Source organism: Astyanax mexicanus, chromosome 7 (genome assembly GCF_023375975.1).
Source record: "Astyanax mexicanus isolate ESR-SI-001 chromosome 7, AstMex3_surface, whole genome shotgun sequence".
Lineage (NCBI taxonomy): Eukaryota > Metazoa > Chordata > Actinopteri > Characiformes > Acestrorhamphidae > Astyanax > Astyanax mexicanus.
In genome coordinates, this window is record NC_064414.1 from 17,488,841 (window position 1) to 17,619,461 (window position 130,621).

The 130,621-nt window shown below is 40.6% G+C and overlaps 1 protein-coding gene and 1 long non-coding RNA gene across 4 annotated transcripts; both read right to left on the reverse strand.

Annotated features, from left to right (window-relative positions):
* Positions 1-11,227: 11,227 nt before the first annotated feature.
* On the reverse strand, positions 11,228-18,828 carry LOC111196012 (uncharacterized). Of its 2 annotated transcripts, XR_002651951.2 has the most exons (5): positions 18,275-18,828; positions 17,645-17,772; positions 13,992-14,113; positions 12,858-12,909; positions 11,228-11,440 (listed from the first exon to the last, which is right to left on the reverse strand). It is a non-coding gene; the product is annotated as an uncharacterized LOC111196012 (long non-coding RNA). The 2 variants fall into 2 exon arrangements; XR_002651950.2 differs by lacking the exon at positions 11,228-11,440 and having other exon boundaries at positions 12,188-12,909.
* Positions 18,829-51,364: 32,536 nt separating this feature from the next.
* On the reverse strand, positions 51,365-121,611 carry meis1b (Meis homeobox 1 b). 2 transcript variants are annotated; one of them, XM_007247353.4, is made up of 13 exons: positions 120,697-121,609; positions 118,584-118,804; positions 117,367-117,508; positions 117,117-117,167; positions 116,636-116,686; positions 115,744-115,890; positions 108,015-108,126; positions 92,200-92,345; positions 73,831-73,907; positions 58,537-58,595; positions 57,474-57,563; positions 56,807-56,900; positions 52,048-52,172 (listed from the first exon to the last, which is right to left on the reverse strand). In XM_007247353.4, exons 1-12 carry the CDS (start codon positions 120,706-120,708, stop codon positions 56,842-56,844), a joined length of 1,167 nt encoding a protein of 388 aa, XP_007247415.1. In that variant the 5' UTR covers positions 120,709-121,609; the 3' UTR covers positions 52,048-52,172; positions 56,807-56,841. The 2 variants fall into 2 exon arrangements, with proteins under 2 accessions (XP_007247414.2, XP_007247415.1); XM_007247352.4 differs by lacking the exon at positions 56,807-56,900 and having other exon boundaries at positions 51,365-52,172; positions 120,697-121,611.
* Between the last annotated feature and the right edge of the window lie 9,010 nt (positions 121,612-130,621).

The following is a 130,621-nucleotide window of genomic DNA, read 5'->3' on the forward strand; positions in this document are numbered from 1 at the left end:
TCAGTGTATCTTCACTGTCACTTCAAAACCTTGCAGATGTAAAAATCTACATTTTTAGTTTTGTTTTTTTTTTTCAAATAAAACACTAAACACTGTACATTTTGTGATAAGTAGACTGATTGCAATGCTTATTTATTTATTTATTTTACATACATTTTGAGGCTCTCTATTAAGTTTTTGTGCAAGCAATAATAAAATTATTTATTTATTAAATCATATATATCCATTTAAATAATATTTTGAAAATTTAAAAACAATATCAAGGTTTCTTTTTTTTTATTAAAACTTTGTAACTTCAAATAACAAAAGTGCGGCATGTTTTATATAATTACATTCTTAAACATTTGAGCCCCTGTAATAAATAGAATATATACCTTTTTTATTTTTGTTTTTGAGACAAATTAGTTCTTCTTATTATTATTATTATTATTATTATTATTATTATTATTATTATTATTATCATTATTATTATTAATATGAATTAATATGAATCAAAATAAAACACCTTTTAAAAATAGTTTTTTTTAATAATAGTAATAATAATAATGATAATAATAATAATAATTATTATTATTATTATTAATATTATCATTATTATTATTATTATTATTATTATTATTATTATTATTATTATCATTATTATTATTATTATCATTATTATTATTATTATAGTTCTTCAGAGTGTTTGAGAGAGAGAGAGAGAGAGAGAGAGAGAAAGAGTTAATACTAATCTCCAATTATGATCGATATATGGTTATTTGTTTGTATTTTTAGTATTTTATAATTATAATATTATTTGAATAATCATATTTAATTTAGAACTGTTTATACAGGCATACTTTCATTTGTATATTTTATTCAGTGTGTGCCAGTGCACCTGTGAGTGTGTGCGCGCACGTGTGTGTGTGTGTGTGTGTGTGTGTGTGTGTACTCATGTGTGCTCTGTCTGAGCTCTCCTGCTCATTAATGTCTGTGTGCACAATATCAATATTATGGAAATGAGAGCCATCCATCAGACTCATTGACAGTGATCTGACAGGGCGGGGTTACGGTGGAGCAGCAGGGGGTCTACTGCCCGTCTCCATCTCCACACATCGCCTAATTGCTCTGTCTTCACTAATTAATGTCCAGTTTATTCACACCACCAAGGCCAGAGTAAGGTGCTCTTTATTTCCTTTAGTCTTATTGTCTGTATTGTTGCTGTAGGGGCAGCCTGGGTTCAGGAGCAGGTATCTGGGGCCTGTATGAGATGTTCACTGTGGGAATACTGATTAAGGATCTTATAGCCCCTGAACAGCTCTGAGACTGGGAGTCATTAGGTATGTTGTGTTATTCTTGATTAAATAAATCTTTAGACAGTAAGTTAATGGCAAAAAAATTGCAAATAAATGATTGTAAAATTGCAGTAATTCACTGTAAAGAAAGATTACTGCATATTACTGTATTAAAAGAATAGTCTTTACTGAAAATGTATTATAGAGTATTACGGCTTAGCAAGAGTAAGTAAATAAATAATTGGAATTATTTTTTGTTTTTAATGAATAAAGTACTGTAAAAAGCTTCACTCCAAGCTAATAGTTAAATACTGGCAGTAGAGACACAGCAAAGTTACTGCACTGCAGTTCTGAAGCAGCACAAAGTCAAACTTTACAGTAAAGTTAATGCCACTTGCACTTGCACACAGCATACAGCACAATAGCCAAGCAGTCAACCATTACATAAAGTACAACTAACTACCCAAGAGGAATTAGCCCTGGTGAGCAAAATCCACTCTGATGGTGAGTTAGGAGTGGGGAGACATGTCCATTGTGCAGATAAAGGATGTCAGGGGCCAATAGGAAAAATGCACACTTAAAATATTAGATTTTTAGTGGGTCTTAGCTGGTGAATTTAGTTGATATATATTTACAATATTAATATAACTCAAACCCAAACCAAACAAGAGATGTGGGAGCACATTGCTGCTTCTGCGTTATTGTTACTTTATACAGTCTATTGTTGGGAAAAATTTAGGAGGCTTCATCCTATTGTAGATTTGATATGTATATACATAAACACCAGCTTATTTTTCTCAAATGTCACTGTTATATATACAGATGGCAGTTGTTCTCATAGGACATCCGAAAATGCAATGCAGTTTTACAATTGAGCGTCATAAAACAGTTATCTCCTCTATGATTTTACTGTAAAAAATACAACTGATTACAGTGCATGGATAAATCTTCATATATGCTGCGTCTTACTTTGACTAAGAAGGGCTTTAAGGCCTCTTCTCAGAATTGGTATGAAAACTGTACATTAAATCAGTATTTTGTGGGCTTTACGATTTCACGATGGCTGATTATTGTATCTATTGTAACTCTGAAGCCTCAGTGTTTTGCGTGTCTTTTCTTCTTCTTTAAAGTTAGAATAATTTTCCTTCCCTATTTTTTTCATTATCTACTGCAATCCAAAATAAACAGCCAAAGCTATTTTTGACTACGACTCATTTTGGCTTAGTTTATATCACACCCGATACAACGAAAATCAGGATGATTTGTCATTTGACAAAATCTTTCAGAGACCATACAGAAGAAATCTGAGAGAAGGTTTGAGTACTGATAAAGCAGGCCTGTACACTGTACAGTGTGAGTTTGAGCGTAAGCGTACGTGTATATGTGTGTATATGTGTTTGTGTGGGCTGGTGGGGGTGAGGGAGTCAGGCACGCGTTAACTGCATGCAGACCTGCCACATGTTGTGTCAGCGGTGAGGACACACCAGCTTCCTGTTTTTAGCGACCTGCTTCACAGCACAGCAGGAGAAAGTGCACACACCCTTCATCCATCCAGCACCCCTCTCTTCACACGCATTCGTGCACCCGCACACGCGCGCCCATAAATCATTAGCAAGTACAGTATGCTCTTAATACAGCTCAGGCAAAAGACACTCTCTCTGCGAAAAAGAAAAAAAAAAAGTCCACCAAACACCTTAAATCTGTGTTTTAGCTGTGCATGTTAACATGCTCCTTGTGCACTTGCTGCTGGAATAAATGAATGGGTAATTGTGGCACTTGGCGTGTCACAGCAGGTCGATGGAGGCGCGGAAACGTCAATATTGTCACGGACGGCGCCGCTCTACGGCTTTACATACAATGACATTGCTTTTGCCTGCCAGAGCTGTCTTCACCTGCCTACCCTATAGCACATTTCTCAGTGTGTCAGTACCACCGTGCCAACACTACCACTAATCACATGCTAACTCAATCGCTTTCTTCCTGTTTTCTTTTGTTTGAAACTTTAATTGAGCTTTAGCTCACCACAAAGCAGACTGAAGCTATACTTATTCTTTTTGCGGACTCTGGAAGCAATGCACTCCTCTCTGCCTCTCTCACACTGCAGATTATTATCAGCGACTTCAGATTATTATCTTCATTTCTGTTGTACTGTATATAAGCCAACAAAAAGGAGAAGATAACCATAATTAGTCTGAACTCAAACACATTAAGCCTGTTTTATGCAAAATTAGATAGTTGCAAACATTACTCAGCTATTTTAAATTAGGTGAACATTTGTGGGTACATATACATTCAAACTGAGATCTTTCAGAGCTTACCATAATTTTTTAACTATAAGGTGCACATTAAATCTTTTCATTTTTGCCAAAAATTGTCAGTGTGCCTTATAAACCGGTGCACCTTATGTATGAATTCTACCAGTCAAGTATTAAGGAGAAATAAAGCCACTCTGCTGAAGTGCAGTGTTATAACGGTGAGTTTTCAGTGAAGTTTCTCCTAGACTAAGGCTAGGTGCAGCAGCATTAGCATTAGCCACTAACCACAGCGCTAGCTTTTTCGCCGTTCAGAGACGAGTACAATGGACTGTACTCCACAGGTTTGTCATGTTAAAAAAGCTATGTGTGACGAATCGCTAGCTGATAGCAACCTGGGATACGGGAACACTCAAGGTTCCTCCGTCTAGCGCAGTCTATCAGGCCACATTTACTTATCGCTAGTACTGCAGCTAATGGCTAATGCTAATGCTGCCGCATTCAGCCTTAGTGCTTCACTAAAAACCCACCCTTAGACAAAATATTGGAAATTTTGTTTATTTAGACGCTTCCCTATTAGAAGGGAAACATGGAGACACCCTAGCTCACTTTAATGTAGGCATCCTAACTAGTGCTGCCTAATGCGTTTTATAATCCAGTGCACCTTATGCACAGAATAAAACTGAAAATACATTTTCTGGGATAGTGTCCACAAGTTTATGTAGAGAAGACTAAATACAAATCAATTTTATTCACTATAACATTCTTAGTAAATTATTAAGCAAAGCAAATAATATAATAAAAAAAAAACAATATTAAACTAAACTTTCAATTAGGGCATAATATATTTAAGTTTTAGTTTAATTACAGAAACTGTTTTTATTTCATCACATATACAGTATTGCACATAAAAAAATATAATACATAATACAATTTATTGTAAGTCATTCTTCACTTCTATTCACTGAAAGCTTTTAATATGTGTTTATGTGTTATGTCTACAACTTAACCTCAGTTTGGTCTTTATTTGTAATTGTTCTGCAGAATAAGAGAATCCTCATTATTTCAGTCTATTCAGAGCATTACACACAGTTTGTCCAGTGGGGTTGTTAAGGTTGAGGCTCTGAAAAAGATTTAAACTAATTACATAAACTAATTGCATTCAATTGTGTACTGAGAGGTTTGAGTACATCTATTTCTGTTATCTAACAACAGTAAGCCTGACCATTACTGTGAATTAATTAACTGCAGCATTGTCACAATAAACAATATCATGTAATATAAATTAAATTATATATTACAGCCTTACCCTGTAACTGTTCCCGAGAGTTATAGAATTACTAGAGCTGTTAAAAAAAAAGATTTCTGATTAATTTCCCAGTATTTGATTTTATTCAGACTATTTTATTTTATTTGAACTTTATTAAGTAAATTTTGATGTAAATATGATGACGTTTTTGCCTATAATCTCCTGACAATAACTTCTGCCATGTGTGATCATCTTCTATACTTATGCTGTCCTTTTTACACAAATAAAATAAAAAAAATAAATAAAAATCAAGAGTAGTTTTGTAAGAGATGTACAGTATTACAGCATGATGTTCATTACAGGGAGATTTTAAATCTATGCCACTTATTCATTCACTCTTTCATTCACTCCTCAGATAAAATTCAACTGAATTGTACAGTTCAAAATATTTTGCTGATGTATGCAATTAAGTTTGATTCATTTAGATTAATTAAATGCATAGCATCTAATTAATTCAATTATATATGAATCGCCTGACAGCACTAATGACGACTATAACTGGGCTGGCTTCTAAAATTACTCAACAATTTATAATGATAACTTAATTCTACATAGACAACACTCTTTACAGCCGTGATGCCATATTCGTTTGTTTGTAAACCATTATCATTATAATTATAATACAGTTAATTAATTGTCTCTCTATTGAAGAGCAAATCTCATATTTGTGTATGTTGCATAAACTCTAGCTTTTTCTTTACCAATTTATTATCTATTACAATTGTTTATCTGTAGGAAGTGATATATTTATTGTTCGTAGTGCGCTATATTTCCAAATGTTTGTGGACACTTCTTGTAATGAATGCATTCAGCATTTTAAGTTGACATACATGCAAATGCACACACACACATACACACACACACACACACACACACACTCAAACACAGCTTGCCTAGTCCTGGTAAAGAAGTATTGCCAACAGAATAGGGCTATCTAGAGCAAGGGTATTTATTTGACATCCTGACCCAATTAATGTTTTTTAAATCAAATCTTTACAGCAAGGCTCCTAAATCTAGTAGATAGTATTTTCTGGACTTTTTTGGAGTTATTCCCAGCAAAGCAGGATAAACTTTATTTTAAAACTCTTAATTGAAGGAGCATCAATTATCAGACGTTTGACCCAATTTGTCCATATGTTATATATGTGTGAAATATATGATTTTAGATACTGTTGATATGGCCTATAATGTAATGCAATATTATCTTTGAACCAATACATTGAACCAGAGATTGGATAAATAGTTCAACAAAGGCACTTATTTATATTTTTCTAATATTCAGTCATCAGGAAAAGGCTGCAATTTAAAATTTTAGCTTTTTTTTGGTGAGGGTTATAGAATTTTTTAGTTATAAAACATATTTGAGAATATGTTTTTTTGAATTTCTGTCTGTCCAGCTTCCAGCTTGCTGGATGCACTCAAACACTTTTATTCACACCCCCTGCTTCCTTCTTTAAGACCTCTTAATAGCCAAATAAGGGCATGGCGCTTGGCAGGGCCTTCATAGCGCTTCTGTTTACTTCTGATTTGCAGATGGAGTTACCTGCGTCCAGCTCATTTGTGCTACTCCATCCTGAACCTCCACTTCAAAGCGGCGACGATGGCTCCGCAGCCAGGAGGCCACTGAGTGAGTTATGGCAGGCTTATTAAAGCAGCTCTGCTATAAACACTGTAGCCGTTGTTCTCCGGTGCCATTTAAAAAAAGACCCTGGCCGCCGTTTAGGTGCTATGTTATAATGAACCAGTTAAGATGAGTAATTAGTTCTACACCCACGCTTTACTGTGCACGGTGAATTATAAGACGTCTTTACTCGTTCTCAGACTCAAACCGGCAGATTTGGTTGTGGCCACATCAAGGGAAGCTTCATTTTTCTCAAACTTCAGCTGGAGTGTGTTGAGTAATGGTTATCTGCTCGAGAGGCATTGGGTGGTTCTTGCAGTGTGTTGCTTCTCATGTATGTGCCTGTGTGTGTGTATTTACAGTGTGTCTCTGACATTCTTTCCCACTGAGCCAACGTCAGTGGGGCCACAAGTGCCAAAAGGGCTCCCGCTCCAAGCCAAGAGTGCAAGGGCGCTGTCAGCTTAGCTTGCTTTGGACTTCAATTAAAACTCTGGAGAGCTGGCGAGAAATATGTTGCTCTCTGGCCAGTGGGAGAAACGAGCGAATGAGCCAGAAAATGACAGAAATGTTCAAGGCTCTAACCTTTCATGCCCTTGTGCGTTTAATTCAGTGCAATGTTGATAACGGCTGAGAGATATATGGTAAGTTTGGTGTTTGTCTAAGCACATCAAGACAGCTCAATGGGCAAGATTTCAGCGCGAGAGTGGCCCTCACGGCCACAATAACAAACCCTGATTACTACAATCGATATGATGAAGGCTGTTTCAGTGACCTTTTTCCCTCCGTGTCGTATTTCACGTTTGTTATTTGTGTGTCTAACGACGCTCTGCCCTCCAAACACGCACTCCGGCCCACTAAACATGAGACTCTACAGATGTGTGGGAGATGTGAAAAGAAAAGCAAAGCCTTCTTCACACGACGGGCATGTTTGTGTAGGTCTGAAACGATGTGTGAGTGTGTGTGTGTGTGTGTGTATGAGAGAGAAAAAGAGAGACAGAGAGAGAGAGAGAAGATAGAGGTCATTGAGGCAGGCTCATTTAAAGTGCTGCAGTTTCTCACTCACTCACAGTGTCTGCACAAATTTCACATTTTCTCTCAGACATGTTTATCATTCAGACAGTGTTGTAGCTTTTGCTTCCTGTTAAACTGACACAAGTACACACTTCAACCTCAGCCTATTACTTAAATGTAGTTTTACAATATAATAGAAATTATTTTCATACGGAGAACATTAAGAACTCTATTTCCAAAGACTACACAATCCAGAGCCCTGAAGCATTTGTAGATGTTTTGCTAATTATGATTATTTTTCCATCCTAATCCATTAGAAGCACTTAAGACCCATGAAACACTTTTGTGAACATGCTGCGTAAGTTCAGCTGTCTTGATGACTGACAATGAAATTGTCGTTTCTCCACAGGATATTCATTAATCTCAACTTGTCATCTTTGTTTACGCAGGTTATCTTGGTGGGTGGAGGTTGGAGCGTGAATGTGTGTGCATGTGTGTGCACGTACTGGTGCATACTATGCGTGTGTGTTTCATTGCCCCTGCCACCTCAAAGCCTTTTGGCAACCTGTAAGGCATTACCTCATATGTCCTTGAGATATTTCTGGAATTAGAACTGTTTTGAATGGCACAGCCCAGACTCCCATAATTATAAAGTAATACAGTATAATCGTTACTATTTTTGAAAGGGATCACATTAAGTAAAATTCAAACTTTAGGCTTTATGTGAGATTTCCTAAAAGAAAGAGCCAAGGAAATGTCTCTCTCTCTCTCTCTCTCTCTCTCTCTCTCTCTTTTTTAACATTTACTCTTTCTTTCTTTTAACTCAAAACATCATAATTATTTCATCCATCTCCAACTATCAACCAAACATTCTGGAGCTCATCCCTATGGGCAGAAGTTTGGTGGTAAGCCAGCCTTTGGCCGTGATATTGGAGGACTACGACGTGGTCGGCGAACCGCTCTGTCACCCATTCCCAGAGGCTGCTGGGTAATTATCCACCGTCCCCACACGTCAAGTTCTCTGGAGGCTCACATGCCAGGTAGTCCTCAAATTAATCACGTCCTCCTCTCTCTCCTCTTTCTCCTCCAAGATGGCTTCTTTTCATGCTAATGGGCCCTCCCCATGTCCGGGAGGCTGCTAAATGGGCCGGCGCTTGGCGGGACAAACTCTGTTGGGTTGACATGCTGCCAGGGTCTGAGACGGATCTTCGGCGGTGACCCTCGCAGCAGGAGGGGACCATCCGTCACTGCGAGCCGGCCCTGCGCTGCAGGGCTGCCGCATGCTAATTCCGCTCATTGTTTCAGGGTGACTGCTTTCTCAGTGCCTCTGAACAAAAGGCCCTTGCGCAGGGCTCTGTTTCTCCTTGTTTAATATTTACATTTGAATATTAGCCCAGGTCTGCCGTGCCCATATCAAAGCTGCAAGTAAGAAAGGAATTTTTGCTTTTTTTTCTCTAAGCAAAGCAAGGGGTCTTGAAGAAAGATTTGTGTGGGCTTGCTTTGCACGCTGCAGTGCTGTCTATTTTGGTAGTGAATAGCGGTGAATGGCTAATACTTCCTGATAAACAGCAGAACATAAATCAGAACATGTAGTAGACTGTTGCTGAATTTTTTTTTTAAGAGAATTTTTTTATAATTTTTCCAACAAAAACATTTTGATGTTGTTTTTGTTTAGTTTTTTATTTGGTAGATGTAATCTAAATTTATTGAATTTGAACTGCTGACAGTAATAATTGTATCCAGTGTTTTCTAATGGCCTCAAATTTTGATTTTCATACTAAATCTGGTCATTTCATAATAAATTGTTTACTCTTTAATCCTTATTTTTTAGAAAGTTAATGATACTGGTGTTAAAACTGGATAAGCTGTGTTTAGAACAATAGTAAATTACTTTAAAAATAAAAATATATGACCCACACATATAAAATATGTAATTATTGAATAGTTATTTTAAACCACTATGTTTACTGGGTTTATTCATTTTAATCTAAATCTACTTATTCATTTAATATTAGTACACTCTATCATTATCTATATATTTAAATAATAATAATAATAATAAATAACATTGGAAAATGGTTTCTTTTGTTTTAAGGTGCAACATAATTCTACTTTCATTTTATACAAACTGAAGACTTTGTGAAACACACTCTGTGAAACACACTGCTGCTTATCTCATCTTTGTATGCTAATGAAGCTCCTTGGAGAACCAAAATTTTGCACATGGAGCATCCCACTGGCCATCAATGGACCGCAACTTAGTTGCCCGCAGAGGGTGACCCTCACTGTCCAAACAAGTCTGATGGTAATTAATGAGAACTCTATGCAGTGTGTCAAACTGACACACTGACCTGGTGAGAACTGGGGCAACGTGTAGTTAAACAGAGTGAACCTTTAGCGGTTTAGGAGCCCTCAGCTGTAGCTCTGGCTGCAGCACTGCTGTCTAGTCTATGTGTGTGTGTGTGTGTGTGTCTGAGTGTGTGTGAGTAAGGGTGCTGATGCTTCACTGAAGCTCCTCTGTCATTTCTGGAACGAGTCTTAAGCAGACAGATTCGCGGCGGGAAGCAGCTCGGTAATTGGAGATTCCCGGAGTGATTAAAATTCATTTTTTTCCGAAAGTCTCCTCTCTCTCATCTGCATAGCCACAGGAGAGCCCTGGAGCCACGAGGGCCTGCGAGTTCGGGACACGTATGAAGGATGGGTCACTAGCTAACTCCTCCTCTCTACTCCTTGACTCCCTCCTTTTCTTTCTCTCCTGAAAGAGGGGAGCGAGACCAGGCTCGCCATTTCACCCCAGGGCGGCGGGGGGTCAGAGGTCACTTGTAATAGCTTTTGCTGTGCATCTGCGGCACTGCAAAGGCGCACCGGGTGCCGATCCACTCCACTACACTCTGCTCTCCACTCCACTGCCTAAATGACCCAGGCTGGACCCATACTTACTAATGAGGGTGTGTGTTTGTGAATGTGCGCATGTGTCTCTCTGTTTTTCTGTAACAGTTCTTACTCTCTTACTCTGTGTTGTTGTATTAATCTTTGCAATCTCTGCAGTAACAATTTCATTATTTATATGGGATGTTTTAGCAGAGGTTTGTAATATCCAGGCTTAAAGTACATTCTGATCTTTTAAATCTAGAAGTTAGGTTATTCAAATTAAAACTGGGTCATATGGTCATTTTTATTGTGTTATCATGCAGTTTGTTGCATAGCAGATAAATTTAATACATCATTTTAGAGGAAAAAACAAATGGTTTTAAACAAATGAAGTTAAAGCTATGGCCAAGTCAGCATGAATCAGTATAATAGTGTTTACCTATTTTCATTTATTCATTTGGAAAGTTTAAACTAGCTTTAATGACTGCACTATTGTGCTAGACTACATATCCACATACATATAATTAACCCTATTTTTTAACCCTGTTTTATTAGTGTTTATGTTTTCTATCATCTGCATTACACTGCCCACAGCAAACAATACGGTTCCTAATGCAGTATGTGACAATTAAAAATAAAAATGTTAATTAATCTGCCTCAGCACTAGAAGCACTACATTCCCAATTTATCTCTCATTATATCTCTATGCAACGTCCACGGCCAATTAAATTAGACTCTCTTTTTTCAGTCAAATATCCGATATGCAGCACAGACCCCGAGCTTATTTGTAATGAATCGATCTCTGCTATACTAACACTATTGATAGCATCCATCGCGGCTTCGTCAAGCCCGGTGGTTGGTGGAGCTGAGGGCAGTGCTCCGAGTGACGAGTGTTATTTTTTTTGTGTGTGTGTATGTGTGTGTATGTGAGATTGTGTGTTCTATGTGTGTTGTCGGCTGCGGATGTATGTGCTGTCATGGAGCGGGGCTGTGGTGTGCTGTAACCGTTGCTGGGTCTTTCCTCTGCGGAAGCAGCTCCTCCTCCGGCTCTTGGAGAAGACGACGTGCGCAGGGCCTTACCCTGAGAAATGGCCTCTCAGCTCTGTCACACACAGAGAAAGCGGGGGAAAAAAGCATTCAACGGGAAGTCCCACACGACCGAAAATGATAGGAGTGATAGGAGGAGAACTTGCAAAACTGATATTACAAAATGGGCAAAAAGTCATATTTTGCACAATTTACTACGGTTTCTACACACCATACTGTAAACTGTTGCATATATGAAATATATAGTAATATATAACAAATAAATAAAAAATCATGGGTTTAATTGTGAGAAGTGCCAAATTATTGACAAAACATGTAAACTCAGACAGAACCATTGTGTTTCATAACACAGTGTAAACAGAGTATTCATGTGCAACCATTTGACACATTTTAATGACATCATACATTTTTTTTATTTTACTCAGTATAGGAAATCATTTAAACAGTGTTTTAAGAGTGTTTGAAATTATTAGGGCTGTGCGTTGGCAAGAACCTGGTGATACAATGCATATCACGATACAAAAAAGTATGGTTTAAATACAGTGATAAACTGCAATACTGTAATCAAGTGTATTTTTTTATTGAATTTTAGAAAAATGTACAATCATAAGCATTAAATCTCATTAAAAGAAATGTTGACTTTTTATTGTGGTATTGTGGTTGGAGCTTAAAATAAATATGTTAAATACCAGAGCCTGCTTTAAATCTCTTGATAAAAATGAATACTGTGTGTTTGAGAATGTATACAGTATTCTAAAATATAATATCGCGTTATTTATATATATATATATATATATATATATTTTTTTTTTTTTTTTTCTTGTACTCCTATAAATTACACAGTGATAACTACTGGGGCATACACTAGCTATCACAGCTTGTTAGCATCATTAGTCTCATAAGCAAATAAAGCAAATAAAGGCCATTTAAATAATGGGAACAATTATATATATATATATACATATATATATGGCATAATGTTATCCAAAAGCAGTGTGTAAGACTGGTGGAGGAGAACTTGCAAGATGCATGAAAACTGTGATTAAAAACGAGGGTTATTCCACCAAATATTGTTTTCTGAACTCTTAAAACTTTATGAATATGAATTTGTTTCTTTGCATTATTTGAGGTCTGAAAGCTTTACATCTTTTTCGTTATTTCATCCATTTCTCATTTTCTGCAAATAAATGCTCTAAATGGGAGAAATGTTGTCCGTAGTTTATAAAATAAAACAACAATGATCATTTAAAAACAAACATATACCTGTAGATAGCAAAATCAGAGAAACTAATTCAGCAACTGAAGTGGTCTATTAATTTTGTCAGAGCTGTATTTATAGGAGATGATGAGCGAGCTCCAGTGTTTATGTGATCAGGTTCAGTAGTAGAGGAGGTGCGCTGAGGGAATGGGATCTACTTTAGGCTGTTTTATTTCCCCAAGCAGACAATAGCTGGAGCCCTGGACGTGCATACCTTCTGTCTCCCGGTCAGGAGCAGGCTTGAACTCTGAACGTGACACCAGGCCCTGCTGGAAGAAAGAAGGAAACTTAAATCTACAATTACATGTAAATCCCGTAAACTCTGCTACAGCTTTTAGAGGCACAAAAAGCCTCGCTGTTTTCTGCCAAATCCTCGTTTTGTGCTGCTTAAAAGTGTTGTAGCTGGATTATTTGTTTAGTTACGGTTTAGTATTGTAACTGTCTATATTACATGAGTAATTATACCAGAGTGTATGTTACAGTTTCTTGTTCGTAAATAATTGTTTAATATTTATTATCTGGAAAAGTTAACTGCTTCAGACAACACATTATAACTGTACAAGTCATAACCCTCTAAATGTAAGATATAATTTATGGAATTCATATACATAATAAGGTCTCACTGACACACACTCAAAAAAAAGATGCTTTCAATTTACATAATTCAAATATGTCACACAATTGCACATGAATAAAACGTGTTACATCAACACAATCCTTGTCAGAAGAAGCAACCTGAAAGAAAAAGCAATTGTGTTGATGAAAATATTTTCTAGCATTTTTAGAGTTACATTTATAGAGAGTATACTTATTTCTAAAATGATAAACACATAATGATCTGGGCTACTTAAACTGAAAAAAAGAAAAAAAAAACCTGAAACAAATCTATCTGAATCAAATGCACAAATTAGTTTAGTTACTCATCTCTTCTTCTCCTAAATAGACTTTACTCAGGCGATGCACTGATTTAAATGTAAGGTACAGGTTCAAGGTCTTAAGCGTGGCACAATCTAAGCAATTACTTTTTGACTGTCACTCTCCTTTTCCACCTCTTCTCTCCACTCAGTACAGATCGGTGACCTTGCTAATTGTGAGCATACAATGAATTCTAATGAGCCCATTAGAGTCACCCAAGCCTTTAAAGAGATGCGTGTTTATGGATCTTTTTTTTTCCCTTTCCTCTCTAAATGACCAAAGCTGAGCTGTGCTGTAAAGCCTGCATCCAGTTCAGCTTTCAGTCAGTTCTGCTGGCCGTATGCTATATTTGGACGTCAGGCTGTTGCCTTGTGTCTATATGCAGACCTAAGATGGACAGTCTTATATTTAGAAGCATGGTGTAAATGAGCACCCTATCAGTCGGCGATCTGGTGGCCGTGATTCTGTAGGGGGCAGCAGGGGTCCTGAATTATTCCCAACAGCAGCAGCTCTCTGTGGAGATGTCAGCGCGGTGTTTTGTGCCCCCGAGGAATCCTGGACATGCAGGGAGAAAATGTGAGATAAAGCAGCCGTGCACCATAAGCACTCAGCGAGACACTAACACACACTGATGTAACAGAGAATCCCTTCACTGGGTTTTTTTTCTTCTTCCCCAGTGGAAAGAAATGCTATATTTGGGTTAAGAAAAAAAAAACAATGTTAGAAGATACTGAAAGATGAAGCAGATCCTAAAATAGCACCTGGTTTTGACATTCATGATAAAAAATCCACACACACCAAGTAGTGAAATTTAAATATTTTGATTAAAAAATAAATAGCCAGTGCAGAGCAAATCCATGTGCAGTATTAATCACCTAAACATTTCTATAATTCAACAGAGGAACAGCAGAAAATGATAAATTGATAAATCTGCTTTACAACGTGGAAACAGAAATCTACATTTGCTATTTTATTTTATTTATACAATTAAAAAAATATATATATACATATATTTTATATGCTATGTGTTATGTTCCTTTAGATATTTCTCATTTTAAAACATTAAAAGATTAGTGTGGTTAGTGTATTCCAGTATATTTTGTTTTTCAATTTGCATTTGCCAGAGACAGAACAGAGCACCTTCACAGCATGCAGCAATTTGGGCAAAGAGAAGGTGACATTCATTTTAAATAAGGATCCAAACAAACGGTCAAAATGAGAACAGAAACAGGAAAGAAAACCAATTAAAAATGTCAATTATTGCAATATGTAGACTGATAACATTTTTTTTAACTATTGTTTTGTCAAATTAAAGCATAAATAAATTAAGCTGACAGAGTTCTAGGAAATTACATTTGTTTTTCTGACTATTACCTGTGTTTCTGTAATGATAGATTCTGGCAAAGGTACAAAGTAGAGCCTGCAATCAGGCTGGAATTGTCAAAACACGTCTAAGACGAGGAGGCTGCCAAAGCTTAGGCGAGCGCGTTATTAATTATGACAAAACGTTTTTTCCATCCATTCATTCTAGCACATGTGCCCTTGAGAAAACACAGGGAATAATTGAAGACGCTCAGGTTTTTACTTGACAGATAAATATGTTAAAAAGGACAAAGGGCTGCCTGGAAGCACCTTCAAAATTCATTGCAGACGGAAAAAATTTAACTTGTGTCTGCAGCACAATAAATTTCACACCTCACAAAAAAAAATAATAATAAAAAAAAAAACGGAGGAATACGAGCTCGTCTGGTCTACAGTGCAAAGTGAGGGAGGGAGACTCAACATCCACCCGGGTTTTATCTGAAAATCCACAGAAAGCAGAGAGCGGCCGCCGGCCGCCGTCTCATGTGTCGTTCTAGGCATGACTGATCTCCATGTGAGGAGAGGACAAGTAAAACAGTGTTTGAATGAAGCGTTGGCCACGGGCTGCGGTCTGAGATATAGTATTGTGCTCTGATCTTTCTGAGAGAGGGACAGAGTGAGAGAGAGGGTGTGTATATGTGTGTGTGTGTGTGTGTATATGTTGTGTTGTAATGGCAGTGTATAAGGACAGCAGGCTCTGCTCAGAGAGATTTATGGGTTCGGGTCTCTGCCTGTATATTTACAGTCTCATGACCTGAGCACGGCACCCATGGTTCAAGAACAGGGCTCCACACACACACATACATACACACAAACACACACACTGGACATTATATATATATATATATATATATATATATATATATATATATATATATATATATATATATATATTCTTTAGTTACAACTTACATTCATACAAACAGAGCCACATTGAACAGTATAGTTGTTTTAATGAAAAGCACAGAATCCATATCCAACTGAATGTAAGCTCTGAATGTATTAAAAGTAAAACATGTCTTAGCTTTAATAAAATATACTAATGGTTCTGCAAGTTTAGTATATCTGTGAAAAGAACTAACTTTTTTTTTTTTACAAAAATGACCTTGTTGTGATAATAATAAATTTATAAAATATTACTTTACTAAAAGTAGAACCCCTTTATTAATATCTGTAATTATGTTAAAACAAATCAGTACACTTTTTTGCCACTGGCGCCTGTGGCTTGCTCACTGGGGGTTTTATGTTTTTATGTTTTAAGTTCTTTTTTTGTTTGTGTTTTTGTTCTTTTGTTATATTACTAAATTTCTGTGAAAGTACTTTGAAATAGAGCTGGGCAATATGACAATATTTGATTGTACTGTGGTAAATTTGTTATAGTGATAAATGATAACCATCTCTGAATATACTGTGGATTTCATTAATGCTTAAACACACACTGACCAACTGCATGAAAGTGTAATTAGAGTAATTAGTACTAATTAATAGTACTTTAAGTAACTTTATAGTTCTATTAAGTGCAGTACATATTAAATAAATATAACTGTATTTAAATAACATATTGCATTTAATTTGACGCTAGTGCATAAAAAGATTATTCTAATTGGTTTACTTCTATTTAAAAGTGCATTATGTGTTTCTCTGGTTAGACCAGTTTCTTTCCTCTTAATCTGTAATGATGTTTGCTGCAGAAAGCAGTGTAGTAAGAAATAGTACATTTTATTTTGCAAAGGGAGTAAATTCTCTAATAAAGGATACTTTTTTAATTACTGATCACCACCACTAATAAAGTGTATTACATTTACAAAAGATACATTTACTACTGTATATAGGATCTTTTATAAATTATATTGTGTATAAATAGGTCAATTATTAGAGATTTAAGAGAACTGTTTAATTTAAATCAGTACACTGCTCTATGTGACCTACATTAATACATATTTAGCAGAATTTTCTGAATATGATAAAAAGGGCCAAAATCATTTGTAACAAAAGTGTATAATCTCATTGTGTGCTCTAACCAAAGCTCCCCAAACAGTGATAGGCTGTGGCAGTGGGTTTGGACGTGAGCTTCACAGTGACCCTGTGGCTCAATAATCCCCTAAAACACACAAACTGGAACAAAGCAATCCTGTGGAGAGATCCAGCTTAATGCCAGCTTACACCCCTCTCTCTCTGTTTCCCTCTCTCTCTCTCTCTCTGTGTCTCTCTCTCTCAGTCTCTGAGTGATGGTGCGCTGGATGCTCTGCTGAAGGGAGGGAACTCCTCTGGTGGAGCCCGACCAGAGCAGAGAGAAGGATGAGATGGAGCGAGCATTAAATAAAACAACAGATGCCTGTTTATTTATCCAGCCCTGAGGCCAGCTCGACTGGTGAGTGAATCAACACCAGGGCCATTTTCATTGGAGCAAATGGCGCATGTCATGGGGTGGAGCAAACAAGAATATGGCTAAGAGGGTTTTTAATCAAGAGACAATGCTGCACTTTTTTTTCCTCTCCTCTTTCTCTCTCTCCTCTCTCTCTCTCTTCAGACCCCCCCTCCGCTTTCATTCATGCTGTGCTGGTGACTATGCACTTTGCATGTGAAAGGCTGAGAGTGTGAAAGTTTTTTTTTTTTTTTTTTTTTTTTTTTACAGTGTGTGTGAGTGTCTCTATGTGTGTGTGTGTGTGTGTGTGTGTGAGTGAGACTCTCTCTCTCTCTTTCTCTCTCTCTTTCACTGCTCACCCATCATCACGCAGCTGCATTCATGGCTCTCCCCTTTCTCTCCTCTCTCCTCTGGTCCTGATGGAGTTCCAGCAGAGGCCTCGGTGACCGGCTTTTCACACTGCAGACAAAAAGAGGCGTCGCCGCCACTGCCAGGAATAATGCAGTCGGGGGAGAAAAAAAGAGGAGAAAAAACTGTGCTGAGAGGAATCGCTGTGTTTTATGAGCCATTAAAATTTTTATTCATCTCTCCACTGAACCAGGTTTTGGCCAGGGGTCGTCACGCTTTAAATAACCCCCTCTACCCCAACCCCAACCCCCCGCCTCATTCCACCACTCCAACCAATATCAGCATTTATCCTTGCCTTGAGATTTAATGGACTGTTTATTGTTTGATGTGAAGCTGCGGGTTCAGGACTGTGTGTGTACATGTGTGTGTGTGTGTCTGTGTGTGTGCTGTGGAGGTCAGGGCTGTGGAGATTTTTTAACACCTCTATGCCATTCCCCCCTCCTTATTCTGTTTCACTGCTACATACCTAAACTGGAGAGGTTTAAAAAAAATCCACAGGCCTTGCCTCTCAGCCAGCTCTGCCCACTGACAGATAAGTATCCAGTTTGGGGCTGGACGCCCATGTTGTGTTACAGGCTGACCTGCAGCTCAACTCTGACTCCTGACCTGCTGAGGTATCCATCACGACAGGAGGCTGCTTAACAACAAAATGGCGCCTGCTTGTAGGGGAGGGCTGAACAGAAAAGGAGAGAGGGGGGAAAAAACAAAACAACAACAACAACTAGCCACACAAACACACAGAGAGCTCTTTTCCTACACAAATACTTGATTTCTATGTGCTTTTTATGTTTTTTTTTTCATTCTATTCCACCACAACGCAGTAGTTTATCTTAATTAATCACTGCCTCATTATCAGCATAGTCTACGTATAACAGTAATTAATTACACAATAATATTTTTACATGGATTTTTTGCGTACATAACTACGTCACTACTGGAGTCCTAACATTTTCTAAAAGCTAGTTACCTGATAAAATATATGTAATATATGACATATTCCACTGAATCTGTACCATTTCAGTCCCCAGGAAATGACATGTATAAATGTGTGCAAAAAATTACTTTAAAATGCATTTTATTACTAAGCATTGTGTCTTGTATATTGACCTAATTGCAAAAGTAAGATATAAGTAAGATATGATATCTCCTTCAGAGATGTAAGTTGTTTTGCATTGTTGTGTGACTCCAAATCCCATCTATGTTTGAAAAATATTTATTTCATAATAAATCCATAATATTTAAGTTAAAATACACATTTTAGTTGTGTCCCTGGGTTTCACTCAGTCCTGTTATCGTAACACATTACCCCATCTGAAACATCTGGAACATTCTAGAAGTCATATCTACAACAGGATCTTCAGGTTCTTCTGAAAATCATGCGAAGACCAAAATTAAGTTTCCTCATTTGATCTTTTTTTAAGTATGACTGAGGAGGACAATCTCAACACTCTGTTATGTTATCTAAATTAATTCTTAGATCTTTTTTGTTAATTTTATAATACAAATTTTGGGAAATCACTAGAATGTGTTCAGTGTCATCATGCTATTAGCATAGCCACCATTTAGTTATTTTTTAATGTTTTTGCTAATTCTATGCTAAAAACGTATTCCTGTTACTTTCAAGTGCCAGTCTCTTGAGAGAAAATTAAAGAAATGAGGGGACTTGCTTTTAAACATGCTTCATGTCACATGAGTTTTGTAACCATCTTTGGATTAGAAACCTTATAAAAAATTAAGTAAAGCTGTCTGATATTGTACATATTTTGAAATAGTTAAATATATGTGTTATTTAGAGTTTATTCAGAGATTCAGAGTTTAAAAAAGATAAATAAGTTCAATTTTGAAAATTTACAACAAGCAAATGGCACCCATTCGGTGGAATGGCCCTTATGTAGCTTGTAGGGAGGGCTAACCACAGAGGGAGAGTGAGAAAAAATAAACTAGCCAAACAAACACAGAGACAGCCTTCTTCTCACACAAACACATGGTTTCTATGTGCTTTTTCATTCTATCCCCAGGACAAGGCAGTAGTTTATCTTAATTAATTACCGCCTCATTATCAGCATAGTCTACTCATAACATTAATTCATTACACATTAATATTTTACAAGGATTTTTGCGTACATAACTACATCACTACTTACATTTTCTACCTGACATACTATATATAACGTTAATATATGTTGCCCATAGGGGACGGCTGAACACAGAAAGAGAATGAGAAAAAAAAACACAATTAGCCACACAAATAATGCTAACGTTATATAATTTCTACGTATTTACTACGTTGTTTTTTACTTTGCCCCACCACAAACTCTGTAGTTTAGCTCTAGAGAAAGTACCACCTTCGTTTTTATCTCCTTTTTCTCTCCTCCTGTCTTTATTTCTCTCTCTTTCTCTCCTCCTCTGCAGGTAGTTAGCTGGGGCTGCTGAGGAAGGATGGTTAGCTAGCTGAGGCCACGCTGAGCTCGAGCGCCACTAATGTATGCAAATGAGATGCGCAGCCAAAGAAAGGGAACGCGGGCGGCGGGGGGCGGAGCCTGGCGGATGATGGACGGAGAGACAGCGGCGAGGCCCCTCCCACCGCGCGGGCTGACAAAAGCAGCAGCCTCTCTCTGCTGAAGCACCGCAGGAAAAACTGACCAGCTTTTGTTCTGCTTTAGCCAGAGGAGTTTTAGTTAACCAGGGAGTTAAAGCGTATTAATAGCGCGAATTAACGTGGTTTAACCTCCTTTATTTTAATTTAATTATTTCCCATATTTCTCTGTGGTAGGAAGCCAATTAATTTAGCGTTTTAGGACTTAGAACTTTATTTTATAATTAATTTTAATCCATGCACTACTCTTTACTACTTTTTTATCAGCATAAAATACTTGCTATGGTTTAAATGAGGCGGTAATTAATTACACAATAATATTTTTACAATGCTTTGTTTGTAAATGAGCTTCACACTGGAGCCTCACATTTTCTAAAAGCTACCAGAAACCATGTATCTAGGTGTAGGAGTATGAAATAAGATGAGAGCTACGATAAAGACAGAAATAGCTCTTTTAATACATTTTCTTTTTACGTATAAATTTCCTTACACTGACAGGCAGTCTTTTTAATCCAAGAACATTTAATTCACGAACGTCAATGTTTCTTGTTATTATATGTTCTTTCGTAGCACACATTTTTATCGCAGTATATTAACAACGCCATACAATTACATCACACCAGATTTAACAAAAAAAAAAAACAGAGAAATTAGATCGTAGATATTTTATATTAATCAATACGCTACGAACTGAAAAATATTTGTAGAATAATAGCCTACATTTATAAATGAATAGCATAAACATTTTTTTTTTGTATATGGGAAAAATATTGTTATTTTAGCTTTAAAAATACACTTTGTTGAATTTGATTTCCTGATTTCCTTTTTTTGTAGGCTAGTAAAGACATTTAATTTTTTTATAGGCTTTTATTATTATTTATTTCAGAACAGTGTTTTTTATCGTTTCGTTTAAAACATACAGATCTGATCACTACTTTATATTTTATAGCTGCGTTTTGTTAGTTTAGATTATTTTAACCGAATTCGTTTTATTCGTTTGTTCACACTCGCGTTGCTAAATACGACTCTTTGAAGAACGAGGAGATTTTTTTTTATTTTAATTTTTTCCATTCACCTTTATACCAATTTGTCAGTAACCTGTTGTAAATTATTATATAGGAAACAGACACAAAGGAAAAATACGAATAAAGAAATACAGGAAATAAACCTACAGAAAATAAATAAATGTGAACATAATATAGATAATAACAGTTTAAACCAATATTGTTTTTTTGTCTGTAGTGGATTTTGTTTTCTCCATTAAGGCTACACCACACAGCTCTCTCTGTCCCCTTTTTCTCTGCGTCTTTTTCTCAGCTACCGCCTCTGTAGTGTGTGTGACAGCACCTGACCGCGTGCAGTGGGACGCGGTGTTAATTGCAGCTCGCTTCTCCTCATTAGGGATTTCACTTTCTCGTGGTGCTGCAGGGCACGCCGCACTGTTTGTGTCCCTGCCCGAGTAAAACACACTGCACACGCGCGCGCACGCACTCACACTCACGAGCGCTCTCAGCAACAGTACACACACACAAGCGATTCTAACAGGCTGATGTCGACACGCTTAGAAATGACGGCTTATGATACTGTAGCCTCTTCATTCACGAGCCTGCCTTTATAAAGAGTGACAGAGCCCTCAATTCACCTGTACTGTGCTCTAAACCTGGAGTGTTTAATACTGAATACAAATAACATTTATATTATTTAAAAGCGTTAGATAAAAATATTAAAATCATTAATTAAAAAAAAATCACACTTTAAAATAGCACTTTTACAGGACATACATGAAAACATCTTAATTGTCGACGGAATGAATTTACAATGTGTATTTTCAGGAGAATTTCATTTTATACTCTATTCATATATATTTGTGTGTGTGTACAGCAGGGTATACATTTATTAGATGTGTTTGATTAGTTTGCATGTTTGTGCACTGTATCACATTTTTTATATTTTAGCATATTATGAAATATATCTTTAATTCTGTATTATACCATTATATTATAATTATCTATTTTTTTTATCACAAAGAATTGCCACATTTGTTTGTTTTCCTTTATTTACCTTCTATAATGTTAGAAATTTGCATTTATTCCACATCTCTCTCCCTCTTTCTCTGCTTCTGTTGAGGTTTGCAGAGTTATTAGTTCAATGGCTGGGTTCCTGTTTCCAGATCTCATGTGTGGCTCTGACTGCCCTGCTTTCATTTAGCGTGCAAACGCTGAAACATGCATTAGATTGGGGCTTGTTCCTCTGCTAAATTACTTGTTACCTGCTGGCATTTATTTATATGGCTCTGGATTATAAAGCTTTGTTATTGCTCTGCCTTGGGTGAATTGTTTATGACACCACTAATGGGAGTAATTGTTATTGTTGAAATTACCTGTCAGCTGGCCCTTGCAGCAGACCTCGTCCCACTGACAGATAGTGACAGCGGAGAGGGCCCCTACACCCGTTCCTCTGATGACTTCTCCGCTGATAATAAGGAGCACTGGGCCCCTGATAATTCACCTGTCAATGCTGCCTGCACATCCCGGATCCCCCACCAAATTGTTGTCATTCATTTTGACAAAGACGGCACCAAAAAAAATAAAAGAGAGAGAGAGAGAAAGAGAAAGAGAGAGAGAGAGAGAGGAGGGAGAGGAGAGAGAAAGAGAGAGAGAGAGAAAGATTATCAAAATAAATTAATTCGCTCACACATCCCCATGGCTGCTATAGGCCAGGCCCTGGCTTGACTCGTAAATTGTGCCTGTGTCTGGTCGGCTTGCCCTCAGACCTCATTTCCAGATCAGAGCAGCTCACAGCAGCTCATTCACCGCCACTGGAGGAGCATCTTTCAGGCTCTTTCCATTCAAATCTCGGTCAAGCTTGTTCTTCTCATATATCTCTTAATAAAACTAGAGGCCTTGTCAGAAATCTCAGCAGGTAGAGCAATTTGCCCGAGCTTCAGGGAGTAGGATCTGACCAGAGCCTGGTTTTGTTTTCGGCCGCAGGCTCCTTGTCCCAGATAGTTAGTGGTGGTAGCAGGTTGCTTTGGCCGCATTGGCAGGCGGATCTGTTTCTGAAAGGCTGGAAATCATAATCAGTGTCATCACAGTGGGCTGCCCCTGCCAGAGCGAGAGAGTTCAGTCAGGCTGAGGAATCACAGCACCCTTCCAGCTACTGATCATTTACACATTTATGAGTGTAATTCAGTTATTCGAGGGCCTCACTGTGCTTAATCGATTATTTGCTTGTCTAATCCCCAATTCTTCAGACAGACAAACATCAGAATGGTCTAACAAGCAGATACCTTGTTGATATCAGAAACTAGGTGACAAAATGTATAAAATTTATTCTTGATTCTGGATGAGCTTTCAGTAGCGCAACTGCTGTATTCTTCTTCACAGGATTGCTGAAGGAGAATGTATTTAATATAACCATATTGATCTGAACACAGCATGCCTAAATGTTTCCTATTGATTTGCTGGTTTGTTAAATACATCCCCTCTTAGCTGAGCTTCAAAGATGCTCTAATTCATTATCCCAATAATCCCACATGTTCCAACCCATTGCAAACTGGTGACAGCTCAGCTACCAGACATGACTGGTAGGTATTAACATAGTTTGACTGTGTAGTCTATGGTGGTCTGTTGGGCACGAAAAAAAAAGAAGACCCCAGGCTAAATTGAATGTAAATGCAATTAGCAGACTATAGTATATGACTCTAGTCCATGTCTAAACTGGCAGGCAATTAAGAGCGGAGTAATAATGATGGCTGCCTGAAAGCTTTTGCCTGAAAGTTGGATGATCTGATTGCGTGCTCTATTTTTAGCCATGTTCATGTTAAATCATTATATCTCTCTTATTTACAAATGCATTTCAAACAATGGCCCGGCAGAGGCCCATCCAGAACCCGAGGTGACCATAAACAGAGCAGCAGGAGGAATGTGCACCAGTGAGAAACAGCATGTGTACACCCCTCCTTCACCCCTCACCCCCTCTTCTCATCTCCCATAATAATATCAGTTTCTGTTTTCATTTTTTATTCAAATAATACAATTAGCTGTACGTCCATTTATCACACATGCAAAGAACATTCGATCTTGAACAATGCCATTAATTATCGTTTCCAGATGTAGCACGCACAGCAAAGTTGATTACGGTCATTTGAATATAAGACAAAGCCACACAGATGGGTGGACATTAGGAAGGAGAGGCTCATTTGAATAGGTTAGCAGACATTAATGGCAATAATGATGGATCTCTCCAGCCTGCGTTTTAATGATATTGTTATTCCGCAGAGTTATGTGCATTCTCCTGAGCCCAGTACGGCCACGGGAAGACGAGGAGAGAAAAAAAAAATTGAATAAATAAACGCTCACGCACATTATTTGGTCTCTAGGCGGTGAAATGATTTGTAAAATTATTATTGCACCTTCCACTTTATATGTCATGCACTTCTAGATTTGGGAGATAAAAGGTAATTGATTTTACCTGTGGGGCATTAACCTTTAAAGGTACACTAAGTAGGAATTTCTATTACAATCTGCTGGAATAATAAGGAAAAATGGATGTTATTTAAAGGCTGAGAGGTGGAATGTTACAAGGCAGGGAGAGTGGTGGTCTAGCTGGAGGCACTGGAGGTGTCTTCTAATTTCAGCTCCAGCAGTGTAACTACATTAACTACAGTGATGACGCTCACCAGACACAGAGAACAGAACTGCCTGCAGTAGCTTTGGTGTACTCTTATTATAAAGAGCTGTGTACCGAATTAAAAAAACATAGAAATCTACTTTGATTATATATTTAACAACATATTAACTTTAATAGTGTAATTTAGGCAGAGTAAAAGGTTCTTTAAATAAGCCCATATAACAGTTTTCTCCATCATTAAGAATAAGAATTAAAAAATGAAACATCTAACAGGTTTAACAGGTGTTTTGTGGAATCCTGGTCATCCAAATAATTGTCCGGTGTAGACTTTCTGAAAGAACTTTTAAGGAACCCTTGCCTCTAAGTTTTTAAGGCATGTGCAGTACTTAACATACCTTTTTAAACATTTTGTAACATTGTAGTTAACAGTATTACATTTTTAAATATAGTAGATATAATTGTATAGGACTGTAATATACAAATATACATAATTCCATTGTAATTTACAACGTACTATTCACTATACCATTTTAACATATGTAGTAACATTGTCATTTACAGAATAACAACATACTGTATGATTTTGTAATTAAAAGAAGAATGTATTGCATAACACTGTAATAATAACAATCAAACGTAGTAATACATTATTTAAGATCATAGTTTATATGATGAACAGTAAGGGGGACGTCTTCTTTTAGAAAATGTTACTAAATAACACACAGTTAAAAGTTAGAAGTAAGAAGAATGGTGATTACACACTTTACATAAGTTACACATTTCCTAGAGTGGAGACACGTCTACATGTTTCAATAAAAAGTTAAAGATTATTTTTACTAAATTTTACTTACTGGCAACACATCAAATTTTGCATTTATTTATTATTTATTTTCAAATAAAATAAAATAAAACATGATATTTGTATGCTCTGGAGAATATATACTTTAGTATTTTAAACTTGGGCTTCTCCAAACAAAGCCTACACTGTAAAAAAAATCCTATTTTTACAGAAAATAACTCTAAATGTTTACACTATTTATCCCTTTTCTTTTACTGCAGTCTAATTCTGTCAAATTACAGACATTTTCTGTTAATTACAAGCCCCTGTTCTAATTTTACATATTATGACATTAATGAGAGATTACGGTTAAAACTCTTATTTTTAGGGCTATATTGCTATATTATTTTTATGGTATTTTTCCATGTTCTTAAGTTATATAGATATGTATGTAAAATGACTTATTATTATATGTAATTATATGTGTGTGTTATTATTTAAAGGTTTATTTCTTTCCCAAAATCTCAGTGTTTTTCTTCATAATTGTAAGGTTTATTTATTTATTTATTTTTTATTCATTGTTAAAAAAAAATACAGAAAATAACCATAGAAATAAAACGTTTTTTTCTTTCTTTTATGTAAAAGAAAATATACCTAAAAAAAAAAACTGTCTGTGGGGCGTGGCTATGTTAATTAGATGTTCAGTTTAGAGGGCTCACCATGATGTAGTTTCATAGCAGTTTTATCCACCTGGCTGGGTTTTAGACTGTGCTAATATAAGTGGTTTCCCTCTCTGAGCACTTTTTATTGCATTAAATGAGCAGAGGGCCTGTTAATAAAGAAATTCTGAAAAGATCATGCGCTGAATGTCACTGAATGAGTCAAATACACATTAATTAACTTGAAAGACAATAAAGTTAGTTAAAAAAGGGTAAAATAACAGTTTTTTCCCTGCAGAACATTGATTGAAATCGCTTTATTGAAGAAATTTAATTGTAAATATGCTCTGAAAAACTGTAAAATAACAGTTTTTTCCCTGCAGAACGTTGATCAAAATCACTTTATTGAAGAAATTTAATTGTAAAATACTGGTGTATGTATGTGAAACCTTTAATGAAAATGCATGTGAATCTACTGGTTTTGCACTTCATATGAAAGAAAGTATTTTACTTTAATTTTAGGGTTTTTGTTTGGCAGCCGCTGCTGCCAGTAATTTGACCGTTTTTTACGGTTTTATGTTTTACAGTGTAGAAAATTGATAAAATGATACACAGACATAATTTCATATAATGTATTATTGTTATTTGTATATATATATATATATATATATATATATATATATATATGTTTTTTTTTACTTGAATTGTTCGTGTACATAGCTTTACTGAGATATGTATGACTTCTGTACAGTAAAGTATATTTAATAGAAGGTTTACATTTTAAAAACTTACACACTTTAATATTGGTTTGAATAATGAGTATTTTTTGTGTGTTTGTGAACACGGTGTGAGGATGCTGTTTGTGTGTGTGCATGTTTGTGTGTTTATCAGTGTGGATGTCTGGGTGATTCTGAGGAACTCTGTCTGACCGTATGGACATGTGCTTTTTATTAATAACACCATTTTTACAGGGGAGCCACACCGTGAGGCAGGAGAGAGCTGAGTAGGTGAGTTTCATCTTCTGATGAGGCACGGGGTCTCCTCAGGGTCAGACACACCAGCACACACACACACACACACACACGCACACACCGTTACACCATCAGTCATATGCACGTACACCCTGCCCACCTCCACAATCTGCTCAAACCCTCTTACTGCCTCCCTCTCTCTCTCTCTCTCTCTCTCTCTCTTTCTCTATCTCTCTCTCTCTCTCTCTCTCTCTCTCTCTCTCTATACGCACATTTACTGAGCCATATTATATATAATATATACAGTGTAATGTATTTTAATCTGTTAACTTAAGATGTTGATCTTGCATGTTACATATTAAAATTACATATAGGAGTACTTATTAGCCAGCAGGAGCTTGTATAAATAGGGGGCTAGGTTTGACCAGGAGGTCTAGGAGTAAGCCTCACATGAGAATTAAAAAAAAAGTCCACATTATGTGGAATATTTTAGAGAAAATGCCCTAAAACAGCAAGTTTGTATTAAATCGATTTATTGTGAAACTAAACTAGAGAAGAAATATATCAAGAAAAGACACAAAAAAATGATAGCAGGTCCTAAATATGCTATTCAGATACTGAGAATATACACAGGTATAATAAAATGTGCATTCGTAATTGCATTCCTGTTTTATAACCTGGATGACTGCGTTTTTAAGGTGACATTTGACAGCAAAAACACGTTTTTATATTTATTTACAGCAGCACATTGTTTTACTTTTTAAAGCAGTGTATTAATTTCAGTCATTTAATTACATCTCTGTACACTTATACCATTTGAGATATATTATTTAATTTAGATAGTTTTTAAAATCTAAAATATAAAGAAAAAGTTTAACAAACTTCATGGGTTTTTCTGGTCTTCTGAAGTTCTATATGTCACTGAGTACAGTTAAATTAGTCAAGTTAACTGTGCCCAAAACAATGTAATAAACCTAAAAAAAACAATGCTTAAGTGTTTGACACTTCCAGACATTTACTATAACATCAGTAGGGTACAACTATCATTTTACTGTTTCTATGGCAGTTGGTTGCTAGGGGGTTGCTAATGTATTTCAAGTTGTTGCTTAGCTGTTCCAGGGGAAGATACACTGTAATTTGTTTTTTTATCATGAAAAAAAAAAAAAACATAATACTACATTTCCCTGAGTCTTTATACTTTTGTTAAACCTTTATGTTCAATTACTATAAATCTTTTTTTTTTTTTAACTTTTGTAAGTTGAAGAAAGAAAATGTTTAGAAATTAAGTGGCAAAAAAAGAAAAGGAATGATATAAATTGCATAATAATTAATAATTTGCAATAATAATATGTGATTGCCTTAAATGAGTGAAGTATGCCTTGAATTAAAATACATCTTATTTAAAATACTGCAGCTACTTTTATGCATATGTGCTTTACTATAATCAGATGCTAGCACTGCATGTGCAGTAACATTAATGTCTGCCGATTAATGACCAAACATGCCAAAAATGAGAAAAAATAATTAAATTCAGGAGACTCCACTGCTTTTATGCACTTCTGTGTGTAATCGGTTGTATAGAGACTGGCCACAACCAGTGGTTTATTTATACTTTTATATAATAGCCACACAGGCTAAACGGATTAGAATGTCAATGTGCTTAAATAAGACATAATAAACCAAATGAAATAGTTAGGCTTAGGGATTAAAAAATAAAGAAAAAATAACAAATAAAAAATTAACACTCTAAAGGTATTTTTCACAATTAAATTTGAACCAACACAACCCCTGTCTTTAGCTTTGACCTTTCCCTCATAGACTGTCTTGATGTAACATATTTTATCTATGTGCCACCATTTATCTCATTTGAATCATGTAAATTCTAAGCACCATTTATTTCAGTGCAGATCCAAACAAAGCTTCTAAAATGCAGGTAACCTCCACCTTCCAGCTGGCTATACATCAGTTAATATGATGTCAGATGTAAATCTCATGTCATTTACTTTGCTTATTTAAAACTGCAGGCAGGGCTACACTCAATCAAACATTACCAGCTTCATGACCTTAAAAGGAAGAAAGTGTAGAACATTCCCAAATAGGTTTACTAGAGTATAACTGCTGTCCTTTCAGCTTCTTTACTAAATCATGCGTTTCTACACTGGAGGTTACAGTGTACAGTATATAACCAATGTTTCACCAATGTTTAACTAACTACTATTTTTGCATAGTGCTTAAGTTGTGTATAGGAACAACAGTTGTATTGACACAGGTTTTTAAGGCCATTCCAGACTTTTTTTTGAAAGTTTAGTAACTGTTTAATAGTGAATACTTTAGTTGAATTATTTAAAACAGGGAGGCATCTATTATTTGGCAACCGAAATTAGCTGGCCAAAAATGGCAAAAAGAAAAAAAAACACATTTGGTGCAAAGAATTTTACTGATCAACCACTAGTAAATTTTGAGTCATATTTTTAGTAGTCACGGCAGCATCATATATCAAAGCACTGCTGTTGAAATAAGTGCCGGCATGAATTATTATTCAGTGCTGGCTTCTGCCCCATTTGTTTTATTTTTTTTTACACACTGGTTACATTCATTTTTAGATATTCTACAGCAGATAATAGAGCAAATCCAGATAGAATAAGAATAGTGCACTGTACTTCTGCAACTGTCATTTATAAAACTTTTAATAAAACTTGATTACCAAAAAAAAAGCAAGAAGTCAGCACACAACAAATGCCAGGTTTACGTTCATTTTTGTTCTTAAGTCACATAGATGAAATGAAGGGTTCAGAATCACTTATCATGTTCGATACTATATATGTTTACTATCTCTTTAAAAGTTTAGCTAGCTTCAAAAGTTTAGCTAGTTAGCTAGCTGAAAAATCTGAGCAATATTGGACTAAGGAGCTAACAGTAGCTAGCTAGTTAGCTAGCTATGTTAGCTAAGATCTGTGTAAATTCCACTCACATGTGACTAGAGTAACACTGCTGAGGTATCTTTATAACTAGAATAGCATTGTTGAGGTACATTTCATACTAAAATAGCACTGCTGATGCAAATATGTTACTAAAATAGCACTTTTGAAGTAAATATTGTAGTTTTGTCATCTCTTTCTTGTCAGAAACATAGGCCACATTTAGATATTTTTATATAATGAGTGGTAAAGAAAATGCTAATATTAAAACATGTTCAGTATGTTCATTGTTCATCCTTCTGCCAAATGTTAAATTTTGTTTTGTTTGAGTTTCAGACAAAAACTTTAATTTCTGTGCATCTCTAGTTGAACCTCATTCCTAGCCTTTGTCTGACAGACCTGACTGAACGAGAGCAGTTGCTGAGGGAGGCTTGGTGTAATCTCTGATCGTATGGTCGTATGGTCATTTTCCCTGTGTTATCTGAGGGGGAAAGGTGGGGGGAAGGTCTGTGTGGCGAGAGCCCTCCAGGTGCTGCAGATGAGCCGTTTCTCGTATGAACGTTTGGGGTATTATATAAAGCTCTGACGCATTTCCAAATGATGCATTTCTATTTCTGGTTGACCCCTAGTCAGAAAATCATCAGTGACGGAAGGATAGTTGGATGGGTGGGTGTGTGGGGTTATGGTGGAGGCAGAAAAGAGAAGAAGAGAAGAGAAGGAGGGGTGCTGAGACAGTGCTGGCAAAGCCCAGTGTGAGAGCAGGTGCCAGCAGAGAGGATAATAAACCCCAAACACAGGACAAGATGGCTCCTCTCTCCATATAATGTCTTTTGGCTGAGGCTGGATCATGGGCCTAATGATGCCGCATGGCCCGAGTGGTGGACATGTTGGCCAGCCATTCAGGGTTTCTCCTTATTTTGGCCTCTGATTGGATTTTAATTTAAAGTCCTTGTTTTCTAAGAGACCCGAAGCAGGAAATTTGCTCAGTCTCATACCTGAATACTTCCAAGTACTATTTAAAGACACAACTCTTTGCAATAGAGGATACACCTTTGGTTCAATAAACAAATATGTTAACAATAGAGATGTGTCTAAAGTGGTAAAGGATATTAACATTAAGCAAAGGTTTTTAGACCATTAAAAGAGTCACTGATCTCTATCACAACCATGAAAATCTGAACATTTTGAGACTGTGTGGAAAACCAAAGGTGATTGTCTCAGCGCAGACAGAGTATTTCCAGTTTATAACAAATCATAAGAAAATGTTTGAAATGTTTAAAAACAATGTTCCTCAAGGACACATTAGATAAGTTGTTACATATTACCCCCTATAGTAGATAATATCATTAAAGGATTCAAAGAATCAGGAATAATTTAAGTGCAAGCCTAAACTAAACACCAATCAATCACCAACAAACAACCTCTGATCCCTCAGTGATGCACCAAGAACCGTCATTCAACAATAGCTGGTAAAACGTTAAGTTCATTTTTGCTCTCTTGTCACATAAATTAAATTAATTGAAGTGTTTAACATCACTTATCATGAATGGTATTATGATAGCTAGCTAGTTAGCATGTTTTCAACATATAGAACCACATGGGTAAAAGAGTACTTTGGCAATCATTGGTAAATACTAGTTACATTCATAAATGCCAATTAAAGCTTTATGGTGCAAAACAGAACCCTTATTTTCACATTTTCTGAAATAGCATTGTAGACCTCTCTGGGCCCATCACACTGTGAAAATGTATTGCAGATTCTTTTTGGTCCTTTCAGACCAAAGGACGAAAAGGACCATCTAAAGTCCAAAATCCAATGTATGGTGCTGTATAAAAGTATAGTACAGAAGTGTTCTGACTCAAAACACACACACACAAAATATATTGAGATCATAGAACAGCATAGGGCACCTTAAGATCTGAACATCTTTTCCAGAAACATCCATGCATTTTCCAACAAGACAATGCAAAAAACCACATGATGCACGCATTACCAAAGCATACTGGACTGACCCCTCTGCAGTTCTGACCTGTACTCAATAGAGAATATGTGGCGGTTTTTAAAATAAAAAATGCAACAATGATGACATCAAACTGTTGCACAGTAAACAAAATAATATTACACAAATAAATGTAATTAAGTTGACTAGACAAAACACCTTGAAATGCTTTGGGTTCATACAGTCTGCAATAAAATAATAGTTTTTTTTTTTTTGCATTTCCTAGCTATTTCTATCAATTTAAGGAACCAAATGTGGTTCTTCTGTGGTGTCACCCAAATGACTTGAATTTTGCAGCACCTTAAATGTTAATTGTTCATAGCAGTTCATAGCTGCATTAACATTAGGATGTTACTACATCTACTGCATCTGTATCATGTGACTACTGCTTTTGTTTCTTCCTTCTATAACCCTGCTCTTCCTCCTCCCTCTCACCTTGCTCTCTTTTTCCCCATTCCTGACCTGCACACCTCTCTCTCTTCCTCCCTCCCTCCTTTTCTCTCCCCAGCTCTCTCTCTCTCTCTCTCTCTCTCTCGCGCGCGCCAGTCGGGATCTTAATCAGCACCAGATGGACACGGTGTCGAAATTGTCCAAAAGGCTCGGAGAACGCGGGGCGCTGTCAGGCCTGCGGAGAGAGTGGAATTCTTCAGCAATAAAAGCAGGATTTATTGCCTCTCTACCACAGTCATAGGCCCCGCCGCCCTGTGCTCCGATATAAAAAAAAAAGGCACCCCCTTTTCTGATAGAGGCCACTGTCCATTCCCTTCACCCACCGCCCGGCCGCTACCAGGCTGACAGCAAGCGGCCATCAGAGACAGCGCGTTAAAGCGAAAGCCTTTGCGTCCCCTACCGAGCCAAATGAACCTGCTAAAATAGCCGCTCTCCACAATGGGCCGGGTAATTGAAACCAGAATGTGGAGGATTTGATAAATAGCTTGACCCTGAAGGAATGTTAAAGCCATAAATTTTAAGTGCATTTTGGCTGTGTGTTTTGGGTAAATGCATGTCTGTGCATGTGTCTCGGTGCGTGCACATGTGTACGTGTGTGTGCACGTGTGTAAATGTGTGTGTGTGCACAGGTCTGTGTTTTTATTATTTTTAATAATAATGGCTTTTCAACGTCATGCCGAAGCAGGCCGTGCACACACATACACCAAAACCTTTGTGGGCCTTAAAGCACCTTTCCAGTCCGAGATCAAATGGACTATAAATCTTCCCAACTCATGGACTCCTTTCACTTAGTTGCTGGTTTACATTAAAGATTCATGCCAGGCCAAACCATGAGACGCGCTTGGAAGCATCAAAAGCTACGGCACAGGGATCCGCCACTTGTTGCTACTCGTGAGCATTAGCAGAAATTAATTACATGTGAAACACGATGTGAGAACAAAAGTGAACTTAATAACTAGCTCCTGAACCTCAAAATGTGTTATCATTTTTGAGGTAGTGCACCTCTTGGTGAGAAATCTGCTTAACTCTATAATGCACTCAAATACACATTGCCTGTCTGACTCTGACAGACTTTAAGAGGGATTGGATCACTGGTCCTGGTTGATCTTTTATTTGGAGTGGTGTTATGAATTGGAACCCTATTAATCTTATTTCAATTTTTATCCTATTTTCTCCCAATTTACACAGCCAATTACCCAACCCAGTCATTAGCACTCTCCCTATCACTAGTGATGCCCCAACACCAGGAGGGTGAAGACTAGCATTACTGAATAGCATCACAGCACCCTTGGAAAAAAAAGTGCAGTGCCTCAATTCTGATACATCAGCTCACAGACGCCTTGTGCTGATCAACATCACCCTTAAGAGTGATGTGGGGAGAGAGAGAGCGCCATCTACCCACCCAGAGAGAGAGAGCAGGGCCAATTGTGCACTCTCAGGGCTCCGGTAGCCGATGGCAAGCTACATGAACAGGATTCAAACCGGTGATCTTCTGATCATATTGGCAGCACCTTAGTCCGCTGGACCACTTAGATCCCTCCCTATTATCATTAATAACGAATCTAGGTTATGTTTAAAATCCAGCAACAGCAGAGATTGAATGTGAAGGTCTTATAGTGAGTATTTTACTTTTACTTTAAATTGCACACTGCCCCAATTGCTGGTGTGATGATCTAAAAGGTCTTTACATACAACAATAGGTCACCCCTGGTAGTGATACGAGGGATGCTAACAGGGCACAAATACAGTCAGTGCAGGACATGTGGCAGCTACATGTTTTGCTCTACCATTTTTCAGCAGGACAATGCCTGCCCATTCACAACAAGGGTTCCCTAAGAATGTCTCAATCAGACTGCAGACCCTTCTTGGTCTGCTCAGTACTACAGATATTCCTCCACCCAAGAAGTCAAGAGGTGTGGTGCACCATTCTACTGTGCAGCGTTGCTTCAAGAACAAGTCTATAGAAGAGATCCTTACTTGTGACCTTTCAAACATACTACAAAACAAACACTAAAATGCCAAATGACAGTATATAAATTGTTTATGTAGTGTTTCTTTAGGTGGCAACCTGGGAACGTCCACACTTGCATACATTTTGAGGTGTTATCTTGTGAGTTTGAACACTGGCTTGCATGCTGATGGCAAGGTGTCGTGAATTTAACAGATGAGACATTTCTATTTTTTAAGTTGTGAATGCATTTAACATTTCTTGGATTAAGGTGGAAAATGTATTCTCTTTAATTATAGTGGGACATGTATTGGACATAATATTTGTCTAATGATATTTGTTATGTCAGCGTACGGAGAAACAGATGCACAGATGCTTGAAAGGTACGTCATGAAGGGAATACCTTGTCAGCTGTGAAGCATGGGGGTGGATCTATTATGCTTTGGGACCATGTTGCTGCCAGTGGCATTGGGAAAAATGAATTTCACAGAATACTGGCAATTCTAGAATGAAAATGTTATAGCATATGTGAAAAAGAGTGTAAAGAGGATGGCGTCTATAAAAGGATAATGTTTCATAACATTCCTCAAAGACTGCATGTTAGGGGTTGGTGATAAGAACTTAAAATAATATCACAGTATTACAGGGTATTTTTGCGATAATGATACCGTTCGCAAAATGAAAACAGAAGAAAATAGTATATCACTGTAAAAAATAAGGGTTAAAGTTTTATTTATATTTATATTATGTAAGTAACAAATATTAATTAAAAACAAAAACTCTTTTATGGCTATTTTGTAAACAGTAACTTACCTGGTTTCTAATATCATGTAAAAAATAATAAAGTAAAATACTTAATAATGTGACAAAATACATAAGGCAATGTTAAAAAAAAATTAAAACAGAATATTTATAAGCGCAGAATATTTAGTTCAGGCACATACATTGTAAATAAAACAATTATATACAAACATAGCAAAACAAATACAGCACAAATAAAAAAATACACTGATTTCAAGACAAAATACTACTCTGTTCACAATATGGATTTTTTAAATCATCCCATTACAATACACTACAAAACTACAATACAACCAAAACTGTTTACGTTTAAAAATTTAATAAAGAGGAGTTTCTTGCAGGAATATTGTAAAGCACTCGGAGTTGACCCATGCTCAGAAAATGACTAGTGATGGAAGTGACATATATGTAGTGACTGTAATAGAACCGAAGGGTCTTTAGGGTTAATGGACATTTAAAAGATAGTAAAAGATAGTGAAGAAAGAAATGCTTGATTATCGAGTCAAGGGGCTTTTATTGTCATTCCTACCGAGTAAAAGAACACAGTGCACTAAAATTCCGTGCCAAACAGTCCAATATAGACAATATAAAGTGCAGATGTGCAACAGATTGTGCAACACAGAACTAGAACACCACAATAAATACGTATAATAAACAAGAAAAAATAAAACCCAAAATTTAAACAGGATTTGTTTCATTTGTGGTGTGCTCTATTGTATAGATTCACAAAGTAAATAGACATTTTTATTTGATGTTGCTTTGTTTATCAACATTTTACATAAGCCTATTAAGCCTATTAAATAAGTCTATTAAAAAAAACAGCTAGTAGATTTTGTGAATATTATTTTTTAAAAAGATTTATTTTTTTTGGTGTGTGTGTTTGACTGGGGTTGTTGAGTCATTGATGGTGGGATACTAATACTATTGCAGGGCTGATGCAGAAGTTTGTAGTTTAAACTCTTCTCGAGCAATGGCCAAAGAAGGCTCAGGCCTGGTCCGGTGCTGAGTAAACAGTGCGAACTCCGCGATTTATGAAGCCTGCCAGAGTTAAAACCGGGGGCCTGTATATTTTCACAATCATAATTGCTTTTTGCAGCTTTTCAATCACTGCAAGTCTTTTTTTTTCTTCTTTACTTGCTTTGTTTTTCACCCACTTCTTAGCGCTGGAGTCTATATAGAGGTGCTGGTGATCGGAGAGGGGGGAGGGGTGGTTTCTCACCTCATCCTTAACAAAACCCCAATTTACCTTTTTTTTCTCGTCACTTTGCGACAACTCTCAACTCTTTTTTTGGGGGGCATTAAATAGTGCAGTGCTGCTAAAAAAAACATGCCACACATGAGAGCTCGCTGCTGACTGGGTGCTGCGGGGTTTCTCACTTGCTGACAGTCGTTACCTGTGCCCCGGCAGCCCTTTGGCTGGGGAATAAAACGGACTCTATCATAGGCCAGACGCATAAATATTTCTCTTTCTATTTTCCAAAATAGCTTTTAATTTAACAAGTTTTATGGCCGTAATATTAAGTGCATGTGTTTTACAAGACGCCGTGTCCTCTGAGTCACCCCCTCAGGTTTGGGAGGAGATTTTTCTTCTAGCCCTGTGGAGGAGAGGAAAAGAGGGAGTGTGGGGGTGATGTTTGACTGGGCCTCTTTCAGATACACTCCTCCACATCCCCTCGCCCATAGGCCTCCCCCCTTTTTTTGGAGGGACGTCAGCTTGGTGAGTTAGGGTTTTTTGGGGGAGACGGGTAACTCCCTGTTTCTGCTGGGCCGCCTAACCTCTCCCATGTGGTTATGAGTCCAAGAACCTCCATCTCGATGACTAAGAAAGCCCTATGCAATCGGTATTCCATGTGTAGAGCGAATGCTGGGTCAACGTGTTCCAAAGACTAAGATAAAATGCCATGATTGTGTAACGCGCTCACATGGGGTCCATCTCAGCCTGATGTCTTAAGTCTTCCCTCTCTGTGGATCTGCTCGGTAGTAGACATACTCGAAGCTACAACAAACCACACAGCTCTCTGACTGAATTTATCACTGGGGTATGGAGTTCTGAATGAAATAGGGCTGGTAAATAGGGAAATGGGCTTTGTACTCTGCGTATGTGAGCGTTTGTGAGCATGCATGAATGCGAAAATGATGCGAAGGGAAAGAGGGGACTCCCAGCCTCAAGTCAATCCTAGGATACTCCAGATCTTCTGCCCCTGGGGACAAATTGATGTCAACTTGTTCTGTCTGTCAAGATTAAGTGTCTGTTTGCTGTCTGTTCACATGTGGCCGGAGCACAAAGCGGTTCAAGTTGCTTCGCTTCCCAAACAAAGCATCTCAACTTGCCCCACATTTAAGAGAGAAAAAAGGGGAAGAAATGGATGGCAGGAAAACTTTAATCTCTGCGCACACCCGCTTCTTCCCCCCTGGCCTCTTGGGCTTCCATTTAAAGGCATGGCTGAATTGGGGGGCTTTGCTGGTCATCCTTTACAAAAGCTTTATCAAAGGGACAGATCCAGCAGCTTTGTTTTCCTGACCTAGGCTTGTTTTTCCCACTAATCCACCGTACTGAGCTCTAGCTCTTCCCCTCCTCCTTGCTGCTCTGCTCCAAACCCGCGATTGAGTTCTCAGGGCTGTGCTACATGTCACAGGCCTCAGCTGTTATAACACATCCTTAGTGGGGCCTATGATGCTGGAGCCTAATTTAAACATAACAGATACAAACATTAAAGGATATTAATAAAGGCAGAATAAGAAAAGAACAAGAGCGTGATTAGAATTCAAAAAGGTTTTTCAGTCTTTTGTTCTTAAGTCTTCTGTTTTTTCAGGTAAAACTGGACATTTACAAACATCTTTGAGTTGATTTAACTTATAATGAATTAATTTAGTTCCTCCAGTTTCACCATTTCACACTAATCACCATTAGTGTGTAGTCATTTCCTCCCAGGTTAACTTAAGCCCTATTCATATGGGATTAGTTTCTCAGGAAACATATTTCACACTTCTCACTGCTCAGTGATAAAACTGCATCCAGACTGTAATTGAAAAAGAAAAAGGAGGACCAGTAAATTTTTTTTTACTTTCTCATTCACATGACATCACGTTCAGTAGCTCCTCCATTTTCAGTCACTGTTGTGCTTATGTGGATCTCCATGGAAATGTGTGCCCAAAGTGTAATTACGGTGTGTGGCAGTGGACAAACAGCTATTTTATTAAACGTGATGAAACTCAGAGATGTGACTCCGGACAAAAACAGTAGGTAATTCTGCATGTAATTTCCTCAGAGGACATCTGAGAAAAACACACACACATGGTCGTTCCGGACAAGAATAAAATAACAGAGAACCCCCTATAAAATAGAAAATTACCCCAAGACCCCCTTAGAAACTAAACCCGTCTGGATAAGGCTTTAGATAAACTTGTAGATCATATATTATGATTAAATACCTGTCTTTGATGTTGTAAACTGTGAAAACAAGCTGAGCTGCTAACTCTGTGTTGACTGTGTTGACACAGTGTGCACTCTATAGCACCTGACAATAATATTTTAAAGGTTAAATAATTGATATAACAAAAAAAAAACATAAATTAAATTAACTTACAATTTACACCTTATCACTTTTAAAGTTTTTTTAAGTAATTAACTCAATTATCTTTAGAAAACCTTATTCTGAAACTTTGAGGTGAAGTAAATCCAGGTTTACAGTGCAGATCCAGCTATCAGTGGACAGTTGTTTCCGGTTGAGAGTACACTGTGTGCGATTGGCTGCCACTTCTTACTGGTGTAAGAATAAGTGTAACTCAAGACATATATATATAAGTGAAATTGTAAGTAGGTAAGGGGTTAACTTTTTTTTTTTTTAAACGAACTCCACACCAGACCTGACCTCCAGATTAACTCCGCTCGCTCATTAAAATCAACTTACTCACTCACTGTGTGTCGGTGACTGCCTCCAAATAGCTTATTGAGACTTCCTTTTCTGTCTGCTTTCCCTGATTCGTCCTGATCTGAAGCTCATGGCTTCAGGAAAGTTACTGGCAGAGCTGAGCAGCTTATGGATCCACATGGCTAACAGATCAGACAAAATCCAGGAATCCAGGATGTTTAGCAGAGAATTCAAAAGCAGTCGTCCATCAGAGGATAGCTCTGGTAGACTGACCTCAACATTTTCTTACTGCGCTCCAAAATTAAACCATATAAACCAACATGTGTTTGGTTTACATGTATCATTTTAAAGCAAGGTCTTCATACCAAGTGTTGGGTAATTAAACTATGCTATAAGTTCATACAGAACAATGTTACCACTCATTGTTAGCTACATTAGCTTAGAAACTCAAACACAAAAGTATAAACTTCAGTTCTCAAACATGTTTCTAACCAGTGAACTACATTTGACCTAAGGGTATAATTAACAGAATATGGTTTAAGCATCACAAGACGTAAGCATATGTTTTGTTGCAAGAGCTACACAGAGAAACAAAAATATACAACACATTACTGCCCACTTGTGTGACCTGGTCACGATAGGAAAACAAGCATTGTCGGTCTGTAACATAACCAACAGCTTAGCGAGTATGTGATAAACAGTAATGGTATTCTTTACAGAAACACAAGCACTCTCTACACTGTGTTTTCTTTTTTCAACTGCTGAAATTCAACATGTCATAAATCTAGGCCTCTGAAAAGGTCTGGTATGTTTTAAGGTTGCTATGTCCATAATACCATATAACATAAGCACATTGCAGTTGATTGGTAGACATAAACATTGACGGCGGCTTGGACGCAGTTTAGCACCCGGCTACAATTCATCTGTAAACTGAACGGCTGCTGTAAGGGGGAAAAAATCAAGGTCTGCGTGGCCTTATCCAGGACAAGTGAAAAAGAGAGAGAGAGAGAGAGAGAGAGAAAGAGAGAGAGAGCATGAACTCAACAGAAGACAAGGCCTCTACTATGCACCTTAATAATCACAAAACAACACGTACTACACACAACATGAGTAATAGTAGAATTATCATGAATAAACGCTGCTCTTATTAACAGTATCATTTTTATTTCTGCCGTATATTTTCAAAAGATAAACAGCCGTGATATTTGGGGATAAGACTTTCTAAAACGAAAATACACGCTGTCAGAGATAAACGCATTCTTGAGAAATTTTGGGTGTTTAGGAAAAGAGTAAGAGGAATTAGCCCGCAGAGAACATGAGCTTTCGGTTTGTACTTTTCATCTGACCAGAATGGTTAATGGCCCGTTCCTTAGGTTGATTTATAAGGTGAAAAAACTGGTATCATTTTATCATTTATGGCACATTGATATAATTCATAAAAATGAGGGAATACATCACATAAAATACATGTACAAAAAAGGATTAGGTAAACTGATTTAGGATTTTGAATTTAAAATAATGACAAAGTGACAAATTTAATATTTAACAGAAGAGATGTACACAATCTTAAGGTACATGTTGTAGGGTCTGGAAGATTTGTTCCTTAAAAAAAATGTGCTCATTTTTGACGCACTTTCTGTGTCTGTGTAATCAGCAACTAATCAAATAAAATTTTATTTAAAAAAAAACAAAAAAAAAACACTTTTTTAAAAAACACACAAGTGATGTAATTAGAAGCCATTCTAAAGGTATTTCTTGTTGTTTGTGCTCTACTGCTCCAATGGTGGATCACGCTTAGACCCCATGGACTGCCATTTGCAATGTACAGTGATTTAAGCAACTCTGCCTAATAGCTGTTACAACAATCCTTAGAAATAAGTGTGTTTTACAGCATGTTTTACCTGATTGTTTTGGTTGTTAACAAAGCTAAGTTATACAAATGAAGCCTTTTCACCCAGAGAATTTCTTTCAATTTGAAACTATTAACAGACATTAGATTACTTAATGAATGTGTGAATTTTTTCTATGTCTGTTGTTTACTGTTGCTACACGGATCTGAGAGTTTTTAATGTCATTACCCATGATTACCCTCAGAGCTGTATAGTAGATGCTGCAGAAATAACTAAATTAACAACAACAACAATCCAACTGTTTTATTTGCTTACAGTCTGTGTTTTATGCTTCGTAACTATGGGATATTTCTAATGCAACAAAAAAGACAACTAATTAACCTATGTGCTCATTTGTAAATACAATAATAATAATCCTTGTTGCAATGATGACTTTTTTTTGTCTTCATAACCTGTAATCACACTGATATTAATTTAAGTTGATATCTTCATTGTTGCAGTACGCATAGCACAACACATCATAAGCATTCATAAAGTGGTGGGGACAAAATTATCATTCTTAAAAAAGTGAGCATGTGCCCAGTGTCCCCAAAGTAAACTACACTTCCAGACACTCACAGAAAGTATCAACCGCACCAAAAATATCAACAGCATTTATGTTTAAAATACAACTAAGCAACACAAAACAAGCTGCTGAAGTATGTTTTGAATATACAGTCCAAGCTATTTATCTGACCATGTCCCCGACTCCCCCTTTCCAACATCCCCTTTCAGAGGTCCACTCAGGTTACTCACTCATTTAAGTGCTTATTATTTACCTTGAAATTGTGTTTCGGTCATTGACATCCCATTTAGAGCCAATGACCCTGCTTACACAAACCCTAATAAATTCAAAGGTGTTATAGTGACTAACACTAACATTCCCTAACTTAATCCATCACGGGGGTCTAACAATGGCCCTCCTCAGCCAGGCCGCGGCTTTGCTAAAAGCTTTTCATGTGAAACGTGCGGACTTGTCGGGGCTAAAGTGGTAAAGGGGTGTTTGGATGGCTTATCAGATGGATGTGTTTCCTTTATATCTAAGTGGAGCGGGGATTTATCTCAAAGATAAACAATTGGGGAGGAGGTGGAGGAATAGAGGTGGTACATCTTTGAATGGCCTCAAATATTTGGGCATCCTGTTTCGAGCCCTTTTACACACAGAAGTGTTCAACTAAAGATTCAACTACAAGCTTGAATGGCAAGCCTACAGAACAATGAGGAAACTTTGGTTTGCTGAGTATTAATAGATAGATTGAATGTTTACAGTGTTTTTCAGGGTACAACCATCACCACATTACTTTTAGGAATAACCTTGGACAAACCATATTTTTAAGCTTGTGTGTTTTTTTTTATCAACTCTACTGGTAGTTCATTAACACGATTATCATCTTACTGATGGATTAATACAGTACAGGTGGAAATCCTCCTCACCTTGCATGCAGAAATAGAAATAGAGTATTGTATTATTTACAGCTTTTTACTGCTTGTCTATTTTAATGTCTTTCTATTTCACCGTCCCAGTTTCATTTATGATCTTTGGCTGTGCTGTTTTAATATTGCTTTTATTTATGAACTGCGCTGTGTATGAACTGTGCTATATAAATAAGCTTGCCCTTTTTACGGTTTAACAGATCTCCACATAATGTCCAAGTTTTATAACAGTTAAATTGTTTTTCCTATAACTATGCATCCAAGAACGAAACCATTTCATATCCTTTATTTTCAAGTGTGTAAAGAGTATGAGATAAATATGGATTCAATACAAATTTCCTTATTAATTAATGCAATGGCCTCCTATGAAGTTAACTATAGCCCTGAATGGGCCTTCTTGGTAAAATAAACTATATAAAAAAAGAAAGAGCTGAATATAAAGCCTTTTTATTTTTTCTTCCTAATGGAAGGTACTTGTTGAGCTCCCACTGTTTTACTTCAATGGGAAAATATCACGCTGAGTGCTTTTCCAAATTTGATCTTCCTGCTCAGAATATTCCCCTGTAGTCAATCAGCCCAGTCTCTCTGATAGATTGCATCTCTTCCTTTAAGCTGTCTATGGATCATAAATTTCACTGCAGCGAGCATGTCTGCTGAGGATTAAGATTCAGACGATGAGTGTTTTTATCTCGCTCAGCTATGACTAACTGAGTCCCCTGATTGAGACATTTCTTCAAGGCATGTTACCCTTTAACTCCGAGCTTGGCCCGCAGTTTCTGTATCACTCTGATGGCAGTGAAACAGAGTGGTATATTATTGGATCACAGCAGGGCAGCGTCATCAGAGTAGGATGTGATGATCACAGTTGCTTTTATCTGTATAGAACATAAGGGCTTTTAACAGCTCATAATCTGCCACAATGTCTTTTGCTCCTCCAGTGGGTAATAAATATTTTCCAAATTAACTGTTTTTATTAAAGGTAAAAAAAGAGCATCTCAAATTAGTGAAATGTCCTATGTTGCATGTAGCACTGTTAAAGGTTTTTCAGCATAAACAAAAAAAATCAATTAGAAAAACTGAGCAAACATGAACTAAACAGAATAATATTGCAATAAAGTCTCAACAGCTAAACAGAAACCAAGATTTGTCCAAATATTAAAGTTTCAGTCTCAGAATATGATAATACCATTTTATTTGTACATGTAGACAACTAAAATTTGGCAAACTGTGTGCCATGTACTCGAAGAAGAATTTAAAAAAACAATGTCACTATAGCGGCATTCATCATTGTTTTCTCCATTATGGATCCACTAATGGACAGAATTAATTAAGCTCAACCTAAATCATAAATTTCCATTTTGTCTCTGTTCATTTTGAATGAGCTTTGGTACAGAGGTCAATGCAGCGTTCTGGATTGTGTAAATGAATGTGTTCACACACAATACATTTTGAAAGGGTGCCTGAGCTTATGCAGTGATTTTTTTTTTTTTTAGCTTTGTTACTTAACTTTTTTGAACTGTAGGTTCTTACTAACTTCACAAAACAAATTTGCAGTTTGCCTATATTTGCTTCTATTGGACTACACTAAAAGGCACATTAAAATGCACTTTATATACACAGTCATTTGAGAATGCTCAAATGCTCATTTGAGAATGCAGCTTTTTGAGATGCATTACTGTAACTTGGTGCCAAGTTCTAAACGAGATAATGTTTTCCATGAAATAGTAAAATGTCTTACTTATCTGTGTTGTGTTCAGCTGTAAATAACAGGAACAGGTCAATTTACAAATTATTGCATTCACTTTTTATTTTTATTTACATTTAACACAGTATCCCAACTTTTTTTTGGAACTGCACAGGGTTGCACATTCCTTTTCTTCTAAACTTTTTAATGCAGATATTTTCAGCACTGTTGCAATGTGCACTTTGCCTGCACACACACACACACACACACACACACACACACACACATCTCAGAGAAAAAGCACTTCATGAAACGGCTCCCTGCAACGCTTCACTAAAACAGAAACGTGATAATTGCTCCTGTTGACTGAGAGCATAAAAAACTGTGAGACTGGAGCTCTGCAGGCTAGGTTTGGATCCACACAGGCTGCAGAAAAGCGTAAAATCTCAGCGCGTTTCAGAGTCATTACTGAAACTGTTTAGTGTGGCTGAGAGGAAAACGCGAATAAGCAACAGAAAAAACTACAATGTGAAAGAAAGCGCCTCGAGTCTGATGAGCAGACTTCCAGCCGGGGTGTGAACGTGAAGACGCCTTTGGGAAAGTGAGAGGGTGAGAGCTCATCTCCTCAGCTCCCTGCCATGTCTAACCCCGTCTACACAAACAGCGCGCGCGGCGAGAGCACATGCTGGAGCCGCCATAGTGCGCGCGCTGTGATAAAGCGGCCGCTGCTGCGCCAATAAACAGCTGCGCCGTCAGCCCGAGAGAGCACGAGACCAAACATACACACGCACACACACTGCATACACTCAGGAGACACTCTGAGTAGAATCAAATATTCATTGATATAATGGGTGTCATTCTGAAAAGTTCAACCAGTATTTAACACCACCATGAATGAGACAATGATAGGAATTATATAAATTACGTTACTCCATCCAATACTTTTAAGCTAAGTTCAGGAGTTGGAGATAAGGTGGGATAGAGATCATTTTTTTATCCTGACCTTACTTACGCTACTGTCGCTGAATGCAATCAAAAAGAAAATCTAGTAGAAAGCCTTTCCTGTAGTCGGTTACTCCCAACAAAAGCAGAATTTTAGAATAAAAAAATAATAATAATAATTAGTAGGTGCCTCAAAATGTATGCATGCATAATAACTATAAAAGTAGAAACTACACCAAACTAAAATCTGTGGACATCTGTATATCATAATTAAATTATATTTACAGCTATCAATCTAAATACATAAAATTAAAGCAATGAATGAAAGTGGCTATGCCAGGACCCAATGTATCTACGTAGATTTTCATTATAGTAAATTATAGTAAAGTGAGCTGATAGTGTCTCAAAACAACACAGAGAAGTGAAAAACACGTTTACTGCTAAGAAAAAAAAATGATTAAAACTATTTGAATTTGCAGGCTTTACAGTGCAAAGCACTGTATTTATAATACATTCACTAAGATTTACTGAACTTTTTAATGGATTTTAATGGACTATTTTTTATATGTAAGCCCAAATTAACACATTTAATCAGTCTTTATTTTTTGTTACATTTTAGTCAGATGTGAGCATCTGCAATATTTAAGCGTCTGCATTGTTTTATGATTGGTCGCACCTCGGACCGCTGAGGCTTATCAACTGATATCAGCTTATCCAAGTCCTGGAGGAGTCGAGATCACTCAGCACTAAACATGCTGTTTTCTGTTTTATTGAGTGTGTGGACTATCTGATGTGATGATGGGAGGATGTGATGGGTAGCACTTCAGTAAGAATAAATAAATGAAGAGGTCAGAGGTTTATCACTCTTCTGCTCTGACAGTGGAATTTGTGACTCTGTGTCTTGTCTCAGCTTGCAGCTCACATATTTACCTTTAAGAGTCATGACCTTCCTTCTACTGTCCCAACCAACACACACACACACACAGTTCCTGATTTCCTGTTCTTCATCGGAACATCAATGCCGAGTATCAGCTTTTTAAGATTTCTAAACGCGCAGGAAATTGAGCGCGACAGATGCAGTCGGAGAAACATGATTACTATTATTATTATTAACACGCTTATAATTTATTCACTGTAAATTATCAATAAATTCTCCGCCATGATTAACTCATAATACACTTCCGTACAGTAAAACCGAGAGGAGGGAACATGTTTCTTAAACACATTAAATTGAAGTGCGGTATACTACAACTTCGGAACATTTAATGTAGCTACTTATAAAGTGCGACCGGTAATAAAACGATTATAGTTGTTTAAAAATATAATGCAGCGCTGTAAATTTTATTTTACACTGTACAAAAACGTTGTTTCACTGACATAAATGTTGGATAGCATTTTTTGTAATGTATGAATGTAAATAAATTCTAATTCTATCTATCTATCTATCTATCTATCTATCTATCTATCTATCTATCTATCTATCTATCTATCTATCTATCTATCTATCTATCAATGTTTCTTTTCTGATTACAACAAATGCTTTATTATAATGTATAGTTTTTTATTATAATGAGTAGAGATATAAAGAGAGAGTCTAAACAGAAGCGTATCGGACAGCTGTAGAGGTGAAGCTGAGGTTGCCACCGCCCCCCCTCTCTCTTTCTCTATCTCTCTCGTTACAGACGAACCCAACACGGTGAGTGGAAAAGATCTCTGCGGGTGAGGAGAGAACAGCCTGATATCTGAGGCTCCACCAGCAGCATGACCTTCAGAGAAAGAGAGAGAAACAGAGAAAGAGAGAGATAGAGAGAGAATGTACGGTATAGAAATATAAAATGTACGGTGCACATCGGAATAATATCGATATTGTTTAAACAAAAAAATCGTCATCAAATATTTACATCTGAATTTTACTATTTCTGTATATATTGTATTTTGCATTTATGTATATCCCAAATGGAATGTTACTGTTATATTACGGTGTGTTTATTCATTATACTGCAGTTCAGCAGAGCTTCTTCTGACCAACAACCAAAGCTGAGATGAATCTCAGATAGTTCACTGTACATTATCACAAGGAATATAAAGTGTGGGCAACTATTAAATCTTTTTACAATAGTATTAAAATAGTAGTAGTGTTCACAAGGTGCGCTCATGCATTTCACCCACCTTTACATGTTCATTAGCAGTGCGCATGCGCACGCGCGAGAGTGTACGTGTTTGTGTGTGTATGTCAGCACTGCTATATGTCAAAGTGCACTCATAAGGATCGGAGACGTCACTAACTCCCACCCTCTCCCTCTATTATTAAAGGTGAAACCTGATCTCATAACTTGTTGACGCTGAGCCTTGAATTAAGAGACCACAGAAATGTAGTTGTGAGCAAACAAATATCCCGTAAAAAAATGTAACACAAGCCTGCCTTGCCGCCGTTTACATTAGTTTCTTTAACTTTGACTCATCTCACCCTCTCTCTCTCTTTCTCTCAGAGCTGCAGATTAAAGCTCTATTATTTCCAATAAAGCCTAGGCTGAGGGAGTGTGTGCTGTGCTGGTGGAGATGGTGTGCGCTGGCCCAGCAGCCTGCTCTCATTGATCACCTCCCTTATGAGCTAATGCAATTACAAACATCAATAAGGAGCTGCGAGGGGCATCATTGTGTGGTGACAGTGATAAATGGAGGCGCAGGGGATGGTGGGTACTCTCTCCAGCAGAGCCAGGGGCTAACAGCTCTGCTCTCATCCTCACCAAGCTTAAAGGAACAACCCTGACCAGTTCAGTGTCCAGAACTGCACTCTGAGCCTTTTACCTTACTGTCATTTTTAACTTAAATCTGTTTAATAGTAAAATTCCAGGGGTCTCCTTTTAAGTGCATCACCAAATCGTCTAAAAAACATATGCTCACTAACACTACTGCATTCTGTATGAAACATTTCTATTTAAGGACTGATCTCACTAAATTAGCTCCACGCGAAGCTCAAAGACCGGTGTGAACAGAGTGTTTGAGACAGTCTGTATTAAATCATTATAAATAAACACTGCTGTGTTTTTGTGTCTGAATGTGAAACAGGGTAAAGTGCGTAATGCTGGTCTAAGCGCTCAGTAATAAATCACTGGTGTGTTCACGGTGTAATTTAACACACAGCTCGAAATTCATCTCCATATGTGTGGATTATCTGAACACACTACTGTTTTATTATCAAGCGTAGTTAAATGAACATCATGCAGAAAAGAATAATAATTTAAACTTAAATCGTTTAAAGTTAATATGTTTTTAAATGTGTTTGTAAGTAAATAAAATATTATTAAAAAACAATTCTAGCCAAAACGTAAAGTGAACTTAAAAAAAGCAAGCATGTTGATATAAAATCATACCGCAAATCGCAAAAAACATATCTTTATTTTTGACATTTTTAATTTGTCCGTTTAACTTTTCGTATTTGGCAGTTAATCTTTCTATTATGTTTAAATGCCCATTATAGTCAATAGAAATGCTCCAAATGACACATGAATAAACTCTACAATATTTTCAGTTTTTGAACTTTCAGATATTTCAGATATTTTGAGGAACAACGAAGATTGTTTATGTCAAAACTACTTTTTACTATTTAATTACAATGAAAGTTTCGATGGAAGTGGAAGAGCCTTTTTTAATTATATTAAGAAAAAACGAACAAAACTATTTAAAAAAATAACGTCCAAAAATACACAGGAATATTAATATAACAATAATAATAATAGTTGCTGTTTTTTAATTAATATTAGTGGTATGATAATCACCCAACAAATTATTATTATTATTATTATTATTATTATTATTATTATTAATTATTGTTGTCGATGTATTAATAATTATATTGCCCCAGTTTACATACTAATTATATTAATACTATTATTATTATTATTATTATTATTATTATTATTATTATTATTATTATTATTACTACTACTACTACTAGTAGCAGTACTAGTAGTAGTAGCGTTGTGGATTTAACAGAAATTAAGTCCATAAATTAAGTAAATAAAACATAAAGCAAAAAACAATAGAACAAAGTGTTCATCGTACTTCTCACATTCGCTGTTTTACACACAGGTGAATTTAGATCGAGTCTGAACTGAAGATTTTTTTCCTCGGTGGCGGGACGTCGCGTTTTAATAAAACCAAAAAAGACCCCCTGATAACAGCTGCTCAAACAACCCGACCTGCAGTTAAATCATCTGCCCTGTTCAGTCCGCTCGGTCTGAGATCAGCGGGCGGAACAGTCATTTATTATAAACAGTATATATACGACAGTATAAAATGGTTTAACGCGCGATTTTAAACGCATTTAACACGTTTTAATTTCTCAGTCACTTCACTGATATTTCAGGGATCGTAAAAACACCCTCAACGTGGGGAAGTGTCTGAAAGTCTGCCGAGTTTACACTGACGAGTAGGAGAGACACGTGATCATTAAATATCTCTTTCTTTATACGCCTTAAAAACAAAGATATTGCAGGATAATTTTCTATTAAGATAAACGGAGTAGATAAAACACATGCATTCTTTATCTTATTACAGTTTATTAAAGAAAATTCAAGCAGTGTTTATTGAGAGCACACTCTGATTTAGATCGAATTAATAAACAATTAATCGATGTTTCGGATTTTTGCCCTTTTAATTCTCTGAACATTTTTTTTGCGTTCGTGATCTTATATAGATGTTAATTTGGAGATTAAACGCGGGGTTTTTCGGCTTTAGTGAACGGGTCCCCTGAAGGACAGTTTCACAGATCCCCTAAAGATGGCAGTCAAACATGGGATTTATCTCCACCGTCTCCGGAGCGCCGAGCGGAGAGCGGCTCAGGAATTCACATCTGACGAGCTGTGGACACACACACACACAGAGACACACTGAGCTGCTGTGATTAAAACGTCGGCCGTGTTGCGCTACGAAGTAAAACATTGAGAAAAAGGGGGAGAAGGCCATAAAAACACTCACACAACAGCCACTGTTAGCCGTTAGCTCCGGAGCGGGCGGTGAAAAGAGCCGCTGATTTATCCTGAGAGTTTACACTCTGCACCAGCAGCTCGGAGGACATTTTGTCCACCCTTTACAAAAGACAATTCCTTCATTTAAACCCTCTGGTTAACTTTAAATACGACTGTTTTTTTTCCGAGTCTCCATTCGTCTGGTGTAAGAGAAGTAGGGTGGCACATCCGGGACACAACAGCCGCCTTTACGCGCGTTTGAGGCGGGAAGGCGTGGGGGGAACTAATCTTCCCATTTAACTATTTTTTAGTTTTATCCAATTTAATTTTAATGCTAAAAGGGGGGATAATTTCCTCTTTATCCGTCCACCCACCTCTTCGGGAAAGGACTCCAGCCTGTGAGTCAAGGTGAGTGTTTCAGGTGATCCACCACATAGACGTGAGGTTGTTGTGGATCACAAGACTGTGCTTTAAACTTCATATCAGTGTGCTCTTAAATAAACTGCAAAACTAAAATACACATTGCTTTACTCGAAATGCAGTTTTATCAAGCACTTTATATGAGCCAGCACGCAAACAGATAAGTAGCAAACTAACTACACACCCTACAATGGCTATAAGGTGCTTTATTAAGAAGCCAAATAGTGACAACCTATACCAAACTACATATAAATCTGTATATCATGTGTACATATTCATAGGCTAGGCTATAGGCTGGCTGTGAGTTTTTGTTTTGGGATCTGTTATATAGACTTAGTTTAACCTTTTTTTTTTTTGGAAATGTAGTATTGCTACTCAAATTAAATTATCTATAATTTTATAATTTATAGTTAATTTCATAACATTTCATAGTATTTCACTTTAAACGTCAGGGCATGGAAGGTATGAGATATGACCTATTTCTGAGTGCAGTTCTTAAAAAAACTAAATGAAAAATAGTTGAAAAATTCCACCCCATATAAGCTGAAGACATACACACTTGCACGCACACAACCACACAAACACATACACAAATCTTCTCTAGTCAGTACATTATTAAGCAAGATGTAGTGTAAATAACGTTTACATACCACCCCCCCCCCTCCCCCCAACCCCTCAAAGCAGAAAAAATGGTCCGGATTAACAAATTCAACCAATTATTGATTTATTCACATATTTTTTTCCTTTTAAACGCAAGGTGATTTAGGGAGGAGGTCAAAAGTCTATGGAGATGGCACACACATAGTGTGGAAAGAAAAAAGTTCACATCCTTTTTTAAAAAAAATCTATTAGAAACAACATAATATGCAGAACAATACGATAGCATTTACAATACTTAATTCCCAGTTCTCATATGAGTCCAAAATTTTACAACAGTATACAGATTCGCCTCCTCCCTCCCCCTTTAGGAGTTGATATAGTAATAATTTCAATCTTTCTCTTTCTCTTGGTTTGATCTCCTCTCTTTGTGTAGGGCACATCCATTGTGAGTGTCCCATGGTGCGCAGAGGCTGGCTCCTTTCTTAAACCCAGTTCATGCTTAAGAACAGAGCTCTTCAGTTTCTGCAGCAGAGTCAGCACATAATAGTTGCCGGATGAGCACCAGAAACAAACCAATCGCAGTTCCCTGTCTCGAGCACGGCCGTATCGAGGGTCCGTTTGTTGTAGCAAACTACTGGGCGTGGATGTCCATGACTTGTCCGCCCATGGTGGGGTCTCCTGGGGGAAGCATAGGGGGGCTTGAGGCTGACATGGGCATGGCAGGGTGGGGTGGTCCTCCATGCATCAACATTGCTGAGTGCTGGGGGTGTCCAGGAATGTAGGAACGCATGGGAGGCCCAGGCCGCAGCTGGCCAGAGTGGTGGGGGAGCTGGGGGCCGCCGTAGGCTGGCTGGACCATGCCCATGGCCATCGTGCCGCTGTGACACAGGTAGTCCCCTGGCATGCCCTGCAGTCCTGCGGGAAGTAGAGAGGGATCAGTAAGTGAAATTCAGTTTTAAACACTTAAGACAAGGCATTATATCTCTACTTACATTAAAACATGACTGGAAATAGATTATCAGAGAAGCAACTGGGCTAAGTACATGACTAAAAATCCAATTTCCTAGCATTACAATTATAAGTACACCTTATATACCAAACAGATTGTCTGGAGTTCAGTTCAATGTTAATGTAAACGTTAGGACCAGAGTGTCCACTTGTAACCAGACATTTTTAAAGCCACATGAAAAATGTCACTTTTGGCCACTGAAAATAGAGCTTTTTGAAGACGCTATCCAAGTTGGAGATTGGGTGAGAAAAATGAGCTTTATGAAATTGCTGACATCACATGTATGTTTCTGGCTGAATCTCAAATAACTCATTGCTTCCAATTTACGGAATTATATAAGTCATAAAGCTACAACATCTAGACTCAGATAGCACTAGATATCAGTTTACAAAACAAATTATTACATACAAAAATATTATTACTATTAAAATATATAATGCTTTGTTAAGATTCAGAACCCATAATATTGTGACTTGCATTGTACACTACAGAGGGAGTAGTGTGTAACTGAAAATTGATTAAAAATGATTATTTTTTTAAATATACAGATATATGTCCATATAGCCTAAATATTAGGGCTAATGTGATGGTTAGATGTTAAAAAGTGATGTTAATTGTGTTTGCTATAATATTAAAACTATTAAGGTCTGAATCTTCTTGTTTTGTTTGTATGTGTGTGTTTCAGTGTGGCAAAATGAAAAAAATGGACTTTGTTTCTGTGAAACAGCACTGCACATAAAACTTGTAAAATTCCCACTCTTCCTACCGACAAGAACAAATGTGACAGCCACTGATAATATGATCTTCTGATTAAATTTCGCCACTATAATATCCATCACTACAGACTTGTCCTGTTATCTCTCCGGATAACCGCAGCGTTTATGGCCTATGTTAAATTTAATACATATTTAATTAATGAATGCAATCTCAGAAATGTGATCTGCACTTCATGATTGTAGTGGGCTATCACAAGAGCAGTGCTGTAGCAAAAGCTGTCCTCCAACACGAACAAGGGCAGCAGAATGAAAGGGTTCACACAGTGGGTGTGGGTCTCCAGGGACTGGCTCACTGGTTGTAGCACAGCACTCTGCCTCTTCTGCCTGCACCAGGGAGCCGTCCCCAGTGCAGTATCCATCCGGCCCGGCCTGAGCCACAATCACACCGGCCCACTCAACTGGAAGACTGCCCTTCACTAAGGTCAGGCCGAAGGACGGCATGTATCTGTTGTTCTACCTGATCTGTTAATCTTATATTAACCTTAAAGAGGAATAAATACACAGGACAAATCTATATAATTACTTTCCCCAATGGGATTTCCTAATAGACTAGCAAATGAAGTTCTCACATGCTCTGTCAATATGGATGTCTACCTGGAACATTGTAAAAAATGTCAGCACTTTCTTGAGGAGCGATGAATGAGATATTTATAAGTATGTGATAAACATTGTGGTGATATTTGTTTTCAATCAAAAAATATTGTAAATCATGTCTACAGAAGACTATAGCATTGCATGCAAGCGAAGCAAGAGATTGCAAACACAAAAGAAAAAGCTTCCTCAGGTTTCATGCTACGTTGAGCTTCACAGGAACGCACATTAACGCATTGCTGTTTGGAGCACGAGCCAAGTCTTCAGACGTCAAGCTTTCGCCAGAAGAGTTCATAACAATGACAAATGAGGTAAAATAAGCCATCCTTTTATGCCTCGTGCCGCCTCCACTTATCTCTCTTTAAACACAATAGGCAAAGGTCTGCGGCTCACGCAGAAACTGCCGCTGAGAAACAGAGCCATTGTGCTCAAATTAAAGAAGAAAGGTGAAAATCCACAAAAGGCTGTCACTTGAGAGGCTTCACCTGTGCAGGCGTGAGTGTGCCACTAGCATAAAGGCCACTGGCCCCAAAGCAGCCGCGTGAAACCCACGGCCCATACACCAAAGAGCTGAAGCGTTCACTCATTATTTCATTTACCAACACTGCTCACTTAACAGCTTCTGAATGGCTGTGTATTAGCCTTCCTCTCTAAATGTGTGTGTGTGTGTGTTGGGCAGAGCTGTTTAGCACTTACAGGCACGACCTAAGCTTTTCTGGGGTCATCAGTTGCATTTGATTTTAGCCTTTTAACACTGTTTTGCAACTATCAGGCAAATGGAAAACATCCGGCGTATCAGAAAGAGAGGAACGCCTCGGGTCGAGAAAAGGGCACGTGTCGCAAATTGCATTTTTTTTCTTTTAATAAGCCAATCAATACATTGAGCCATTTGCTGAATCATTTCTGCAGTACCACGGGACTAAATCAACAGGGGATATCTGCAAAGGCAATGTGAGAGCCAAATCCCCAAGGATCTTCCTTCAGTTTTTTTTCTTCAGTTACTTAAAAGTAAAAGTTCAGGCCGGCAAAGAGTGGGAGGGGGGTAGGTCTTGACCCAGTGGAAGGTTAACAAACTTCTGCTTAATAATTGGGAGGAATGAAATCGCAGACAAAGGGATCTCCAGCAGAGCCAGGGTTACCAGGCGAGCTCACCAAAGCATACCAGCGGCATCTGGACCCGGGTGGGGGAGGGGAGTTCAACATTTTTTCTATGTGTCTTTAATTAATGCTTTCTCTGATCACCATTGTTTTGAAATTGTAATTTCCAAATATGGGCCACCCTTGGCTAATTTCGTTGGAGTACCACAAAGGACAGTGCGGAGGGGGAGTAGACATAAAACGGCCATTCCTTCAGCTCCCCCTTCTTCTGCTTGAGTAGCCAGGCTGGATTCGCACTGACAGGTGTATTGTTTCCAAGACCCATAAGCTCTATAATCACGGGTAGAAAGCATAACGCTCTCACTAAGTAGGTTTAATTGGCTTTGGTTTTAAGTAATGTTGCAGTGTGACTGCTAGGAACACCTTAATTTCAGGTCTCGGGACTCCCTGGCAAATAACTGCTTAATCTTGCCTTAAGGAAAATTCTCCAACTAATGAAAATTGCTTATAAGAAATAATGAACCCTTGCTCTCTTAATCAAATAAGATAACTTTTTTTTGTAATAACCTATTAATTTAATTGGTCATGAAGTATAAAACATATCCCTTACATTTAATTGACCTAGAAACTAAAGTAACAATATTTAAATTAGACAAGCTAGGAATTTTTAGTGATGAAGCCATAAAGACCAGGCATTCTCAACTGCAGCGACATATTTCTGTCACACTCTGCTTCTCTTTCTCTTCCTTTACTCTCTCACTCTTTCTCGCTCTATCTTTCTCTCTTCCCTCAACCCATCTCATCTGAGATTCCACACACGGCCCAATTACAGAATTCAGCAAGCAAATTGAGGCTGTTTAAAGCAGGTTGCTCGCCAGTCTTCTGGGAACTATGGCAGCTGCTGGAACGCCAGCGTTTGGACACGAGGAAACACTCACTGTGTTTTCACACAGACGCACACACACATGCTGCTGACTCTTACACATACACTCATGGTGACAACCAGCCTGGATGGAAGCATTTAAATAGCGAGCACTACGTTATCGTAATGTTTTTCTTGGTTTAAGACGAAGGAATATTTTGGACAACTGAAGCATTCTTTCTGCGCATGGCCGCATTAATGGTCTCTATTTTCGCATACTGAATAAGTCAAATCCATTTGTCACAGTGCTTGTGATGGCATATTTAATTTGGATATAGTCAATTAGGCCAGGCTAAGCTGCGTACCCTGCTGAGCACACCTCCATTTTGCACTCCTTCACTTCCCCTCCCTTCGCCATAGGTAATCCTATTAGGACAGGCAGACTGGAAAACGGCGGGCCGAGTCAGGATCGATGGAAACACCTCTACCTTTTAAACAACAGCTCCATGCTAAGAGCGCTTTCTTGATTTTCTTGAAAAGACCCGGCTGCAGGTTTTGGCCGAGGGGCTCGCAAGCCCGTGATGGTGTGCTGCCGTGCAGGTTAGTGTATTAACGGAACTCATGCATCAGCTGCAGAGAGGCAGATTTATGACACGTTGGGGACATGCACTTTCCTCTCGCTGCACTGCTGTAGCCTGCTTACATTTCGCCAATCAGTCTGTTGCTATGGAAACGTCCCACCAGCCACCCCCCCTCACACACACCCACCTACCCATCCACCCCCCTCCCCTCCCGCCTTCGTCCAAAACCTCAACCTCAATCCCCCCACCTTCAACTCGCCATTCCCTGAACCAGCCTCCTTCCCTCCCTCCCTCTCTTTTCTTTCTCATCAGTCTTCTCCATTTTTTCCTCCAGTATGGTTGTGCACTGTTTAGTCTTGTGGCCAGTAAACTGAGCAAGACAACACACAGGAAAGGAAAGCCGACACTGCTAATGTGCACAGATCAGCAGTGGCAGATTCTCCAGCAGACCTTCTTTTAATTGCACCTGCTGAAGCACTAGTATTGTTAGTATTGGAGTCTGTTAAAGTGATGCATGTGAACCACCAAAATGAAATGTGTGTAAGTGCCACCCCCAAACCTCACTTTGGGAAAAGGTTAGATTTTGAAAAAAAGAGAAAAAAAAGAATTGAAAGCCCTGGTTTTGTACTTACTTCCCCCATTGCTTTGCGATTGGTTAACTAGAAGGTTACATGTAGTGCCACTGTCCCTCCATGCCCATATTCATGCCCATCCCACTCATAGGCCCTGGAAGAAGAGAGAACAATCGGAGAAGAATGCCAGAAAATGAGAAAATCAGACCAAGACTTAGGAGAGCAAGACAGGAATCAAGTACAGTACAAATCCCACATTGATGAAAGTTAAGATAAGAAAACAGTATAAGACAGACAAAATAAGCAAAAGCCAAAGTAAACAATATGATCAATGGCTGGGTCAGAAAGTACTCTGGCTTTGACCAAATCCTATAGCTTATGCTCAGAGGTAGAATGGGCAGAGGGAGGGGGGATAAGACGATGACCAGGAGTTGTAGAGGAGGCTCAGGGACACTGAGAGATGGGAGGGAATTCTAGGAAAAGGGGATGAGACACTCGAGACTGTAGGGCCTGAGCATCAGGGCTTAAGAAGAGAAAAAGAGAGAGGGGGGGGAGAGCAAGGGTAAGGGTAAGAGTAATGTGATGTGCTACACCTGTGCTACTGAGGGAATAGACTATCCCCTCCCAGCCAGACTGGAGAGTTTGGCAGTAGTGAGGGAGTAGAAGAGGGGGGCTTGGTGGGAAGGTGGGCGATGGCGGAGGAGAAAGAGACACGCCAAGGTCTTACCAGGTGGTCTGATTCCCATGTGCTGCTGGCCGTCCATCACGAAGCCTCCCATGGGCTGACCATCTGGGTTGTAGGGAGCTCCTTGACTTACTGTAGGAGGACGGGGGAGGGCACAGGACAGTGGTCAATTAGTGCTTTTAATTAAGTTTCCTTCGCTTAACATCATCTGGTAACGGACACATGGACTAATGCTTCTTAGCTCCCTCACTGTCGTAAGCGATTACGCTTCATACATATCAAATTAAATTTAAAGAACTTAGCATGGAACAAATCCTCCAAGAAATTTAACAGATGATATTTAAGAAGCTGTGTTGCATTCTGAAGCACTGACAACACAAACACAGTCAACCTAATGCATTAAGATTTAACCAAAAAGAAAAGAAAAAGCTAGAAATACATTTATACACCTTGTGAACTACGTAACATGTTATACTTACCATAAGTTTATGCAGTTTAAGGAGGACAGGACAGGGCACTCATTCAGTTTAAAAACAACAGCTGAGCTGAGCTTTACGCTGAATGAATGCCTTTGAACTTGCCTGAGTCCCCTAATGCACCTCTGCCCTTTGAACCCCATTACAGGTAATAAACTTTAAAGCAGTCCACAACAAGCCATGCACCGGGGGGGGGGGGGGGGGGTTGGGGGACCGCTCATTGCAAAAAGGGGTGAAGCAAAACAAATTCACAAAACATTGGATTAATATCATCCCCTTTAATTTGACTCCACTTTATTAGATTGTAATTTTCTTCAGTTTGACTCAAACAAGGTTTAGATCAGGCAGAGAAGCAGTAATTTAGGTTCTGACATCTCAGCCGTTGTTACGGTTTCAATAGTTTAATCGATTTCTTCTATTTGCTCCTTTGCTTTTTCTTTTAAGGCCGTTATATGGTGGCCTGAGTCAGCGTGATTAGTGCTTTGGGTTAATTGGATGGATTTTAGTGGTCAATCACTCCTGACATCCAGGCTGGGCAGCGTATTTACCGGCGGGCGTGCCTCCGGGTGCATGGCAGGAGGAGGGCTTTCGCCTGCGCGACTTGAACACAGTTACTATAGGGGACTTGCCTGCTCGGTTGGACTGGTCGATCATTGGCTGCACTATTCTTCTTCTTGCGTTAATGAACCTGGAAGACACAAAAAGAAGAAAAAAGAAAATGCGGCACAGTTAGTTGAGTAAGAATCTGACAGCTGTCAAAAAGTATGCCTGGTACACTGCAGGGTGTACGTTAGGGGTCCGCAAATTTATTGTGTTGCGCATGATACCCACAAACACACTGTTGAAAGCCCAGCCTAAAACTGTCCAGACCAGCCCGGGCAGCTAACCGAGAAAGGTGAAAGAGGAGGATTATTTTCCTTTAAGTCCTCAGGTGGGAGAGAAGGGAGTGTCGTGGTGAAATCACCACCAACAGAGAAACGTATACTGAACTCACAAAGCTTAACGGCTTGTACAAACTTGTACGGCCTCAACATACACCACCTCACGAAAGTAAATACAGCTAATCCACCAAATGGCCCTCCTCTGTTTCTCTGCATGTTTTAGAGACATGTCATGTTTTTCTTCATTTTTTTTACTTTCTGTCATTACTTCAGTTCCTTACAGGGGAACAGATTCACGCGTTGAGGAGTACATAGCTGGCATGTGTCACAGTTTGCAATGGTATGTAGGAAATGTTCTAGCAGAAGACCAATGTCACTTTGTTAAAAAGCATGAGGCAGATTCTATTTTAGCTTCTTCACAAAGAAAACTGAACTTAAATGATCAGTTTACTAAAAGTTTACTGCAGAGTCTGAGCCTTAACTCTATTCTTAACAAATGTAACATTTGTATGGGAATTAAAAGTCTGTGGCACACATTGGCTACCCCTTTGCTTTGCCGTTCCTAAATCCAGCACCACTGCTCTCCTACTTAGCTTAAAACTTCAGGGTTGACCCCCTGACCCCAGTGACCTCCAGGAGAGCAAGCTCAGGGGTTCCAACTTGATTTATGTCCCCCTGCTGTTGCCACAGTTGGACACTTCCATTTCGTCCTTTGAGGGGGGAATTAGTAGACTTTTAAGGAAACAATAGCCAGGCCACTCTTTTCAGCAGGGTCAGGGGTGGAGAGATATAGCTAGAAAGTAGTTTCAAGATTAGTGTTGTGCTCATCTGCTTGGATGCTACCACAATTTGAAGTCTCCTGGTTTCTTGGTTCCTTTAAACATTTAATGCAATAAATGCAAATCCACTGAGTGATTACTAAAAGGTTCTGTGGCAAAGGCAATGGTCATTTATAGAACTAATATATGACATGATGCTTCAATTATAATTATTACTGCTAAAATATGTGTGTGTGTGTGTAAAAGGTATAAACCTAAAGTTGGATCCTTCTACTCTTACTTCTTCTACTCCCAATGATGGAGAACCTGTTAATGGGACCTTTAATGCTTTTATGCTACAAGAGGATCTCGCATGACTTCAGAGTCGTCTGTTTTTTACAGTTATCACCGGTATCGCTTGCCGACACCAAACATCACCTTAAAACCTATGAAAAAGGAAGCAGGGGAGGAATGTAGCAACATGGCAGTGCACCATCAAATGAGGGAATGTCTGGAGTTTTATCATCAGCACCAGCGCGGGGAGCAGGGGGAGTCGTGGCCTAGGCATTCCTTTTATTGCCTTCCCTTCTCTGCCTGCATCTCTGGATCCAGGGTCAGAGGCGGGTCAGCACCGTCTATCTGCTGACCTCTGCCGTTCATGTTTTCTTCACTTCTCCCACCCTCTGTATCCTTCTCTCTGTCTCTTTTTGTCTGTCTGTCTGTCTATCTTCCTGTCAATCTGAAGAAACTACTTGGCTTGGACTGTTCATTTTGCATGGGAGTATTTTTTTAAGGTATCTAAATCTTCCTTCGCCATATCTAAGGCCAGATGCTCCAGAAGACTGGAACAAAGGACAAGTGCTACACAATACCAGGCAGGGGGAGGGAGAAAAAGAGTGAGAGAGAGAGAGAAAGAAAGAGAGGGAGCAAAGGAACGAGGGCGGGTAAGTAAAGCAAGGGAGGGAAGTTAAAGGGGAGGGGGGCTGGCTAAAGGAGTTGTGAAGAGAAAGAATGATCCTGCTCTGCTCTGTGCAGTAGGCAAACTGTTTAAAAAAGGGGGTTCGTACAGAGAGAGGGTGAAGGAGAGAGAAAACAGAAGACGAGAGAAACCAAGAGATAGAGTGTGAGTGGTGAGCTTGAGCCGCCATTACTCCATTAGGAGTAAGAAGTTCACCTCCGCTCGACCCCGCCGTGCCACAGGACCGCGTTTACGGCCTGTTCAGTTTCAACTTCCCATCAGCACACAATGAAGGGCGCTATTCAGCCCAGGCCCTGGACAATGGGTGCCTATTTTGGAGCAAAACGCCACCGGTGGCACCTCTGAAGTCGGGTGAAAGGAACAGAGGGTGAAGGGGGAAGGAAAAAAAAGACAGAGCTTAGAAAAATGACTGAATTAAAGCCACTTATGAGTCAAATGAGGCACGAAAAAGAAGCCCGGCCTTCACGCCTCCTCCCTCCAACTTGCCTCCTCCTTCACCAAAAAGTGTGTGTTTGTTCATACTTTTCCACAGCTCCCTTTACTCCTCCATACACAGAGAGTGGAACTGATTGCTGTCTCGTCTGCCGGGGCCCTCATAATATCCCATTCTCATTACAAACGCCCAGGTGTAGCCCAAACGGCACGTGAAATGGCCAATTAAAAGCAAGAAATTGTCTTTTTCATCAGCTGCCTTTGTTGCGTGACCAATTAGGGGATAATTTAATAACCGTTGCTGGAAAGATCCAGATTGGAGATACAAAAGGTTACATCGCGGCGTGTCTATCTAAATGCATATGAAGTAGGCCATTTTCCTCAGCAGGGCTTCTTTTATTCGCCTCGCTCTCCTCTCCTCTCCCCTTCTCCTTATCTCTCTCTCACTCTCTTTCTGTCTCTCTTTTTTTTTCCTCTCTCTCCACAAATCTAACCTGAGTGCAGTGTGCGTATGCATGACTACAGACAACAAAATTCACTCATGAAATCACATTCCAACCCACTCAGCTAAATTTACATGTATATTAAAATTCCACACAAGGGCACATCAGTTACACCGTAGTAGAAGAAGAGGAAAAAGAAGAAGAGGAAGAAGATGAATGATAAATCTCTCCATACATTTGTCTTCAGCACCGATAACAAAAACAAACACGAAAAAAAAAAACCTGCATGACAAAAGGACAGTGGCAACAGTTTGCATATGAAATGTAATTATCATAAGGCTGATCTTTCATTGACACAAGGATGGAGACGTTCTAATTAGAGAGCAGTGTTGTGAGATCATGGGCAATTTCTGCACAGGCCCAATTCTATTCTACTCTATCAATATCCAACCTCCCTACACCCCCCCTTAATTCACACACACACCTCCCCCTATATCACACCCCTCTGGTGAAGTCAACTTTATTATCCATGTCTCGACCAGAGATCCATTTACTTAAGTAATTAGTTACTGTAGTCTTCAGTCACATGTTGGCATGCCTGCAGGCGGAGTGGAGAAATAAGAGCATCGCTCCTTTTATTCTGATCTGAAGCTCAAAGTCATAAAAAACAAAAAGTCCAAGACTGCTCCCTCCCCCCTCCTGAGTCAAACCGGGGTCAGTCTCTCAGCCCTGCTTGTGTTTAAATAAACCCGTCCAGCTGTTTGCTGCACAAATTCCATTTACACTCTTGCCACCCCTCTCTCTCTCTCTTTCTCTTGTTCGCTCGCTCACTCACTCTCGCCAACACATGCATGCAAGCACACGCATGCACACACAACACGCATTTAGTCAGCACATGGACGTATAACATAGCAGTAGACCAAGTATGTACTATGTTATGAATGTTGAATTTTAGTCAATTTTATGGACACTGCAGGTAAAAAAACTGACCAGAGACAACCTGCCAATGCTCACTGTCCAGCCTAGATGAGTGCTACTTACTATATTAATTCCTCTTACTTTATTACTACCTCTAACCTTTGCCACTGTAGACAGCTTCCTGAAGTGCAGTATAAAGATGTTTTTCACACGTCACACTGTATGCTCAGACATCCTCAATCAGAACTCACATATTTCAATAAAAACAATATTTGATGATGTATTTATTGTAGGCAACCACTATCAGGTTTCGCTCAAACTCCTTGCCATGAGGATATCGGCCAGTGTCCAACCTCACTCATAAGATAACACTTCACAACTTACACAGTTGGATATGGGTATTCCCAAGCCGCCCCCTGGGGAAACACTTTATGATTCATTCACATACTGCTATGGCATGACTTTTGGCATGCAAGTGTGATGTTTACAAAACTTAGATAGGTAGATATGTACTGATATGCAAAAAATATTTAGATATCAGTTCCATTATCGTGCATCCCATTATGAAATAATTCATAATAGTCACTGAAGATTAAAAAAAATACCAAATAATGTATTTAATGTCTCAACAATAAGTTAAAATAAATTGTCTTTCACTGCATTAGCTCCACCTTATCTAACCCCAACCTGCACTCGTCACCAATCACTGATTCTAGAAGCAGCCAGTCCATCACTCACTTCTTCTGCTTGACCATGAAAGTGAGATTTTGACTCCCCTGTGCCTGTAGGGGGGAATAGGGGGGGGGGCCCTAATTCTTCACAAACATTACAGGGATTACCTGCACCACTCTGCAGCAGCTCTACCCCTGCCCAAAGAAAACAGTGCAGATGTAGAAGCGGCTTGGCCTAATCTCTGTCTCTCGCTGTTTCGGTGGACTGCTATTACTCCATCAACCCCCCCACCCCCACCCTACACACCCCACACACCTTCCATTCCCCACCACTACCGGCAAAGCCTCAGCTCCTCTCACCAAACACAGTTAAAACCTTTCCATTAACAGAGCTGTGAAGCTGCCACTAAAGCCGGTTTTTACAGCGCAGGGGCCGCCGCCTGGGGCCCCTGGGACGCACTTTATAAACACTTGGCCAGCCGGGGAGATGGAGTAAGAGAGAGTGAAAGCGAGGGGAACGAGAAAAAGAGAGAGAGAGAGACTGAGAGATTGAGTGTGGTGAACCGAGAGAGCATTTAGCTTAGAGACCCCAATCACCTTCTTCTCTGATTAGCCTTTCGCTATTAGCACTTGGCACTGAGAAACAACAGCTCTGGAAGCTGTGAACCGGTTCAGCGAGACGAGAGAGGAAGAGCGAGAGACATCTCGTTCATTTACATTTTATTAGTATGAATATTACTATGATTGCAACTATGTTTGTTGTTACTGTTGTTATCACTGTTGCTGTTGCTATTGGTAATGTAATTAGCTAGTATCGTACTTCAGTGAGAGAGAGAGAGAGAGACAGAGAGAGAGAGTATGAGAGAGGAAGAGAGAGAGAGAGAGAGAGAGAGAGAGGTCTTGCACTCCCCTCGAGCTGGCGACTATGAGGTCATTCTTGGCAACATGCAGTCTGCTCGCTCTCCCCTGTTTCCCCACCCAACCCAGAGAGAAAGAGAGAGAGAGACAGACAGATAGACAGGAAGACAGATAGAAATAGGGCAATATAAGGATTCAAAACAGCAGTGTGTGAGAAAGAGAGAGAGGGAGAGATAGAAATATAAAAAAAGGAAGAAGAGAGAACCGAGCTCAGAGAGAAAATGAAAATGAAAGAGACGGAGACAGAATCCCAAGCACAACTTTGGAAAGTTCTCAGCTTTGTGCCACCTTTGTCCAGTTCCTGTCTCCGAGCCTTTTTGATGCGGCCCAGTGCCCAGGGCCAGCGTTTCAGGCCAGGGGGCACTCCCTGTCTGGGCAAACACACACACACACACACACATACACCCACACACAAATGCGCAGGACTGTGATGTAGACTGGCAGTGCTGTGTGTGGCGGCACAAAGCCTATTAGAGGCGAGTGTGAAGCAGAGGAAATGACTGCATGGCAGCGTGTTTTATGCTTCTCCTCGTAGTCGTCGCTGCGGTGGTCTCCACCAGGTTCTTTAGCGCCCTTCCTGGCAACGGCATCTCTCGCTCTCAGTGCGGGCATTCACAGCCCGGCCTGGCAGCACAGTCTCGCAACCAGTCCAGCACACACACACGTACGGTACAGGTATGCTGTCCTGAATGACCAGCGATACTCCGAGCCAGCAAACGGATTGCAAAACCTAGCAGGACTGCAGTGTATGCAGTGGAACTGGTTCAACACGATTTAACACGATTTTTCTTTACCTTAAGGGTTTAACCCTGTTGGGTCACCATGGCTTGTATACCTTGAAAAGCCTGGTTAGCGATACCAGTTGATGGGAACTGTATGTAGTTATGCTGTAATTTTAAACCCCTTTAGACCACTTGTAAGTATCTCCAAAACAGCAAATTTACAGGAGATAGAAAACCCTTCTAAACTTTCAATGGAAGTCAATGGAAAAAAGTTTATTTTAGGTCATTTTAAAGTACTACTATGTCTGTTTATCAAGAAATTTTGTCACAGTGTAAGAGACAGTTTGTCTGTTCAAATTATGTAGTGAACTAAAAAAAAAACTACAAAAATTGAGAGTTTTTCATTGGACAGCATCAACTAATGTGAAGATTAAAGAAAAGGTCTGGGGGATAATGGTACATTCTTCACAGCAACTTTATGTAGCCATTTTTAAGTGTGCCTAAGAACATCATTGTCATATATAACTATTATTAAATATTAACTCCAGGGTTAAATACAAGTTAACGCGCAAGAAGAATTATGAGAATGGGAAACAAATGACACACATTTTTGTTTATTCCTGCAAATCTCAGAACTGAGACTCTGAACTTCACTGTGATCTAAAGCCCTAATGAAAATGAACAGTGGAGAGGGGGGTTCCTCGGCTAACGTGGGGTCTGGTCTGAGGAGAAGGAGTGCAAACGTAGCTGCCATTTCCAAATGCGGCCCTGCATATCCGCCCTCTGTCTTTCATGTGTAGATTCCTCCACAAAAGAGGGGATAAAAAGAGGAGAGAAATGAAGAAAAATGTAGGCTGTGCCTGGGGCTCAGTGTGATGTAAGACAGAGTGAGCGAGAGAGAGGGGTTGGGGGTGGGAGGGTTGTACCCTTGTATGGTTCACAGACTCTGCACAAATGCACGCGCGCGCACACACACATACACACACACACAAATATGCACACACACACACATACATATCCTCCCACAACTTATTGCCACAGAGTCGTCCATGCACATACAATACATCCCCAAGCTCAGAAACAGCCTTCCTGAAACAAAGAAGCAATTCTCACTGCATCCCTGTACTGTTCCTTAACACACACACACTCCTTTAGATACACACATGCACACACACACACACACTTTCACAAAGCCATCACACATGATAAAATATGACTGCGTGAGCAAGAAACACCTCCTCAACCGAACACATGTGCAAAACACACACACACACACACACACATTCACGCTCTCAAACAGATGCAAGGATCCATATATATATATACACCCAATCACTCAAATACACACATACACACACACACACACACTCATGCATATACTCTCCCAAACAGATGCATGCATGTACGCCCAACAGCATGAACACACACAGCTTTGTTTTTATATACAATGCCAGGACATGAAGTCATATGTCTCTTACGTATTATATATAGAAGGTTTTTACAGGGGTGTATATAGTGTACTATATACTCCAGCATCCTGCTGATTACTTAAAATGTGTTATGTTGTAATGGATCTTAATACTAAAGTCATGTTTTACATTAAGTTGCAACCAAAAAGGGAATCTAAACTGTTAAGGAGTGACCTGTACCTACTTGTTAGGTCAATAACAAGAAATTACAGACTTTTTTTACATAGGCTCTCCTTATGCATACTTTTCACAGACTAAAAAGTATTTGGAAAGATAACTGATAACGGTTAACAGCTGTGGCCTGTTTGGGCTTCTCTCATTATTTTATGACAAATGAAAGTGGTAAAGGGTTAAATTTGGGACTTGGTAAACTTGGTAACTATTAAGGAGAGGGCATACTAGTGCTTGTTCACACTAAGTCTGAGATTTCCTATGAAATAAAAAAAAAACAACAACAAAGTGTCCACACATTTGCACACTGTGTACATTTTGCTCTATTTACTGAGTTATGTAGCTGAAAATGTATGTTGAAATCAGGCTGACCAATCAGAGCTCCACTGCCCTGCTTGCAGACCAAACAAATGAGCATTCAGACAGGGGCAGAACGGCTCAATTTCTCCAGCGCAGAACACTTACAGATCAAGGTAAGTTCTTCACAGCAACTTTATGTAGCCATTTTAAGTGTGCCTAGGAACATCCTTATCTATTCAGTCTATTGTCTATTGTCTAGAAAGAACTTCAAATTAATCTGTCTTGCTAACAAGCACTTATGTAGTGGAGGTGCATTAAAGGTTGCAAAAGTGGACAGGGAGCAGAGAAAAGGTAGAAATGGACATTTATGAGAGCTATGTAGTTTTAATCCCCATTTACAGAGCATTTACGCAAAAAACAGGTTTCATTATGTTAAAAAAAATGTACCCAGTGTGAACAGGTTAAGAGGTCTACTTCAACTTAAGGTCAACTTAAGGAGAGGCCAAGTCAAAAATGTGGTACATTTATGAGTGTTTACTTCAAGTTGAAAACTACACCTCACATTTGAGAACAGAACGACCAGATTATACTGATAAAAACATCTGACAAAGCTTGTCTAGTTCTGTTTCATTTCATGATGCAATGATACAATAATACCTGTCAAACATGGTATCTGTACTGTTGTGGCATGGGCATGTACTTTATGGCTGCAAAAGGAACCAGATGGTGTAAGTGGTGTTTATAGGGAATGTGAATACTAATATAAATAGAAGAATTATTTTTACTATAAGTGTATAGAGCTATAGTTTATGCTTGGATTCAATCAAATGCAATTTAAAGCTTTAGGGTGGTACTTGTACTACACTGTATGAATGGATACAAATGAAGACCATACCAAAACATACAGTGGAAGTAACCCAACAGCTTGTTTTTAGATGGTAGATTTTCTCACCTAACTTCGCTTAACTTAACTCGTTGGTCTTCACGTTATTTGGCCAGCTTTGAGTTTATCTGACAGTGATTTATCAGTGAAAGTCAGGACATTTTAAAAAAGACAAGCACACACACACACACACAAAGACACACACAGATTCTCAAACAGATGCATGCGTACACGTACACTCAGTGACACACACGCATACACACACATACACACACATGCACAGAACCTCTCCAACTTGTCTGATGTTGACATAACACAGATAGAGATCAGGTCTGAGCAAGTGCTGAAATTCCAGTATGGCATTGTTAGCAAACACTCCAGAACTGACTGAGCCCAACTGCGCAGAAAGACAAACAATAATAATACCAGCGCTCATCAATCTGTGCTGGCTAAAGTTTCCCGCAGCTTTGGGGAAGGTGGTGGTGCTGGTGGTGGCGGGAGGGAGCGGAGTGGGCCGGCATGCCTGCGTGGAGCCGCCGTAAATACGGCTTTTGTTGGGCTGGGTGACCCCGGGGTGAGATGGTATTTCGTCAAAAGGCCACGGAGATTCACGCTAAAGCACCTTGACAGCGCGGCTGTGTGAAAGCTGCTGCAGGGCACGGGCTGCGACACGAAGCTGCTCGCTCACACACTTACACACACATACACACACTTACACACAGACCAGAACATGTTCCTGTGGACCAGCACAATATGTGCACACACATACATACACACCTATATAATAAGGGCATGCTCACACTCACACACATGACTCACTCAAAGTGACTAGTCAAAGTCAACGTGTTAAAACACCTAAACAGCATTACACTTGAATAAAACCGAGCGAGCTGAATAAGCCCCCGCAACTCGAGGAGGACCCCCCATTCAGCACGTTCCACGGTTTTCCCTGCTCTAATCCATACACCTAATCCAACTAATCAGCTAATGAACAAGTCTTTCCTGAGCCGCCGTGGGTGTGTTACAGCAGGGAAACACACATTTAAAGTGTGCGGAACCAGTGCTACAGCAAAACCTGCACACCTACTCTCTCTCTCACACGCTCTGCAGCAGCAGCAGCCACAGAGAAAGAGGTGTATCACCTCTTTGAGATACTCGGCGGGGTCAGAGGTCACGTTCTCCCTCTAAGCCTAAAGAGTGCTGCCAAAGAATACACACTCCGAGCATGGAGCAATCAGCCATAGCTTACTCAGAACAAGTTTCAACTGCTTTTGGCATGGGCGGGCCCGGCTGTCAAGGAGGTGAAGCATGCCAGTCATCCAGCTCAGCTCACTCTCTCTCTCTCTCTTTATCTCTCTCTCTCTCTCTCTCTTTATCTCTCCCTCTACCTGTGTTTCATTCTCTCTTTCTCGTACACTCTCAAACTAATAATTACAGAAGGAAATATTATTTACATTTGTATGCTATTAGTGAGCATTGCTCTTCTGTTTTACTTGTTTACTCTGTTTCTTTCCCTTTCCTTTCTCTCCTGCCTTCATTTCTCTTTACTCTTTCTCTCTCTTTCGTTCTCTCATTCTTACTTTCTCAATTAAAAAAAATACTGAAAAAAAAAACGATTCAGTAGTTATTTACAATTGTGTTGTTGAAGCATGGTAAGAGTTTTTTTTTAATCACCCTATTCACTTTGTTTCTTTCTGTCCTGCCTTTATTACTCTATCTATTTTCTATCTTTCTCTCTCTCTATTTATTTTTTTTCTCTCTTAAATAAAGAACTACAGCAGAAAGTATTATTGACATTTATGCTGTATTAGTAAGCATTGCTCTCCCTTTTTAACTAGTTTTTCTCTTTCCTTTCTCTCCTGCCTTTATTCTTCTCTTTCTCCCTTATTCTCTCTTTCTGTCTCTCTCCCTGTTTCATTCTGCCGTTCTTTTGTATTGTATTATTAAGCATTGCTTTCTTGTTTTACTTTGTTTCTTTTTCTTTCCTTTCTCTCCTGCCTTCATTAATCTTTCTCTCTCTCTTTTATTCTCTCATTCTGTCTTTTTCAATCGAAAAAGTACAGAAAAAAATATTATTTACATTTGTATTGTTAAAGCATGTTAAAGATCTTTCTCTCATGCCTTCATTCCTCTCCCTCTCTCTCTCCCTCCCCACTTCTATCTTTCTCTTTCTCCCGCTCTCCCTCCCTCTCTCCCTTCCTCTCTCAGTCAGAGAAACCGGATCCGGGGTTTGTGCGGACACTGTTTCTCTAAAGTAGCCCCGCCACACTTCTCGCCATGCTTTTAAGACTTTCATAAAAGCCGCCTTATTGACAAAACAATCCATCCCTGAGGTTTAAACACCATCTTTAAGGGCATTATTAAATTCCGCCAGGAAGGGAGGACTGGACACGGCGAAACCCGATGACCCGCCCATTGATTTCACATCAGCGCTCTTTATGGAGCGTTCTGAGAGCAAACACTCGCTCTCTTATCACCAGAGACTAAAACTCTACCTCTCTCTCTTTCCTTCCTTTGCTCTCTCTCTGTCTGTCTTTCTTTCTCTGTGTGTATGTGAGCTTTGTTTTCCTTGCTGGGTGAGTTACTGTAGTGGCTGCAGTGTGTAGCCTGTACCTTCCATATCGGAATACTGCATCTGAGTAAATCAACCTGATCGCAGCCGCCGAAAATAGACCTTGTAGTCAATCCACATTCTCCACTCACTGCTCGACTGTCTTCAGCCCAGCAATGTGCACTCATGCGTGCCCTGTGTGTGTGTGTGTGTGTGTGTATCTGTGTGTGTGCGTGCCTGAGTGTGTTGGTGTGCTCACATGAGCATAAGGCTGTGCACATGGGTGTGACTAAAACTGTATTTCTGTGTGTTCTTATACTGTATGTATGCTTTCCTCTTTTATTTTAATTCAGATTTTAAACACCTACAGCACAGTACAACCCAAATAACCAAATAGTCTCATGGTGGCATAACAATGCTACAGAGCCTCTGTATGTGAGTGTGTGTGTGTGTGTGTGTGTGTGTGTGTGTGAGAGAGAGAGATTTTCTCTATTCTGTCTTTTTTTTCTTTTCTTTTTGTTGAATATGAAAATCCAGATTGGAAGCGTTCCCTCACGCTGTGTTTTGTGCCAATAATTCATGAGCGATCTGCGCCCCGCACGCCCTTTAGCATTTTTATTTAATCTCCAGCCTGACGATTCACGGGACCCTCATCAATAATGAAGCCCTACATGTGTGTTAACAAGTCAGGAGCAGGAGCATGGGGTTTTTAAGAATGGCCCTTATCCCCCCATAGATTATTTTTCCTCTTTATCCCCAAGACTCACTCAATTTTCTTTAATTCTACTGCTATCTATGTATTCTCTATCTATATAAAACCATATAACATGATATACAGATATTATGTCAATAGGTCACAGATAGAGAGGTCTTATATGCAGTAGTGCTGTATGATAAATTGTATGTTTTACTTTGATTTAGTTTCACAATAAACACATCTAAATAGTTGCAATATTATTGTGAATAGCAGCTAATAAACTCAAAGTGCAGAAAACCTGCATGCAGCAACAGAGGGAGCTATTCATGTTGCAGCCTTTGATCATGTGACATAACTAGACTGGAGGCAGAGCGAGGTAGAGCTCCACAGTGAACGCACACACAAAGATACTACTTAGTTTGAGAAAAATTTGTGCAGCCAAACCAAGTAACAAAAAATCATTGAGGAGCTTAAACTTGAAAATTTTGATTTGTGTGTGTGTGTGTGTGTTTCACAACACTAGTGATCAAAGATAAATGTCCACATTGTGCATGATAACTTGATACTCTATTCTATTACTGTATATTCTATTCTCTCTATTGTCTATTGAGTGGATTGTAATGAAAAACTGATCTGCATTATGTGTGGCTGTTTTAAACGATTCGGGAAAGGTAAGTCAATAATCATGCTGGTGTTTGCGCAGGATAGCTGGCGTAGGTTTTATCTAGAGACGCTGCCGTTGCTCGCTCTATTTGATGAATTTCATCACTCTGTTTTCTGCTGCTCCGAGCCGTGTTGGCCCTGTGTTTTGACTTGCCTGATAAATAGAATAACAGCTCAGGATATTGCCTCTTAAAATCAGTGGGTCAGGAGGTAACATCACCGGGGGTTGCCATGGAGACACCCAATGGTGAACGTCCAATGGTGCACAGCAGGCCTATGGAGCAACAGATCCCTCTTGCTAACCCATGATGTGTCTGTCTCCTGCTCCCTCCCTCTCTCTTTTTCTCTCTTTTTTCTCTCGATCCCTCTCTTTCTCTCCCTCTCTGTCTGTCTCTCTCTCTCTACTCGGACAGTATCCACGTTCCTGTTCCCTTGGACGCACATATGCACAGTTACACAGACAGGCACACACACGCAGTGCAACACAATATGTGAGGGGGCAGAAAGATCTCAGCATGCAGGGTTTAGCAGCTAATACCCCTTAGATTAACCACCCCCGACTCATCATCATCATCCACACAGACACTTACACATACACACACACACACACTTATACACACACATAAACACTTGGTTTGAGCTGCTATTGTTCCATCGTCAGCCAAACCCTACCGCAAAGCCACCCGACACAAAACAGCGATCGCAGGGACGGGGTTAAAACAGGGCACACGGTCACATGACTGCCCGAGCAGCGCCCTGCCTGCTCCCCGGTGCCTAATGTGGCCGAAAGAATTGATCTCCCATGGGTTGCTGTGAGGTCACAGAAATTGATAACCCCAACAATACTCCCTTGTGTCAATCCTGACTGCGCCCTGCCGATAGAGCACTTGTGTAAATGAATCCTCCAAAGGCAAATATATTGTGAGCGGCCCATTGTCTCCAAGGTACCAAATTGAACAATGGCACGGATTATGTTGTCAGAAATTACATTTGGCGTAATGGCTGTTAATACATCTCCTATCTCTCCGGTCGGGCTCGGGCTCAGGCTCTGGCGTGTCCACGGGCACAGAGTTACGTGCGTCCGTTACGCGTAGGCTGCGGCCGACATCAAGGCCCAATTTATTCAGCAAAACCGATTAGAGCATGTAATCAGAACCTTAGCAATATTAATCTCTGACACTTATAAAATAAAGAGCGAAAGCGTTCGCACAGGCTGACGGAGGGACTTTCATGTCGGTCTCCGGCAACAATGTGGAAAATAAATGTGTGGTATAGGTTTTTACAAGGCGCACATCAAAAGCGCCGCCTGGACTCGCTTTCAGCGACACACCCCTGCCTCTCTCAGGCCATTCATTAGACATGGCTAATAACGGTAAGTACGTGCTGATAGCCGTCTCTGCTAACATGCCAACCGAGGGCAAAAGCTCACCCCAAACTTTATGGGTCTCCAGCGGTGGGAACCAGGGGAATCAAAAGAGCTAGTTAGCAAAAAACAAAAAAGAGCTCTGCGTATCATGTGATAGCACAAGAGAAAGCAGGCAGGCTGTTACTCTGAACTGCAGATAGGCTCACATACTCCCAACAGCTGATTGCTGGTATGACAGTCCTGTAGTCACGTGAGTAGAGAGGAGAATACTGTATTCTCACAGTTAGACATTTACATCTACATCTTTTGAGCATCTAATAGTTATGATAACATGTATTGGCAGATTTCCAGCATATGTTAAACATAGTATTTCCATATATTGTGCTTAAAAAAATTCTATTTTAAATAACTGCTGTGCCCTTAAGGGTAAAGATCACTGAGCATACTCTTTAACCCACTGCTGTGAGAATGTGTGCTCACTTTATCACTATGTTTGTGTGTTCACTGCACAGATTAGTTAAATGCAGAAGCCAAATTTGATCTGTGTCCAACACAAATGGTGAATGTGGTTTTCTCTTTGTTGTTGTTTTTTTTTTAATTAATGGTAATGTAATTAAAATGTCCAGTTTTAAGAACATTTAGAACAAATGCAGAGTAAAAGTGATTCAAAAGATTCATCTACCACTGGATAAACATTGTAGTCTAATCCAATAAGGTTTATAAACTAATATTTTATTAGTTTATAATTTATCTAATACTAGTTAGAGCAACACAGCTTAAGTATGCAGAAGAGGATTTAAAGAGATTTGCGAGACACGCTCCTCTCGTGAGAATTCCTATTAGATCTGTACCATGGCTGGAAAAATCCTAGCGGCGCTTTGGGTGGATTGATTTGGAGGCAGATGAGGCGGTAAGTGGGAGAGAAGTGGGAGGGGAGGTCAGGTGACAGGGGGTGGGTGAGTTGTGTGTGCATGTGTGTATGTGAGTGTGAGTGTGTGCTTGCTGGGGGGGGAGTGGAGTATTCAGTCAAATCATTAGTAGCTGCTTGCCACAGGCGAGGCTATTGATTGTATGTAAACACAAAAGGTACAATTGACTTACCAGTTGTTCACTTGTAGTATGGTAAGACCGGTGTCTTGTGCCAGTTGTTTTTTCTGTTCTTCTGATGGGTACGGGTGCTGCGCGAGAAAAACACAGAGAGACAAGCAGAAATAAGTCATAAATAAATCAATTAATGATGAATGTGTTTGGCGAGAGAGAGAGAGAGTTTGGCCGAGATGCAGGAGGGAGGCACCGCTCACACATTTGAGAGGCAAAAGTGGCAAAGCAGTTGTTAATTAGTGTGAAAAAGCGAGGTGTGTCTCTTTCTTAGAGTCATTAATGGAATATGAAATCGTGTAATTAATGGCAGCGAAAAAGGCAAGCCAATTATAAAGTTAAGTGAAGTGTAGAAACAGAAACATTAATTAGAGTGCTGCGCCGTACAAGCCCGCTCCAATTTATTCCAGCCGCCTCCCCCCAGCTGTGCTGCTGTGAATATGTGATGAAGAAGGGATTTCTAATGCCATCCTTGCCCCCTAAATACAGACCAGCCAAACAGAGATCAATCTGAGATCTCACTTTGTTTACACTGCGCCGCTCGCTCGCCTGTCTGTCTGTCTGCGCTTAGTGATACACTGTACTGAATTGTTCTTGTGTGATGGATTGGATCTGACCTGGCCTAACTTGGGAAAGGAAGGCTTGATTTAACCTGACCCACCAGTTCAAGTATAAACTAAAATGACAATTTGTGTCATGTGCCATGGAAGCTAAAGAAAGCTAAACTGACCTGCAGAGACTTTCTGATTTGAGTAGGTGTCACAATCATAGTCACCCACTGTGCTGTCCACTGTGAGTGATAATGCCTTATATATATTTTTTACAGTATGCATTTTTTTACAGTGACACTGCGGACTGAAGATTATAATACAGCTCTGAAAAAAATAAGAGACCACTTATAAAAAAATAATCAGTTTCTTTGATTTTGTTGAAAACCCATGAAATATAATCAGGAGAAAGATGAATGATCACAAGCCAGGAGTGGCATAAAGTTATCAAAAGCAGTGTGTAAAACTGGTGGAGGAGAACATGCCAAGATGCATGAAAACTGTGATTAAAAACCACGGTTATCCCACCAAATATTGATTTCTAAACTCTTAAAACTTTATGAATATCATCCATCTTTTTTGTTATTTCAGCCATTTCTTTTCTATTTACTAAAGAAAAAAATGCCCTAAATGACAATATTCTTTTGGGGATTTGGAAAAAAAAGTTCTCCGTAGTTTATAGAATAAAACAACCATGTTCATTTTACTCAAACATATACCTATAAATAGCAAAACCAGAGAAACTGATTCAGAAACTGAAGTGGTCTCATAATTTTTTCCAGAGCTGTATGTCTTCACAACTTCGTAAATAGGACGTCCCATACATCTGGCATATACTATCAGGCCTCACAAGATAAAACCTCACAACTTTTACAGGTGTAAGCATTCCTAAGTCATTCAATGAGGTAAAACTTCATGATGCGTGTACATAACTGCTATCCCATGGCCTTTGGTGTGTCAGAGTTTGCAGAGTGGAGCAGAGGAAAAGTATCTGAGATGAATTTTATTAGAATGGGACAACAGTTTGTGGTTGGAACCTAGTGGTTAGAACGTTAAACACTGTGTGGATCATGAATAAGGCAAGAGGCCCAGAGCCAAGGGGCAAGCCTTGTAAAATAATAGCAACAGCAGTGGACAGACTAAGGGTTTGCACAGCACACATGTATTTTAGAGAGAGATATTTTACCGTTTTCCCTCCTATGACAACAACTGGTTCAGCTGATCAGCTACTAAGCAGCCCCTTCTGAATTGAAATGATCAAAGAACCTACAAGACCATGACTTAAGAAGCACTGACCTACAGACAGCAGGACACAGAGATGACCCCCTCCTGTATTCACAATGCCCACAGCTTTCCCAATTCTGCCCCATCAACACAATAAGACTGGTGGACTTAAGAGACCCTTAGCCCCTGAGCGGGTCAGTGGGCAGCCCATGCTGTGCTGGCAGATCCAGTTCTTCTAAGCCCATTACCAGAGCCAGAGTCTGCCATGGATTAACCCAAACGGAGAGCTTAGAAGCAGCCATCAGCCCAGACATAGAAGAAGCAAACACTACAAAGACCAGAATGCACCTCTGGCTCAATTAAATCGTTTATCCGGGTTGAATGAGTAAAAACGTTTAATCAGTGCATGCTTACTGAGCAAAAGAAGTTCAATTTAATTTAAAAACTTGAAGAATGAGGCCCTCTGATGAGAAAAAAAGACAGGCCAAAGTCGTTTGGCGCCGCTACTTGTCGTCGTCTTCACAAGTATAATAAATTGGAATGTATTTTATGCCCCTCCGTGCCCGTGTGTTTACTGGGAATCCTGAAAGGGAGAAAGGGAGCTGTTTTCTTATTGCTCTCTGTCATTTCCATGTGATCTGATTGTAGGTAATTGGAACAAACTGTGGCTAATTTCATGCAGAAAGTTATAATTGCGGAGTCGCCTCCAGCCACTTTTTGAGTAGCTTTTTTTCCCTATGTTTATATCCGGGGACCTGGCTAATTCTATCAGATCACAATACGGAGCTCTGTGCTAAACTGTGGCCTGGGAGGACTATCTGAGAAAACATTCAAGCATTTATCCAGTCATCTGATCTTTAATGTTCCCACAGGAGGACGTCCACTTTCTGACACCGATATAACATAGTGCTGCTCTATAAATGGCTGGAAGGTTGTGATTCAATCCAACAGACGTTAAAGCTGGGAAGCTGGGATTTTGTTTAGTCATTCTAGTAACTGGGGAAAGTTTGGTTGTTTGCAGTTAAAAAAAAAAGTCTTGGAGAGGGCACTGAGCACTGAGCTGAGGTTTGCGGGTGGGTCAGCACTGTCCCGTGTGGGGCAGAATCGTACTCCAGGCAGTGGGCAGCGGTGGGAGCAGGGGCCCTCGTGACCAAGCTTGGGGAAGGCCATGCCACAGGCTAAACAACAGGACAAATGCAGCCTGTTCTACAAGAGACTGGCCCATGCAAGCCCCTTCTCCAGAACTGAACCGGCGCCATCACTAAGGATAGCTTCTGGGGAGGAACTGATTTGTTTCTAGGACTTACAGCCATTAGGGTTGAAAAGAGTTAACAATCACTTAATTGTTTAATAATTTCAAGCATTCTTTAGTAAAGACTTCCTGTAGATGCTCCTATTTGGACCTTAAAATGGTTTTAAAAAGCACTAATTAGAGTACTTCAACTGTTTAAAGTAAGTCCTAACGTACATGGAAACTGGAATGGAAGGTCTAGTATAGCCATCAACTCCAAACTTACACCCTAGGTCCAAGAAACTGTGTATAAGAAACAGTTGCAGCCACATTACACATTGAACACTAATGGATGAAGTTTGATTTTAGGGTTCAGTTCAAATGATGACCCAAAAATCACCCAATAGACATATCCATAACATAAGTTTCCAAAACTGATCCAGCACCAGCCTAATCCACAAGTACTACATTATCCACGATTCAACCCATATTGAAAAGAATATTCTTCCAGTTCTCCTGAAGGGCTAAATAAGCATGGTAGAAACGTTCTCCAGTGACATCGCGAGTGCCTCGCCTTTGTTGGCACAGTGACTCCGAGTTAACCACACCTATAAGAGGAACAGGGCCACAGTGCTTAAGTCACGGAGCTCGGCAGGCTGGGAGGTTTAAGGGAGGGGAGGTACTCCACTACACAGCTCAATAACAGCGCTCATTAGACCCTGATTACCCATGCTCCCCATGGTGCTTTGATACCTGTTTTCCAAACAGGCTCTCCTTGCTGCTCACACCTCTAGATTTCCCTATCCACTCGCCACATCCTCAAGGCTGCAGAGCGCCCGCCCATCCACCACCACCACCAACACCACCCTCTCCACCACCTCTTGAGCAAGCTCCCTTCGATTTCATGCCTGCTGACGTATTTTATTATATCAAAGCATTCTTGGAGTGTGGGTGCATTTGTTCAAAAAGAGCTTTTTTTTTCTCTTTCTTTTAGTGCTGGACTGCAAATGCCAAATTATCGCTAGTTGTCAAAACCAGCGAGATTTAAATTCTGCTTAAATTGAGACTGACCAAAAAGATTTTTCATTACAGCCTGAGAAAGAGTGGGTATTTTTAATCCTCTTTGGCAAGCAGGGCTGGGTGAGAAGTGTTTTCTCAGAAGTTGCTGCTGCTGTGTTTTTTTTTTGTGTGTGTGTGAGAACGCAATAATAGCGGCCGAAAAACAGATGGAAAATTTCGACGCATCCTCCCTACTTTCCCTCCGCCTATCTTAATGATACGTCTTGTCCAAATATACTACTCCTTTCATCAGACTTTCCAGTCCGTCTGCAGCCACGCATGCCAGCAGAGCCGTGTCCTCCCTGTGCGTTTTTGTACTGTCATGAATCTTATCTTTATGTGTGTGTGTGTGTGTGTGTGTGTGTGTGTGAGAGAAAAAGAAAGAGAGAGACAAAGTCGTAGAGCACCAATAAGACTCTCAAAGACCGCTTCCTCTGTGGCCTCTTCAACCAGAGCATGCTTGGGCTGGAGTGTAGAGTCAAGGCTCTATCAGAGTGATAAGAGACCAAACTCCCCCTCTCCTCCCCTCCTCTCTCTCTCTCTCCCCGCGAAAAGCAGACTGCAGCTCCACACACAACTCAGATATAAACCCTGCTCCCCTCTGACCCCAGCCTGCTCCCATGCCTCTTACCCACAATGCCATGCTGCTGCATGGTAAAGCAGGCTTCTGAATGTAGGTCAAATATAAAGTGGAGCTGAAGAATCTTTCCACGTGGAAGAATGAGACTGAGGGAAGTCATAGTTATAGTCATAGTCATAGTTTTGTTGTGCGTCTATGCAAAAACAGAGTCGAGTAGAAAAAAAAAACTGTGTGTGTAAGGAAGAAGAAGGAGGAGGAGGTCTGGATCAGCTCCAGTCTCGCTTCTTATCATGCCAGTATAAGGGATCCTCCGGTTCAGTCCGAGAGGGGGAGCGATTTCGGAAGTTTCTCTTATCTGTGAGATTCTTCTTCTTCATCTTCTGTCCCCCTCCGCACTCAAGTCGGAGCTTTGGATGTATTGCTTTACTTCTTTGAGTCAGTCCCCAGCATTGGCTGAGCCTGGTGGAATAAACTTTCCTTGCCTAGAGCTTTCGGTGGGCATCTCTTTGTTGTGTTTTTTATTTTGTAATTTAGTCTAGCTAGTTCATTTTAAAACTCAATACTAGTGGTGCACGATATGGACAAAAGAAATGTGCGATTACTCTGTTGGCTATTTCCATTTCGATGTGAATAGGTTTTTTTTTCAGCATTTTCAGCTTGGCTGCACTATTTTTTTCTCAGGCTAAGGCGTAGTTTGGTGTGTGTTCACTGTGGACCTCTACCTAGCTCTGCCTCGCTCTGCCTCCAGCCTCTATATTTCACTTGAACGTGAAGGGCTTCTTCTGTTGCAGCACACAGGTAATGTCATTGCAGATCTTTCGACACTTTCATTGTGCGATCCAGATTAAATATGCTGTCTGCACAAGATTGCTGACAGAGCACAAACAAGAGGCAAAGTTCTTAAGCCACAACATCTCTGATCCTGCAGCTGAAATACTCCCCTGTTTAAGGATGCAGCGCTTGATTTCTCTATTTCGTTGGATGTTCATGGAAATGGCATCCAGGCTTCACCTCCATTAACCGTACAGGCTGACAAGAAACTGTGTAGTATGTAATGTGGAATTGTTTTCCAGTCAGGCGCTTCGCAGACAGCCGAGGTCACAAGGAGGCCCTTTCAGCGTGGCTGTGCAACGGGTTTGTTTCAGCTGGATCTCCTGCTGCTGCCTCACGTCTGTATTCCATGGGCCTAATCCCCATGGAAACCGAGCTGCCCCTCAGGAATGCCCGAGGCTGGATCCGCGGGCCTTTTTGGCCAGGGTGTCCTCAGAGTATCATATCAACAGCCCATCTCAGAGGCGGTCTCTCTCCGGGAAAGGCACAGGCTCCCTTCTGCCTGCAGTATGGACTCCTGAATAAACAGGATTAGGGCTGAAGTTTACTGTTCCTCCACCAGCAAGTCAGCCAGCTTTAACACTGTGCTCGCCAGCCCCAAGAGCTGGGGATAGCACCGCCCACAACAGCCTGGCCAGGAGGAGTGAAGGGGAGATTACCTCCAATATGTGCAGACGCACTCCTCGTTCCATCAGGAGAATCTGTGGTTCAGTGGTTCCATCAGTGACCATCGTTGCCTCCTCAGTGACAGAGATGTTTCTGGATAGCACTGTGATTCTACTGTCTCTACTCTAGCCTTCTTTTGCTTTTTTTGAGAAGAAGTTCAATTTCTGAAGATGTTACTACCAAGTCTTGGAGATATCCCTCAGAGACTAAAGCCACTGCAAATTCCCTTTTCTGTAGGTGGCATAAATGCACAGTCCTGGCCCTCGTTAAAGAGCAACAAAACAGGCTTTGAATGAGGGGGGCTATAGAAAGAGGCGGGTGAGCGAGAAAGAGAAGAGAGAGTGAGGGGAAAGAAAACAGCGTAAAGCTTTTGTAACCCATTTTTCCTAAAATCCTGGTACGAATAAAAAATCTGTGTGTGGTTTAGGGGGGTATCTTACATTCAGAAAACAACTGCAGGCTAAGGTTTAAGATGCCCTGGCAGAGAAGGCTTCCTGGCTAGCTCTTAGCAAGCAGGAATGCTGAAGAGCATCTTTTTTTTTCATAGGGGAGAAGTTCACAACCAAATAAATCAACACAAAGCCGGCATATGAATAATTCACAGCCACTGTTTTTAGAAAGGCTTGTTCTACAACCAGGAAAAGCTGGAGAAATTTCACCCATTGAAGCGCTCTTTTTGTCCCTTAATCTGTCCTGGAGATAAATAGAGGGAGATATGTCGAATCTGGTCTTCGGTGCTTTAATTAGTTCCCTCGCGTTAAAAACATCTTTTATTGGTTTAAGGGCGAGGGGGTGCAGTGGCGCCTATGGGACTCAGCTGAGGAAAATGTGTCTACAATAAAAGCATTGGCGTGGGATGGATTATGCTTCATAAGATTCAACTGTAGCGGAGTAAACCTCTAAGTCTCCACTGATTGGATGAGCCATGGGAAAATGCTACACCATCAAATATAGACCTGCAGTAATGACCCATATAACATGCAAAACATGACGGGCAGAGAACGACAAAGGATTAGAGCACCAGGAGAGCTGAGGACCACTTCATTTGGAGGTGGTAGGGAACATTTGAATGTTTTTACATATCGCTGAGCAGATGTAGCCTATATTTTGCGAGGTGGTGGTGGCTTCGCGAATTCCAACAGTGGTGATAAAGCATGTGTGCTGATGTGCCTACTCTCACAATGAGCTCATACTGAGACTGAGATCAGATCAGACTAAACTGACAGTGAGGGGCAAAGAGCCTGCCTACTCTTTGGTGTCATTATGCCACAGCGGTGGGGCGGGAAGACTGTGTTTAAGGGGGATGCGTGTTGCTCCACACCTGCTGCTCACAGTCACAGGCTAATAAGAGGAGGGGGGCCGGCGCTGCAAATGCCGGCGGAGAGTTTGCTGGACTGCGGCTGATGAGCCTGGGCTAATTCAGGGGGTGATTATGTAGTTTACTGGACCACTAAACCTCTTTAAGGTCGTAATTACAGCCTATTTGAGCGGGGGGAACATTCAGAAGCAATTCAGGCAGGCCAAACCACAGCTGGAGGTGGGCTGCCTGATGCTCATATCAGGGCTACAGGGGGATCCACACCCAGACAAGGCAGGTAGATAGCTTCAAATGGGGGGATTGCCACTATACTTTCTACAGTTATGGAAAAAGAAAGAGAGAGAGAGAGATTGGGGAAACAGCCAGAGAGCAGTCTGCCTGAATATGCAAATGCCAGGCCTGCATTCTCTCATGGCAAAGAAAAACAAATTGTTGTTTTGCCTATTGTCAAGAGGGCAGAGAGAAATGCAAAGCAGTACAACAAAGGTCTATTAAGGCATGGTCGGGTAGACAGAGGCTGTTCCCTTCTCCGCCTTTCCCTGCCAAAACCAGGCTTGGAGCAGGGAGCAGGGGAGGGCCGTTGAGGTGCAGAAACTCATGGTGCGTTAAATGGTAACAGAATCGGGTTACCGTATTGCACCTTGACCAGGGAGTCTATTCCAGTGCTGTACTTTCAAGGAAATTATTCCTTAGCTAATGCCTCTGAAACGTGATGCTCAAAGGAAACAATTTTCTTTCTTTCTTTTTTTCCTACAGGGGGGGTGGGGTAACCAAATTCTAATAACCTACACAATATTATTATGTTATTATCATAATTACCCTTTTGCCCTCGCCATTTTAATTAATGTTCACATGAGAGCCTGCAGGGGAAGGGGAAACCTGGTCATGGTTGAAGAAGAGTTAGAAGTAGGTAAAGTCACAGTTTCACAATTGCTCCCGTATGCCCATTTTCTGGGCTGAAGGAAGGAAAAAAAAAGAAGGAGCGTGTGGAAACAGTGGATGAAAACAGCAGTATCTTTCTTCTCCTCCCTCTCTTTTATTCCTCCTCCCTTCCTTTCATTCCATCCCCCACCCTAAGTCTGTCTCTCTCTTGCTGTCTCTCTATAAACTGGAGAGAAGACCTTCCCCATCAGTGCACAGCTTTTACAAATCGATGACTTAATCTGTCGTAACAAACAAGTGAGCAGCGCCTTGCCTTTGTGCTCTTCCTCTTCCACTGCTGCTACAACATGCCGCCAAAGAAAAGGAAAAAAGAGCCAGTCTGCCGACCATCTCTCTCTTCTCTTTCTATTTCAGACACACAAACAATTACACAACCACACACAAATACAGAAAACACATTACCTGGTAGTGCTCTAACATTCACTGTTATCCTCTTAGGGTTTTAACTAAATAAAATAAATAAAATAGAACCATATATGGCTTGATCCAAACAACACCAAGCAACACACTCATGTCCCACACTCACACACAGTGTGGATGGATACTTGTGCCACTGCCTGCATCTCCATGGGGATGACATGGATCAGCAGGTGCTCTTAATGTAGTGCCAATGCAGCCATGCATCCCTTGCAGCATGTGCAGTGCCATCGCCATGGAAAAGAACATGATTCACTACCTCATCACTACTGATAAGGAAGTAAACTAACTCTTTCAAAAATCTCAAAAGTCTCGATATCTACCAACACTTGGGTTAAGTTAGGACAAACGGGCCAATACAGACTGTGCAAAGTGTCTTACAATGCTTCCCCCATTGTTCTCTTCCGTAAGAAATCAATGCCTGCGAAGGCGCAGGCGGTTTTAAAAGGGGTCTCGGCTCCGACGCTCAGGCCATGCTGGGTCCATTAAACAATTTATGCACTTACAGACGATGGCATAAAATCATTTAATTTATCTCTCGACCAAGATAGCATGGCTAACGACCGACCTATAAAATTCCCGGCACGGATTTCGCCTGATCACTCTCTCAAAGAAGAAGCACTGGACTGCACTGCTCTGGGTGTGCCTGATACCGCTTACGAGAGTATACGAGGCTTATTTCTGATAAACCGCCAATTCCAGCGCTTGTGCAGTCGCTTTTCTGTGAAAGCGGCTCCTCCTGAAGTGGTGCTCGTTTGCGGATGAAAACCCCAACCACTTCACAGCGGCACGCATGGCTGAGATTACAAGGAGGAGGAACTGAATTGATAAATTAGTTCAGCAAATGTGCAAACTGATTACCACATCTCTGCCGCCATTTAATCCATCAGACACACACACACACACACACACATGCACATACTAAAAGAGAGCTGAGAATATCTGGGGCAGACTGCTGGAGCGGTGCTCTGTGGGGGAATGAGCTGCAGCCGCTGTAAGTAAAAGGTATTGAGCTGCTGACAACAGGCGGAAAGATCCCCAAGCACTGCAGATTGTACAATACAGCAGGCAAAACGGCCTGTGTGCAGTGGGTCTGTGCCCACACGGGATTGAAGAATTACACTGGGTTCACACTGTCTACAGGCTGCTGCTCTGCTCTGAACTGGTGAATAGGATCAACCCAAGCCCCTTTGTAACAGCTAAATTCAGACACATTACAGGTCACTCAAAAGCAGTGGCTCCCAAAACTGGTACACTAGAGTCCTTGTACGGCACACTCTGTTTTCACTGCTCTGAACCACCTGATCTAACTAATGAGGAAGAATAAGCTTTTGTAAGAAGTGGATGTGGAAGTGGACATCAGATATATATATATATATATATATATTCTAAAAGTTAAAGATGTATGAAAGCACAGCAGGGGCAATCCAGAGACCAGGATTTGGAATCTTCACTCAAATGAGGTAGGCATGGTTTCTTTAGGCAACTCCTCTTCTACAAATGCTTTTCTTACTGATTAACGCACCCTGTGTCCTCATCTGCCCCCTTATAGCACTCAGCTACTTGCCATAATCTGTGATTACCAATCTGTCAGTCTCAATGACAATATGACAGTGTTTTGTGCATGGGTACTCAATCTGTTCTATTAAAGTACTGTGATTTCCTCTCTTGTGTAAGAGTATAGGGAATTTACCAAAGTGTGAAGGCCCAGTGTTGGGTATCATTGGTATAGAGTCTACCCATCATGGAACATATTAAGATGGAACTTGGCAAGCTCCAGAATCGCTGCCCACTGTCTCAGCAGGATGTGTTGTGCTGGCTCTGGTGAGTTTTGGAGGTGTGATGGGGGAACTCCCTGCCCTGCCTTCGAGCCTCCTCGAGGGAGCACGCGCTGACTGGGCCTTTCATTGCGTTCTGCGAAGAAACCAGAACTGAGTAGCGTGGAGTGAGCCAGAGCGGTCTCCAACGCCCAGCCTGGCCTGCTTGGTATGCTAAGAACAATCCAAGTGAGGTTATTCCGATCTCACACGCAAAAGCCACCGGCCGCCCTCCCGGCCTCGCTGACTCTTCACACGCTGCCGATAATGAAACCCAATAGTGGGCCCAGCGGAGAACATTAACAAGGCGAAAGGATGGGATTGAGTTAAGCCCACCTGGACAGTCATGGGAAACAGAGTGGAGGAAAACTGGCCTCTTGCTGTGGCTTGGCAGATTCAGCGGGTGACCCTTTCTGTATTATAAAGTTGTCAGGCTTTGAGGAGTGCTCAGACAGGCTGGTGTGGGGAACAGCTATGAACGCAGCACTTTAGTCTCTTCTAGAACTTGTCCAGAGGGTCAGAGATTATGAGAATTATACCGCAAATTGCCTGTTCCTGAGGGATACCAAAGACAAAAGTCAGAGCTAGCACACTGGAGAAAGAGAGGGAGTTTTTAATCACCAGCCTAATGGTGTTTAACATTTAGGTATAACGGATGTTGGGACACCGCAGTTGAACCAGAGAAAGGTCTCAGCAGTGTCCTGATCATCAATCATGAGCAGATGGCCGGAGAAAAGCCGCCGTCACCAGTGACAGGGAGGCGTCCATCGGCCACCACTGGCCCATGCGGGGCCTGCCAATTCAGTCCATTCTTCAAAAGACACACCAATTCCTCTAGCCTGTCAGCCTGGAAGGCTTGCCAATGATGGATACACACAGTTTTCTCACTCTTTTCCTCTCTGGGGGTGGGTAGGGGGGGTGGTAGGGAGGAGGAAGGGGCGTCCATCCACAAAGAACAGCCCCAAAGAATTGCCTGCCCCACATCCCAGGGGCCTGTCAGTCGGGTAATTGATGATGTTTTCATTACAAGGTGTGGGAGGTGTGGGGGTGCACATTCTCAATGGGCAGCCCCTTGCCCCAAAACTGACTTAGCTGCTTCTTCTTTGAGACTAACTTTTGGAACGAGCACCAAGTTAATGCTTCCTCAACAGAAAAAGCAGGCAAAGGCAGGCAAGTCACTAATCACTAAAAGACTACTGTTGGTTACAAGAACCTCTAAACTCTGCACAGAATCACAGTGGAGAGAGGAGAAAAAACATCAGGAGAACCAGGAAGGCCCATCGTCAATCTCCTTCTCTCTGTCTGCGAAACTCCTTCAAGCTTTTAATTTGGCGGCGCCTTCAGTACTGACTGGCACTTAGATGAAATTAAGAAATAACCGGAGACCTTAGGCCCCTAAATTCAATTTACAAATATTAATGTGATTGGACTTACTGCTCTTGTTATAAATAAATGCATGAAAAAACAACACATGCTCACAGCTCTAATTTTAGGGCACTTCTTGTTTAATTTTTTTTTCCGGGTCTCCTGAGATCTATCTTATGCAGGAAAAGTGGTAAGACTGAGAGCAGAAGAGAATAAGGCTCCCTGCCAGGCCAGAGGCCGCACGGCGTGCCGGGGTTGCCATGGTCAACCAGAGCGCTGACATCTTTGGGCTCCAGCAATAAACAACCGATGACTAATGGCATCTGAGCTCTGGTTGATCCCTGACCCTTAATGGCCAGAGTAGAACTTTTTTTGTTTTTTGGACAAGGCCACTCGGAGTTGTCTCTGGCTAACTGCTCCCATGCCTGAACTCTGTTTACGAGGGCTTCCGTCTTTCTGACATAGAGGAGCCAGTCAGGAGCTACACCACCTGGGAAATTAGCAGGGGCCATGCTTAAAGTAAATGGTTCCATTGAAGCTCTTTGGTTATAAGATTTGGCATATTTTTTTACTACTTTTAAGTTTTCTTTTATAAAGCTGTGTCTGCAAAAATAGCATAAATTATTTTTTTTGTTACTCCTTGTTACTCCATAAGCAGATAGAGTTGTTCAAAACTATGCTCTAAACAGCCATTCTTACTGAGGATATTACTAATACATTTTGTAAAGAAATTACCTATTAACACTCAACAGATGTAGTAGAAGTAATGAGTGACACATTTGCAATGCCAAACATTATACTGTCTCTTTATTCTTATGCAAGCTACACTATAGGGAGAATATTTCATATTCCAGTTAAAAAAAAACAGTATCAGCATAGAGTATATTTGTTTTCACATTCCATGTTTGATATGATTTGATTAATGTGAGAGCCTTAAGAGCAAATCAAAAAAGACTGAAGTTAGGAAACTTCACCACTCTGTGCCAAAATGACTCTCGGCCAGTGTTGTTCTAAGGCAAAACGGAGAGGTCCAGCTTTCTCAAAAACTCTACTGTACTTTTCAAGGCGTAATTCTCAGGGAGGTCATATGCTGAACATCTGTAATTCTGCCCAGCAAACGTAGGAAATCATCACCAGGCAGGGCAAAAAAAAAAAAAAAAAAACTCACGGCTCTCCACCCCCCACCATTTTCAGGCTCAAACTGCAGGGGGAACAAATTCGCTCTCAAACTCCCCGAAGAGGGCATAGCCCCGTCCCCCTCCTGCTGGTCCAGCCGTGAGCCCAAGGCCCTCCACAGGGCTCTGGTTCAGCCACTGCAGAGATGAATTATAGCACTTTTCACACCTGGTTCTGGTCAAAAATGCAGTGCTGTCAGTTTTTTTTTTCTTTTTCTGGTGAAACATGCTTTAGGCCAGGGGGGAAAAAAGCCGCTACCTCCACCAGCTCTGTTCTGTGTGTTCACGGGGTGCTAAATTAGGACCTAATTGCATTAGCAGGAATGCATTATTGCTTTCCAGCTTCATTCCTACCATGAACAAGTGTTAAAAAATTGGGAGGAGAGGAGAACGTGTGTTGTGCTGTGGTTTGGCTTTTTTACGAGCTGCTATAGAGGCTCCCTCCTGTTCGCCAGCTCTGTGTACAAATAAGTGGAAGCACTGATTTTTGAGTGCCAGCCGAACTCTGCCGGTGTTTGCAGCCAGCGTTTCGCCGCGCCTGCGTGGCAACCATCTGAAGCCTGGCTTCCATCTAATTACTCTATCACATAATTTCGCAAATTGCCTTTTCATTGGGGAGGCTAAGTGCAAAACCGCAGGCGCTCTGGGATTTTGGGTCGGCAGCTCCCATTTGCTGCTCGTTTCTGGTTAAATGAAACGAGAAAGTAGAGTTTGGAGAAGAAGAAGGGAATGAGAAGCAGAGGAGGAGGAGAAGGAGGCACAGGAAGAGGAAGGCAAGAAAAAGAGGCTGGCATTTCTCCCCAGGACGTCTGGCATAATCGATTAACAGAACAAACAACTGTTGAAGAAGAAACAAAACAACCGCAGTGAAGGAGTTTTTTAAAGCTTTGGCTTTCTGAGCTGTGAACGGGTTCACACTTCACATGCTTTACAGCGTAATAAAACACTCAGGAGTAACCAGTCATTTTCGTAGATGCAGCTTTTTTTCCAAGATAACAGAGAGAACATTCATCATTAAAACTAAACTTAAAAATCCTATTAAATAAAGCTAAAAATAAATGGGCGGACGACTTATACAGTTTATAAGCTATTAGACTTTTTTTTTGGTGTTTGAAACCTGCTTTCGTAGTTCTGCACTGAAAATATTTTAAAGCTCACTAATTAGCACAGTGGAAACTGCATTCCTCAATCACAGCACATTTTGATGTTGATTATGTGGCTTCTGACCAATAGCAGTGGAAGATTTACGTTTATTGTGAGATATGCACTTCTTACTAGCATTATCCTACCCGCTTCACCAATGTTATAAAGCGCAGTTAGCAGTTTGCTAAGCTTTTAGTAGCTTAGACAGTGATGGTATTCACCCGATTACAGGTCGCTGAAGCATCACAATGATTCACAATGATTTTAAAGCTGTCATTTTAGGGTAAAACTGCTACTTGATGCTACTTTAATCACATATTGGGATTTCTAACATATGCCCCTCAATTCACAACTGCAGACAAGACTGTTGAAACACTCTCGTCTAGTCCAGCTTAATCTAATGTAACGTTAGCCATCACAAAAGAACAATATGTTATCTTGTGTGCTAGCAACTAGCAAGTGTTTGTAATGGGGTAGTTTAAATAATGCATGCTATCTGGAGATTAGCTTATGTGACATATGACATGCTGTAGAACAGTTTGGCTTCATAGACTTCATAGACTAGTGATAAAAGTGAGAGACTTGGAATAACAGGCAGAGAGAGGTTAGTTTACATTGGTAGCTGGTCAGCTAGTTCTTATAAAGCTACATTTACAATTAAGGAAACTGGCAAAATAATAACAATAAATTGAAATATACATTTAACTGGGTTTATAACTCAAAAACTGGCAATATAAATTGATATAAACTGATCTTTAAGGTCTGTATTTAAGGTTCCAGGTCCCACATTTATTACAGCTATATTCTTGCCTTTGACACTGTACATTACTATTTATAAAAATGTATAGTACATAGTTCTGTTTTTTTAGCTATGCATGAAAGTTTATATAGAAATAATAATATGCAACACAGTGTCTTTTTTTAGTGTCATTTCTATATTGAGGAAAATGTTATTTTTTGCCACTTTAAAGAACACTTTTTTTGGTTGTCATCTTCAAAAAGTCCACAAGCAACTCATTCAATCTGCTCTTGCTAACTACTCTTCACATCCGTTCTCTTACTTTTGTCTTTTCCTTGTGTCTCCTGGTCTTTAACTCGAATCCACAGCCACCCACCTCACGTTATAATGCTAAATTTACAAAAAAAAAAAAAAAAAAAAACGACCTAAAAAATAAAATTATAAATTGAAATATACATTTACCTGGGTTTATAACTAAAAACTGGCAATATAAATGGATATAACTTAAATAAATACTGGAAAAAGCTTGGTATTTAAGGTTTTCCCACGTTTCTTACAGCTATATTCTTGCTATTTATAAAGATGTATAGTACAAAAAAACAATAATCAAATAGTCTGCTATAAACTTTATATATATAAATAATAATATGCTACACAGTGTCTTTTCAGTGTCATTTCTATATTGAGGGAAATGTAATTTTTTGGCCACTTTAAAGAACACTATAATCTTTCTAAAGTCTTCAGTCAACTCATTGAATCTGCTCTTGCTATCTACTCTTCACATCCGTTCTCTTCCTCTTGTCTTTCCCTTGTGTCTCCTGGTCTTTAACTCGAATCCACAGCTTGGCAGAGTAATCTCATCCAGCCACCCACCTCACGTTTCCGGCTCCGTACAATGGCTTCTCTGCTGCACTCTTGTGACACAGAGAATGGCTTCTCATTGCTGTGGAAATGTGGGCTGGCAGCAGGCTGGGTATCTATCTACAGTACCGGCTGGAGGACGTCTCCTCTAGCTTCCTGACAGCTCTGCACAGGAATCAGTACGTCAGTGAGCTGGGCCCTGACACAGAGGGCTATCGTTTGGGCGCATTGTTTGTGAGGCCTGTTAATTTCCACTGGCTTTATCTCCAAGAAGCAGACCCTTTCACACACGTGCTGAATCAGTGGAAGAGGGGGGCAATAGATCTTCAACTACAGCTCTTCTCTGTGCGTTCTGCGCATTCGTTCTCTCTTCCTCACTTCCAGTCCCTCCCTCCTTCTCTCTCTCCCTCTCTCTTTCTCTCTCTTTTCCTTCCAACACTGAGTAACACTGAGTAGAAGACTGCTAGCATGGCTCTCACTGGAAGCAGGCAGGGACAGAAGGCGAGAAGACCTCATTGTCCGCTGGGTCAGTCAACCATAGCTGCTCACATGCTGCTTGTTTAGCTTGCCGCACAAACGCTGAGCTTTCAGTGAGAAGTGTTTTTTATGTGTGTGTGTGTGTGTGTGTGTGTGTGTGTGTGTTTGTAAGCCTCGGCGTGTGTGTGTGTAGTGCCATGCAGGCCTGTTTACAGTACTGCTGGTTCTTCTTTCTGCTTTAGCCCAGCCCACCACCCCCTCGCTCTCTCTCTGCACAGTCACCCTTTTGGCAGGCAGTGTCTTTCCAGCTTATTGGGTTCTGTCTTTTTTTTTTTTTTAGCTTTTTCTCTGCTGTTCCTACTCTTTCTCTCTCTTTCTCTCTCTCTCTCTCTCTCTCTCTCTCTCGTTCTCTCATTCTCTTTTTCAGCGCTGGGTGCTCTGTAGGCCTCCCGTGGTTGAGGGGGCTGCTGTTGGCAGAAGCACAGCTTCCCCGCCAGCAGCTCTGCATTTAGCTGCACTGCCCCTCTGCCAAGCCAGCCAGAGAGCTCACACACACTCTCATAGACACACACACACACAGCACTTACACACACATACACACACATGAGGCAGGCAAGCTCAATAACACAGCACTGTCCACTGTGCCAGTAAAACCAAGACAAACTGGACAGTATGCTCTCACCAATCACTTTTAGGTCTACTCAGTGTGTGTGTGTGTGTCTCTGTGTGTGTGTGAGTAAGTGCACTGCGTGTGAACTAGCAAATGGCATTCTTTTCACACACCTTTCTCCCGGGGCCCCTAAAGGTGATGGCTAGGAGGGAGGGGTGCATGTGTGTTTTTCAGAGTGTGTGTGTTAGTGTATGTGTGTTAGTGTGTGTGTGTGTGTGTGTGAGCAAAAGAGGGTAAAAAGGGGGCTGGGGGCAGATGAAGGTTCTGGAGCCCCTGGGGTAGTTTCTGTGGCACAGATGTGAGAATGGGGGTGAACATGTGGGCGCTTTTGGAAATGATCAAATGGGTTCCCTTTTGACTCCAGTTTGGTTGGAAACACATTGCCTTTCAACACCTTGGAACCAACGACCGGTGGCCCTAATAGGTGAGCTGTCTGGCCACCGCCAAGTCATCTGCTCAGCTTTTTCTTTTCTTTTCTTTTTTTGTTTTTTTCTCGATTTCATGCATAAAAGGGAACACGTCTCGCTGTGTTTAGGGCCCCAAGTGTTGTGCAATAGCGCACACCAGGCCTGCGATTGTGCGATTGGTGTGTTAAGTCAGCGGTGTTGATATGTGGAGATAAGTGGTGTCCTCATAACACTCAGATTAGCTTGTGGTGAATGAAATAGAGGAACTGAAGTTCATCAAAGCGACAGGAAGAGGCAACCACATCAATGCAGTGCGCTTCCCTAGCGCTTCTTTATTGCAGGTGGGGACGGCCACAGACAGCTAACCACTGGGCGTAAAATACCAAAACTGGATGCTGCCATACGCACACACACATACACACACAAACACACTTTAACTTACACACAGACACACACACACACACACAGCATGTGACCTGACCTGGACTGTAATACTACCTCCATACTATCCAACTCTTTTACACTTAGCAGCACACAACAAATAAACAGACACATGTGCTTACTGTACACAAACACACCAGCAGAAACATACCCAACACATAATAAACTACCCATGGTCATGTGACCTGCACTGCCCCGCTGACTCACACACATTGACGCATACACACACACACATATGCTGGAGAGCATCCCCTTTCATTAGCTCTAGCGTGTGCTCCACAAATAACAGCAAAAGATGAAGAAAAGCAGATTTAGCTTCTAAAAACAATCAAATAATCTCTGCTATCTCTATCCACAGGCTGTGTTTCTCTCTTTGGCTTCAACCCCAGTTAGATGGGCGAGATTACAGCGTTTTTAGCAGGCCGAAGGAGACGAGGACAAGATAACTGCAGTCCACTCACCGTCAAGTGCTGAAAGAGCCATGCCCGCATGATGTTGGTTGCTACTTTGGGGAAGATGCCGCGTTTTTTATTCCTCTTCTTCTCCTTGTCTGGGTCATCATCGTCGCCCGTGCTGGGGGAGGCCACGCTGTTGTCCAGACCATCGCCTGTCAAAACACACAAATACACACACACTGAGCATCAGGGGGGGACACTGTTTACCTCAGCTGCCAGTCACAAACACTCTCTCACACACAAAGATGTTCTTTCCCCTCTACAAAATGGGGCAGACAGGCAACAATTTCACATCAGTAGGACTTGGAGGCAGCACCTCTGAACGCATTCATTTTTAATACTTTTATAAATAACCCTCCTTTCCCACACGAGGCTCACAAGAAACACACAGCTCAGAGCACCGACAGATAGAGAAAGCGAGAAAGAAAGAAAGAAATAGAGAGAGTGAGATACAGAGAGAGAGAGATACTGACAGAGCAGCAAAGCAGGCACACAAAGGGCTTGTAAGGTCGCAGCCATAAGACGCCGGCAGTCGGGAGAAGAATCGGTACCGACAGAGCGATTTAGTCTTTATCATCGTAGGGAAATATTTACCCTGACGCTTTTTATTCCAGCGGTTTATTTATTTATTTTTATTTTTCTCAGGTGGGGGGATTTACACACCAGCACAAAAGCAAAGGGAGAGAAATACGGATCCCCGTGCACCCGCCGCCTTTTGAAAGCACGGCATTTCAATGACAATGCAGCATGGGTGCCTACAGCAACCTGTGGGTTCTTGATAAGGCCACCATTAAGGCCAGTTAAACAGGACCTGGGCCTAGAGAGGACTTTGCTGCTTTGGAGCTCTACAGCGTCTACTCTGCATCTGATGAATATGGAGCTTGTGTGCGTCAGCTCTGCCTTTATTTACAAGCCCAATTATTGTATATCCTTCTATATGGCATCAACAGTAGGAGATCCCCTGCCGTCTCCACCGCCGAGATGACTTTTCATAATTGTTATTATCATTATTCAAGAAAATGCGAAAGCTGACAATTCAGCTATTTCAAATAATAAACCATAAAAGAAACATGAGCGAGATAAACGAGCTCAGAGCGCTGCAGGATTCAATAGCTAAGCTCACCTTTGTGGAGACTGATCGGTCTAAAGCAGGCAGAGAATCGGAGCCGGTTATTTATTAATTAGAATGTAGAAAGCGCTCCCCAAAGCTTGGCTTTTTCAGTAAAAGTCTCGATGAAGCTGCATGAGCTTTCGGCCGCCTCCGACAGGTGACAGCGCTAAGTTAACCCTTTTTTTCCCCCGTCAGCACTGCTAAGCACCTGCATGGGACCGGCTCATTGATAATTAATGGAAATGTCCACGGTAATGCAGCTGGAGATAGCTTTCTTTCCAGCTTTGCGCATCGGCAGAATAATCAAGGGCCTAAAACAGCCTTTGCTCCCCATTACCTCGGGCAAAAGAATTCCTGAAAGCATGCCTTGCGGGCATCTGAATTATACACGCCATTAAGAGAGCGAAGGGCTTTTCTCTGCTCCTTCTAAAAACCTCCTGGCCAGCCCTTCTCCGGCTGCCCTTGCTGCAGCAGCAGAGAGAGAGTGATAGTGAGAGGGAGAGAGAGAGAGAGAGAGAGAGAGAGAGAGAGAGAGAGAGAGAGAAAAGAAAGAGAGAGAGAGAGAGAGACAGAGAGAGAGAGCAGCTCCAGAAAGGCTGGGGTTTCTTAAGTGGAGACTTATGTAGATACAATGGTGCTGCCTTTTATACACAAGGGCACTTTTCCCTCCTCAGCTGCTTCCTGAGAGTCACCAGAGCTTCCAGAGACGTTCCCCACAGAGAAAAGAACATAAGCTATCACACACACTCGCGCACACACACACACACACACACACACGAGAGAAACACACAAGCTTCGATTACATCATTAACCAATGCCAAACACAGTCTGGCCTAAGCAGCAGTTTGTCCTCCCTACTGTTTTTAGGCAAATAGGACTTCCTCACTCTCGTCTGGAAAGGGAATCGGCACCGCCGGTTTGTAATCTAAGACAAGATTTTCATTGGAAGCAAATGCTCTCAATCCGGTGTAAAGACCGGCCCGTGTACAACAAAGCTTAAAATAATAAACCCAGGGCTTGTCCCATGCGACTTAGCAAAACAGAAGCAAAGGCTGGATATCAGGACAGAGACTTGAAAAGAGGAGGGAGGCGGTGTGTGTGAAAGAGAGAGAGAGAGAGAGATTTAGAGGAAAGGGGGATGGAGTGAGAGCACTGGAGTGAGGGAAACAGACACTATGTGATCTCTGAGGTAACTCTGTTGCGTTCGCTCATGCTCACTTGAGCCTCCCTCCTCCTCCTCCTTATCCTCCTCCTCCTGCTCTTTTTTTCCCTCTGTATTATGAATTGTTTAACCTCTTTCCCCCAATATTTTTACTTAAGCCCGACCTCTGAGGGCCGGTGCCTCGGAGGCAGAGGCGAGGTGGGGGGGAGCAGCGAAAAGCTAGAGCCGTCAATTTTATTGGCATTTCCATTTTTGCTGCAATTTGATGCCGATTCACCTCGGCTAGGTCTGGGGCTAATTTCTCCCTGCTTTTTTTCTGGAACATCAAGGAGTGAGCCAGGCATATGGCGGCTGTAGGCCACGTTTTCTCGCAAAATGACAGCGGCCGCTGCTGTCGAGGCGTCCACATCCTCCTCCCTGACCGGCGGAAAGGCACACGGATGGGCGGCGAGTCCGAAAAGGTGGAAATAATCATAAAAATGATGCCGGTCCATAAACAAGCTCACAGCCTCATTAGACCGGCAGCAGGCTCCAGTGGCAGATTTATTCGCTTTTCGCTGATGCTATGAGGAAATGCCACGGGCTAACTTTGGCCAACTGCTAATGGGTTATGACAGCGTCTTAGCAACTAGCATTGGGAGGTGGGGGGGGGCTGAGCGAAGACTCGCCCAGTGACAGTGAGGGGAAAAATGTCATCTCATCTGCCCATGTGTGGTGGAGTCTATGTGGCAATTAGGGTGCAGGCCAATGACTGGAGCAGGCCAGAGGCTGAGGAGGATGCCCTGCGGCTAACCAAGGAGAGAATTTTTTATGATCCCCTCTCACACACTCATATATACACACATACACACACACACAGCTGACGTCGCTCACCCTGCCTGCTAGCCTGCCACACAAATCAGGTTAACACTTCCCCCACAACACGCCTTTGTCAGCCAACTCTACTGAATGGTACACACCCCCACCTCCCCTATTCTCAATCCCACTTTTTCTTCTTCATGCTCTCTCTCTCTTTCTCTCTCTCTCTTAACTTATTTCACTGCCTCTGTTCTCTTTCTCTCTCTCTCTTCCTCTCGCTCTCTGACTCAGGGCGTTTCCTGACATTATCAAACAAATCTAGGGTAATCTGTTGTGATCTGATTATTCAAAAAGGCTGCATTAATTGGCACTACCTGTTCCTTTGCTGGCTTGCTCACAACCTAGAGGTGTCAGTCATTTTTCTGCTGATTTAAAAAATTAGCGACGTGACACTTCTCACCCTTCAAGCGTATTCATGTCAGACGAGATGTCCACTCAATCATGATGAAGAAAAACATGCACGCATCAATTTTTTCTCACAAAGGAGCTTTTTCATTGAAAAATAGGGTTTTTTCAAGCTACCAACATTAGTATCTAAGCCAAGAGTTATAAGTCAATCTGTCATAGCACACAGCGCAGCTGTTGGCCCTTCAAATCATTTTAAGAAGTGTTTTGACAAAATTTTATAGGCCGTGCTCTGCTGGATTGGGCCAAGCTATGGAGACGGATGTGGAGGTTTTTTTTTCTGTCTTTCTTTCTTTCTTTACACCACATTTAGTTCATGGATGATTTCTGGCTCACCTCTGGCCTCTGACTGTGCACAGGCATGGGACAACCTGTGCTTCTGCCTTATGCTCCACTCCTAGCATGGAAATTTCTCAAAGCTAGTCTTGAGAATGTAAATGGACTGTTCTGGACTTGCTTTCACTCAGACTGGCCTCTGTTTTAGGGTTAGACGGACTGATAAATTGTTCTGGAGACTTCTACTTGCTTTTGCATGGAATGATGCAATGTACTAAAGGTGGCTAACTAACTAAAAGGTTTGCTGCACTGCTTGCATTGGTGAGGTGTGGTGTGTTCTCTGATGCTGTGGCTTTGATAACCAGCTACACAGTGTATACTGCCTATGATTATAGCACTGTACAGTAGTAGGTCCATAATATATGTATACACACACTTCCCCTCATGCTCATATGACCACACTCTGGATTCCCCGCCTTTAGGGCCCGCTATCTGCCTGCTTTCAGCACACACATTCACAAACTCCACAAACGGGGCCACAGAAAGAGAGAGCAAATAAGGGCAAGGGAGGGAGGGGAAGAGGGAAAAGGAGGGAATGACAGAGAGAGAGAGAGAGAGAGAGAGAGAGAGGGGTTAAGAAAAGATAAAGCGGCGTTTATTGTATTCAGGCCATTCACATGGTCAGAATGGGGCATGGTAGGGGGGTCCTTTTGCATGGGTCACAAGCACCTCCCACCTCAAAATATTCAGAACATGCAGGAATTCCTGCGGCAGAATTTCCAACAAGAGACGCTCAGAGTTTCAAAGAGGCTACTGCACTCCCAGGGCCCCGGCATCCATTTTTCAGCAGTGCCCAGCCAGTAAATAAATGCTGGTCAACAGCTTTTCTGTCACTGGTCACCAGATTTTTTGGCTAAATCTGTCAAGACCACCTCAGCATGGTTTCTTTTTTAGTTCTTTGCAGTTTTTCCATTAGAAGTTAGCGGCTAGGCTAACTAGCTGTTCTCAGTTGGTCAGTGAAACTATACAATTTGATGCACAGCTTTTGAAGCGTTTTAATGTAAAAAGTCTGTTCTCTAGTAATGTTTGCTTATTCTATTAATTAATCAAATAATATTTACCAGAATTATAACCTATAAGTCTATATTGAGTTAATAAATGGCCATTTAGAGAATTGTCCAGTGTGTCCAACTCGAATCATTCCTTCCATAGTCTCCGCAGCTGCTACCTCTTTACAGGTACCTGAACTGTAATGTGTGTTTAATGTATCCCACATTTAGCGTTGTTCCATCTCTCATTACACACTGGGCCTAGCCCTTCATGCATATTCCCAGGTCTCTGAGATCAGGCGCCTGACATACCCATAGGTGATGGCAAAAATGTCATTGCAAATGTTACGGCTCTCTCTCGTCCGTGTCTGTGTAAGGGTCACTTCCAGCGCAGCGCCCCCGACACGTTGGAAAACGCGCTGAGGCCCAGGGGCACAAACACAGCATTAACTCTGCCAGCCCCCACCTCTTTCTTTCTCTCTCTCTTTCTCTCTCTGTACCTCTCTCTCTCACTCTTTCACTCTCTCACTCCTGCTCCACCTCCCTTTTCTTTCCTCTTCTGGTCCCCGTGTCGGGGGTGTTGGTGAGGGGGTGGGGGGGGTGAACAGTCGAATGGCTGCACGGGGCGGTGAGTTTACCCTTTCATGTCGAGCACTTTTACTGTGTAACTATTGATTTTTTTCTCCTTTGTAATGTTTTTTTTTTTTAATCTGAAGATATAAGGCGGGAGAAAAGGCAGGCCGCAGAGGTTCAAACGGGAACGCTTTAAGAGTCCTTGGATTCCACTGAGACGTGAGCATGCACACACACACACACACACACACACATACACACTCTAAAACACACACAATCTAACACATACAATCTAACACACACACACTCCTCATACAAACTCTTTTCACTCCCTCTGTCTTAGACAGCTTTTGACACCTTCTCCAGGCCAGCTTTGTTCGATATCAATCCAGACCGGACGGCCAAGAGCAGAGTGTTTAAAAAAAGAAGAAAAAAAAAAGCAAAGAAAAAAAAACACAACACAGAACTGACAAGAGCCTTTTCTGCCTCCTAGCGCAACAACAATACTGCAACAATCTGGCCCAAATCAAACTAATCTGCTGAAAGCGTGTTCTGAAACACCACATTTTCCAGAGCGATGCATCTTGACAACTACCCACATGGTCCAATAAGGCGAAGGAAGTCTTCCTCAGATTGTGGAAAATAATATTTAGGGGGAAACAGGTCAACACATCTAAATGTATGATGAACAAAATGTTTGCAATTAATCATTTGGATTTCAGTTCAGCTCCTCTCCTTCAGAAACATCAGAACCAGCCCGGAAAAAAAAAACGTGGCTTGGAAACAAAGGCTTTCTCCGCACCGTTCCATCATTATTTTTTGCCGTTCTTTGGCAAAGCACGAAACGGAACCGGGGGCCCTGTGGTCGGGTGAAGCAGCCTTTATTATTGGCTTCTGGCAGATAATTTTCCACATGGTGGCTATCTAAATGACACTGGCCAAGATAAGTGCTCTAATAGGCAGGGATTTTCCCCTTTTGCAGAGTATCGCTCTCCACTAGGCTGGAGCACAGTTGATAATACAGGAACGTTTCGCTGCTAATAATAGCCCACTTGGCTCCCCTTGAAATTGTTCAATGGAGTTAACATGGAGGGCCCACTGTAAGGCAGAATTACATCTAATCAGCCCCTGTTTATGAAGAGGGGGGGAGTGAAGGCTGGGAGTGAAGAAAAGGGGGGGGGGGGTCTGGGGGGGGTGAAGAAGAAGAAGAAAAAAACATAGATGGCTCTATTAGGATGCTTTTTGCAAGATAAAACATGACATCAGTGAGTTTTCCTCTGCTTTGATAGGCTGCTTTTCATTCAAAGAGCATATTCACGGGCTCTATGCATGCCACATTAACTTTAATGAAGGCATCCCTCCCACCACCTCGCTGTATTGCCGTGCACTCGCTGAGGCCACAGGAAGTGGAGCAGAGGAGGGATGTGTTAGGAATTGTAGGGGTGAGCTGAGGAGATAAGCTCTGGGTTGGAAGAGGAGGAAGCAGAGGCAGTCCGAGTGCCTGCTTCCTGACCACGGCTGGGCATGGTCCGGCTGGCTGCAAGTGATACCATTACAATACACACCTCCACCCGCGAGAACCACACACACACACAGAAACACACTTGGCACAAAGAGCACAGAAAGCTCCAGGGACCCCCTATGCCTCCACTGGTCACAACCTTTACATTTCTTAGGTTATCAACCTGGGAATCTCTCCCATTCCTGCCTTTCTTTGACTCATTCAGGCTTCAAGCTCTGGCCAGTGATCGGGTTACCACTCAGAGTGTGTGTTTCGTAAACAGAGCCAGCTAAAAGCCCTGACTCTCTCTCTCTCGCTCTCTCTCTCTGTCTCTCTCTTCAGCACACATTAAAGTAAACACACCCCCTCTACCATACTTGCCCCCACCCCACCACCACACACACTTTTGTTTGTTTGTTATCTTTCTTTCACTGCCTAAATCTTCAGTAAAAAAAAATAAAAAAAGGCTTGAAGAGGCCTTTATCTCTTCCCCCTAAATCCCTTCAACAGGTATCCATGTCAAAAGACCGGCCTGGAGCTCTAGGAGGGGAGCTGTTTAGGAAGGGTCAGTCCCGGGTCAAGCTTTTGCCCAGTTGTTAACACAGTCCGCACAGTCCCCCTCCCCTCCGCAAACCCCCCCCCCCCTCTACCTCCACCTCCTCGAGCTCTCCATCTGCACAGGCCACTGTCCATCGCCCAGAGCCCCTACCAACACTTATCGTAAATAACCCCCTAACAGCTTCAGAGCAGATCCTGGTCACATATATACTGTACACATATAACAAATATATAAGTCAAAGGAGAGGTGACATTTGTTTAGAAATTAGCATTTTGCGAGGCCTCCATACCAACCTGACAATCTTTGTCATTTGTTTTGATTGTTTTCACGCCTTTAACTAAACTACTTTCCCACCAACCGTAAAGCTCAAATAAATCCTAATGGCCTGTATAAGGGTCCGCGTTTCATTTTATTGCTGTCATAACTACATTACCTCAATTTAAGTCGCACAGCAGCAGACAAACACAACCCTAAATCAGAAAAAAAAGTTGATACAGTATCCAAAAAGAAAGAACAAAGGTATAAACTGCATATTTAATTTCATTTCATTCATTTTGGTTGGTCAACTTTATTTTACCTTTCATACTTTTTTACGCGTTTTCTACTGGTTTTGCATTGTCTTGCTGAAAAACCAGGCAAAATGCAGCATACGTTCTTAATGCACTCTTACATGTTTTCACTGTGGATCCACTGAGTTTGTATCAAATCATGACTAAATGATACTTCACTTGTTTGAAATCTCATTATTATGTAGTTATTTCATCTCATTACTAGTCTCGTATGTGTTGTGTAATGTATACATAAATGGCTAAATGTATATTAATTAAACAAACTGAAGTTGATCAGAACTGATTTAATTGTCTACATGTTCTGATACGTTGTATCATGTTACATGTTGTAAGTAAGCTACACAAAGGGTTAAACTATAATATCTGTTCTCTAACAAAAATCAAGCTTTCAAGATGACTCAAAGATGACAAACTCATGTGAAGGAAAAAAGAAAAGGAGGGCAGCTTCAAATGAAACCAAAAAAATGGGTGAGCACCACGTTGTATAAAAGAGAACAATTTGGTCGTTTATCAGACTCCATCCTCCTCGTATCATTCATTAAACGCTCACATGTCTTTCAAACAGGCCCAGACCTCACGCACGCTGCTATCTGCAGGAAAATATTCTGCACACAGCATTATCGGCAGGGCGGCATATGGCAAACTAGCAGCAGGCCATTCATCCTCATCCTCTTTGGAGGTTAAAATTAGCACAATACTGTTTGTGGCTTTAAGCTGGACTCCAACCACTGTGATACTGCTAATAAAAAAAGCCTGCTGGCCTCCTCCTCCTCCTCAGAGAGAGAGAGAGAGAGAGAAAGAGAGAGAGAGAGAGAGAGAGAGAGAGAGAGAACATCCATGCACTGATCATTGTAGGATTATCCTGCTGGGTTAATGTTTTTCCCTGCAACGGCTGCTGAAAGACTAATACATTTTAATCTTGTTTTATTTGGAAACAACCTCTCGGGTGCTCATCCTGCCTCACAGTGGGCCAGGACCTCTCATATAGGTCGAGGAGGCAAATGTTTTTTAAAAGAAGAGGCTTAGCTGAGAGCCATCTCTCTTTGGCACAAGAGGACCTTGCTAATCTGTTATCAAAGACCTAAATAAACCACGTGCCAGGCTGCCAAACAAGAACGCCTGACTAATGAATGCCTGACAAAGTGTTTAAAGCTTGTTTGTTAACTGTCACTTCGGGTTCCTCTTTTGGACGACTGTCTTCTTTCGCGTTTCTCGCCGTCAAGGCTAGTGGAACGAGCAGCAGCACATCCATCCATCCCTGTGCTATCCAGCAGAGAGCTGGGTAACATGTATCTGATGGAGGTCTGTCATGCCCGACTGTCCTCATGGGCCATGCTGAGTAATGTTCACTCAGGTCTTCCTGCAGCCAGACCTAATGCGCTGTGACACGTCAGCAATGAGCCACGCTGATTTCTGTCAAGTTCCTACAAAGCCAAGCTCTGAGATCGGCTGCGAGGTGCAGGGGAGCTGAGGGGAATGACAAAGGGCTTTCCCGGCTAGATGGAACAAATCCCACCTCCAGACTGCACTGAAACACACATACATACCTACACAGCACCTACACACAGACCAGACCCAGTGCCCCAAATCTTAATGCTTACAAAAATACAGTGTACATTCTGTTCCCAAATTTATAGCATCATCAGACACTGTTTTTTGAAGGGGGTTGAAAATGTAGGTTCTGCTTCTAGTCATTCAAAAAGTCCCAGGGATCAACTACAATTTGCTGAAAATAATTTGATGGCATTTGTGTATCGCTTGTTTTGTTTACAGGAATGCCTCTTTAGAGCTTTGTGACTGAAGCCTAAGGGCCACCAGATGAGCAAAGTGGGCGTCTGTGGAGGCAGCATTTTGCAAACACCAGAAATTTGGTCTTGGCTAAAGAAGAAGCGCTCGGTTAAGAGTTTTGGAAGAGCACTTCCTGTAAACACTGAGGGAGATACAAAGTGTCTACATCATTAACACACCACAATTATAGCATGTGGGCTAAATATAACGTTTGCTTCCCCTTCTCCAGCTGAACATCGCATGGCAAATGAGTTCTGTCTTCTATGGAGCAGAACTTCGCTCACAGCAGACCAACCGGAACCTTCTTCAAGCTTTAGCAGAGAGAGAGAGTAAAGGATCCCTACAAAATATGGAATCAATAAAAAACCTGCTGCAAAAGAAGAAGAAGAAGAAGAAGAAGAAGAAGAAAGAAAGAAAGAAGAGAGAAAAAGAAGGAAGCTGCATATGCTAGCTCTGTGGCCTGTGACTTTCCATGGTTCACATGGCTGGTCTGGGGGCAAAAGGGGGGGGAGGGTGCAGTTAGTTTTCCAGCACCAGCTAAATCCCAAAGCAAACAGCACACTGACAGTGTATCATTGCAGCTTTATGATCATTATCTTCTCTGAGACAAGGTGCTCAAGCAGCCCTATAAAAGCCAGTTAAAGAGAGGGACTGTGGATTGTGGAAGCAGGAGAGAGGTTTGATATATAGGGAGTAAAAGAAGAAGAAGAAGGAGGGGGAGTTGTTTGCTTGTGTTCTGTCACTTTTTCCCTTTTTATTCCCACACAGCTGAGAGCCTTAGGCCTAATCCCAAAGTCAAACTGTCCCGCACTGTGGGAACCCTCCGCGTTTCCCCTTTTTTCTGCCTGAGAGCGCCGGGCCTTCTCCCGGCCTTATCAGCAACAAGGGCCATAAAGCCATCGGCATCGCTTGTCAGTTGATGCATTGCTACCGAGATTTTGCTGGGGTTGTAAAGTGTGCTGATGGTTTAACAAGTTAGTGGGAGGTCGAGATTGGGCGCAGCGTATACCCTCCAGGTAACCAAATGCGTGTGTTGGAGAGTTCTGCGTCAAAACTGTCACCATGAAAACCATGCAAGTCAAACACCTGTATCACTGGCAGAGCCTGGAATCATCTGATATCATTGTTATAATCTTTATCTATCAGTGAGTTATCAGAGCCAGGTTTTAGGACTCTGTTGTAAAAGTCATCAGTTGTAAAGTCATTAGGATATCTGGAACTAGGATCCAGGAGGTGGAGGGTGCAGTGATCATGACGTGCTGTGAGAATGTTGTGAGTTAAAACTCCCCTGAAATTAAAACTTCCCTGAGCTTATCCATCATTGATTCAGTGCTCCAGTGCTTTCCTTTCCTTTTTCTCGTTCTTTCTTGCTCTCTTTTTGGTCTCTCACAGCTTTTCTTTTCTGCGCTGGGATAGTGTGTGTGTGAGAGAGAGAGAGAGAGAGTGTTTGATATGCGCAAGTGAGTGGAAAACAGCAGGAGCTACTCGGATTGCCTGGTGCTTGCCTCAGATCCCGGCCCTATCAAAAACCACACACCTTTTATCAGCCATTAGGCCACTGATTTAACTAGATTACCTCGCCGCCACGGCGCGGCCAGCTCATGAAGCGCAGGGAGCTCATCCTGCTTCTGGTCCCGGCATAACCCACATCTGCATGCACAGCAGTAAGCATGGCTGGCAGGCAGGAAGGCAGGGACAATACTGACAATATTCAGGCTTCAACAGGGAGGATAATGCTGTTCTACTGCCCATCAGGTCATACAGGTTGAAGTACGAAAAATGCATAAACCAGCATATTTGCGATAGCCAATACCAACATGATTCGCTTTAAGGCTTTGCGTGTAGAATGTACAGTGTAGAGTATGTTCATGTAGACATACTAAGGCTTGAACAGTGCTTTGGTAGCTTGTTAGTTTGACTGGTCCACTAGATTTGAACCAAGTAGAACCTGTTCCTTTTTTTTCACCAAATTATAGTTGAAAACTGTTGGAGCAAAAAACTCCAACAAAACATCATCCAAAAACATTGTACAGTCAATGATCACAGAAGCTGAAAGCTGAAACCCAGTTCATGGGAAGTAACCTAGACATGTCCATCTTCATTCTCAGAAAAAGAAAGAAAAAGAGATAGAAAAAGATAGAGAGAAAACGAGAGAGGCTGGACTCTTCCGGTCTGCTGGACAATCGTTTCAATTAACGAGTGACTTTGACGAGCACGTGCAGTGAGGGCTTAGAGGGCGGGACTTATAGAGCTCTGCTGCCGACTGGCATGGCACACAAGACCACATTCACCAGATGACTCCCCAAACCAGCCAATCGCTGAACAGGGGAGGCGGCTCAGGGCCAATGAGGACTCTCACTCGAGCTGACCTTGACAGAGGCTTGTGGCAAACTGGCAAGCTAGTCGATGAGAGCTGTTGACAACTGTACATGCGTGCTGGGATCAATCTGACAAAATAATGATCAGATGCATGTGGCTCTATGGGGCTCTATATTAAAAATACAGTGTCAAATATTTCGGTATAATAACACTTTAATAACACAGTTTTGGGTATGAAGTTTATGCTTAATGCGAAGTCTGAATCTATTGCATAAGCTCCGAGGAAGTTACAGTACATCGATCAGTTTTGCTTTGTGTCTGAATCACTGCAGCTGACTTTTATGAAGTTAGTTAGTTAGTTTGGTAGAGTGCTACACATTGACTGCTCTCTCTCTCACTCTCTTTCTCTTTCCCCATAGTTTCAGTCCGAATCTCTGCATGTAAATTTATGCAGACAATAACAAGAGCCTCGCAGGAACTATTTGACTTGGCACGCTTAGTGGAAGGGGGGAACTTCGGCAAATGGGTCCTGGTAATTGCTGATACGTATCAGACTCCTGTGGTCATCGCCTCAGCCATGTGCTCTCTGAAGAGGCGGAGGAAACACTAAGCCTTTCAAAACACTCAGCGTGCTCTGTCTGAGTGTGTGCATATGTGTGTGTGTCCTCTCTACGAGCCCAGGTCCTTCCTGGTAGGGTTAAAATTCTTATCCCTCCTCTCCTCACCTCTCCTCTCCTCTCTGTGGCCCAAGGGTGTTCGTTTTAATCTGGGCGGGCGCTGGCCCTGCCAAGAACCTTCCCGGTTCCTTTCTGGTTGGGAAATAGGAGGTCTGTAATAATGATTTGTTTTCTTTTACCCTCCAAGTCTCTCGAATGCTCGCTAAAATAAGTGGGATCTCAGATACAATGCCACAACAAGTCCCCTGAGAGAGCAGCAGTCAAACAATGGCGGGCATGTATGTGCAATGGAGAGCCGTCTGCACTAATGGACAGACTCTAATTAAGGAAAGGCTGGTTGGTTACTCGGCTGGACTCCTTTAAAGAGCAGGGAATGCTAGCAGAGGCATGTCGCATACGTCGAGAAATGAACTGCGTATGCAGATAATCCATCTCTTGCGGCTCCATATGGACTTCATTGGCGCTTCATCAGAAACATGGGGTGCTACAAACACAATCATATGGAATTATTGCCAGTGATGGGGAATGTTGTAGGGAATGGGAATCTCTGAGTCAAAATACATTTGTGTGTGCAATTATAAGTAAATGGTTGATAATTAAGGCTCTTCTGCAGATCTCAACTTTGACATGGGGTCCTTGGACAGGCCTTTAATTGGTGATTTAAGGGAACACCATCTCTTGAATGGGAAACGACTAAACAGCTGAAGCTGAAGGACTTTTAAAAGCCTGGATATGTGAAAGAGCACTTCTTCAGCCCCGATCCGCCAGAGACGACAGACATGGAGATGTTTATTAGGCGAACGCGGAAATATAGAGAAGAGGAACTCACTGACATGTGTGCAGTGAAAGGAAGCGGGAGAGCAGGGAGAGATGGAAAAGGTCAGCGAGGAAACAATCTATGAGGGAGAAAAAAGGAAGGAGAGAGAGAAAGACAGGCAGACGACAGTGGGAGGGAAAGAGAGGCCATTTGGGACAAGGCAAAATGGGCATGAGAGTCTCAGCCAAAAGGATAATAATGCGCTTATTGGGATTATGAAGTGACTCCTTACAGAACATGCTAATACGGTTAATACTGCTACTTTCCACAATCAGTAATTAACCCACATTAGCATAATGCCCCCCACACACAACAGCTATAACCGACACATATGCAGTGCCCCCCCCCACTAATGCGCGCCCCAACAACCAAGCTTTACATCACACTCTGGCCACTATGAAGTGTTTTCATCCACTAGAAAAATAACAAAACAAACACAGCCACTAAAGTGGTCCAGGTTGAAGGATTGGCGAGAGTCGCTGGAAGGGGGACGACATTAAAGGCCCGGCTATAATTGGAAGTATGTGAAAAATGAAGTGTCAGTTTGGTCAATAAAGAGCAAAGGTCAGCGGCGAGCGGGAGCTCCGAGCCTGCACAAAATGTGCTCATTAAGCGATCCAATCAGAGCGCGGCGTGCCGCCCGGACCATTAGTCATCGGCCATCTGACCGCAGCTCTCCTCTTATCGCCCTCCTTCTCCAGCAAGGGGAGGGGAACAAAAAAAAAAAAAGAGAGAAGAGGAGGAGGAGAAGAAGAAGAAGAAAAGCCTGGGCCAGGGCTGGTATAGAAATCGCCGCTCAGTCATCTGGAACGTAACACGGCCCTTTCTGCTTCCCGTCCTGCTCTGCCTGCCGGCTGCCCAGGCCTTCGGACTGCTGCCCTCACACAAGCTTCAATAATAAATGAAGTTGCTTTTTGCCTACAGTTTGGTTGAAACCAGCCCTTCTCTCAGCTCATCTCTCATTCTCTTCTCAGCCAGACAGAGAAAAGTGGGGAGCTTACTAACTAACCGCCCTACTAGTTCATTCATGTATTCTTTTTTTTTAGGTTAATTTTTCAGTTGCTATTTATAATCAGATAACTAATTAAAGAGTTATGAAAGAGTAGTCCCATATACACACACTTTTAAGCTTTAACGAGTTGAAGGGAACTTGTGCGAGGCAGTCATTATTAGCCAATAAAGTTCACACGTTCCATTGCTAATTGCGGTTTAACAGTTTTACTATCCTAAAAAAAAAGACTACTAAATCAGACTACAGCTACAGATACACATTCACACTAAAGCAAGCTGAAGCCGGATGCGTCGCAGGACGAGGAGTCTGAGGGCTTCCGAGTGTCTATATAAGTACTTTTCATATTGGCGCTGCCTGCACAGGAACATTCCAAAAGCTCCGGCTGGAATAAAAACCGGGGGTAAATAAAAGCGCGTGATTGAGGAGCTCTTCGTTCAGACTGTCATCGCCAGCGGCTCTGTCGGATGCCATGTCCAGTCGGCCTGTGACTCGGGGCCTGGAAGAAGCCTCATTAGCGCATGCAGACTTATCACAACCAGCTGATGGACTCAAGCAAAGCCCCCTGCAAAATAAAAAACCCTGCTTTCCTCCACAACATCTGCTTCGGCTCTCACTCTCTCCTCAGCCGCCATCAAAAGCTCAGGTTCTGTTCCAGTGCCAGTAGGGGACAGAAGAGGAATGGGCTATACAGCAGTAATGTTGCCAACCCCTGTCTTAGACTGCCCCTGTCCTGCAGTTTTGGCATTTTCCCTGCTTCAACACACCTGATCCAACAAATCAGCTAATTAACAAGACCTTCTGAAATGAAGTGGGTGTGCGGGTGCGTTAAAGAGGGAAAGGCTGGGGGTGTTAAATATTAGGAAAGGAAATGTTGCCATATTTAATAAATATGGCATTTGTGCACTTTTGCATTTCTACATTTCTCTGCATTTATTTACTGAATTTTATCAAATTAAAACATAGGAAATGTGCCTCAACTTTTTGTACACGGCACATTTACGTTTAATTTCTCTACAAATGTGTGAATTTTAAATGCAGCAAATAAACACTACTTTAACATTAACGTGTGTAGATGTGTGTTCTCTTTAAAATGATATTTAAAATGATTAAAAGATTACATGTAATCAGGTCTTTTTTAGCCTTACCTTGTTCACTGCTGTTGTCCCCACTATGTGATGTGTGTCCGCCACTAGAAGGTCCTGGCGTGCCCCCGGAGCGCGTGGATGCTGTGTCATCGTGGTCTCTGTTCCACGAGGTCTACACAGAGAAAGGATGAAAGAGAGAGAGAGAGAAAGAGGGAGTGAGGGAGGGAGAGAGAGAGAGAGAGAGAGAGAGAGAGAGAGTACAGTTAGGCATCAGTCTATTGAGACTCAGCACATAGATAAGAGCTTGCTGCACTCCCACATCACAAAGACAGCCAGCGCTATCAGATGTTCCTCATTTATCTGTTTTTTTTTCTTCAGTAGAGCAGTAGAGACTCTTCCCATGCCCTGCGTAAAAAAAAAAAACACCACCACTCCCTACAACTCTCACACTTCCACATCATCATCCGTACAGATGAGATTTTACCAGGTTTTCCAATAACACTTTTTCTTAGTAAAGGACTAAACCTATATTTTTATAATATAACTTTACACTTAACTGAACACTAAGCATTTTTACACGTTATTAATCTGGTTGTTGTTATGAGCCAAGAGCCAAATAAGAGATAAATGGAGATAAATAGGGCAAAAATGATCCTGCATTACCAAAGACATGAGATCCATAGTCCCAAATGGATAGCACAGCGCTAAGTGCAGATAAGTGCAGCTAGTTGTCCGAGTCAGTGGCCTTTTCTAGGCTAAAGCCTGCACCACCTCTAATCCAAACACAGTGTGTAACAGCAGTGCAGCAGTGAGCAAGAAAATAGCTGGGCAGCCGCTTTTTCCTCAGCCTCTTATATCTCAGTCAGTGTGCAAGAGTGTGTGTGTGCGCACGTGTGTGTGTGTGTGTGTGTGTGTTGTGGCCTTGTGAATCAAAACGAAATTAAATAAGAACCCCCACTCTCCTTGTAAGACAGGATAGCGCAGGAAAGGAAGAAAAAAAAGATGAAGAAATCTTATTGACAATTCCGCTTAGGTGTATAATGGGTGAGGAGTGTCAGCTGTTGGGCGGATGCGATGTGGCAAATGGAGGAGACACCAGGATAAAGAGCAAGAGGCCCGGACAATGGAGAGCCGGGGGCCTGCGAGCCCTCAGCCCCATGCAGGGCTTCCTCGGCCCATACAACACACAACAGATGTTGCCTCTTATCACAGGCCGCCTCGGCTAAAAGTAACACCGGTGCTGGAGGAAAACAAGTATGGAGCACATAGAGGACATCTTCCTCTGAGCAGCTGATGTTGCTAATACATTCTGTGCAAACACGTAAGCTGACAAGACCAGTGAGGAAAGGAACTATGTTGTTTTTTTAAAATACGAATTCTAGCATTTCCAAAAACGTTTCACTGAAGAAAAACTTTATTCTAAGATTTATTCCTGTATTGAAACATAAACTGAATATAATAATGAAGTCAACAGATTCCACAATGCTAATGCTGCTAGTTTGTGTGTTCTTTCATATTATAAATACAGAAAAAAAAACACATGTGAGAAATGTAATTAGATTAAGATAACAAATCCAATAGCGCGCTAAAACAAACTCCCAAAACGTGCAATATAAATATTTCTCCTCGATCTCCAGTAAAGCCTGATTCTTGTGCCAGTCGCTTACACTGTATTAGCACAGAAATGCAGCATAAAAAAAACACACACAGTCAAAAGAAAAAATGGTGTATTCTGCAGCATACCAAAAGTATGCTGTAATAGGTAATTTAGAACATATGCTCAGAGAGCAAACTGTTAAAGCAGAAATTGCCAGCTTCTACAACTCCAGCTTTTCAAAAAAGAAAGAGAATTGAGAGAGAGAGAAAAAGAGAGAGGGAGAGAGGAGGAAAGTGGGGAGAGGGGGGTAAAAAAAAATGGAGGAAACTTGTTTATTCAGAGCTTTGTGGAAACGAATGGTACAGCACCCTGGGGATGGAGAACGCCAGGCTCTGAAACCTCAGCGCTTCACCATGTAAAAGGATGTGTTTTTCTTTTTTATTCGCAACAAATCCCACTTGAAAATATAATTAGAAGGAGAAAATGGCAAACTATTGCATTAACTGTAATTGAACAAAAGAGCAGTGGGGCTTGCGGGAGGTTTTCCGCAGGGGCCCCTGGGAACAGGGGGAGGGGCTTAGCCGAGGGTGAGTGACATCTCCAGGGTACACTCCAGTCTATTTTTAACTGGCCGGCCACTCCTGGCCACCACTGATCTAACGGCTAATTAATAGAAAACGCCCGGATCACAGAGAAGCAAGACGTAGGGGAGTGCTCCAGCAGGCCACCCAGAACAAACACAGCAGGAGCTGTAGGTAAAGGGTGCTGTGTGTAGGCCCAGGAAAACATCTCTAAGATGTGTGTGTGTATGTGTGTGTGTGTGTGTGTGTGTGTGTGTGTATATATGTGATAGTGCTGGAGAGAACACACTATCTCTGCACAGAAACAACACGTTTGATATATTCACTGTCCTTCTAATGAGCTGGCTAGGATTTATTCTGTCTCTTTCCCTTCCTTCCCCTCCCCCTCCTCCACATTTATTCTCTCTCCCCTTCTCTCTCTCTCTCTCTCTCTCTCTCTCTCTCTCTCTCGCTCAGTCCTTCCCTCTCCTGTGCAGGATGTAGATTAATTCAATGCTTAATTGTTTAGTAAATTCAATTTTCCACATTCTATTCTGCGTAGCTTTAGCTAAAGTTCTTAAATCTGCAGCGCGTAGCCCAGGGAGCAGCGCTTGTCATCTGTGCCTGCCTCCCCTTTTTTTTTTTCATTACCATTTTCTTCCTCCGCCACTTAATTCGCCATGAAAAGATTTTCCTTGCTGGAAATTCTGATTCCGCTATGATCGGTGAGGCATTCCAATTCATTGCATTTTCATTGTGTTGGGACTTAGACGCCAGGGCTGCCTTTTCTCACAGTGCACCCCGCAATTATACCACCACTCATGCAAATAACTCTCAGGCTCCCAATTCATTTATCATAATAATAAAGAAAATGCTTATATATTTACATGTGACGTTTGGAGGTTTAGAAAGACAGGAAAAAATATATGCATGCATGTACATGTTCAGGTTTTCATGCATTCTTGACAGATATGCCTCAGAGCACACTGCTTACTTTTTTTTTCTTCTTCTTCTAACCAGCTCTAAAAAAAAAAAAAAAAAAAAAAAGACTCCAACAGCACAACAGGCACTGGTTGGTTTCTTTCCCTTTCCAAAATTAAGCACCAATAGAGATTTGCAAGGGTGCTTGAGCAAACTGACTAACACTGGCTCCCCTTTGAGTCGTTGCTGCTGCTGCTGCTGCTACTTGGGATTCACACATGAGCTGAATGGACGGCGACCAAGAAAGCGAATCTGTGCTAGACGCTTGCTTGCTTATTTGTTTATTTGTTTACTTCCGCATGTTGATTAGAGTGGGGTCCTGCGAGCTGACAGCAGAGCATGTGGCTGCGAGAGCCCCAGACTGGGTGCTGAAATATTAGAGGACCTTTGGAAATAAAGGGATTTTGATAATGGTATGCACAGCCACTGAAAAGAGAGAGAGAGAGAGAAAGAGAGAAATAGAGAGAGAGAGTAGGCTAGAACAATCCCCTCCCCCGTACACCTACTCCTTCCCCAAAACTCACAATGCAAAAAGGGAGAAAGAAGGGGAGACAGAGAGGAGGGGGGGGCAAACGGGGGGAAAACTTGATAATTGCTGAAGAAATCTGGTTGGTTTCGGTCTCTGGAGAGAGAAAAATATCTCTGCATGGCCTGTGGGTAATATCTAGTTTTAGAACAAGTAGAGTCACTCTTAATGGCACCAGAGGATAATCACACGTCTTGCTTAATTACAATAGCTTTCACATCCCTACACAAGCAGGCATTGCTTCAGGAATTTCAGAGCTTCATTTTCTCGAAAACACGGAAAAGTTGAGAACAGACAGAAAAGAAAGCAAAGTCTGTAAAGACTGTACACACACACAGACATACACACACATATATATATATATATATATATATATATATATATATATATATATATATATATATATGTATGTAAGACTATATATGTATATGTAAAAATGTATATAGTACTAAATAGAGCTTCTGTTAAAAAATAAACTCTATATAGTACTAAATATGGCTTTTGTTCAAATAAAACAGTTTTGAATGCTGTACATTTTGTATCTATTGAGAACCATCTACAATAGTTTTTTTTTACAGTGAAAAATCTTAAACTAGGCCAAAAACTTTTTTTTTTGCTTAAAAAATATAAATAAAAATACAACCAGCTTCAGCCACTATTTTGAATTCCCATGTTACTTTCTTAAGAAAATACACATTCTCTCTCTCTCTCTCTGTCTTACACACACACACACACAGTCAAATGGCTATCTCTTTGTATCACTTGTTGAATCCTCGACAGCGGCCCACATTTGTCCACAGAAAGAGAGAGGGATCACAACCTCTAATTTCTGTCACAAAGCCTATGATTATTCACAATCACTGTAATGGCTCAGGCCTTGCACTGCAGTCTATAAAAGGAGCACGGCTACACAGAGAAGAGCATCAAAATACAAACAAACCAAGCAAAAAAATAAATACTAATGCATGAATTCACTTCTGTCACCATTTTTATTAAATCCTGTACAACGATACGTACAACACCACAACCATTATCACAACATTATACCAAAAGAGCAGACCACAAAAAAGCAAGGCAATGAAAACATTATTAACAGATCTAAAAGAGTCATACCCTTTAATACAGCATGGTTTCAACATAAAAGTCATACGGTGGACAATTATGTGCAAATGAGGAGCCTTTTGAAATAGACGCCACCACGAAAAACACAGCACAACCTGGGAAAAAGTGCTTTAATTATTTCTAACCCACTTTAGGACGGCAGGAATTATCTAAGTGTGTGTGGATCAGCTGTCGGGGTCGTAAGTAAGCAACTACCGCCGCACTGTAGAGTCTGTTTTTAAAGCTTTGTGTTCATTAGCAAATGGTGGAGCCGCTCCTACAACTCTCTGCAATTAAAGGCAACTGTGCAAACGCTGCAACCCATGCAAATGTCTTCACACTCTTTACTTAACTTTCCAGGGTAAGCATCACCCCAGAGCAAATGGCCTACAATGTAAACACATTACCAACAGCCACCAGCACAACGCCTACTATACTATACTATATATATATATATTCAAAATCAGTATATTAGAATCAACAGAAACATCCCCAATTAAAGAACACAAGCAGTTACAGAATTTTTTCCAGGATTCATATTATCAGTGTCATCTAATCAGTCATATCATCTGTGTCTAGTTTACCCGAGAAATAAGAGCCGCATCAGAAATGAGCAAAAACAAGTTAACAACGCAAAGGGAAGAAAATAAAAGGTTTAGGTTTAGTGCTAATCAGTCCCTCCACTCACACAACACCTGAGGGGGCCTATGCCTCCCATGCCTTTATCAGCAAGGTCTGAAGTGCAAAACGTAAATTCCAAAACTGGCTCAGCGGCATTCACAAGCAGAGAGGATCTGACTTCTTCACCCCTGAGCTCGGATCCGCTCTTTAACTCTCTCTCTCTCCCTCCCTCATTCTCTCTTTCTTTTTTTTCAGGAGGCACCCTTTGTCTTTCTCCAGTCTTTCACTCCTCACAGGGCGTGCAAAACAATGGCGAGCCGGAGCTGAAGACATTATTGATACAATGCTTGGGTGCACAGAAACCAAAAAAAGCCAGGCGAGAGCCGGACCAAAGAGTTTAATAAATTCTATGTATATTCCCGAAACATTTTTTTTCCTCCTTCTCCTTTCTGCTGGAGTCTTCTCGCAGGAATAAATTGGTTTATGAATAAATGAGCCACCCTTCTCCCTCTTGTTAACATTTGTGGAGAATTTGCACAAAGAACATTTTTTCCAGTCCAATTCAACTTTATGCCCCAGGGCATATATTAAAAATACATATGGAGCGAGATAATGCACACAATGCAAATTTGTTAAGAATGTTGCCATCTAACAAATGAAGTTGCACAAAAACATATAGATTTTAAAAAGAGATTGCTGGTGTTCAGACTTGTGCAGTGCCAACTAGTTGTCAACCAAAAGTGCTTTTGAGTTTTACACCACTTAATTACCTGTGGTACAAAATTAAGATGATAATAATATATATATATATATATATAAAACACAAATGTCAATAACTGGCATTAGGCTATAAGTAGGTGGAAAATTTAATCCTTTAACTTAGGGGAATTTGATATTTCATTAAAAAAGTGTAAACACAACACTAGCCTTAATATTTAGCTTCAGACTATCATTAAGGGAAATATAGGCCATGTCTTCATCCTAAAGTCAATTAAAGATCTGAATCTGTGCCCCCAAGCACAGTGTAAATTGCTCTTATCAAGTTATATACCTAGATCCCCATGGGGCTTCATATAGGCCTCAGCTATTTCTATCACTGAAATTCATCATCTCTCAAACATTTATCAGCTCAAGACTCTTGACAACCCCCCCCCCCCACCCGCCACTCTCCACATACACCCCCCCCCCCCCCCCCCTACAGAATTATGCTCAAAAGAAACAGTCAAAAGCACAATTGGCATTATCTTATTTAATTCTCCCTTTGAATTACACCAAGTATTATGTGTGCGAACGTGCTCATTAACATAATCACTAATAGAGCTGGGATGGAGCTGCAGCCAGAGGTCGTTTCATCCCCTCTCTCCGCGCGCTAATGAATGGCACGGTTCAACAGGGCTTTCTCTCACATAAAGAAGCCGGGGAGCGAGTGGGCTCGTCTGAGGAGCTACGACTGGTCAGGGCTTTTTTCCGCGCACTCGGCCATATGGAAGTTCAGCGAATTTGAATGATTCGGCCTAATCGCTTCATTACGTTTTATGTCGGGGACGTCTGCTTATAGACATTTACCTGTCCTTATCTAGTGTCCCTCTATCCTGAGCCAGATTTATTCCTAAACCGGACACCTCGCCTAGTGGTTCATGATTCTTATGTGCGCAAATGAGAGATAAATCCTAATCACTAGCGCACAGCTTTAGAGAACATTAATAAAACAACTTAAAAAACTGTGCGCAATTACGCGTTTGGATACCAGCGCACAGCCCGAACGCCATGCGACTTCAACCACATTTCTGGGGTATTTATTAAAACAGAAAGTCTCTCAATACATCAAGGCTTCTCAAACAGCAGCCGTGGGCTCATGCCTACGCCAAAAAACGGCGACAAGTCGGCTAATGAAGCGTGAAAGGCGGCGGCAAATCCAAGACACCTCGGCGCACTGGTTGTACTGAATCGCCTTAACGCTCTCTGGAGATTTCCGAGCGCGCGCACACACACTCATATACACACACACACACACACACACACACACACATGCACGGATGAACACCACCCTCCACTAGGTTATGCGATAATAGATAAGCAGTGTGAACAAAAAAAAAAAAGAAAGAAAGACAGAGAGACAGAGCAAAAGGAGGAGGAAAAAGGAGCGCGCGCGATGGGAGAGGACTAAATTAAAATGGACAAGAAGCAGGTCAAGTTTATGGCAGCGCTCTCGCAGGCTTAATCTCCCCGGGTCGGATCCGGGATCAGCCCCTTAATGAAGCGCTAATGGCTACATTATTCCAAAAAAACATTTCCATTCCCGTGGAAGCTCGGGGCCTTTAATCGTATGGAAATAAGCGCGAGCGATCAGGAGGAGGAGGAGGAGATGGAGGAGCACGTGAAGGAGCTAAAGGAGGAGCTTACCTGATCAAGCGGTCCTGAGGATCTGCTGATCTCCTCACTGTCCGACTTGGAGCCACCTTCTCTCTCGTCGATGACCAGGTCAATGGGCATCTTGCCCTTCAAACAGCTGATGTAGCGGTGGCAGAAGTTGTCGCATAGCTCGTGCACCTGGTTGTCAATTAAGACAAAATAAAGAAAAATGAAAATAAATAAATAAATAAGAAGGGTCGCAAATAGTGTGTGTGTGTGTATGTGAGGGGCATATGAGTGTAAAAGTCTGTAAAGAGGGCGTATATTGACGTGGCAATCAAAAACAAAGGAGGGGTAACTTTATTCTTTAGCAAAATAGAGATATCGCCCACAATTGAGAGTGACGGGAAGTGTCCCGCGCTGCGTCCTAAATATGCACGCACACAACACACACTCTCTCGGGCACGGCCTACGACCCAGGCAGCTATATACTCCTTTACCTCCGCAATACAGTTCATTCATTTAGGTACTTTTGTCATATCTGGCGTAGTATTTCCGATGTAAAGTCAGACTCTAAGCATAGGCCTTCTTAATGGAGCAGGACAAACTAAGAGTCCTCCGGCATGTGATGGATATACGAACGGCATACGGTGCTGTCGGTTGGTCAATCATTGTGATAAGACTCCTAGAGCTAAAAGGTCTGCTCTCCTGACCGCTGTCCAAAACCAGAACAATTATGTGTTTTTTCTGTTTGACTCCTAATGACAATCTTACAAAGAGGGGGACTGAGGGTCCACTTTTAGCAGCAAGCGTCGTAATTAAACTTGCTCGGAGGAAAACCAAATAACCAACCAACACAATAGACTTTGACACTAATTGCAAAGTGAGCAGAAGAAAATGTAAATAATATATATGAACGCAAAAAAGTGTAAGTTGATGTTACCTTCTCCAGCTCCAAAAGATGAAAACGTAAAACTTGAATGGCTTGAATCATCTAAAAAACAAATAATACACATTAAGTTTTTTTGAGCACATGATAAAATCTTGTAAATTATTTACAACAGAAAATAATATATAACAAAATAATAACGAACACAAAGTTGTTTCTACAAAGTGGAGTTTATGATAAATGAAACAGACTGTAGCCGTATATAATTTAAGTAAAATTAACGCAAATGAATACAATTTAAATAATAATTATAAAATGGGTTTAAAAAGTCGATTAAACCCTAAACAGCAGTTAGAACTCTGAAACTCTATTCAAAGAAATTTAAAAAAAAAAGTTTTGTATTTTACAAAATGAAGTTTTACTATTATATCTAAATCTAAAAATCCAATCTAATCAGACATCACCAGACCAGAATTAAATGCGTTTACTTCAGAGCGGGCTCAGATTAAAACTAAAAAAACGTAATTGCACTTACCAAATTATCCAACTCGGGATTTGATGAAAATAATGGCTTTTCTGCTCTGATCTAAAGTGGAATAAATATATATAAGTTACAGTAAAGTAAGGCATGCCCAAAACAAATCAGTGAACACTTTGTTATTATTGTTATTGTTAAAGCAGGGAAAGCGCGCATTTGAAATACGGGCTGTACAATCGCTAATAAAGCGAGAAATCGCATAATTAGCCAACAGCGCAGGTGATTCGCTTTTCTTCTGGTGTCTGACCTGTTTTGCAAACACTGCTATGTCTTCATTGAAGGACTCTGAGGAGCACACGTCTCCTCCCGCCACCCCGGGCTCTCTGGGGGTGCACGTCGCTAATTCACATTTCTCAAAAATCAGTGCTAGCAGTGGAAACAACGGGTGCCTGAAACACAAACAGATCAAAATCACAGTTTCACCAGTGAGAAAACAGCAAAGTCAACAAATCACAGTTCCACCCAATCTGAATTCACTCTGTCTGAATTAACAGTACAACAACTTCAACAACAACTTAACTAAACATCTTTAACCTTACATACTCCCTACCCGTACACACACACACACACACACACACACAGGCAGCGCCTCAGCTGAGGCTATAAGTTTTAATACACTGCACAGTTTAAGCCAACCTTGCTTTTGTAGTTACACAGACCAAAGCTTAATTGAGAATAAAATAAAAATATCACAGTGTACAAAGTCAAACAACTGTTAAACAGTCCACAGAACACAGTAAACATAATTACCGCGATCTTAAGTAATGCATTGTAATATATATATATATATTTTTTTTTGTTTTTAAATACGATTATGTAATTAATATTGGGATTGACAAACTAATACTGATGTAGTCCGCGTAACTCAAACAGACATAATAGCATGGATCAGCATTGCGCATATTATAAATGTATAATAACATTTTTGTAAGTGCTTTGTTACTGCTGCTACTTTTTGTTACGTATAAAACCAATTAAACAAGAATAAATTAATTGCATGCGTTTAAGTGAGTTTGGCACATAAGTTATTAAATTATACTAACTCTATATTAAAAAATACTAATATGATAAATAACTTACAATAAAATTCTGGAATATTTACTGACGTGTACAAAACACAAACAAGCTAAAAAAACAAGCTTTAGTTGAAGTGAACTTACTGAGTAAAACAAACCACAAAACAAAATAGCCACGGGTTAAACTCACACAGCAGAAAAAGAGCAAACAAGCAACAAGTTTAGAGGAGAAGACGGTTGGAAAAGGCGAATGTCCTCAATTAAAAATTAATAAAACACAATGTTGGTCAAAATGACAATTTCTAGTTTATGTCAGGAACTATTAGCGAACTCCTTCAACAGCGGGACACAAAATAACGGCGGACTGGATAAGAACCTAAGAACTACTGGAGTAACGTGTCTGTCGGCCGTGTGTGTGTGTGTTTAGGCCGTATGTGTGTTTTCGTACCCGTAAATGGCGTCCTTGTCCCTCTTGAGCGCGTCGTTTACGGAGCTACCCATGCCCGGCGCCATGGCGTTGGGGTGAGCCGCGTGCGCGTACTGGTGCGCGTGCAGCTGAGCGCCGTGGTTTAGATGCACTGCCTGCATGGAGCGCGCGCCGTGGGGGTCCCCGTACATGGTGGTGGGGATCCCTACCCCGTCCATGCCGTAGTGGGGCAGGTCTTCGTACTGCGCACAGCAAAACAAATTATACGCACAGTTTAGACTCAGCTTTAACAAAAATCTATAACATATCAGAAAATAAACACAACTGTTTTATAACATAAAACATACTAGTAAGTATTAAACACACCAGTATAACCGGTTAAAAATATAAACACCAGTGAGGCCTTAATCGTACCAGTATAAGCGGTTAAAACAACAAGAAACACCATAAAGGCTTAACATATACCAGTATAACATCTACCAGTGAAACATCAAAACACATCAGTCAACCTGTATAACCATACAAAACACTAAAAGACACCAGAAAGGATTAAAAAAACTTATTTAAAAAATATTTTAATTTGTTTTAAAACACTTTAAAAATTAAAACACGAAGGAGACACTAATACATTAGTTTAAATAAATATATAAACATATAGATATCAATGTACATATAATTTTAAGCATATATATGTAAGGGTCACTCTGAATACCTATGGTTAATTTTTTAAAAACGTATAAAAACGTAATTTGAAAGATTTTTAATTCTAATAATCGTTACCTTTTAAAATAAGATTTCCCCAGCAAAACGTAAGTGTAAACAGTGCAACTACAGTACAATTTCTTTACATATACTACAGTACATATTTTTTACAAATTATAAATATATTTTTTCACGGGTGTTATAATGTAGTACACAATTTACTAACAGCGTATTTTAAAATAAACTGTGATTGAGAACTGACGTGAAAAGGCTAAATATTTTTTAAATATATATTCACATTTATGTATTTCTGCAGCTATTTCTACACTGAAGTTCAGTTTAGTCCTTAAAAAAGAAAAACGAGCTACATGAGCGTTTACTGACTGGCCTACACGGCTGATCAAAAAACAGCTGTGTGTTTCTATTTAAACAAACGCAAATTAGACACATTTACTGCTACGCAGATGCTAAATCGGCTAATTTAGTTCTACAGTGTGAACCTAATAAATACAACACATTTTGCAATTTGATCAGTAGAAACTTTGTAAAACGTGTAGTGTGTGTCAGTTATGGGTGTTTAAAAAATAAAACTAGATATTTAAAACTACCTAACCGACATTAATTTGGTGAAAACGTGGCCTGTTGCGTTTAGTGACTTTATGAGCGAGTCTATGGTTAATTATTGATAGTTCTGGCTGAGAGTGACAGGCAGCAGCAGCAGCAGGGAAAGTGGGCCGACTGGGACTGGGACTGAACACATCCCCAGCCTGGACCGACCTGTGGAGGTGTAGACAGACAGACAGCACGCTGCAAATTTAGTTCTGCTGTGCTGATAGTAGACGATTTGATTTCCAAATGCGGAGGAAAAGTAGCGTAATGAAGTTTGCACGTAAAGTTATTTCGCGGCCTCGGTGTAATGTTAAGAGCGCATTAATATTAAAATATTCAAATAGTCAAAACATTAGACTCTAATGGGGTGTCTGTGGCTTATCTCGGTTGTCATTAGGGGTGTGTGTCTGTTTGAGTGTGTACTGAACGGAAATTTACTTAATTTAAAGCATTACTTTTTGAAGCACTCCCTAAACGTCCTAAAGAAACGTTCTGGCTGGTGAGGAGATACACAGTAACAAACTCTGTCAGTCTAACACACACTCACACACACAAGTTACCTACTACTCAGCGCTGAAATTACTGATTTTACTGGTAAAGTTGTTTTTTTATGTATTTTAATTGCTATGGGGAAACACTGACGTAAAGCTGGAAAACGTGTCCTAAATTAATAAAATAATTAAATAAATAAAAGAAAAAGTAAACAAGAGCGAAGTTGCTGTCCGAGCTCGACTGTCACCGGCCACGTTAGATTAGAGACTGCAGCCTGACCGCGCTTGTTCTCGTGCTCGGCGAGTTTGGAGAAAGTTTGGAGTGTACGTACCCTCTGCGCCATCGCCCTCCGCGCTCCTCACCACACTCGATCAAGGCGAGGTATATTCCCTAAGATAAGAGGCCAGCGTGGACCAGGAGACGACACACGCCAATTCCAAACTGGAGGCTATGCTCGCTCGAGAAACAAGACGGAGAAAAGAAGGAGGAGAAGGAGGAGGAGAGGTAAAAAGGGGGAAAATCCACAGCGCTCGTCTGGCGCGATGAGGCCGGTCCTTGCCGCTCAACTTCGGCGAATAGCTCCTGAGCACCGAGCGACGCTCCGCTCCCAAACCGGTGCGACGTGGAAACGCAGCGTCAAACACAGCAAGCGAGTCCCATGGCTTGTCTTCTCTCTCTCTTTCTCTGGTTCTCTCTGTCTCTCTGGATCGTCACTCCGGTTGTCAGTCAAAAAGGCGAAGCTTGTCAAAGTGCTGAATGAATGATGATGATCCTCCGTTGCGGCTCCGCCGGTTCGCACACACACTCTCTCACACAGACGCCGCCGCGCGAGAACCGCTCAAATGCTCAAGAGCAGCACGACGTACGCGCTTACCGCACCTCTCTCTCTCTCTCTCGCGAGTTGTTTTTTTCTCTCCCTCTGTCTCTCTTTTCTTCTTTATGCAAAAAAAGCAGAGAAGAAAAAAAGGTTCTAAATGAGCTCGAGCGGGAGGTGGGCTGATAATTCTGCCTGAGTTTTTTTTTTCTTTCTTAAAGGAGCCACGATCAATGCGCGCCTGCGATGCGCGCGTGCGTGCGTCCGTATGCAAGTGAGCGAGAGAGAGTGTGTGTGTGTATGCGTGCGCGCGCGTGTAGATGTGTCTCCGTGTATGTGTGTGTGGGTGGGTGGGTGTGCGCGCGCGTGCGTGCGTGCGTGTGTGTGTGTGTGTTGAAGGCGCTGAAGCTGGAGCGGACTGCTGAAACCCGGAAGCAGTGGTGGCCATAACAGGTCGCGTCTTACACAACGCAGCGGGCCGCAGCAAGTCCCCCTCAGAGACAGGGGGAGCGAGACCACCGTCCACAAGCTTCAGCCTTCAACCATTCAACAGCGGAAGACCCATCACACAAGAGTGTTAGCTATTTATATAAAAGCTCGTGTTTATTCAGGTTTATTTAACAGAGGACGCACCACAAGACTCACTGTGTCTAATGTGTGTAACTCATGGGTGGTAAACATAACCAAACTGAGTTATTTAATAACCTTTAAAAACAACTTCAATATACATGTGTATTAGATATTCATATTTTAATCAAAACAATGCATACGAAAATGAGAGAGTGTCCTGTTTGAGCTCACATTTGACCCAGTACCTTAAGAGTTTGAAGCCTGCTTGTGTTGACATGCTTACAGCCTCTACTACACCCACGTGACCTTTGTGGACCTTACTTATTCAGTATACAGCGCTCAAATGTAACCAAAGAAAGACGCGCGAGGTCAAAATCCCAAACATTTATCATTTAACACCCAGCATTTAGCTCACAGTCCGTTCAGAGTGGCAGTGGAAGGTGAACTCCAGGCAGAGAGCAGCCTGTTCTAATGTAACTACCATCCCCCCTCTCCGTCTGAGAATGGGCTCATCCAGCCTGTGGAGGATCTCACAGTATGCTGAAGCGACCAATAGGAAAGAAGGAGGGATATACTGCTCATCTATTGGTCTTCAAAATGATCTATCAGTAAGTGATCGGACTGTTTAAGGCCAAATATAAGAAAAGGGAAAAGGGACTAAATATAACAAACAGTGTCTTCTTGTGTTAGGTTTATTAAATCAGTCCATCTGCCTGGTTCTCTTATACACACATAAATACATGCGTACACAAACACAGTACTTTATCAAATCACAGCTGATTATGTAAATATAATAAAATAAACCTGCCCTGGACCCGATTGTTAATTCATGAGGTCGGAAACCCTGTGTTAATAATCCAAAAAAACAAACGCACATATTCACATTTTTTTTACCCTTTTAGTCGCCTTATCGTTACATTTAGAAAAAAAGTTTTAAAAACCTTTTAGTCGAAATGAGGCAAACACTGTCTTATTTTTTTAAATATACAAACGCAAAAGGCACTGCCATTCTACAGCCTAGTAGTACACACAACCCCCTGTCCTCTGCTTTATAATAAACAATCCACTATGTATTAATCACTGTTATTTCAATGGTTTGTTGTTTTGGGCGGTTCACTTTTAAGCAGTTTTCTTCTATTTACTTAAAGTTTGCTGAAATATATGGTTGGAAGTGTGTGAAGTGTGAGTGTTCAGATCTGAAGCCGCTGTGCTGGTTGGTTTCTGTGTGGGAGTGCAGAGCCTGCGAGCTGTAAGGAGCAAATCTGTCATCGATCAGCTTCGGCTTGTGGCAGCGCGCACAGAAAGCAGGTAGAGCGGCTCTGTCCACCGCGCCGAGCGGAGAGGAGCCCGGGGCTCAACCGGCCAGCTATGATCGTGATTCCTGAAGGACTGCTGACGGACTACAGGAGCTGGAGAACCGGCAGCACACACATGGATAGTTCAGAACCCTTGAACAGGCTTTAGATATCTCGGTTGAATAGACTACGGGGTGTGAGTATTCTTTTATGTTTTATATATTTTTGTCAACTGTTACTTTTAAAATGCGAAGAGATTATTGTGAACTCTAGCACTGCGAGGCTTTAAACGTGGAATGCCTGAAGTTTATTTTTTTGTAAATCAGGCTGCAGAACAAATGACACGATGTTTAGTCGATTTTTTTATATTTCACTGACTTTGTTTTGTTTTTTCACATGTGACAGAAATAAATAAGTGGCGAGTCCAGTTTAAGGTGGCTCCAGAGCCGTGCTAGAGGCTCAGTCCCACCACCGAAATAGCATTATAAAGTAATTAAGCTGCTTCAATTAGCGTCTCTAAAAGCAGTCTGCGGAGCACAATAGAGGCCAGGACTTTCACTCTAACTTCTCTTTTTAGTGAGGGTCAGCAGATTGTAACACGCCTCAATGACTAAATACCGTCATTTAGGCTGAATTGGGTTTGCGGGGCAGTTCAGGACTGAATGAGCAGTGACAATGAAGAGCTCCAAAACTCCCAAATCTGCTAAACTGCAGGTGATAAACTCACACTAAAGAGTTTTTTGTGTGTTTAGCTACAGCTAAGAAATGCGCACTAATCAATTACCGCATACCTTTAGACGATACTTATTTACTATAAAGTAAAATATAATCTAATATTAAATACAAATAATAATAAAATCATGTTCTTTATGTTTCCCCTCACTAGAGTCATATTTCTAAACCGAAGTGCTAACGAGCTCCGTCGTTTATTAGTTTAAACAGCCTCAGGGCTGATTCAGATTATGTTTACATATTAAAACACATGCGATGCTACAGCAAAGAGAAATCTAACTCTGCTTTAAAATCCGTGCACTTTTATAATTAGAATCGTTATTGTCGCTGTTTTGTCCTCGATGCAGGGCTACTGCTTTGTTTGTCCTGCAGATTTGTGTGCTGTGTGTGTTTTTAAAGGCTTGAGCTTCATGAGTCAAACGGAGGTCAGTCAGTCAATGTTGAGGGTCCAGCAGCAGTGGGGGATCAGGACCTGGGGAAAAGTGCTAAAACACGCTGCAAACGAGCACAAATTTTTGCAGCTCCCTAAGTTACCGTTTGTTATGTCTGCTAATCGGCTACTATCTGCGCCGCGTGAGCGCAGTGCACACACACACTACTGTTGTGTTAAATGAAAGTGCCGTGAGCGTTCTGTGTGTAAATTTCTTTCTTAATCGTGCGTTTACTGAAGTGACTGATAAAGAATTGTAAGAATTTAACAAAAGTAAAGAAAAAACTAAATTATCTTTAGTGTAGATTAAAAACAACGAATTTAACAATGACTTTTTAAAAAATAACTTAATAGTATATAAAAGCGTAAATGTTTATAACTGACAATTAAATTAAGCATTTGATTAAAATGTACCAATTATGCCAAGAAAGAGTTCAGTGAAGTCACAGAAATGATCAAATTAAATATATATATATACTATGGAAACTTTACTAGACATACGTCCTATCACTTTATTTAAGCTTTAGGTTTTGTACTTGTCACTTTCCACTTTAGTAATTCCCTAATTTAAGGTTAAATATATGAGTAAAACGTGAGAATTAACTTAAGCTTTGGACAAAATTAAACTTTCGACTTACAAACATCATAATTAAGCATTTTTCTCATACCGTTTTCACTATTTTTGGGTGTGTTTATCCAGCGATGCATATTAAACTATTAAAAATATTTTTCTTCTGGGTCTGTTTGGCCTAATTGGTTTCGCAAACTCTTCAATAACAACACGATCATAAGTGGGTGAAAATAATAAATACATTTTAAAATTTGAATAGAAAATGTAAAAAAAATATGTATGTAGATTTTTTTTAAAAAATTTGTAGTAAAAGTTGAACAAGAGGTCCTGAAGAAAGAGTGTGGTGGAGTGGAGAAAGAGTAGTCTGTTGTGTGAGTGTGCGTGCAGTAGCTCTGGATCAGTGCAGCCTCCTACTGGACATACGCGGTACTGAATCTTTAAAAAATACAGAGACTTTCCAACTGAAACTTAAAAACACCGATTCAGCAGCAGAAGTCATTAATAAAAAAATATTCTACGCGTTTTTAAAAGTTGACTCTAGCAACATTTGCGCTTAAATACATTGATGCGACAAAGAGCAATAAATGCAGGAAATTTTGCGGAGACGTGTTTATCTGTACGTATATATTTTTATTTTACGCATTTACGCTTAAAAACGCTTGAAAAACGCTTGAAGCGTCGGAAAATTCATTAAAGTATATAATGATTAGTTGCGGTACTCAGTGAAAAGAGTGTAATAATAAATAATTTGAATAAAAGTGCGTGTAGTTTCTTTTTTAACTGTTATCTTGTTTAAATATGTTTATCTCCGAATTGGCATACGTATTGTAATGACCCACAATTCCACATCATAGAATGGGGCATTAAAGGTTTTTTTTTAGATTGAAAACATTAGCCTATGAGGAAAGTAATAAGGGCTGTTGCAATCAGCTTAAATCTAGATCAACATGTAATTTAGACAGAAGTGACGATATGTTTCTTACAGTCTAAAGCTTTTGCAGTGTTTAGTTTAGTTTAATTTAGCAACACATATTAATGTCTAATTGTCTTTATTATTGATATTGCAATGGATAGTGCCCTCCAGCAGCACCTGGAGGCAGATGTGCATGTATTTAATGTGTGTAATAATTTGTAAAATAAATTTTATATGTCTATAAAATGTGAATTAGTATTCACTGTCTTTTATTTTCTCAATGCTAGAGATGTGTTTATTGAACCAAAGTCATTCTGTTACTGATCAGAAAAACAAAGATTTTTTTTTTTTTTAATTGTAATTTATAGTATGTTTGCAGTAGTTGTGGAGGTGTTAATTAAGATAAAATAAATAATTAAACAGATTGAAAATATAAAAATACAAATTGTATATTAAGTAAAATATAAGTATTATTTAAACTTTTTATTTTGTATTCTATACTAGTTCTGTACTGCATTTACTAATAGTATATTTACTTTATATCATATAGTTTAATTAAGCCTATATAGCTTAATGCGCAACTATTGTACACCTACTATAAATGAACATTTAAATTCTGTTAACATCAGAAATTAACAAGCAAACAAAAGTCATTTCTCTCTTTCTTTATTTATTTCTTTCGCTTTCTTGCTTTCTTTTGTTAAAATAACTACGCAGCACCACTGGCTGTACTACTAAATTGATGGTTTACAGTGTTTGTAATGCAATTTTCAGTTGAAAATAGCTCAATTTCTGGGTGCCTAGTATCTCTCTATCTCTTTCTGTCTCTCCCCCACATCTCTCTCTCTTTCTCTCTCTCTCTTGCCCTCTGTCTCTCAGCTATAAGCGCCAAAACATTTGTCACTTGAGGTATTATTTCAAGTGTGCTAATGGGATCACAGCCACAAGAGAGGAGACAGAAGAGAGATGAGAGAGAGAGAGAGAGAGAGAGAGAGAGAGAGAGAGAGGGAATATGTGGGATTAGTGTGAGTTCATATGACTCGGGTCCTGGCTGCATATGTCATATGTGCTGTGCAGAAGTGCAGGCAGGCAAGAGGTGAAAAGAAGGGAGTGTTGCCCTGGATAAGAGACAGATAGAGAGGGGGAAAAGAGGTAGGGTGGGGTGGTGGTTGTGAGGAGGAGGGGGTACGATAGCACCACAGAGGGCCAGCGACGCCTAGGCCAATCACAAAGTGCAGGGACGAGTCTCACACCTCCCAAGGAGGCTGTGAATTGATCAGCACCTTAGAGAGCGGCAGAGAGGAGAAGGCGGAGGGAGAGAGAGAGATAGAGAGGTGGAGAGAGAGAGAGAGAGAAGCAGTGAGCATGAGAATGGGGGAGCAAAAGAGTGCTTTTGCATTGGATGTGTGAAGAAGACCCACATTTCCCTGCAAGGACACAAGAGGGAAGTGGCTCAGTAATGATCCCCACCAACACACCTTAAATTTCTGATAGGATGGTCTACTGACCAAAGCTCCTGTCCATCAGAGCTGCCCGCCCACCCTCTATTCATTCAGGCATAAAACTATGCTATTAAATGTCATTTATGTGTAAATATTTATTTTAAATGTTGAGTTAAATAAATACTGTATAAATTGACCTCAATTAAGAGCTGTTTTTGTGTGCATGTTTGGAGTAATGAAACCTAAACATGCATTCTTTCATTTCATTTAACTTTCAGGATTTGTTCTCATTACTTTCCACTGAAAAAATTACTAAATTTAAAGCAGCCGTCCCTAAGATTTTCCATTTAATATTGTTCCACTGAAAGCAGAAGTATTTCTAAGTTGATTTTGGAAGAAATATTCTATTAATAGTATGTCCTATCAGGTTTAATTTATTTACTTATTTATTTAGAAAAACAATGAAAACCTGGTAGGTTTGTTATATAGAATTGCTCTCTACATTTGAACTAGTTTTAAATAAAAACACAGAATTTTACACAGCATATTATTTAAATCAACCTGCTTTAAAAGTACTCTTCCACATGCCTAGTTCAGTTTCATATCTACAGTTTCCCAAGACTCACAGATTGTCACTTTTATGTTAAAAGGTATGTACAGTAAGTATATCGTTGCTGCCCTATGAAAAACACTTATCTCCATTTTTGTCGATTTTTAGTTTACTACATAATTTGAACAGACAAACTGTCCCTTACACTGTGCCAAAATTTCTTGATGAACGGACCAATAGAAATACTTCAAAATGACCTGAAATAAACCTCCAAACTCCAAGTTTACAAGGTTTTTTCTCTCCCCTTTAAAATGACTGTTTTGGAGATGAGTGTTTTTCATTGGACAGTGGCGATATGTAAAAACTAAGCACCAGAATTCACCTAATTTTGCTTTAGGATCATAGAAGCACCCTGTGGCCCCTCCCACAGTCAGCCAGGACGTTTAGACACTGTCACGCATTCTGGAATTAGAGGTTGGTCCGAGGACAAACGTGCAGCTCCACTGACACCTGCTCGCGGAGCAAATGACCTGGTGGGGGCTGGATGTGCCGCTTCTATCACCAAAGGCCAAGGGTGCCATTCTAACATCCCCCGAATAAACACGCAGAGGGACGGCTAATGAAGCCGTGAGGAGGCTGCTTAATTTACCAGGAGGTGTGAGCTAAAGAGGATACACAGCCCAATTCAAGCCCTCTGCCACCTCTATGAGAACAGCAGGGGGTTTAGAAGTATAGACATATACAGCTCTGGAAAAAAATAAGAAAACACTTCAGACTCTGAATCAGTTTCTCTGATTTTGCTATTCATAGGTATATGTTTGAGTAAAATGAAAATGTTTTTTATTCTATAAACTACGGACAACATTACTTCTAAATTCCAAATAGAAATATTGTCATTTACAGCATTTATTTGCAGAAAATGAGAAATGACTGAAATAACAAAAAAAAAAAAGATGCAGAGCTTTCAGACCTCAAACAATGCAAAGAAAACAAGTTCATATTCATAATTCATATTCATTGAGTTTAGAAATCAATATTTGGTGCAAAAACTCTGTTTTTTAATCACATTTGTCATGCATCTAAGCATCTTCTCCTCCACCAGTCTTACACACTGCTTTTGGATAACTTTATGCCTTATCTCCTGGTGTAAAAATTCAAGCAAATTAGTTTGGTTTGATGGCTTGTGATCATTCATCTTCCTCTTGATTATATTCCAGAGGTTTTCAATTTAAGTGTTTTTTTTTCCAGAGCTGTAGATACACAATGCTCAACATCTCCACTTCAAACACACCCAGCTTTTCTAAATCTGTTTTATACATATAACCAAAAGAATATTAATTTTGCACATTTTCATCATATTAAATATCTATACATTTTATCTGTTATATATGATTTTTTAAAGGTACAAATGTAAATATTTGGGACAGGTAGTAACTACTAGCTTGAAAATAAAGGCATATGTATACTTCTTTGTTTTGTCCAAAGTCAAATGTATCTGTATATAACAACAAACCATAAACAAAAAAAATTGCGACTGAGAAAAAGGTTGTGATAGTGTGTTTACTTTAAAAAGCGCTGACAGAGCTATCAGTTCTCTTTACAGGGTAGTTTAAATCAGTGAAAATCAGTCTAAACGTTTGTGTGTCCATATGAAGTATAAATTATCCTTTATTTTTAAGCTAGTAGCTAGTGATCATGTTTTGCTTAGCTTTTGGCTACACTTCCCTATTATTTCCAGTAGAACCGCTCCATTCCATTCATATTTTTAAGGTTTAAAAGAATATGGTTTGTACAAATAGAGAAAAAAAATAATGCTGAAACCAGGCAGAAGGTTCTATGCTGATGTGTATTTAGCATTGAACATACACGAGAATTAACACAATCTGCTTAATTTTGAAGCAAAAAAAATCTTGTATCTTGAAATTGGACAGAATGAAACTCCAAAATTCAACTTTTTTCTAAACTAATGCATTTGTTCATTTTCTAATGTACTGTGAATCTGAAAGTTGTTCCTCTGTATGTGTGTTTGTTTAATTAACATAATGAATTGACTAATAGAAATGCTTCATAATGTCTTGAAATAAAATCTTTTTATATGTCAACCTCTATTAGAAGTTGCAAACCTTCTTTTGTAAAGTAGACATTTATAAGATACAAGGATTTTGACAACTAGAATATGTTGAAACATTCTTAAAATTATACTCTGTATACATCAGAAAATACTAAGATCATATTTTTCACAATAGTTCTAGACTTTAGCATTAGAAAATGGTAAAAAGAGAATATTTGGAGTTGAAAAAGCATGCATTCACCTAAAGCTCTAACAGAAAATCACTCACCTCAAAGTTCGAGCAGAATGCCTTTGAAGATATCAGTAGAAGTCGTATCACCGAACATCATTCAACAAGTGCGATCAGGTTTTAATTGCACGAGCCCATGAATAGTCTGGGGCCAGCGATGTAGTGGTGCAGGGGGGGAGCAAGGTCGGAGTCCCCTGGAGGCCACGTTGCTGCCCTGGGGTAGGCCACAATCACAGGACTCCTGACCCAAACACTCCACACTTTGATTGCGGACCCTCACGAATAACAATGGCTTGAATGGGATCTTACGCTGAGGGTCTCATTGAGTCCCCAAAGGAAACCTAAGCCAGAGAGACGGGGGAGAGAGGGGCTTCTATCAGGGGAAAAAGACTGCTGGAACACAAATGCATACATTCATTCATACATTTCATTTCTACTAACCCTGAGATATTCACTGATTCACATTACTGTATATTGTGTGAATGTCAATGTTTCAGAATGTGGATACCAGATACTAAAATTGGAAAAAAAAAAACAACAGCATCAAAAAACAGCATATTTAAATCAAATAAAATTTTAAAATTTAAAAAACTCCAAGGGACAAAATGTAAAATTAGGTTAATCTCTTTTTTTTATCCA

What these genes read in the sequence shown, in the direction of transcription:
- meis1b (XM_007247352.4), bottom strand. An exon ending in ATACTACAAGTGAACAACTG is followed by an intron (nt 58,596 to 73,830) that starts GTAAGTCAATTG and finishes TGTGTCTTCCAG; the next exon opens with GTTCATTAACGCAAGAAGAA. An exon ending in CGACCAGTCCAACCGAGCAG is followed by an intron (nt 57,564 to 58,536) that starts GCAAGTCCCCTA and finishes GTCCTCCTACAG; the next exon opens with TAAGTCAAGGAGCTCCCTAC.